General features: G+C 40.5%; 3 protein-coding genes across 3 annotated transcripts; 2 read left to right on the forward strand and 1 right to left on the reverse strand.

Moving 5' to 3' along the window:
* The first annotated feature begins 380 nt into the window (after positions 1 to 380).
* ALKBH8 (alkB homolog 8, tRNA methyltransferase) lies at positions 381 to 45,070 on the forward strand. The gene is made up of 11 exons (XM_010224519.2): positions 381 to 521; positions 2,867 to 3,107; positions 4,240 to 4,371; positions 5,260 to 5,355; positions 6,736 to 6,840; positions 8,898 to 8,968; positions 28,036 to 28,142; positions 32,271 to 32,425; positions 33,712 to 33,977; positions 43,140 to 43,289; positions 44,389 to 45,070. The coding sequence occupies exons 1-11, from the start codon at positions 387 to 389 to the stop codon at positions 44,956 to 44,958; spliced, it is 2,028 nt and encodes a 675-aa protein (XP_010222821.2). The 5' UTR covers positions 381 to 386; the 3' UTR covers positions 44,959 to 45,070.
* A 14,715-nt stretch (positions 45,071 to 59,785) lies between these two features.
* Positions 59,786 to 118,757, forward strand: CWF19L2 (CWF19 like cell cycle control factor 2). Its single transcript, XM_010224500.2, has 19 exons — positions 59,786 to 59,802; positions 60,545 to 60,596; positions 67,330 to 67,440; positions 68,160 to 68,279; positions 69,706 to 69,813; positions 70,863 to 70,982; positions 72,924 to 73,017; positions 74,134 to 74,249; positions 75,769 to 76,478; positions 80,739 to 80,835; positions 84,101 to 84,190; positions 96,606 to 96,731; positions 98,124 to 98,261; positions 109,090 to 109,302; positions 110,321 to 110,437; positions 112,263 to 112,418; positions 113,969 to 114,049; positions 117,533 to 117,634; positions 118,373 to 118,757. The coding sequence occupies exons 1-19, from the start codon at positions 59,786 to 59,788 to the stop codon at positions 118,511 to 118,513; spliced, it is 2,709 nt and encodes a 902-aa protein (XP_010222802.2). The 3' UTR covers positions 118,514 to 118,757.
* Positions 118,758 to 137,381: 18,624 nt separating this feature from the next.
* On the reverse strand, positions 137,382 to 139,143 carry LOC104577139 (vitelline membrane outer layer protein 1). Its single transcript, XM_010224588.2, has 3 exons — positions 138,973 to 139,143; positions 138,237 to 138,340; positions 137,382 to 137,676 (listed from the first exon to the last, which is right to left on the reverse strand). Exons 1-3 carry the CDS (start codon positions 139,141 to 139,143, stop codon positions 137,382 to 137,384), a joined length of 570 nt encoding a protein of 189 aa, XP_010222890.2.
* Positions 139,144 to 144,179: the final 5,036 nt, after the last annotated feature.

A 144,179-nucleotide genomic window follows, 5' to 3' on the forward strand; every position in this document is an offset into this window, starting at 1 on the left:
CAAGGAACATATGATTACAGCTTCTTTTTTATTTTATAATTTTACTAACTCTCAAAAAACCCACAATTTTTGCCAAATGTCATATTGATTTGAAAGTTGTAAGTCTGACATAGGAGGCCACTAGGAGAGCAGTTTATTTCTAACTCAAGCATTAGGTGAAGCCCTGAATAACTTAGAAGTTAAGATGATGCAACTGGCATGGCAGTTCCGCATACATTTTTTTTCCCTTGCTCTGCTCTGGAGAGACTGTGAAAGGAGTGAAGTTGTGAATAAAAGAGTGGAGCTGAGTAAAATGAGGAAAATAGTCTAGCATCTTCATGAAGTCTTGCAGAGGAAGCCTCTTAACAAAAGTGACTCCAATAATTTCTGTTTTCCAGATCATCGACATGGAAATTGGCAGCGCCAGTCAAGACCATTTGAAAGTTTGTAAAGTGAAGAAGAAGGTATTGAGGAAGCAGGTCAGAGCTCAGCACACACTGATGAGACACGAGGGCATTGAGTGCGTCTCCCATGCCACACAGGTGATTTGCAACTCTGATTTTTATGAACATGTAAAAATGCTGTTTATCTGTGTCCTAATATGCCTTATTTTTCCTGAAGTGCAGCTCTTCTCAAGAAAGCCATTCTTGAGACTGCAGATTGGCTGCACCTCTGAAGCAGGACCATATTCCAGCCTTTAATATCTGTGGAGAGACTTTACTTGTCGTTCAATAAAATTTCTTAATTTGAAACAATAGTTTGGGTTGGGAAGGATGATGAAGCATGGAAAATAAACTTTTTTCCCTATGATTTCTTCTCTGGCTTTTAGTTTTTTATTTTTTTTTATATATCCTTTTCATCAAATATAATCTGGCTCATCTACACACTCTCTTAAAAACATGTTTATCTTAAAAACCTTCCTACATTGTTTTCTTTATCTAAGTTAGTTTAGGCTGTGATTCTGTGGGAGTTGAACTGATTGACTGATCTGCAGCTCTTGATAAGGGGAGAACATTCTCTTCCCTGAAGGGAACAAGAGAGGGCAATTTTTTGTCTTCATTATGACACTCAGGGAAAATTTCTATAATCCACGTTATCCCGTAGCTTGACAGAAAACTACCCATTTTTTTGAGCTGTTAGTTTTCTGTCACTGTAGAGAGTTACAGCAGAACCAGGTACAGAGATGGTTCCTGACTGGTGCTAGCAAGAAGTAAGTGGCAATTGCAGCCAGGAGCAAAGGGAAGGAGGGAGGATATTAGAAAGTTTGATTTCTTTGTCTTAGCTGTGAGGAGATGCTAGGTTGACTTGAAACATGTTATAGTACTGTATCATTTACTCTGTTCATCTTGATCTAGCATTTTTTTCTCATTCAAATACAGAAGCATATTAAATCTTAATACTTTGTCCTAACAAAATTGGGCTTTTTCTTTAATTCTCACATGCTAATAGCATATGAGCATATGTTAAAAAGACCGAGCAGTCTTGTATATATTGTAAGTTATTGGGAGTTTTTTTGTCTCCCTCCTCCACTATTGCTTGCTTCATAACAAGACTCGCTAATACAGTTATCTTTGAAATATTTGATCAGTAATGGGTAGTCCAAAGCTGCTCTAAAAAGTGTTAACAGAACCACCACAACAGGCAATCTTGGCAGTAACTGAGGTATGCTCACTGTTTTAAAAAAATACTACTGTCTCGTTCTTTATTAAATCCATCTCTTCAATTTTAAACCTTTTTTTTTTTTGAATTTTAGAAGAGTGAAATGCAATCATTTGAAACAATTGAACACTTCACCAGCTGCTTTCAGGAAAGGTCACAGAACATTTGTAGGCTTTAAAGAGAAGATTGTGTGAATGTCTTCTGGATGGATGTTACATGGAGGCAATCTGAGTAAATTGTTGCTAGCTGTGTGGAGTCACTGAAGCTCAATCAGCACTTCAAGACTACATCCTCTTTTGTCTTTAATATGGGACTTAAACTTCTCTATGGTTAGACTGAACGTCTTGTTATGACCCATAACTATTCACATTTCAAAAGAACTTTCTAATTTTGTTTAAAATGGGACTGTGCTTTCTTCATATGATATTTCTTAGATAGTAGTCCTTTAAAAAAATTAATTTTTTTCTAGTATTTAGTGAACCAGCAATGATGGTTACAAACTGTCACTGAAAATTCTGATCATAAATCACTATAAAAGGCTAAAATAAAGCATTTGTGCCTTGTTCTGCAAGTAATCTGTGTTAACTAAGAATGAGACCCAGATCTGTCTTGTATATAAAATCAAGAGGGAGAGATTTTAGATAAGAGTGCTAAATAGAGCTAGATCTTCTCTTTATAGAGTCCGTGTCCATATTTATGAGGGACATGGATTGGGCATGGGAAAACCAATCTCTGTGTTTGGAAAGATTCCTTGAGGGGGGGAAAAAAAAAAAGAATACCTTTCTTAACAACAACAAAAATCGCAGCCTTGAGAAGTTTTTCTGTTTGCTTTGTTAGTAGTGTCAAGTTTCTGGAAAAGTTCATTTCTAGAGGTCTAAAGTGATACCTGCTAGTGTCACTTTTTATCTGCAGGACACCAGAGGGGACACATGTGCCAATTCCAAGTTTGAGTGGCCTTGGAACTACACGCAAGAATTGAGGCTCAACCTCTGCTAGAGATGGAAGCCTTTATCCAACAGTGCGTGCTGGACAAACATAGGTTGCTTATGCTGTAGCCTCAGATACCAGGCTAGTTGAAATACAAATATTTTGTGTGGACTACACAGAAGAGTGTTCATGGACTTTCTCCATCTTTCTTTGTAGAGCTGCTGTACTGCTAGAGTGTTTATTTTGGCCCAATTAACAGCAATCACTAACTCTCATTTTTCTTTTATTTCCGTTTAATTAGAATTTGGTTGTTGCCAATGCTGGTCTTGGTAATGGGATGAGCAGATGCCAACTGTTCAAAATAGTAGAAGAGTATGGATTGGTGGAAACCCTTTTAATGCCACCGAATAAACCATATTCATTTGTGAAATATGGGACCACAGAGGATGCCAAGAAAGCCTTTGATGCTCTCAATGGAAAAGAAGTTACGTTGGAGGGCTTCGGCCAAAATATTGTTCTATATATTAATTTTGTGGAAAAAGGTATTGTTCTGCTTGTTTGTAAAACATGTCTTTTTGCTTTTGCCCTGAAGAGCAGAGACAGAAAACTAAAGCTAGAAACAAAAGTACCCCCCGAAAATATTCTTTTCTTCTTGTATTTGATGGTAGGATGCCCTCATTTAGACTTTGAAGCACAAGAGGTGGTTACTTAGGTAGTTTCCAGATCATTCCGTGCTGCACATGAAGGTTTTGTGATTAGGAAGCTAAATTAGGATCCAGGACAGCTCAGGATAGTTCACTGGACTGCTTCCGTGACCTTGGCCTTCTGATCTCTTTCTCATCTCCCAAAGAAGAAAAAGAGGTACAGTGAGAGGTACAGTGAGATTTCTGTGTGTTTGTTTGTTTGTTTTGATTCCCCTTGATTCTCTCTTTTCTGACTGACTGTAAACTATTTAGGACTGGAACCTTCTTTCCATGTACCTCTTCCTCTGAGTTTTTATAGTGTCTAGTGAAAAGGCTTGGTCTTTGCATTATGTCAGTGAATAAATATTTTTAATTAAAAAAAGGAAAATTAGAACAGCTACATGAAAGCCCCTGTGTCACCAACATTTTTTTTTTTTTAGATAGATACAGCATTATGGTCTTCCATCTTTGATCATAGTTGCTTCTATGGGCATCAAATACAAGAAATAATAGAGAATAAAAAGCATTTTTTTGCTGTTAATGTTAGTTGGAACATTAAAATTTCAGTGGTACTCTCTGTTTGACAAGTTACAAGCAGAAATGAATTGCCAAAGTATGAATTTTGTGGTAAAGTATGAACTGGAATTTAAGTGCAAGTTAAAGTGAAATGCTAGTAGACTTTTTCCAGAAATTATTGGAAAAATTTTAATCATTATTTTGGCAGAAAAACAGTTTTGCATTTGGGAAGCAAGGAGTCTTATTGCTCGTATGCAGTAAAAACTTAAGTGTTTTGCTTGATGCAGAATTTGAGGTATTTTGTAATGTAAAAAGGGGATCATTCATGCACCAGATTAGAAACCAGTTAAGGCTCTGTTGCATTATTAAAGTAAATATTCTTGCAGATGTACTCTAAACATCCCTGTATCCATAGCCTGTTGCATGGTTTGTTTTTCCTGAACAGTGACAATGTTGTCTTTTTCCATTACCCTAGTTTTTTGGAAAAATGTGGTGCCGACAAGCTTGCCTCCAGGCCTGACAGTGGTTGAAAATATTATTTCTCCTGAGGAAGAAAGGAGGATGTTGGAAATTATTGACTGGATAGAAGATAAAGATACTCAAAAAAGTGAGTCAAACCATACAAATACAGAACTTTAAAAATATTTTCATGCCGGTGCTCTCTGTGTTTTCAGTTTATAAGAAGTCTACGTATTGGAAAATGCAGTGTTTGAAGAACTATGTATTTTTCATATTTTAGAATTTGGATCTTATATCGTAAGTGATCAGTTATCAGGGACAAGTGATCTAAAGCAATATCTGCAATGGTTTTACTTAAGATTCCTCCATCCACAGACAACTCAAGTTTTGTTTAGACAGTTCGTTCCAGATGCAAGACTTGGTTCTATTAAGGTCGTAGTCTGATGTCCTGCTTGGGAACTGTCTTCTGTTAAACCAAAAAGAAGTCAGTGAAATACCCTTTTTTAGATGTTTTGTGCTTTCACTGGAGCGCTTTGAGCCCTGTGGAGTTGCATCAAGTAATAAAATGAGTTGCTCTTGGAATTAACTCCAAAGTTCCTATATAAAGTTTGTTTTTTGGAACAGTTAAAAAGGTTATGTTGACCTTAGCTAACATGTAACTTAGTGAGAGTGAAGGATCCTGCTGCATTCTCAAGATAATCAAATGCTAATCCAGAGGTCAGGGCAGGAATAAAGATGCATTAAACATAGATCAGTGAAACTGGTACTTTCCTACCACAAACAGAGGCAGTTTGACTTCAAACTGTAGTGCGAGGGATGGCTTGATGCCCTTGTTACCTTTTGCACTTGCAAAAGAAGTGTGTGCCATCAAGAACAAGGGTCCCATGGTGTCTTAGTGACTGATTAAAGACTGTTGAGGGTTAACAGAGGTAAGGTGGAATAGGGGAGCAGCAAATTGCTTGAAATATTTATGTAGCCTGATCTTTTTTTCTTTTTTTTTTTTTTTTTTTTTTTTTTAACTTATGTGATTTCACAGCCCAGAAGACTTTAAAACATAGAAGAGTAAAGCATTTTGGATATGAATTTTGCTATGGTAGCAACAATGTTGATAAAAATAAACCTTTGCCTGGAGGTGAGAACTTTCCTTTTAACTAATATTTATTCTACCCTGATATTTGAACCGTTACATAAAGCTTTTAGTTTCACTGAGGCATAGACGTGAGATTCTAATTAAAGGAGAGCCTTCACTGTACCACTGTAATAAACAGTGCTCCAGAATGGGATCTGTCTATGTAGTTAGTGCAAATGCTTGAAGTTTTGTTTTTAATCACTTGCAGGGGGTTGCAGGTCTATTCAAATATGGCTTTTGAGATTGTAATTGTCATTCTTTATTTTTGTTTCATAAAGCAATTGCATGTTACAAATTGCATATTAATTTGAGGGGTGGGAGGTGTTGTGACGTATTTGACTGTATATATTTATCTTGACTAGCTTGAAGCTTGCTGGTTGCTTACCAAAAAATTTTTCTTTTGGACTGAAAGCAGTCTTTAAAAGACTTGAGTAACTCATTTGGAGTTGAAAGCTCTGAGTCAGAGGAATGCAAGTGAGTCATCTTGTAGTCTTAGATGTAAAAATAGTAAAATGGGGGATTAAGTTCCAATATAAGTGTTCAAGGTGATGCTTATGTGCAGTGGCAGATGTAGCTTCCAACAAATGGGCTCTAGTTGCACTGGAGTTATAACAGTGAAGCTAATAGAGTATAAGAGCATTATATGATCATAAGAGCATTGATATTTGAGCTGTTTTCTTGAGCTGTTTTCTAGCCTCACAGATGGAATATATTGTGTGTGAGGAGAACATAACTGGGGGAAGCACTTCACTGGGGAAAACAGAAAATCAGTAGATTTGTGAAAAAGTTGTTTCTAACATGTTTGTGGGGGATACATTTGACAGAATTTTGCAGTTAAATCATCATCAGGTATACTAGCAAGCTAAAGATTCAGTGCTGGACTGTAACTTTCATTTTTGGTTTTAAAAATAAAAAATTTAATTTCAGCAGATTTATTTAATCCAGCACCTAATTCAGTAACGTTTTTTTAGGGGGTACATTTTTTATACAGGTCTCAATGCAACTTCTGACTTCCTGCATAATAATTTTGCTTCTTGACTGCAGCTCCCATATCCCTGTGGTTGGTGGAAATTTTGCCTCTGATTTGCTAAGTGCTTGTTTATGTGCAGAGATAATGCAGGTTTGCATTTGCAACCAGTGGGTCTAGTTTGCTAGAGTGTGGAAGGCTTGATTGAATGACCTTTCTAGGTATGAAATTTTATAAACATGTCTAACTTGCAGATCAGACGCACAATTTTGATGTAGGCTTTATAGTAAATGCAGAATGATTTTATTAAAGATGGCTTCACATACAGTTTCTAGGTATTTTGTTCAAATATTTATGCTAAATAGAAAGTGCAAAAAGCTGTCTTGCTTACTGTTTTTTTTTTTCCCTAAAACTAGGTCTCCCTGAAATTTGCAACCTGTTCTTAGAGAAGTGCTTGAAGCGGGGATATATCAAACATAAACCTGATCAACTGACTGTAAATCAGTATGAACCTGGGCAAGGTAAGTGTTTTTATCCTTCAAAAAGAAATTTGAAAGGGAATAGCATCTAAATGGGTCCTGGTGCGGGAACAGGATTTAAGCACTTGCTTAATATGTTACCTTTGTGACCAGAGATGCTTTGATGAATGGAAACTAAAGGCTTCGTACTGTCTTCAGAACTTGGGAATTTGTGCAGTTTTGATACTGTTGTTATGCAAATTGAGGAAGCTCAAGAATCATGAGCCGTAACACTGAATCTAGACACACAAAATATGCAGAAATAAATAGTTGTATTTGGCTTTGCACCAAAGTGCATTTCTCTTGATACTTTTCCAAACTCTCCTGTTCTCTATGCTGTACATACTCACAGCAAGAGTTGTATCTTAGAGACTGCATGTATTATATATATGTATTACATAGTGTTAGTATTTGTTATACAAGCAGAGGTTCCTTATCTGAGAAATAAGAGATTACTCTATTCCTGCATCTTTCCCAAACTGAAGACATCTGAAGAGAAATTTGCTTCTAACTAGATCTTAAGGGAACAAATAATACACTCTACTTTTTGCTAAGGTCATTCATCAAGGCTAAATATCTGATTTCCATTCACTAGGGAATATCTAGTTTGTCCTTAGGAAGAAAGGACAAACTTTTCTTTCAGAATAAATGACTGACAGTCAGTTCAGAGTCTGGTGAACACAGGAGTCTGAAAATCTGATCCTATTTATTTATATATCCAACAGTCTGATAAACTGCTACAGTCACATATTGCTGGCTGGAACATCTGAGGAGATAAGTTAAAGCTCTAGATTTTTATCAGGAGTAGGAAGAGTGCTTTCTTTTTAAAAATAAAAAGAGAAGGAAATACCCTTTCTTAAGTACAAATTGCTAGGACATGAATGAATATAGAGTACAGTCAGATTAATATTCATAGTATCTGTGTTACGAGCTGGATTCTGTCACTGGACATTAAATTTAGGATTTTAAAAAGTGACAGACTTCTTCAGGTATCTGACTTAACATGGATATGAGGGCAGAATTTGTGCTTTGGGTTGAAACAGAATTACAAGCAAACAGATATGTGACCTTGGGTCGGTTTTCAAATCTGACCAGTTTTTAGTTGGACTAAATGTTGACCTCATGAAACTTTTGTGTCAATCTCACTGAAACTAATGGGACTCAGAATATTCTATGTCTGGAGGAGAGATCTGGCATATAATAAGGATGCTTTTTACAGCTCCTTGACACTGCTAGGGAAATTTGTTTTAACTCAGAAAATGTGATAGTATTCAAAATTAACGTGGACGTATTTTTTTTTTAATAAGGTTACATAAATGTTTTGGCTTGGGTCAAATAGGAGTTACTCTTTATCTGTCTGAGGAAGGTTCTCCTGAGCTGTCTGTAGCCACCTTGTTCCATGGCTGAGGACAGCTTCCCAGCACATCCTGTGATCTTGCAGGCTTCCAGACTGTTATTTCAGCACTTGGTGGTAAAATGTGTGGCACAGGCTCCAGGCAATGTGTATGGTTATTCATACATCAACGAGAGGTTGGTGTGTGGAGTTCTCCTGGGCCATACAAAGGAGAGGCCAGGTTTGACCCCCTGTGTTTGTAGTGAAAGGGTCCTGATTCTGCAGGTGAGACCCTTAGAGTCTTAGCAATGCAAAGACAACTTGGGATGACTCCTGCTCTGGGGAGTGATTGAGTGAAAAATACATGGTCATACATGAACTAATGCCCCAGATCATTTCACATAGCTGTTGGTTGTAAGGTGCCCGAGAAGAGAGCGTAACTGTCTCAGAGACTCCCTGCATCAGAGAGCATTGGGAATCTTCAGAGGGTGAATGAGGCCTCTCTGCTCATTATAGAGGATTCTTGGGTTAACTGCACGTATAATCTGCATATGATAAACTAGTCTGGTCCTGAATTCTTTTGGAAGGTAGCCCTCTCCTTCATGATAAACTTTGTTCATTTAAACAGATACTCTACTCTTCTTTTTTTAATGTGGAGATCTGTAGAAATAGAGATTGCAAAGAGATATTACTCCTATAATGACTTTTTTTGACATTTCTTATACAGGAATTCCTCCTCATATTGATACACATTCTGCTTTTGAGGATGAAATAATCTCTCTGAGTTTAGGAGCCGAGGTAAATGTAATGTTCATGTATTATTTTGGTGATACTTACTGTAAACTTTCATTTTTTATATTGTTTAATGTATTTTAATTTGCTTTTCCATGGTATCTGATCACACACATCTGACTTCAATATCAGGCACTTAAGGTAATATGATAAGCTAAGTAAATAAGCAACTGCAATGAAATGTGGATGTCACTGAAAGATTTGCTAGTGATAACAGTAGTGCTGGAATAATCCTGTTTTTGAAGCGCTAGCATCCAGTTCTTCATGGACTTCTTTTAATTTTGGATATAAATTAGAATATTTCTCCTGCTGGGGTTTCTAATTGCATTTTTTTGCTATGTTCCACTGCGTTTCAGCGAGCTCCTGTGTTTCACCCCTTGTTCCCTCTGGTCTGCCTCAAACCTGCCACAATATTTGCATTCAGTACGTAAGGCTCGTGTAGGTGTGTTACATAGAGAGGGTGCCGTTGAAGCCTGAAGCCTGCATGAGCTTACAGCCCATGCAGATGATTCAGTCTAAGAGTGGGAAGAAAACTGGAGTAAAAGCAAAGTGAACTAGCACGAACTCATGTAACAGGTCAAGAACAGGACTAAGAATCGCTATCATCTATCTGTTATTCCTCTAGCTAGTCTGCTCTCTCGCAGGCACTACTGTAGCAAGTCTTTGGTACTTGGCCTTCCCATCTCCGTAGTTATTTCTGAAAGTGCTCATATTCTGCGCTTACACATAGCAATGAAGGCAGCAGTGGAGCTGTGGTGTATGTTTGTGTCAGGGCTGCTGTGCTGCTGCGTGTTCGCGTGGTGCTAGAGAGCTAGAGGCTTAAGCAAGCTACCAACAGGAGTTATAACAAGGGATAATAAGTTTGACTTTTGAAATATTGAATTCTCTTACATAGAGCTTCAAACTCCGTATGAAAACAAGCTGATCTGTTATTTGTTTGTCCTGGCACTCGTGTGCAGAGGACAGAAGTGGGTGTGCATATGGGATTGTACCTTTATGCTGATAGTCAGGGCTCTCTTGTAACAGCACAGCAGCTTTGATGTTGTCTGGGGTTTGTCTTGCTGTTCTAGGTTGGGAGAGGAGCATGACTGGATGTTCTTTCTCACCACTAGACTTTTTGAATTGTCAGCTTCCTCTTTCCCTTTTGCAGATTGTTTAGTCAATGTGGGGCTGGGCATGAGTCTAAGGAGTAGCAGGTTTCCCATTCACGTGTGCAGCAGTGGCACCTCTGTGCTTTTTGTTGGTTGAAAGGTGTCAGGGTAGGTGTCAGGGCTGACGTGCAGCCCTCTGAGCCAGAGCACGTTCACTGAACCACAGTGATGCTCCACATGGAGCCTACTAGGAGTAGGAACGCGTGGGATTAGTTGTGTTTTGGAATGAGCCCATGTAGTGGTGACTTCAGGACCCTGTAGTGCTTAGTCTTGTCCCTGAAATAGGGTGGCTGCAGGAGTGTCTTTAGCAGTGTCAACACCACCGTGCTGGTGCATGTGAGAACTTCCATTTCTTTCATGTACTTTCATGGGACTCTAGGACAAAGGCTGTAATTGATCTAGGGTGCAGTTTATCCTTCAGAAGTTTCATTTTCTTATCCATACTGAGCATTCCAAGCAGCATAGGTGAGTCCAGCTTACAGCTGTTTAAGTTGACTTTGTAATTATAAAAAAATATATATATATTTTCTTTATAAAAACTGAGTTAGAGCTGCAGTAATTTCCCATGCCTTTCACCAGTCTCAGGCTGCAGGCTGCTTACTCTTCCGATTTCAATTAAAAGGCCAGTTGTGGCACAGAGCCTGTTACCTCTGCAGTGAGCGCCATAGGGAGTGCATTTCTAGCTGGTTATATTATAGCATACCTATGTCATGGACTGAAACAGATAGCCAAAGGCAGAGTGATTTTAATCACCTGAGAAATACAACCCTTTCCAAGAAGTGGACTGCCTGGAGCGTTATGATGCTGTTGAAAATTGGAACGTATACAGTCAGGAGAACAGTCAGACCTGGGCCATTTCTTGATATTTCAGATATAGGCATTGGTCACAGTCTGTTAGGTAGTTCCCAAGGTCAAGTGCCTTTTCATGTTGGAACACAATGCTCTTTCCAGACACAGACAAAGCATGCATATAGTAAAACAGGCTAGCGGCCCCTAAAATGCTCCATCATTTAATGACTTTTCTGGTATCTCTACAAATTTTAATGATGTCTTTAATATATATTTGTGCGCCTGCATTTTAAAATCAGATGAAGATCTAAATGTCTGCTGCAATGATATGTAAGTTAGCAATTTTATTCTCATCAATTTTATTCTCAGCAATTTTCTATTTACAAAATTTACAGGCTGATAATAGTTGTTGCAGTTGCATATGCAGTGACAAACTTTAATATCCGACTCTTATTCTCTCTATTCTTTACATTTTCATGTGACTTTATCTTTTTCTTCATCTGAATAAATCAGGATAAACATTATAGAAATATTATAAAAACAGTCATATGTCTTGTCTTCATTCTCCTCAACAGGTGATTGCATTTATATAGAAGTGCCATAAAGAAAGACATGGGTATCCTAACTGGTTTTGTGTCTTGTTTCTGATGTTGGCTAACAGGAAGAAAAGACTGCATAATGCTACATGTATGCTAATGCTAAGTCATGGAAAGACCTTTGTCTTTCTTTCAGATGTTGTATGCCAATATATACAGTATCATGACTAATTTTAAGTCTTGCAGTCATAAATTATTGTATAGGACTATCACTAGAGAGAGCCTAGGCATTTCTCTGGTCAGTGTGTTTGTTCTTAAAGGATCTCTGAGGTAGACAGGTACTAGTAAATAAAATAAATGACTTATGAACAGCAAGTTCGTGGCACTGGGGCTAAAGCTAAGTGCTTCACATCCTAGCCTAGTGCCTTAGTCATCAAGTTCTTAATTACAGTTTCTGTGATGTCTTGCAATCTAAAACACACTCTCGAGAATCAGTCCTTTTCTCGCTTTGTACTCTTATGTCATCAGAAATTGTGATAGTAGGAAAAGAAAAGTGGTGGGTTAAAATCAGTTAATTGTTTAATTTATTAAGATTAATGTCACCATGTCCCCGTACCCATGAATTTGAATGCAGTACTGCAAAACAGGAAGCAATCATTGGTTAAGCGTTTTCTGTCCTGATGGTGCTATTTTCAATGCCACCATTTGGTGTCTCTAGAGATACATAAGTCTGCAATATTTAATCTGAGGAGCACAAAGTTAAGAGCTGTCTCAGAAAAATCCTAGGTGAAGCCTGTGTCAAGCCTCCTTTTGCAGGTTTGCAGCAAGAGCTTGGACAATTCTGACATTTCTCCTTTTCCTAATTTGCCATTTAACGTGCTGTCACATAAGTCTTGATTCATTAAAATTTTAGCAATACAGAAATAATGTTTCTATGATGCCCTGAGTTGTGTGAAAGTATGCAACCCAGAAAACCTTTTTGCCTTTCCTGCCTGCAGATTTCTTTGCCCCAGTAGTTAATGATACACTGCAGTCCTTCCTCCTTTTGGTCCTGCCCCATGCTCGTTAAGAGTGCTGTGGGACACCCACTGCTGTCCCTGTGCCAGGGGGTGAAGCATAATAGTTGTTTTCCTCAAATGTTTGTATTGTTTTGAGTTGGCACCTTGTTCTGTTTCAGAAATTCTGTCCTGTTTTCCTAAAATCCAGGCTCCATGTGAATATTTCAGGCTTGTCATTCTCCCCTCGTTGGTTGCCACTATTCCATTTGGTGCCTTACTCTGCTCTTACCCTTGTGCCTTTTCTTGGCAGAAGGGTAATATTGATGCTGAGACCAGCTGCTGCAGTGCCTTGGTGAGGCTCTTGAGCTGACTTCCCTGAAAGGGAAGGCCAGATTCATGGCTCAAGGTTAATCAGGCTGAGAATATGGGGTAATCCCTGACCCCTGCCTCTTATCTGTTCATCCAAATGCCTGTTCAGGATTTCTTGTCCTGCAGGAAATTTCCCCCAGGGCTTTGGAAATATCTGTGACCAGTGGTAGTCCTAGAGCTGGTAGCATGAGGTATGAGATAGCAGCAATAAGGTGCTATTACCCTTCTTTCAGACTGATAATTTATTCCTGCAATTTCATTTCGTATCTGTTAATCTATTTCTAATCTGTTTGTTGTTAAGAAGTAGAAATCTGTAGCTGCTGTTTCTGTAATAGTTGCTTGAGAAAGACTTTTGTCAGAAGCCTTTAAAAAGTCTAGCTTGTATCCAGCCATTGACAGTTAGTTAGCAACTGTTTTGTGTTTTTTGAATGAGTTTTAACAAGGTAGACAGGCAGTGGGTATTGTTCTGTTAAGTGTGTGGTCTCAATCATATAGGCAGTGGGTATTGTTCTGTTAAGTGTGTGGTCTCAATCATATTTTGCTTATCTTGCTAGGTTGCTGATTCAGTTTAATTTGCTGCTTAAATTTACATATCTTTATTTTGTCTTTTAGAGAAGTCATAAAACATCTTCACTATTTAAGGAATTATTTTGGCGGTGACTTAAGACTATGAACAAGCTTTTTTTCTCTTTCTGTGCTAGCAGCATAATTTTAGTAGGTGAAGTTATAATAAAAAAAAATCATTGCTCAAAAAGAGATTGGATTGGAAGAATCAAAATGTCTCCTGACAAAAATGGCAGACCATAAATTAATCACTGCAATCCAATGCTGACTTCATACATTTGTTCAGGTGTTTCTGGTGGAATTCCATAAGATGGACAGTGTTTTTTTCCAGTCCATAAGACAGATTTCTTGAACTCTACCCATCATGCAGCCAAGGGTTCACTCTATTCCTGAAGAAGTGCAATCAGCAGTGGCTTCTGTTCACATTTCTGTTCTAAGTTCGGCAGGTTTGTTCCATTTCTCGTTTTTGGAAACTAGAGGCAAGCTGCAGCATATGGAAGGTGTTCCGAGTGCCACGGGCTAGATGCGTTCAGCTTCACAGCTCTGTTGCTGCTGCTGTGAGGGATGTGAGTGAATGGGTGAATGAGTTTGCCAAGTGCTCTGCAGGTGAGTGTCCTGGGCTCTTGCAAGGACAAGCTGAGCAACCAGCCATTTGATGAAACTAATGTCCTTATTGTGTTTACTCTATACAAATACATCCTGTGTGTGTCTTTTCGTCAGTGTCATCACCACGCTGCACTGTCATTGAGGCTGGATCAGATACAAGACTCATGAAGATCAAGTGGGAGCTTCCTGTTGATGTGAAGGAGCATAGAATTGTGCTAAGATAAGCAGTAGAGCATGAATCCCTTTGTGATGATATTTATAATAGTCTACTGTCTTTTCAGGCAAAAAATGGATATTCAGTGACATACAATTCTCAGTTTTTATCTTTCTGTGCTGGATGTTTCTTTTACATGCTCATAAAGGATTCTGCTCACAGATATAGAGATGCGTCCTGCTGATGTTTCCACCTGATCAGTAATTTAAATTTTTTCCAGGCTCTCGAAAAGCCTTTTCCTCTTTCATGTAATCTGTTTAGAGGGGCTTGTGTGCTGCAGTGCCCATCAGCAGCTTGGCTCTCCCATAACCTTGGCTATTTTTATGCTCTTTTAACTATAGGTAACAGTAGGTGCCCACCATGAGGCTAATGCAGATAAGCATTTGTTTCTCAAGTGCCTGAGGAATTTGCTGACTATTCTTGATTTGCACAAGAGATGCTACAAGAAGAGCATTCAAATGGAATTGACCCAAGAGCCACGATCCCTGTGTCGCTTCCCTAGGAATGCTGTGACAGCACTTCGCTGTAAAGCAAGACAGAAACATGCAGTTCTTGCCTTCCCCATTCCCTCTTCAGCCACGTGGGAAGAACAGAAAGCTAAGCTAAGAGAAGCTGTGTTGTAAAATTTTGTCTTTAAAAAGTGCTGTTCTTCCCCCACCCCCTTCCATGTTGGTGAGAATGACCAATTTCCAGCTGCCTCTTCTTACGAGTTGTCCCTGTTGTATTAGCGAATGGGTACAGGCAGACTTTGGGAAGTGGTCTCCTGCCTCTCCCTTCGTAGGGAGTGTAGGATGTGGGGCAGTTTTCTTTTCCCTCCATAGGAGGAGGAACTCTCTTACCTCCCTTGCCTTTCCGTAAAGAAGAATCCTTCTGCTCCGAGGATGGGCACCTGCAGTTTCACTGCTCGAGGGCCAGGCTGCAGAATATGCTGTGACTCAGTAAGATACAATTCCTCTCCTACCCCTAACTCTGCTTGAGTAGGAAGCGGCTTGCTCCAGTCGGTTATCTTTCTTCTATGCATATTACCCATTATTTTGGCTGCTAAGAGGGGAAGGCAGAGCCGGGGTTCCTCCAGGTTCCTCCACTTTGCTTACTTTGCAACTAGTTGCTTTTTTCTTTGAATGGCTGGTGCTGAGAAAGAGATGGAGAAAGAATGTCCTTGTTGGCCTTAGCTGCTATGGACAGCAACATCAGCAGTCAATGCAAGAGAAGTAGTGTGGAAAGATAGACAAAAGAAACAGAGATTAGGAGGAAATAAGTTGGAAACCCTATCCACTCAATATCTCATGGAGCAAATACCCAGAGATGTTACAAAAGTGTTATCTAGTTCCAGCTGATTTTCTGACAACCACACCAAAATCCTACTGTGAGTGAAACATTTTCTACAATGTTTGAACTCTGCAACAAGTCTTCTGGTTTTCTGACTGCAATCCCATCTGCTGAGTAAAGAAGGACAAGTTCTGCATAATTCATTTATCACCTTGATTCTTTTAAGAGTACCTGTTGTTTCCAAGCTATTTGCTGCTTCTGTAGCATTCTGTTCTAACCTTCCTTATTTTGTATGCCGAAGCAGCAGCATTTTGTTTCCAGTTCTCAGATGTCTGGCTGCTGCAGCTTTACTCTGATGCCCAGATACATAGATTGAATTCTGTAGTGGAATCAAATGTTCTTACTAAAAAGCCTCTTGCTATTCCATACCTTTTTTAGAGACTTTTAATTGGTTTTCATATAGTGAAGAGTGTGAAGGTAGATAAAATTCCTACAAAGAAATACTGGATGTTGAGGCACTATACTGTTCTTTTTGTGGTAAAACCCTTTTAAGGTAAACCCCCGCCCCTTTTTGTCTCTTCCATTTCATTCCCCCATGTACCCATCACTGGTACATGACTGACTCTTCCCTGGGGCAGGGTATGAAGTTACCATTAAATCCTATGAAATTTGTAATTGTAGCAGGAAAAAAAATACATTTTTCAATTTGTCTTTAAAATAATCTTCCTAAAGCTCTATTTATTTTCAAGTCAGGTTTTAGAATTTCATCCTTGGAGTACAGTTCTGATATATCTTACCTTTGGTTGTCTGTGTATTTGTTTGCATATAACTATATATTTTTTAAAGAAGTCTTTATTTCTGGGAGAGATTTATCAGTGGAAGTTATTTCTACTGCCTGCATTATTTTTAGAAGACCATAGGTTGGTGCAGGAAGTGGAATCCAGGGTTCTGCCACAAATTAGCAGCCAACAGGCTGAACTCAAGGTCATTAAGAAGCCGTTAGCTGTAGCTGTTGCATTTCAGCAGTACTTTAGTGCTGGAATTCAATAAAGAAACCTAATTTCATTAGCCAGTGACGTCATTATCTGTTGTTATAGGAGCATATTTTAAGACTGTGGCAAATTTCATGTAAAAAAAACCCCCACACGTATACACTGAGCTGTGGTATAATCAAAACAAGACAGTGGCAATTAGCCAGTAAGCAGAGAAATGCTCTTAACTTGTTATGCTCTGGCTGTGACCTGTTATTTGGGCTTTGAACTGGACTTCGAGAATACCAACAAATTGTAGCAAATGGAGTTTAGCATCTGCCTGCCTTTATACCGGCTGTTCAATTCTGAGCATCTTGTGTCCTGCAGTACTGTGTTTCTGCTTTTGCCGTCAGCACCGTGTAGTGTTACAGGAGTGGTGCCTCTGCAGAGCTTTTATTTCCGAACTTCTGGGAATTTTCAGGGAGGAGCTGGCAACGTAGAGCTGTGGAGGACTCGCCTCTTACCTGTGATTCTGAATAGAAAACCTGCCCGTGTACCTGTCATCTGTGTGAGCTGCTGTTTAAAGTCTGTGGGAGCCTTCAAGCCTGGGGTGCTGAGCTACTTGACAGAAGAGATTCTGAATTGAGGCAGAAGGACGTGTGCTCTGGACAGAGGATGAGCGATGAGTCAAGGCAGCCCCCTGGGCGCGGGGCAGACCCAGGTGAAGCTCAGGTCTGTTTGCTGGGATGGCAGTAGAAAGGTTGGAAGGAACAAGGTTGAGTGTGCGGCTAAAAGCAGGGAAACGGCCATGTCCTCAGGTGCCTGCAAGGTGTTCCTGTTCCTCCTCCTCCGCAGTATCCTGCTCATCCTTATGTGTCCCACTTGTCATCCTGCAGCAAGCAACAGGCTGTTCTACCACCCTCAGCCCAAACCTGGGTGTTTTGGGTGTTACTGTCTTTCCTGCCCTGGGTAATAGCTCTTCTGCTCCTCTGGTCTTTCCCTGTACAGGTGCTGAATTAAGTTCTGGGGCACACATGAATTGTGTGGGTTTTGGTGTCAGTTTCAGGTCTTATATATTGTTGCCATTACCAGTGGATACAGTTCCTGGTTTCTGTTGAAATGTGAGGAAAAGAAGACCATTATATTGGTGCACATGAGGTCTGGGTGCTAATTCTATGCCCCGATCCCATTTCTGAAGTAAAGGGCAGTCTTTGGCTGTGATACTGTGACAGCAGGCCCATGCCGTGTTGCTTTGGGGCTACTTTCACAGTCTTACTAAGATGCAGTGCCTGCAGTCAAACAGCATAGTTTTATTTGCTGGTAAATGAGTTTTCTTTGTATACATAAGCAGTTATAGTAAATTCATGGCCAAATGCTGAGGCTGTGGTAGAGCCCTTTTGCCCAACTTTCAGCTGCAGTAATGGAGCAGGTGAAGGTCATGAGATAAGAGATATGATGCTGATTGCGAGGAAAGTCAGCAGTGTTGGAATACTGCCTACCCAAACATCAAAATGTGGGTTTTTTTCCTTGTTCTGTTTGCTTTTTTGATCTACTTAAAGTGATGTGGATATTTCAGGCATCCGTGATACCTTTGGGGTGTGACATAGTAGCAATTGTGTGAACAGATGAAACAGTTTTGCTGAAGTGATTTTAAAGAAGTCTTACAGCATCATGCTGTGTTTTAAATTACACTTTATGTCCTTAGGAGGTAACATTGGCCAACAAGGTAGCTTTCATTATTATTATTATTGTTTTTAGGATTATACACATTTGTCTGCTAAGAATGATTCTTTTTTAGGTATTTAAGCTATATTTATAATTTCACGGCCAGGCCCTGGTTCCTTGTGAGATTTTTCTTTGTGCTGTGCTGATGCAGAGGTTTGAGGAACAGGTTGTGTGGGGATTCCTGTAGCAGTGGATTAGAAACTGTTTACTGGCTCTTTTGAGGTACCATGAAGAGTTAGGAACATACTTTGGATGTCTTGAATTTTAATAAGTCCTTGTTGTTATAATGGTCTCTAGGACATGAGATGTTCTAGCGACCTTTGTTTGCACTGGGCTATTTATATACTGGGAAGATGCACAGTAATACTTGGGAGCCATGAATTTGTGGTGGTGATAGTGCAGAAAGGGATTTTAATTAAGGTAGGACTGATTGACACAGATTTGGGGCACCTGCTGAATTCATACAGCTAGCTACTGTGTTTAACAATATGTCACTGTTCATGGTTTAAGTCCAGGGTTAAGACAATTAAATTTTAGCAGTAAGTGCATACGAGTGTCCTGTGTGTCCGAGCTCTACTGTAATTAGTGGAGATAATGGAGACTGAGTCGGTTCGACCTGGGGACTAATTCAGATCATTCTGAAGTGGACATCTCATGTCTCGTTGTCTGAATCATTCTGCAGGTTTCAGTGACCTACTAAGAGTTTAAATATACACCTGTAGATGCCCAAATATACATGTGTCTCAATCTTGAACTAAATCCCACCTATGACTTAGCTTGGATTCCTGTCCCGCAGCATTACAAGATGAAAGCTGAGACTTGCAGAGATGAGAGAGCAAGGTGAGTTTGATGAGCATCTCTGAGGATTGTGGAGAGTGAGAGAGGAAGGTTTCCCATTGAACAGGATGGTGAATGTGCAGCATGTCTTACCATGCCATGAAATACCCTGAACCTGGAAGGACTTGGACTGGCATATAACAGTGGATTCGTTCCACACTAGGGCATGGTGAAAGAATACCATCCTAAATCTAAATATTTCAGATTCTCTTTGCTGGAAAGGACACCCTTATTCACCATAGACATTTTCTGTTCCACATTTGGCAATGTTTTTTGACTTTGCCAATGCACAGCTTGTCCTGTGCCAATTATTATTTGTATTATGTGGAGACCCTATTCATAGTTCCTTGGACAGATTCTGCTTCTGAAAGCTTGTGATCAAGAGCTATACTGATTGACAGGATGAAAAATGTACAGGTAGGGGGGGACTTGGGAACAAGATAGTGTGAAGAGGATTCTGTACATGCATTTGCAACCTTGGCAACATGAAAGTTACCCGTTATGGTATGTTTTCACAGATATTTGTAAATATGTTCAGTGATATGAAAAAGGTAGTATGCTATTTTCAAACTCCGAAATCCTTTATCTTCTGCTTCTGAAAGCCTCTTTTGAGCATTTAATAGTTTTTAGCATGTATGAAAGATCTGTGAATATTCCACAGCAGCACACACACAGCTGTGCACACTAGAATACCATAAATATCCTCATACTTGCATAAAGCTGCACATGGCAGCTGTGTCTGTGATATAATGATTTGGTCAGTGCTTTCTCAGTGGACATCTTGTAGAGCATTAAGTATGTAAATAATGAGGATTTGCTTTCAGAACATAGAGTAATACATTCAGTGCGAGTCTGAAGAGGGGTATGTAAGGTTACAGAAGAGCTTTCTTGTGCAGTCTGAATCATACCTTGTACAGGTAGAGTCTTTTGGAGACCACTAGGGTCGTGATTTTGCCTTTTCAGTATAACAGAATCCTCATGCTCTTCCACTGAACTGTACTTTATTAGATTACAAACAGTGCAAATCCTCCAGTATCAGGAAAGGATAGATTTCATATATTTGGGACACATTCTGCCCTGGTGTGGGTGGATGCAGTTCCCTGTACGTCACTGAAGTATCTCCCACGTATGTAAAGGAAGGCGCATGCCTGAAAGGATGGAAGACACTGCAGAGAAGGCTAAATCAATAAAAGAATTGAAGACTAATAGCATTAGTTTCTTGCTTTCTGTGTCCTGAAAGAGCTTGAGCCAAGAGCAAGGGAGACCATTTATTAAAGAATGAAAATGGAATTTGTCAAAATTTAATAAACTGGTTGTTGCTGAGGACTTGACTGAATCTTTGTCTCAGTATTCACAAAAGAAAATCAAGGTCATATGCTAGGATTGGATTGTATTTTCCAGAAAAGAGAAACTTAAACCTATGCTAGAAGAGCAAGAGGCAAGCAGTGGTAATTCAACTGATCCCTTCTGCTATATGGACTGAAAGTCTCTTATACAGAATTCTAATATCAGTCTTTGAGTCTTCATGCAGGCAATGACCTGGACAGATGCAAAGGCCATAGATAATATCTTGGCAAAAGAAAATGGGAAGTTGGGAAGTTGGAAAGAGAGTTAGTAGGAGCTAATAATGCATTTAGCAGGTGGTCTTCTATGTATTAGGGTTTTCTTTTAGTGGTAGTGGCAGTGTCTGAGGACAGGCAGAAGGGGTAAAAAGTTGTTGAATGGGAAGCAAACATTGTCAAAAGGCCTGAGAAGAGGACACGCGGCAATGACAGACCTGGGTAGTCTCTGACTGCTGGTCTGTCCATCTGTGCTGGTGCTTCTCCCACGACAGGGATGTGCCAGGAGAGGGGCCGGAGCTCGTCCCCCCGCAGCGCGTGGGGAGGCCGTGCGCGTGGCGTGCTGCGTGTGCGGCCGGGGCCTCTGGAATGTGCAGTGTGGTTCACCTTTTGTAGGTGGCTGGTGCTGTGCTCGATCTGCTGTTTTGCTGATGCTGTGGTTGAATTTTATAGCTCACTGATTCTCAGTTAATTATGTGTTAATAAATCACTAAGCCCCTCTGGCCCTGATCTGAGTTAAACCATGTGAGCTGAGCAGCTTTCCCTGCAATAGTCTTACTCAAAGTGTTCTGACACCTTCATGCCGACTGTTTTGTACCATTTTGGAAATATGCTGAATTCTTCTGATAAGTTTGGAGGAGGCAGGGCCAAAGCGTTATCTTTATGCTGTACATTAAGGAGCTGATGTTCTAGAACGATCAAGAGTCTTGGAACAAACGGAACTGAATGAGGGCCTAAACACTGAGGCACCCACTCACTTAATGATTTTTCACCATGCTTTACTATTACTTTTCTCCTTGGCTCTTTCCTTGATCAAATAAGTCTTTCCAATACACAGTCTAAGTGGATTATGGGACTAATTATTGGACTAATATAACAGCCGTTCCCACAAGGCAGTGTGGATGAAACCCATGTGTGTGACCCTCTTCAGCTGGTGCCAGCAGTGTGGACTTGAGCCAATATTGGTTGTTTGACCTCAAGACTGGGAATTGTCTTGAACAATCTTTTATTTAGCAATATAGGTGTATCTGAAGTGGCACAAATTCAGCATTGCAGTTGTTCTCCTGTGGCTGCGATTGATGGTGGGGCAATGCAAGAATTAATGGCATATCCCAGCACTGCTCATCTGTTTTATGCGGGTTGAAGCACCCTTATCCCCTTGTGGTTATTGAGATGTATCCCTGAGCACACGAGATTAGTATATGTTCCATATGAGACAAGGCCATCAGAGGAATGGAGACTCCGCTGCCCAACAGGACATAACTTGGAAATGGCAGTAGTTTTCCTGTGACTGTGCGCTGCCTGAATCTTGCAAACAGAGTGCAGAGGAGAATGGAATTTGTATCATGGTGGAGGTGGCATACAGAATACCTCGGAGAGATCCTGGTATCCTGTATCCATGATACAAGATGTAAATATCCAGTGTAGGTTACATAAAATAAATTTCCTGTCATGGGGGTGATCTCACTTTCTTTCCATTTAAAACTCAGCATTTTCCTAACTTCCAAATTATGCAAGTATATTTTTTGTAGCAAAGGCACTGTGAAAGTGATTATTGATTGATTGCTTCAATCCTGTGCAGACCAGTGAACTTGCAGTTCTCTGCACAGAGCCCTGTGCTCTGCTTGAGCTCCATGTGTGTGCTTTAAATTTCCTGTGTATTTCTGAAGTAGACATTCTTTTTCATCTGTTACAGGTGGAGAACTGAAACAGTAGGGTGATAATGCATCCTAGTTGTCCGAAAAATTAGCAAATATCACAGAATCACAGAATGCTTAGGGTTGGAAGGGACCTCTAGAAATCATCTAGTCCAAGTCCCCTGCTCCAGCAGGGACACCTAGAGCACGTGGCACAGGGTGGCATCCAGGAGGGTTTGGAAGATCTCCAGAGAAGGAGACTCCACAACCTCTCCGGGCAGCCTGTTCCAGGGCTCTGTCACCCTCACAGGAAAGAAGTTCTTCCTCACATGGAGATGGAACTTCCTGTGATTCAACTTGCACCCGTTACCCCTCATCGTGACACCGGCCACCACAGAGAAGAGCCTGGCCCTATGCACCCTACATTCACCCCTCAGATACTTGAACACGTTGATCAAATCTCCTCTCAGCCTTCTTTTCTCAAGACTAAACAGGCCCAGCTTGCTTAGTCTTTCCTCATAGGATAGATGCTCCAGTCTCTTAATCATCTTCGTGGCTCTATGCTGGACCCTCTCTAGAAGCTCCATGTCCCTCTTGTCCAGGAGAGCCCAGAACTGCACCCAGTACTCCAGGTGCGGCCTCACCAGAGCTGAGCAGAGGGGCAGGATCCCCTCCCTCAACCTCCTGGCAACACTCCTCCTGATGCAGCCAGGATCCCATTGGCCTTCTTGGCCACAGGGGCACATTGCTGCCTCATGGTTAACTTGTTGTCAACCAGGACTCCCAAATCCCTCCCCACAGAGCTGCTTTCCAGCAGGTCAACCCCTAATCTGTCCTGGTGCCTGGGGTTATTCCTCCCCAGGTGCAGGACCCTGCACTTGTTGAACCTCATAAGGTTTCTCTCTGCCCAACTCTCCATCCTGTCTAGGTCTCTCTGAATGGCAGCACAGCCCTCAGGAGTGTCGGCCACTCCTCCCAGTTTGGTGTCATCTGCAAACTTGCTGAGGGTGCACTCTGTGCCCTTGTCCAAGTCATTGATGAACAAGTTGAACAGCATTGGGACCAGTACTGGCCCCTGTGGAACACCACTAGCCACAGGCCTCGAACCAGACTCGGCCCCATTTATCACCACTGGAATCTGCCATCCAGCCAGTCCTCAATCCACAGTCCACTCATCCAGTCCACATCTTCCCGAGCTTTCCTGTGAGGATGTTATAGGAGACTGTGTTGAAAGGTCTGCTGAAGTCAAGGTAGACAACATCCACGGCTCTCCCATCGTCCATCCACCTGGTCACCTCATTGTAGAAGACTACCAGGTTCATCAAACATGTCTTTCCCCTGGTGAATCCATGCTGACTACTCCTGATCACCTTCTTTTCCTTGACATGCCTAGAGATGCTCTCTAGGATGAGCTGCTCCATCACCTTTCCAGGGATGGAGGTGAGGCTGACCGGCCTGGAGTTTCCTGGCTCTTCCCTCTTGCCCTTTTTGAAGACTGGAGTGACGTTGGTTTCTTCCAGTCCTCCAGTAACTCCCCTGCTGTCCATAAGCTCTCAAAGATGAGGGAGAGCGGCTGAGCAATGACCCCTGCCAGTTCCCTCAGCACTCTTGGGTGCATCTCATCTGGGCCCATAGATTTATGGGTGTCCAGTTTGCCTAAATAATCCCTAACCCAATCCTTCTCGACCACTGGAAACTCTTCCTCTCTCCTGGTTCTCTCTCTTGTCTCCAGGCTCTGTAGTTCGTGAGGGCTTGCCTTAGCAGTAAAGACAGAAGCAAGGAAGGCATTTAGTAACTCTGCCTTCTCTGCACCCTCTGCCATCAAGGCACCCTCCCCATTCAGCAGCAGAGCAACCTTTTCCCTAGCCTTCTTCTTGCTGCTGATGTGTCTGTAGAAGCCCTTCCTGTTGTCCCTGACATCTCTTGCTAACTCTCATTCCAAACGGGACTTGGCCTTCCTTGTTGCATCCCTGCACTCTCTGACAATGTTCCTATATTTTTCCCATGTGGCCTGGCCCTTCTTCCACATTATATACATGTTCTTTCTCTCATTAAGTTTACCCAACAGCTCCTTGCCCATCCACACAGGTCTTCTGCCCATCTTGCTCAACTTCTTTCTTACAGAAATGCACCAATCCTGAGCTTGGAGAAAGTGGTGCTTGAAATAGCAGCCAACTCTCCTGGACCCCCTTTCCTTCTAGGATCCTTGTCCAGGGGATTCTCCAAGGGGCTCCCTGAAGAGGTCAAAGTTAGCTTGTGAAGTCCAGGGTTGCAATCCTACTTCTTGTCCAGCTTCCTCCTCACAGGAATGTGACTTCCATTATCCCGTGGTCACTGCAGCCAAGACTGCCCCCAGCCTTCACATTTCCCAAATGGGTTCCATATTGTATTTTCTTGCAGTCCATTTTTATTTTTATTTTGAGCTTTAGATATTTAAGTTATTCTGTTAACATCAAATACAAATTGCATCAGGTGAAACGTTTAGGAAAAACGGAATGTTGTCTTGCTGCACTATAACTACACTATGCTATAGCTATAGCAGTGAAAACCTTATCGACGTTATTTCTATTTTGTCTTTGGATCAGTACTTATTCAATAGCCCAATCGTTCAACTCCATCCTCCAGCTTTCTCATGAGGTTCAGTACTACTGCACTGAAAAGCAGTGAAGACTTTGCATTCCCTGAGGAATTGAGAAGAATGTATTTTCTTTTTTTAAGTTGGATTTTTTTCTCTTTTATATATGTTTTACTGTGTTTTATGCCAGAGGAACAATGTTCCTCATGTGAGCGTCTGCTTTGCTTTGGTGTTTCCCCATCCTTGCAAGCTGTTTACTGCTTCATGTGCTCCCTCGTCATGAGCATTTTATCTTAAATAATCTGGTATCATGACAAGGTGTTTAAATCTACAAGTATGCATTATTAGCTGTTCGTGTTTCTTCCAAATTCTTGCTGTATATGGGCACTTTTTCCATAGGTACAAAGAAAGGGTAAAGATTTTGTAAGATCAAAGCACCCACTATTTTTATTTTTGAAAGCAATTCCTGGGAGATGCACCATGGGCTAGCTGGAAATTTGATCTTTATTGACTCTGCCACCTAAGAGAATAAAGAAAATGGGTAAAAACGAAAATAGTAATTGGAAATAGCTCCTGTGGAGCAAAGCTGTCATGAGGCAGATTGATTTAGCAGTGGCAGAGTTGCTTTATTGATTGCAAGTCCTTAGTAAATTAAAAAGAGTACAAAATGCGTTAATCTTCTCTGTGTGTGTGTGTAGGTGTGTATGTGATAGTGACAACTTAAAAAGTTCTGCCAGGATAAAGACGCACATAGAAATGCGGGAATGGCATCTACTGCAGTCGGTAATAGGCTTTTCAAGGATAAAAACAGAGTTCTTCAAAACCCTTCTGATTAAATGCTCTTTACTGTACCATAGAAAAAGAATAGCAGAAGTACTGATGCTTAGTTTTTTAGGGCTTCAGGTGCATTTATTCTAGATGAATGAAGTATATGTGTAGCAGTTGTAGTAATTTTACTTGGATGTTCACATTGAGTTTGTTCGAATTGATTGCTTGTCTGAATTGCAGTTTTAAATTTGTCCTTAATAGAACAATGACAAAAAATATATTTTAGCTGAGGATTTCTGACTGCTGCATAAACAAAAGTCAATTCTGGATTTGGACTTCTAATTCTTCTCTTTACTGCTGATCACTTAGTACAATTGCTCATTTGCAAGTGAATTAATCCTTTATTTATATTTTTCCCCGAACTGTCACAGCAGCACAGTGTGAGATGGTGGCAGTGCAGCAGCTTTTCCTCCACAGAAAAGGAGGGCGTTGGGATGGAGCTGGGATGCTCGGTTGGTGAGGACTAGGCTGGCCAGGTGTTGTATGCACTAGGTAATCTGGTTTTCAGTTGCACCACCAGAAATTGGTTGGATTAAGGGATTTAGATAGTTTCTTATTTTCACATTATTCTGCCAGTCCTTCTGCAGAACCTAGGCCCTATCTTACCCCCTCACACGTTTCCCTAACAGCAGTGATCCAGAAAGGCAAGATAGAGGTGTCATCTAATCCTTTGAATCTAGCCACCGCACACTCCAGTTCTTTTCTTGTGTTTTTCCTTCCCTTCCTTGCTGTTCTTGATTAGTCACCCTCTGACGTTCGTTCGCCGCCTCGCCAGAGAGCTCCTTCTGGAGGCCTGCGCTAAACTGCGCTGTGTGGGACAGCCTCCCCGGCGGATCTGTGGAGACACTGAGGAGGTTTCTCCCTTCTCCTGTCGTGCCTCTCTGAGGAGATCCAGAGGAAAATGTCAAGTGCGAAGGAGAGGGGATATATTAGCTGTATTTTATCTACTTGCGTGGCTACTGAAAGGTTTCATAATCATTAATCAGAACCGCTAGGTGGGCTGTGTAACCACGTGAACAGATTCCTGGCCTCACCATGTATCTCTTCCCTTTTCAGCCCCATTGTTTGCTACACTCATCATTCCTTGCCTTAAATTTAGATAGTTCCGCAGGGAGGGAGCTGCGTCACTCTGTGGGTGGTACTACAGTATAAATAAACATTTTTTTCTTAAATATGTAAATGTCATTGTGGTTTGCTCCGCCGTGCATAATGTTAAACAGCTAATGTTGTAAGTGGCAGTTTGTAGTGTTTAAAATAGTCTTGCTTATGTAGTCTGTCTTGTGCTTTTTTGGCTGAATAACTGACCGTTGCACTGTTGTTTTTTCTTGTTAAACACATCTGCACACAGAAGCAGAACTGCTTGGTTTGTTTTGATCTGGCACACTGTAATAACTCTGCTTTTAAATTATATGCCTACTAGGTTATAGATCAGATGGCAGCACTGTTCATTTTGCAGCGTCACTGGAGTCACTGACTTAAATGGTTTTTGATCACTTTTCTTTCATGCTATATCTTCCAAAATTTACCTGGCATGCTTAAATGACCTGCTGCTTATTTTCCATAGCAAGACTTTCTCACATTCCTAGCCCAGACAGAAGCAAAACGTAGCACTGCCATCTGGGCTGTGAAATTGGAATAAAGCTGAGCGTGTTACGTCAGTGTTGCCACGGCTAGAAGCCAGGTGGCAAAAAATAAAACGATGGTCTGGTAGTTGGCATGTTAGCCTGGATCTTGGGAGACCGCCTGTACCTGTGCTGCAAAGCTTTGTAGGAATATGGGCAGGTTGGAGAGGATTTATCTTGCTGTCTTACTGCCTGTCTAGATGTTCTGCATCTACTCTGAATTAATTGTCTCAGCTTGATCTGCTGTGAACAGATAGGTGTTTTCAGAGGCCGTAGGGTCATCCCGCATCGCTTGGCTGTGAACTTCAGATTGGGAGAATTGCTATGTATAATATACCTACCTGATTCTGCATAGACCTCACAGAAAGAGCCTAGACGACTGCCTTGAACTTAAATCTGAATGCCTGGCTTGCAGCAAATGGTCCTTATCTTCATGTTTTATGTGGAGGGGTAATTGCCCTTTCCTACCTCGTAGGAATGTTACATGGACAAACACAAAGATTCAGCCAAAGGAAGCTATAATTGGGGAAGTACAGCATAAAACCCAATATTTATTTTAAAAATACTTGGTAAAATTATATATAATTATCATATAAGTAAAATCACAAATATGTACATGTCTGTATATATGTGATTGCCGCAGATTTTTGAACACAATGCTGTAAGTTAGAGATTTTAAGGGTACAGGATAGAGCCGTGGAGGCAATTTTCTGATTAATACATTGCACAGACAACCCCAGAACCTTAGAATGGGTGGCATATGCATGGGGAAGTTAAATTCATTTGTTTTTATGTTTTGTTGGGTGTTCTTTTTTCTCCTCAGATTGTGATGGATTTCAAGCATCCTGATGGTCATACAGTGGCAGTTATGCTGCCCCGACGCAGTTTGCTGGTAATGTCTGGAGAATCCAGATACCTGTGGACACATGGGTACGTGTAAAAGTCCCTGCATTGCTCATAGTAGGAGCATAATATATGTAGTTTGTTTGTTTTTGTTATTCTGGATTTAAAATGGCTCTGAAAGGAAAGAAATAGAGTTTTATAATTAACCATGTAAATTCTCTCATATGCTCAGATGCTGCTCAGGTTAAACTGAAAAATTGCTCGTTTGGGGAAACTAATCACCAGTCCCTGAACTGCAATTTCTTGTTAATGTCACAAATTAAGTTTCACCTGGAAGTTACTGTAATGTTTGTGTTTGGTGTGAAAGATCTCAGTGACTGTAACCTGACAAAGAGTTGAAAGCAGTGGAATTAGCTTCACCGTTTCTCTTCCCTTTCTTCAGTACACAGCTTTTCAGAGGGTACCGTGTATGCCTAAGTCTTTGGGGGAGGATTGGTTTAAGAGATTGAGCTCCTCTGCATGGAAGATACAGGTGGGCACAGAGGACAGTGGGCACAAAGCCCAGAACTTTGTTCAGTTGCCTTAAAGCAACTTTGCCTACTGATAAGGTTGCATTATACTAAACAGACCTGGGATCCAGGAAAAGAGGTTCTTGAAGTGTGTCTTGAGGCTTTGCTCATTATGGAGATGAAATACATGGTTTTTAAGTCATGCACCATGGGGAAATACTTACAATAGGAGCAGTGAAGTTGGCAAAAAGGATAAAAGCTTGGTGAGCTCCGAGAGTGACAGCAGGGCACTTCAGCAGAATATGTGAACCCTCATACTAGGCAGAAAGGCCCAGGGGGGATGTTTCTTCTTTGTTTGACCCTAACAGTCACTGCTTACAGCAGTGGAGAGAATAATTATATTCTGTGTAGATTAAACACCAAATCCTTTTATCAGCAGAAGACTTTGCGCCTTTTAATTTTACTGATTGATTTGTATTATGAAGAAGGGTGAATAAGGACTCCCCAGTGACCTTTACATTGTCTGCTTTTATAGACCATGTATACCACCTGTATATTCTCTCATTAAATAGTTATAAAAAGCAGCTGTTGCTTCTGATATGCCTCATTACAAGAATCCCAGGGCAACGAAGCCCTTTGTTTATTGGTGTACAAGATCAAGCATGGATACGTGCGTTTTAAGCTTCCTACTGTAAGCTGCTGTGCTGTGAAATACTGTCAGTTGCCTTTTGGAAGCGTTATCTGCGACTCCGATTGCCCGGATCAGTTGGCGTTTCAGTGACTTGGCTGCCCCTCAGGGTTGTCGCTGTTAGGGCACAGCCCGCCTTGGTGACTCCTGGTCCTGGGCCTCGCAGCCAGGCCCTGTCCCACCACACTGTGTGCCAGGCACACGCGTTGGGAATGAGGTCGGGTCTGGAGGGAGGAGTCAGGATCAGACACAACCCCATGATGGATGGGCAGCATTGGGGCTGGGGCTGAGCTGGGTAGTTGGCTCACGGGACAGGCCCAAGTCCACAGGCCGTGACCAGGCACACGGGCCTGGGCCTGTGGCTCGTGTGAAGCCTGGGAAGGCTCAGCTGAGAAATGGCTCCAGGGAAGGAAGGGTGGTCCTCACAGAGGCTCCTGGCTTTCTTCATGGCAGCCTCTCCATGGCCACCAGCTGCGCCCTGCCCCAGCTGGCCCCGAGCCCTGGCAGCTCCAGGGCACCTGCAGTGGTTGCCACCAGGCAGTCTGGCTGGGAGAGCTGCACGTGTGTAGTGCCCACTAGGAACTGGAATTAAATCAGTACTTAATCCCACTTATACCTTCAGAAGGTGATTATCTTTTGAGGACCAAAGATACAGACTGAATTCAAAATGAAGATCCCAAATCTGTCTATGCATGGACTGTTATTTCTTTCCCCAGTGCTTGTCTATCTTTCCTATAGATTTGTGAATGATAAATATTTTGTAAAACAGTAGTGGGGCCAGGTATTTAGTTGGGGTAAATAGATACTAGCATCTCCTTATTTCAGAAGGAGTAATATCCACTTTTTATGTCTTCCTTCTGGTTTTGTCCCAGTTATCTTTTTTTTATCTTGCTTTTTTTTTTACTTCTTTCTCTGTAATATTTGATGCTTCTGATCCTAGGTGTTTCTCAAGATCACACCTTCACCTTGTGAAGACTTTATTGCCAAGTGGACACTTTCTGCAAATAACATTTGAAAGGAAGGACAACAAAGAGAGCAGGATAACAGAATAGGCTTACAGAGCTCGCTAGTGAAGCATGGCGTTGCAATCAACAAGATTAATCACCCGGCAAGCAAGTGTAGTCAATTCATTTGCATACATAAAGTCAGGGTGTATTTAAGATCATTCGGAAGGCCTTTTATCTCCTCCTCACAAATCAAAGCGGAGAGAGCAAAGAGGGTTTTTTTGGGAATTTTTTTGGAAATGTTTTCAATTACAGGTTTGGATGTCAAGGGAATTAGAGACTTTAACTCTACAAGATCCAGAGAAAAATGATTTTTGTTCTTTTTGAAAACATGTTTTTGAAAGAGAGATATAGTTAAGAAATAAGTTGCACTATTTCATCAGGAGAATAAAAGAAATGCAGCAGGATGTGTCCTCCTCTTGTCTCACTGGTAAAAGTAGCTTCTTTTCCTGTTACATTTTCGTTTTGGTTGAATAACCCGGCAAACCACTATTTCTGACCCTGCAACAGTAAATCAACTATGTGACAAGTAAGATGATGTGCAATATTTTATTTTTAAACACTAGGCTTGCTTTTATCTAGAGGCTTTTTCATAGCACCAGCCAAAGGAAATAATACAGGTTGAAATTCTAGAACCTTGAAAAAGAAATCTTTCTGAAGATATTAGTTCTTGCATGCATAGTGTGTAGCTGCAGGAACAAAACGAGAATTTGATGTAAACATAAAATCCAACGGAAAATGTGCAAAATCTCAGTACTTGGAAATTCTGGTGTGGAGGAAATCTCACCTTATTTTATAATAGCTCCATTGACTGCCATGTCCTATGGCAGTCTTTTATTAAAATCCATCCTTCCTGTGGCTGCCTTTGGGAGATTTCCATGTTCAGAAAGGCTCCATGTCTCTGATAGGAAAAATTTAAGATATGAACCTGTTGCTTCCTGATTTCCAGGCAGGTGCACTCTTTGTCCCTGTGCCAGGATTAAAGATCAGCTTCACTGTGGCCGTAGGGAAGATGGCAGACACAGCAGCCTTCTCAGCAAGCAGCTTGTGCCTTCTGGTTGAGTACAGGGAGTGATCAGCAGTTTCACAAGACCCTCCAGAAAGTTCCAGTAGAAATTTGAAGTGAAAATGAATGCTGTGCTTTGCTAAAAGATATAAGGCATCTTTCTTGCCCTATTGGGTCGACCTGCTGGGGTTAAACTCGGCTAACCAGTAGGAAAGTCAGTTTTAGACTGTGAGTTTGCCCTGCTTCGAAGCGAGTGCTTGAAGACAGATTCCGAAGGGGCTTCGCTGAGGCCAGTTCTTTAGAGATGAACTCTTTGTCTTGAGGCAACTTCTGAATTGAACTCCTTCATGAGTAGGTTAGGAAATATCTTAGTGACAGTAATAGCATGGAAGTGCTAAGCTAAAGAGTTTCAGTTTTCTTCCAAGAGTATCTGCTTTATTCCACGTGCAAATGATGCCAAACTGCATATGAGTGCAGCTGTATTTCTTCTGTTTTGCATAGTTTCCCATTCTACTTTCTCATTTTCCTTTTGTCATTTTTGAGAGAGATATATCTTCAGCAGAGCTATCAAAATTCAAATTTTTAGTACCTTTTCACAATACAAATCTCTTCACAAAATTATTTGAAACTTCTGTTACCCCAGAAAAGTTCTAAGTCACTTTAATTTTTTGAATGTTATCCCTGCAGAAGTATATTTGTTGTCCATTAAAATCTGGGTCAAATCCAGAAGTAATTTCAGAGGCTTTTCTCTGTTTGCTTGATTGATAGATTACGATCAATAAAGATGATCTACAGTATAGTTACTCCCTTCAGACATTTTGGCATATCACCAATGGGCTGCATCTTCAGCAGTGAAAAAGTGAAAAGGCAATGCTGCTACAAATTAGAATTCATTGGAGAGATTCTTTTTTAACCAAAACAAAATAACAAAAAAGTCAATCTGCTACAAATCAACTTTTTTTTTCTGATGCAAATAAAATTATTCTGTTTTATGTTACTGTGCATTAGGATAACACCCCGAAAATATGATGTCATTCAAGCATCTGAACTTGGCCAGAAGGTTGGAACAATCACTGCTGATGTTGGAGATTTAACATTACATCGAAGGGAAACAAGGACATCATTTACATTCAGGAAAGTGAGGAGAAGCCATTGCAATTGCAGTGAGTGTCGTGACGTGATCTTGGAGTCAAAAGGGTTATTTATTACCACCAATATGTAAGCATTGTTTTGAACTCAGTGTAAAAATATTTATATAGTATAAAATATTTATATAAAATAATGTATTTTTAAAACAACTGCTTACCCCCAAAACCGAAACCTTCAATACAGCCAAAGACTAAAACTTTCTTGGTATTGTTTGTTTTTAAATGAAATTGCAATATGTGAGAGGTGATGAGTGCTTGAAAAGAGCATAGTTGTTTTCAAGCACAACTTTGTGTGACAAGACTGTGATTAAGTTTTAGGGCTGAATGGTTTTGGGAAATCATCTGTAGGACTTGAAAAATAGGAAGTGGGCTTGAGAACTGCCAAGCAGAATGCCATGTGAAAATAACCATGTGAAAGTATTGCAGAATGCTGTGTTATTATTTCCTCCCATAGAGAGAGGGTATCTAAGCCTAATACAAAGGCTGATAATCTAGGTCTTGGCTACCTTTCTTTGATGTTTCTTTCTTTTGTGAAACCTTGTACAAATCAGTGTATCCCTTTGGGCAGTCCAAAAGGCCTTTCCTGAATGGGCTCAGTTTCACCATACCCTGTGGCTTGAATTGGTTGCATCCATGAGGTTGGGTTTCTCTGCCCAGGAAGGCATTTGGCTTGCTAGAGATGTAAACAAGTTATCTGAAATCTTGAGTTATATGGGTGCTTCAAGTACCAGAATAACGTAGCAAACAGAAGTATTCACTGTTCCTCAGGTTACCAACAGTTCTGAATATAGTTTATTTGAAGGCGACTGTAACTTTGTGAAAATCAGAACTTTCGAAAATGAGAATTACTCTGATCTGCAGCAAGAGAGGCATCCAAGTACCTTAGGGTAGTACAGATGATAACAGATAGGTGGCTGAAAAATTTGGTGGAAATGAAATCCATTTAGTTGCACAGAACCCAATTTCATTGGAATTTTCTGAGGCCATGTTGCAGTGATGTCATGATCTTTCATGTTAGTGCCAGTGCCACGGTTTTGAAAGCACAAGCCTTGTTAATGTTGGACAGCAGGTTGAAAGGTCACTTTGCAAATGGTTTCTAATAAGCATTACTTGCTTATTAGCTTGCATTAAAGTCATCAGGCACCTCTGCAGTTTGACTTACATTTCTATTTTTGAAAGGTAAAGACAAAATGAAGTGTCTGTGGTATTTTAAGATTATACTTTTTTTTTCTTAATAAGCTTAATCGACAAGGACCGACTGTTAATTCTTTTCTTGTTTGCATATCTGTTGCTACTTGTAGTTTACCCATCTGTCTGTGACAGCCAGAAAGGACAGCAAAGACAGGGACAACCTTCAATTCCCCTCAGTGAGATGGAGGCCTTAAAGCTGGAGCAAGAACATGTACACAAGGTGTACGAAGAGATTGCAACGCACTTCAGCAGTACCAGGCATAGCCCATGGCCCCAAATTGTGGAGTTTCTCAGGTCATTACCAAAGGGGGCAATAGTGGCTGATATTGGTTGTGGTAATGGGAAATATCTAGGGATCAACAAGGATTTATACATGGTAAGTAGCTCTGTCATTTGTTTTCTCTTTTTATTATTGTTAATTTTTATTCTGTCATGCAGTTGTATTTTTGAGCTTTAGTTGAGGGAGGAGTGCAAGAAAAAGAAAACTCTTCCCTTACCCAAGATCGATTACCAATTGCATTAGGTTCACATCCATTCACTATGTTTGTTACCCTTTTCTTTTTCAAAGCCACTTTTGCTTTGCAAGTCAAAATAATGTTAATAAAAAATTGCAATGGATTTAGTAGATGGAAAGATGTGGTGAATGTTTTGGGTATTTTTTGTGAAGAAGCTCACTGAAAGGGAAAGTGGTTGGGCAGTTTGGTGAGTCCTTGCAGCAGATATTTAATGTAGTGGGGGGTGGGGGATACAGCGCACCCGTCCCTGAAATCTCCAGAGTCAGTAGCTCTTTCACATACCTCTCTGGCTCATCTGAATGATGTCACTTTTGGCTGTCCCATCTCTAACTGTCTCTGCACAGGCCCAATAAATAAGTCTGTGTAAGATTCAAAGAAGAGTGTTAGCTTCAGCACAGATATCTGGCCTTACCATTCCTCTTTCCTCTTCCTTATTCTTCTTCACAGTCCTGACGTAAATCTTGCTAACATTTTCATCTTCATCCCTGTCTTGCTGTCTGTACTCAGCCCAGTTTTACTCTTCTCCATTCCCACTTCGGAGCCATGAGACACATACAGATAAAAATCATGAGATTATATTTTTATTGCCAATATTTCAAAGGCTTTTTAGTGAGGGGCAAACTTTCTGTTGTTCTTCTAAAGAAAAAAAAATCTTGAGGTATGCATTATGTTACCTGCTATTCCCTGTTCAGAATTGTCTGATTCTTTTACGTGTTTGGACTATGAAACACTTGGAAATCTATCAAGCTTGAAAACTTCCATGTAAGACAAAACATTCATTATTAATCACAAAAGGTAGACTTGTTTGTCTGTCTCAGAAGTTTCTGTCCTGCTATTTATATTCAGCTATAAAACATAAGTTATCTACCACCCTGTCTGTATTTGTAAGGCATTCATTTTCATTACTGCTCTTACATGCTAGATAAAAAAAAAAGAAAAACTAATTTATAAGTTGGCATCCTTATGCCTTACTGCTGTAGCCTGAAAATAGTTGTTAATACTAAATACATTTCAGTCTTTCACCCTCAACTGATCAGTTTGCTGTAAGAAAAATCAGTAAACTTAACCAGAGGAGCATTTTTTTTCCAGGGAATCATGTAAGTCAACAGGTCCTAGAAGGGATTTGGCAATCTATGCTTATACAGTTAGGTGGTAGGCTCCTAAGCAGAATGTCTGCAAGATGCTGTATTCGGAACCGCCCAGAACCGTTTTCTGTTTTCTGGAGCCCCCATTTAACCAGATATGAGAAAGAGAGATCCTGTATCTACTGGCGGTCAAATGAAAACCTCTGTGCTTACTGTCTTGGGCGTCCCTACCAGGGGACCTGACAGTCTGGGAGCAGGTTAAACGGCGCAGCAATCTGCTTCCTACGAAGGAAACAAAATGCATGTGACTCATTTCGTTCCATTTACCCCATGAAACTAAGCTGACGGTCACATAATACTGGTGAAGCCAGTCATTGAGCAGCAGTCATAAGGATAAAACTCTTCTAAGAGACACAAGCACTTTGTTCATAAGTAAACCAAGTCCCTATTCTTTGAGCAGAAGGAAAGTGTCAGCTCACAGCACTTGGCAAGACATTTTTCAGTTAGTCAGCTTACTAGAGAATATGTCCTGGTGTTTTTTGTGCATTTTTCTCTGAAGCAACTGGTAATGACTATTACTTAAAGCAAGATACCTTTTTAAACAATTTGCAGTTTCTGTAAGTGTGAAAGTGACTGATGCTCTTTGTTCTTTTGTGGATATGGATTTGTGGATAATCAGTATGTAGTCATTCCTTAATGGAATTTTACCTTTGTCTCTTTGCCTTAGTTCTCTGTAAAAAGCACTGCAGAACATCTACTAGTGATGTATCATCACTAGTAGCCAGCTTCTTTGTTTTGGGGTGCTGTGGTGTGTTGCATGAGCCAACAAGCTCAACACTTCTCTGCATCGGGCAGAAAGCAGCAGTCTTTTTGTCTTTTCCTGTTACTCTGGGACTCTTATTTGAGCTCAGTGGTAGGGTCTGATGGCAGTCATGTTTCTCATATTGTATTAATTCCATTCACTGCGGGTCGGACGTGAATTTGAAGGGAGGTCAAAGAATATGCTCCATGCGTAAGATGCATTGTTGAGACCATCGGTTTTGTCCCTGATTTACTTCTCTTGAAAAACTCCAGGCTGAATCTTTGTCTGTTGCTGCCATCTTTGCTTCCAAACAACTGTTGTGACTCTCTTCATGACTGTGCACAAAGTGCACTGCAGCTCAGGGCCTGGGTCCTGTTGGGGAGGACACAATACAGTGGTGCTGGGAAGGCAGGGCTTACTTAGGGCTTGGGTAGAGCAGTGTCAGTATTACTGTGAAGCTTGGAGTAGCTTTCATCAAAGATGTTGGAGATGAGGCAAAATGACCTGAGGCAAGCAGTTTCTGAAGGCAAGTATGTACTCCTATGGGTTACTGTACATTGTTAGATAGGATGCTTTAAGTAGAAGCTCTTGTGATAGATGAAAGCTAAGAAAGCTCTTGTGAAGTTTTAATCTATCTGAAAATGTCCCTGCAGTGGCCTATGCTGTTGTATTGGCTTTAGCTTCTTTTACTGATTACACAGAGCTTTATCTGCTTGGCTGTCGCTGTGTGACAGTGAAAAGAGCATGAGTTCAGGAACACTCAACAGCAGTGTCAGTGCTGCAATGGCTGCGTTGTTCTCACAAAATAAAGAACAGCAATTTCAGAAATTCTGGTTAAGCATGATTTGAGCAAGAGGTGGCGTCCAAGTCTGATGTAGTTCGGTCAAGGTCTGGAGAAAGATGGAATCTAATAATGCCTGAGATCACTTTTTTCCTCCCTCTCCAAGCTTTTAACATATTTTTTTTAAATGAATGAATGCCAAAGAGCCAGAGAAATTATTTTAGTTGTTTGCACAATTCTTTCCCCCCATCCCTCAACCTTAATTTAGGAGAATTATTTTGACAGTTTTTATTTATGTGTTTTCAAACCTAGTGCTCATATATATTACCTGTGCTTTTATTTTTACAAAAATGGGACATTTCAACCTGACCTGGCCCCCTCTCCCCCTGCCTCCAGCAGCACAGGGCTTCATTCCAGAACCTGTCACCATCACTGCATTATGTCTTATGAATTTTATGAGCTTTAGTTCTGCCTCCCAGTTTTCCGTGTTCAAATAGGTGTGGTGAGATCTGTGAATCTCCATTGGAAGGTACAGTACAGAAATGTATTTTATATTTGGCTTGTCATCTGAAGAGGTCAATGCATTTTATGAACCTCAGCTAATGAGTGATGTTGCTCGTATTGGACATTACCTTGTAAGGTGTTCTGCTGCAAAGATGTACATAACTTCCTCAGGTCTGCATTGCTGTCTTAAATTGGGATAGGGAGAGCTGTGTAAATGTTTATTTTTCTCAGGAGATAGGGAAGAGTGGGGAAGTTGAAGATTTGCCACTGGTTGCATCGTGGTGGGTGCGTTTTTGTTGCTCCAGGCCCATGTTGCCTGAGAACAGATGCATTTTCAAGGGGCTTAGCAGTGATTAACAGCAGGTTGGACAGGCAAAGGTGTATCTGGAGCCATTTCACTGCACATTTAGTGTTTGAAAGGGAGACAAGGGGACCTTTTTTGCCCCTTTTCTCTCATTGAACAGAAGTTGTTGAAATGGGGTGAGATTTTGGGCTGAAGAGAAAGTGGGAGGAGCTGGGCACCAAGAACACAAAAGCAGCAAAAGCACTGAATTATTCGACTAGATTCGAGTGCTTTGTCATTGGGAAATGGACTTCCCATTTTAGACACAGCACTTGTTTCCACAGGCGCCCTGACCATACGCAATGGAAAAACAAAACAGTACGTGAGAGAAATGTGAAAAGCCTGGCTCCCACCCCCAGGAGCAGGGATGTTTTTCTTGCTTGCTGTGACTGCTCTGGTCTCTTTTTCTACATGCGGGTCTTTACTGGAATGTAATTTGGTTCCTTGAGCCTCTCATGCTGTTAGTTATAGCTGAGGTATTTCTCTGGGGAAACAAATAATTTCATTTGGTGGTTGCATTTCGGAATTAGATGTAGTTTTCTTCATCAGTTTCTAATGAGATAAATCAATAAGGTTTCTAGAGACTTAAATGAACTAATTCTACCAGGTAGAGTTAGTTATAATGAGATAGCGTACAAAATATATAATGGTGGGCAACATCGACCTGTCTTTATCTTTATTTAAGGTTGCAGGAGGTTTTATCTTTTGCAGAGCTGCAGTAACATTAAAAAGCTGTTTATTTAGTGTGTTTTGACCCCGAATGATCTGTTCTACACCACTGCACTAGACAAATTTTATAAAAGTTCTTTTGGCCACTGCTGAAGAGCAGCCACTCCTGGCTGAAGCAGTGGAGGGGTCGAGGTTACAGGGAAGCCAGAGGATCAGGATGGGATTCTGCCTGTGTTATCCTATTCCCAGGGATCCAGTACGGAGCTGATGGAAACTCAGGCAAGTCACAGATTTAATGTTTCTCTGTCCCCTCCCTTTTCCCCATCTTAATCTTTGTTGTTGTTGTTATTATTCTCATCTGTCTACAGGTTTGTGTTTCCTAATGAGTCCAAAATAGAAAATTTTATAGATCTGAGTGATCACATACCTTTGTGTGTGCAGAGTTTCAGGCCTCCAGACAAACGTGGCTTACACCAAGACAGGTTTTCTGGTCAAAAACAAGAGCTGGATGCAGTCAGTTTGTATCTGGGCACAACTAACTGATGCCAAAAATCCTTATAAAAAGTTTAGGGGATTCTGAGTCCAATAGGTGTCAGGGTCCGCTCTGGAGGATCTCTGGAACCTGTTCCCATAAAGAAAAAAAAAAAAAAAAGGCAATGAGAAAAGGTATGAAGGTACCTGCCAAAAAAGCATGGGAGTGGCTACCTGCAGTAAACTCAGTGTAAATCCAGAGGAATTATTAAAAGGTGTAGGGACACTTGATGAAGCATGGTCTGGCTAGGAGTGGCTCCTGCTATTTGAGATATGAGACGGCTCAAGCAAGGTGCTGGATTTGGAGAACTGTGAGAATAGGTGTAAGAAATGATTGACAGAGATAATAGGATATAGGAAACATTAAAAATACCAAGGAATATACTGGATTCTCTTGTTTTTGAACAAGCTAATGGGAATTCCTTTAACTTTCCTCAATGTTCTAAGTAGGATGTCAGCGAGGACAATATCCTGCGCTGAGCATCAAACCTACAAAAAATGAACTGGCAAAAATTAAAGCATTCCAATTATGTTTCAAGATCATTTTTAATGTTTTGATTACTTAAAAAATTGAGAGAAAAATAAAACTATTCTAAACTAAAATAGGTATTCAAACTGTCTTCTGAAGATGAAACTTCATCATACCAAAGCTTCATCATAGAATCATAGAATGCTTAAGGTTGGAAGAGACCTCTAGAGGTCATCTAGTCCAACCGCCCTGCACACGCAGGGTCACCTAGAGCACGTGGCACAGGACTGCGTCCAAGCGGGTTTGGAAGATCTCCAGAGAAGGAGACTCCACAACCTCTCTGGGCAGCCTGTTCCACGGCTCTGTCACCCTCGCAGGAAAGAAAATTTTCCCTAAGTTCCTTTGGCACTTCTGATGCTTCAGTTTCTGGCCATTTCCTCTAGTCCTCTCGGTGACCAGCACCATCCTCCTCACTGCCTCCCTTGAGGTACTTATAGACACTGATCAGGTCCCCTCTCAGCCTTCTCTTCTCCAGGCTGAACAGGCCCAGCTCCCTCAGCCTCTCCTCATAGGGCAGATGTTCCAGGCCCCTGATCATCCTTGTGGCCCTGCGCTGGACTCTCTCCAGCAGCTCCACATCCCTCTTGTACTGTGGAGCCCAGAACTGGACACAATACTCCAGATGTGGCCTCACCAGGGCTGAGTAGAGGGGCAGGATCACCTCCCTCGACCTGCTGGAGACGCTCTTCTTAATGTACCCGAGGATCCCATTGGCCTTCTTGACCATGAAGGCACACCGCTGCCTCATGGTCAACTTGTTGTCCACCATGACACAACATGAAACAACATGATGGAATGAGGAAAAGTCAAATTTGAGTCTCTCTCTTGGTGTTAATGTTTTTTAATAAAACATCTCTCTCCTTTTGAGAAGTCCCACAAATATTCATAAAAATGATAGGCTTTCTTGCTGTAAGCGGGCATTGCACTGCTGAAGTTAGCTGCTCTATGCTTACAGTGTCCTAAAAGAATGAACCCAAAATGTATTGATCGTGAATTAATATTTTTGGTAAACTAAAAAATTCAGATGTAAGGTGGTTATAACTCTTTAAAAATTGGAGGCAATTCTAGTAAGGATGCTAAATCTGCTTAGCTACAGTACTGAGCAGATTTGTGGTGATGCTCCATGTTTAGCATTTACATGTAAACATGCAGCAGCTCTTCTAATTGTGCGGAAAATCTCGCTGTCAAGAACTGAATGTCCAAAAGGAGACAGAGAAGTCCTAAAACTTTATTCGAATAAAGGGAGAGTCCACCGGGCATATCCCTGTGGGGTCTCTCAAATTGCTGGGGGACGCAGCCCCCCTTTTATCCTAATTTCCCGACCGAGGGACGCCCTCTCCTTTTCCCCATTGGCCAAGGTACTCAGAAGTTACAGCCTTCCCGGCCTGCAACCCCGAACTCCTGCCTCCCGCCATCTGTTCTCACCTGAGCTCACCAACTCCTTTGTCCCCCTTGATGAAGAATGTGGGGGAATTCCCCTATTTCCCTCCTTTGTAAAGGCCCCATCTCCTTGCAGGTGGCTCTTTTTGTCCTTCTCGGCTCATGGCTCCACTCAGTCTCCCCTCCCTTTGTCCTGTTCTTCAGCCAAACTGTGGAGAAACCCCCTTATTGATGAATACAGAAACTTGAGCATTCCGCTCATAATATTTGCATTAAAAAGAGTTAGGCCTAGCATACCTCAGAGCAGCCGGCATTCAAATCACCCCATTTGAAGGTCTCTGTTTTCATTGCAAGATGGAATCTTTTCGCTTTGGATGTAGCTTTGCTTTAATAGCTGTGACATTACAAGGAAGCCTGACTTCATAATTATTTGGTGTAATTTAGATGCAGATGAGGCCCGCACATGCTGGCAGTCGTGCCTTGTTCACGCTCCCAGCCTGCTGAATTTCCTCAGCACACAGTGTAGCCCTTCTCAAGGGCATTTGAGTAGGGGAGGATGGAGCTCCTTTATCCAGCCTGTTTGTGCTATAGACATGTAGGGGCCAAAGGAATTCTTTCTGAGCAAGCCTCTATTGTGGAAGATGGGAGTATTCTTCTTCCTTCTCTTTCTGCGGTAGTGAATTTGGTCCTCTGATTTTTATTAAATTACTGAATGCTAATGTCTTAATTGCAAAAGTAGCTGAAGGCACAGGAAAATGAGCTGTGGAATCTCTAACTTGCAGGTTGTTAATTAAATCCAATGCATGATGAGACTAATTTAAAGACACTTGAGTTGCCTTCTGAGAAGTGGCAGAGATCTGTGTTTACTTATAAGTAAACATGAGTTCTCTTCTATTCGTAATGAATATTCACCAGTGCTTCAGTAAACTCAGAGGAGTGTGAAGAAATGGAAAGAAAGCAATACCACAGTGGATCTTTTCAAGTCTGCCTTGAGATATTTGGGCAGGACAGTATGTACACTTCTGTAGTGCTGTTTTTAGGGACTCAAAGTCAGGGACCCACTAGACTTTGGACCCAAAGACAGGGGCTTCACTAGAATGAAGCTCTCTTGGAAACTCCCAGGAATTGTAGTGGGAGCAGAATCATGGTTTTCTTCAAAGCCGTGTTTGTAGATTTGAAAGCTAAAAGAATTTGAACTGATAAAGTAAAAAATTATGATGCAATATGTATACATATATATGTGCGTATATATATAAAATCAGTTACTGCAAAAGAGGCTTTTAATTTTAGCAGTACTGTCATCTTTTCTGCGTTGTTTGTAGCTAGAGCAAGTTGTTTGCTGTTCTTCTTCCATCAGGGATGTTTTAGTATTCTTTCTGTGTCAGATAAAAGAATCACTGTCGACATTAATTACTGAGGAATCTGAATCTGTTCTTGCTATCTATTTTTTGCTAATTATAGAAAACAAAAGTAATTATTATATTCTCAGCCAAGTCCAATTTGAAATATAACTTGGCAGCAGGGCTTTGGTTTGAGAGTTTTGTTTAGCATTGATGACAGATATAGAAACATGGATGAGACCTTCCTTGTTCCACTTGTTCTTACCCAAGGATATTGATCAGTTTGGATTTACTGTTTTTATGCAAGCCTGTAAAAAATTTCTTCTTGATGCCTTTTTCTTACTGTCTTTGACTTGGATGCTCGGGAAGGTTCAAAAGGGTAAAAATAAGTATTTTATGAGAAATGATTCCTGTAGCTCATATCATTTAGACTTGGAAAATATAGTTGTGCTGGCTATGAAAGTTTAGCCTGTGTATTGTGGTTTTGAGCGTGAGGAGCTGTGGCTGAATTTGTCCTCATTTATGCTGAAGTGGGGTGGTTAGCGACAGATACCTCGGTGGTGCCACCAAAGTCACCAGACACATTGGCACTTGTAGATTCAGCTTTTGTGAGTTTTGTGTTTGGAAGCTTAACGTGGTGTCAGGTTATAAATAGCAATTGAAAGGAAGATAAAATACTGAAGTTAGGGAAGGTCATCTCCCGTTCTGCTCTTGTTCAAGTCTTAAGATCCCTAAAGAGCCCATTTCTTTGGGCAAAGTTAGTCTCAAAGCCCTTCGGCTTTATAATGTTTCAAATCCAAGTGTTACAGTGAGCTGTCTAATAGCCAATCTTCCATCTTTCAGTTTTAAATAATCTTTTTTTTTTCTCTCTTTTAATCCATATTCAGGAAACACACATTCCTCTTATTTAAGGCTATTGTCTCTCATTTTTATTTTAAATGGTGTTGCTTAAGTAGGAGATGGAGAAGACTCTGTTACTGTAAGGACCGAATGAAAATCCTTTTCCAGTCCTGTAATTAGCCACTTGTGAAAAGTTTAATGAAACACTTTCTGTAACAGATTGGCTGTGATCGCAGCAAAAACCTTGTGGATATTTGTGGAGAAAAAGGATTCCAGGCTTTTGTCTGTGATGCCCTGGCAGTGCCGATCCGGAGCGGCTCCTGTGACGCCTGCATCTCTGTTGCAGTCATCCATCACTTCTCGACAGCAGTAAGTGCCCCCTCTCTGTGCACCTCTGTACCCTACATTGCTGTGCAGCACCATATTGCTGACAGGTACAAATAGGATATGTATCAAAAAAACCTGCTGGTTTGTTTGGAAGTAGGAGAGAAGAAAAAAAAAAAAACGAGAGGAAAGAGGAGTTTGCAGTTGGTGGAGCCAATAGGGCAGAGTTAAGCTGCTGTGCTGCTGGTTAGACATTCTCTTCACATTCCCCCTTTGCTTATAAGGTGCCCTTGCTCCTCCTGGCACTTCGTGATTCACTTTGTCCTGCTGGCAGTTAATGACACTGGAGAAGGGGGCCTGGCTTTGGGATTCAGGAGCTGTTACTTTCTGGCTCAGACAGGGAACACATCATGATTTTTGGGGTCTCAATGCCTTCCTCCTTCATCTACAAAGAACAGCAGGGACACTGCCCATTTGCCTGCCCTGTCCCTAGGCTGTAGAAGCTTCTCCTCCCAGAAAATTGCAGTTGTAACAAGTGCTGCAACAGTGGAGCCACAGTCTGCAGGGCAGCCACATAGTGTTTCCGTTACCTGAAATAACAGCAAATGTTCCACACACTGTATGCAAAAGTAGGAAGCAGTCTGTACGGGAGGAAGCTGCCGTGTCTTTGTTGAGGGTGGTCAGAGGGCCTCTATTTAAGCCATGCATTTGACTCCTCTGGCTGTGGACTTAGAGTATATTTGTATCATTGGGTGTTGCAGGTTTGATGAGATTGCAGATGTTGATCAGCTTTTTTGAAGACTGTGTGACATTCCCAACTGGGCTGGCATGTCTTGAAATTCTGATCAACACCATTTTTGATTGGAAGGAGAACAGTGTCCAGGAAAATAGCTTGGCTCATGGGTTTAGAGATGGACTGCATTATAAATTATTTAATTATTTAATGGCCTCTTGTCCATTAACGGAACATGGCACTACATACTTATACAAGTCAGATAGAGAAGGGCACTCTCCAAAATGAATAATAGAAAAAATTCCTCTTATCCTTATTGCACATTGGGGGGATAGTAGGAAGGAATCACTGCTGTTTGCATTCACGTGTCTGTTTTTATGCTAGCTTCACACTTTTGCTTTTCCTTTGTAGGAGAGGAGACTAGCTACTATCCGTGAATTAGCCCGTCTTCTGAGACCTGGTGGAACAGCACTCATATATGTCTGGGCAATGGAACAAGAATACAGAAAACAGAAGTCTAAATACCTTAAGGAAAAGAATGACAGTAAAGGCAAGGAGGAGGAGACTAACCCTGGCGCCATGCGGGGACTGCCAAGCGATCGTGTGCCTGGTGGCAGCAGCCAGGGCTCGGCGAGCTCCGACCGGCTCCCTCGTGACGCGAAGGCCGAGGGCTGCGATGCAAAACCCGTGGCTGCCTCCGCGCTGCCCGTTCACACCAACCGAACCTCCTTCCACTCGCAAGACTTGCTGGTTCCCTGGCACCTGAAAAGTGACCCTAAAAAGAAGAGGGGAGATGCTGCTAAACTATCGTCTCCAGCAGGCTCTGAGGAATCCCAAGAACTCGGCCCTGTTTTCCACCGTTATTATCACGTGTTCTGTGAAGGAGAGCTGGAAGCAGCTTGCAGAGCCTTGGATTGTGTGAGAGTTCAAAAAAGTTACTATGATCAGGGAAACTGGTGTGTGGTTCTGGAAAAGCTGTAGGCTTGTACTTCCTCCATTGCCTGGTCTTTACAGGATGTAAAGGTATTCTTAATGCAGGCTGTAACTGCCACCTCTTTTATAATAGAGCAATAAACAGTGTTTATTGAATTTATTAACTGAGTTATTAGCAGTATCTGTCACTGTGTGTGTGTGCATGTGTGTGTGTGTGTTAATGAAAAAATGGCCAAAACCAGATAATAACTGAGGGTGTTTATTTTACTGTGGTGAGAAACAGGAAAAAGGAGTAAGTGTGTAAAAGGCTGGCCATGGAAATCAGCAAGATCAACAATCTGTCACTGGCCACCACTGAGAACAGTTTGGCCCCATAATTCTTTAGTTAATTCCTTTTAGCTAATTCTTGGTCACATTTCTCATCTATTCCCCCCTGTTCCCAGAGGAACAAGTGCTGCTCTTTCCTGGCCAGCCCAGCAGTGATGAGTCTCAGTGGCTCCCAATTCTGGAAGCTGATTGTGGCATGAAGAATGGCAGCTTATGTAGCACTGACTCGAGAGGTAAATGTACAGTCTTTAATTCATTATTAAAGCGTGTTTTCCCGATATTCCAAATGTTACGCTGTACAGAAGCAATCTGGTCTGTCAGCAAGACCCAGCCCCAGGAGCAGGTCCAGATCCGCAGAGACTTCAGAGCTGGGAAACTCTTGAGCACCTCCAAGGCTTGGAAATGTTATGAAATATTAATCTGATTAAAGTCAGAGAGTCTCCTTAGATGCTCAGAGTACGTAAGCAGTGAAGGAGAAAATAAGGAAGGACAACAGGTGAATGTTAATGAAATGTATTGCAGAGGTTTACTTGAATCCATTGCACAACAGATTTATGTGCCGCAACAACAGCAAATGCCCTTTGTTTAATATGATAAAATAAAATCTTGGTAGTTATGCATGTCATTTCTTGATCAAAGTATCAAAACCTACTTGGGAACCTAATTTTGGTGAAGTTTCCAAATGATCATTCTAAGAGAATTTTTAGGTCTTTACTGAGCAATGGGAGCATCGTGTTGTTACTTTCAAAAGACATTTCAACATGTGTAAATTCTCAGTGCTTGAAGCAGGCTTTTTTTTTTTCCTCTGAACTATTTCCATATTTTTACTAAATTTTGGCAAGATCTTTATTTTTCCATGTGAAAATATCCCAGCATGGATTTAAGTAAATCTGTGGTGAAAAATTTATGAATATGGTTAGTGAAAAGCTCAACTTGTGGGGGAAAAAAATGCCATTTCTCCATACAGGAGATTCAATACAAAAATTGTACACTTTGATTTTAAATAATTTCCTGTTTTTATTAATGTATTTCTTATTAAAAGTAAGGAGTTGATAGAGTAAAATCCCAACTACATTCTCCCATAGCAAGCCACACTTAGGTCATTGGAGTGGCTTCTTAGTCTGACTTTTCTTATTTGTTGTGGCCTGTATCAGAGTCTGGGAGGTATGTTAATGTTTAGCTTTAAATTTTCTTTTTTACTGGTATTTCTGAAAATGGGACTTAGTTTCCTTTTCTGCCTTTCCCTTTTCTTCTTTCAGTGTGGTTGATAATTATGTACTGTTTGTATTTCTGTCTTTAACAGCGATGCCTAGAAAATTCTGAACAGCGTCGATGGCTTTTCCCTCTCGCACAGCCTCGTCTGTGTCCGTATTTTCCTCGTCTCAGATGTGCTCTGGGGCCTGCGCTTTCTGCTTTGAGTTTGTGATCTGCAAGTGTAGCTGGCTCCTGGCTGCAGCTGAATTTTGGAGGGTTTGGTTCCACATACGGGGAACCTTCACCAGCCAGGGTAGATTGTGTCCTCTGTTTTACTATATATATCTCGTCCCTCAGCTGTGCTGAAAACACTGAGGGCTGCACAGATTTGAATGTATAGAAGGAAAGAGACTTGAGGCAGCCCCGAGGGAGATGCCCCCAGCTCAGGGCTCTTCCGTGCGCCCCTGAGGGTCTGTCCTGAGGGTCCAGGGGGCCAGTAACTCGTATCCTACCCTCTCCCAAGCTTGTCCTTTTTCTAAGGTCTTCTTATTTTTGCACAAGTATATTGACATGTTATAGTAAGTCTTTTGCAAAAATGACAGCTGAATTGCAAGCCAACATGGTGTGAAACTCAGCCATTGCTGTGTTAGGAAGCAACTTTCTGATTTATTTCCTCTGGAAAAGCTATTGCATGATAGGAAATGATGAAATGCTGGGAGGATTTAGGAAGATGTGCAGATCAGAAGAATCTGTCAACTATTTTACCCTCTAATCCTGTAGACCATTAGTCAGCTCTTTGCAGGCCAATCAATTAATTTGTACAAGAGATAGAGATTTTTATGTCAAGACCTTTTCTCCCAATTAATGTACTCAGAGTGGTTCAAGAAGCACAGGAACAAAACATTGTCTGGAACAGAGGATAATTCATATACTCAGACACATTAAAGACTTGTCCAGGTGAGCAATATTTTAGTTAGGGTCGGTCAAACATCTGATGCAGAGAGGAAGCCAGTTGCAGTTTATGTTGAAAATAAGGATCTCTTGACCAAAATGGCACTCTTTGTGTTGCCCATGCATGATGGACCCAAAGCAAGTCCTGGTTTTGCTGATGTGGGATGCTTTTCTGTAGCAGGACCAAGTCTCACATCTCTTTATGCCCTGATTATGCACTGACTTGACTGAGAATGCCTTGTGGCATCTAGGAGCTACAAGGAGGTTGGGGACACTTCTTTTGGTGTCTGGTTATTTATTATTTTTCAAATCCTCTTAAAACACTTATGAGCTTAACTTGTAGGTAACTGAGCCCCGGAGTTGACTCCACGATTGTGAATAATACCCTGTTCCCTATGACCCAGGGGTGTGGTTTCAATGTAATTTCAATGAAAGGGGCAATAAATTCCTACCCAGCCTTACTCATGATTCTGTAGCTAGAGTGTCCTGGAGGGAGAGTTGGAGATGAAGAGCAGGGAGCTTGGTCTCCTGTCTTGTGGCACGTACTTAGAAACAAAATGGACCAGACTTCATTAGAGGGACTTAGTGCTGTGGAGCTATGGTAAGGATACCCTCTGAAAGGGCCACCTGAGGTGGCACTGCTTTGCTTGCTTGCAGCTGAAATACAGATATGAGGTAGGCAATGAGCTGCTTACTTATGCACAAGGCAGAGTTTCAAGTACCTAGTGTGACCTTCCTTTCACTAGGGAAATGTCGTGGTGGACGACAAGTTGACCATGAGGCAGCAGTGTGCCCTCGTGGCCAAGAAGGCCAATGGGATCCTGGGGTGCATTAAGAAGAGCGTCTCCAGCAGGTCGAGGGAGGTGATCCTGCCCCTCTACTCAGCCCTGGTGAGGCCACATCTGGAGCATAGTGTCCAGTTCTGGACCCCACAGTACAAGAGGGATGTGGAGCTTCTGGAGAGAGTCCAGTGCAGGGCTACAAGAATGATCAGGGGCCTGGAACATCTGCCCTATGAGGAGAGGCTGAGGGAGCTGGGACTGTTCAGCCTGGAGAAGAGAAGGCTGAGAGGGGATCTGATCAGTGCCTATAAGTACCTTGAGGGAGGCAGTGAGGAGGATGGTGCTGGCCTCTTTTCACTGGTGGCCACCGACAGAACTAGAGGAAATGGCCAGAAACTGAAGCATCAGAAGTGCCAAAGGAACTTAGGGAAAAATTTCTTTCCTGCGAGGGTGACAGAGCACTGGAACAGGCTGCCCAGAGAGGTTGTGGAGTCTCCTTCTCTGGAGATCTTCAAAACCCGCTTGGATGCAGTCCTGTGCCACGTGCTCTAGGTGACCCTGCGTGTGCAGGGGGTTGGACTAGATGACCTCTGGAGGTCCCTTCCAACCTTGAGCATTCTGTGATTCTATGAAATTGGCTAACTAGGGGAAGGAAAGTAGAAAAGGCAGGAGTGAACATGAACATGAAGCACGTTATAGAAAGGGACTGAGAGCCATGAGAGACGAGCTGTGAAACAGAAGGACTTCTCTGCAGGACTGCGTCTTTGTCTTTCCTGTGTAACTTAGACCTTATGTCTTCAGCTCTCAGTCTAGGTGAGGTGATCAGGGAGCTGGTGTGATGCCATCATTGGGAAACCCTTCTATATTTTGGAAAGGGAGAGGACTTCATTGGGGAGGGAGGGGGAGAAATTGCTATTAATAGGACAGGGGAATTTGGAAGCCACTCTTCGTTCCTGCTAAGAAGCCTGGCCTTGGCGTATGAGGTGCTCCTTTTCCTCGTGCTAGGGGATCACGGGTAGATGACTCCAACAGGAACTCGTCAAGTTTAGCAGACAAATGCGGGTACTATCCTGGGCTAAATCCTTGTGCTAGGTCAGGCAGGCAGGTTTGACTGAGAAGAGTTTCCAATCATCTTCTGCCAAAACTGCCAGCAGCAGTGGCTGCGACATAACTTCTGTTACAGGGGCTTGATTTAGTACCAGGAAGGGGGAAATAGCAGATAATTCCACAGAGAGAGAAATATCTTGTAGGTGTTAAGTTGGATGGCCATGTGTCTCTGGAAAGCAGGGTCAAGACACCCCCTGAGCTTAGGCTGCTGGTGTCTCTGGAGGAAGTGTGAGCCACTTCTCTGGGGACTTCCCTAGAGCTTCAGCTATGTGGGGACCTGGTGTTTCCAGTTCATCTTTCTTCGAGGTCATGTGATAGTTGAGATAACAGAGCTACAGACTTTGCAAGTTTCTGACCCCCATGTTGTATAAAAATAGATGGAAAAATACAATCCTTGTACTTTTTTTTTTCTCAGCTACAGATTCTTTCACCACTAACAGTGCATTTTTGGAATGTAAGGCAGAGTCTTCTGAAATGTCACGATTCTGCTCCTGTAGGAAAAATAAGAGAGTTTTTCTGCTCTATAAAAACACTTACTGTGAGGTCCCAAGCAGTCTGCTGTACTAAATACATTTATTTTTTTCCTCACTCCTGTTCTGAGACTGATTTGTCCTTATTCCCACATTGAGACCTGATTCATTGTTTTACTGCTGAGGACCATCAGAAAACGCCTCAGTTTCCTCCTGTTTGTTTGGATCTGGTCTGTGTGCCTGCTGAGCCATTGCTGGCTGCCTCCTTCCAAGACAGACAGACGGGTGCTGCTTCGCATAAAGAGTAAAGCCACCAAGACATTGAAAATACCAGAACATACAACCAGTTTATAAGAACAGAGTGAAATTCATACTGTGCAGTGTTCCCCAAATCCTCTGTGCTGCTACCAGAAAAAATAAGAAGATGGCAAAGAGCTCAGCATTTACCTAGTCTAACAAATGTTTGCAGACTAAGATAAAAACAAACATTTAGTGTGTGTTTGCCTGTGTATCTTTTACTTAAGTGGTTACAGAAAATACTCCTGGCAATTCTTACTGGATGTGTTTACATAATACTGTGTCAAAAGTTACTATCACATCTAAGTGCTGTCAGCTGAGCTAGATTTAATGCTTTTCATTGCAGCTACTTGCTTCAACAGTGCAATGGGCTAGGTGAATCAGTGTAGCACTTGGTCCACAGGGTCTCGGTACAGTTTCAGGGAGATTTGAAAAAGAAATGAAGTAGCTCAAATACAGGCTTGGAGTTGGACTAAGGGACCTTGTGGTAGACTGGCTTTTAGAAATTCTTCAGGTTACTGCCTCACACTGTCTTATACCAGATTCTACCACGTGGATTTCTTTTGAATATGACTTCAAGCAGATACTGAGAAAATAAGGAATGGGCTAAAATTCTGTTGTGCTGACTTAATTTTAGTGCCTGAAATGCAGTAAGGGATGTGTTACTGCAGCTCAAGAGTAGGATAGAGAAAAGGGAATTTTATGGCATTTTATTGTCCTGCCAAATATCCACCCTCTTCCTGGTTCTTAAAGGACTGTTTTTATTCCTTTCAGTCAATCACAAGGTTGCTACAAAGCCATGGTCTTCAAATGTCTACTTACCAAACATCTGAAGATTTTCCTGTTCTGCTGAAACCCTGTGCTATCCATGCAGGTAGGTTTGGGGTTCTCTGTCATTATTGAACAGTTTCCAATGGCTTCAGCAGGAATCAGGAATCTGTACACTTTGCACAGAACAGGGTACCTCTTCCTGCTTGTTAGATGATGGGAGGTGACAAGCAGCACGTACTGAAGCTGTCCACAGATTGGACTAAGAGCGTTTTCCTCCCCAGGCACCCCTGCCAGTGACAGCTGGGTGTAGGGAAATCACAGTATTTGTTCTGGTTGAGGAAGAAGGGATTTCCTTTCAGCAGCCTGATCATGACAGAAGATGATGCTGTGTTCCCTGCAGCTGACCTTCCTCAGATCCCTGACATGTTTTAATCAGTTGTGGGGCACATCAGGTTCAGGTTGTTTCTTTTATAATGCAATAAACCTAGAAAAGTTGGGTGTAGCTTGATTTGCTGTCTATGGGGAATCCTAGGGAAAGGGAAGAAAGGTGAGCAAGGGGGCACTGACTGATCAGCCCTACAGAATAAATTGTTTTGGAACAGGGACCAACAAAGAAATTGTTTCACATGGTGTTAGTAGGGATATTCCAAGTGCCTGGAGAATATAAAAGAGAAAAATAGACCAGGGTAGTAGGAATGGTAATGAGAAGGAGGGAAAGCTGTGTGATTAACAGTAGTTAAGGGGGCTTTAAATAAGATATCTGCAGAGGTTCTATCAAAGATCCAGTATTGAACATGAGAAAACAGAAAGGCGGAAAGATCTAAAACATTGTCCAATGGGTACCTTGTCTTCGTGCTTGAGAAGCAGCGAGCTAGAGACCGGAAGTGAAGTTGTTGGTCAGAGCGTGATGAGCGAGACTGCACGTGCTACTGAGACTCTTTTTGCCCAACTTGTGTAGGAAAGAGGAGTTAAAGGAGACAAAGGAGATGGGGATGAAAACTGAGTTAGAGACAGGAATAGTCAAGAGACCAGTTTGTGTAGAGGAAAGGAAGAAAGTAGAAACACTTAAATAATGGTGATCCGTGATGGAGGGTGCTACAGAATGCCCTAGGGTAAGGTATGGAATCCTAGAAAGAAATCAGATTGGAAAGGACCCCTGGAGTGATGTAATCCGATTTACTGCTCCAACCAGGGTTATTTTCAAAGTCAGAGCATCTTACTCGGGGCTTTGTCCAAGTGAATTGTTAAAATTTACTGGGAATGTTATTCTTCAATTTCTGAGAGTGTTTCTCTACTCATCTACTCATCAGCAGACTGGGGGCTTTCCTGATAGTGCTGAATCCCAGTAAGAAATGTCTTCCACCTAGGCCTTTGGACTCCTAGTTTCTAATGTAATCCACACAGCTCAAAGAAAGTGTATCCTGTTACAATATATCCTAAAGGATGGCTGATGTTTTAGTACTCTTGTTTGAAGTCCAGAATGGAGGGTAATAAATGGATGTTGGCTGTCTTCACTGAAGTCATTCTCAACTCAAACAATGTTAAAGGAGAAATAAATGTGTTTTTTACTAAATTTAACAATTAAGGCATTACTGCCAGAAAGAAAAAAAAACAACAAAACAAAAAACATTTGAGGCACTTTCCCAGATTCAGATCTGAAAGATTTCTATGTTCCTTTGTGGGAGGTGTTCACCTTGCTCGTGTGGACCACTTGAGCTCTTCTGAATTTTCCTTTAAAGGAAAGAATTGCGAAGTGTAGTGCTAGTTTTTATTCTCTAAATTTCACGTGGTACTCTAAGTTGGGACTTTACCTGGGAAGTTTAATAGTAATAGAGCATGACAGTGGAGAATAGAGACTGTGAAGACTGGTAGTAATCACTTACTCATGACTTGATCCTGATGGGAACAATTTAAGTAAAAGTCTGTCAGAGATATTAAATACAGGCTAGAACATAGCAATCAGTGTGAGTGATAGCAAGCTGCTGGTGTGCATATAGGATGGAGGGAAGTTCTAGAAAAGAAACAGAAAGCCAGTTTCCTGGGTAGCCTTCCCTCAGCAGAACTCAGGTGTGCTCCATATAGAGCAAGCGGCAGTTTAATGTGCTTGGGGGAATGTGTGCCAGAAATGAATGTCACTACAGATGTCATTGCATACAGCAAATGTTATGAATTATTTGAAGTATTTCTCTGACAAAATATGGGAAATATTGGGTGGATGGGGAATAATCCAAAGCAAGTACTTGGGATATAAGATAATGAGAGGTTTAGAGTGACACATTCTTGCATATATTAGGAGATTTTCAGATTTGCTATAACCTGGGTGAATTTTAGTTTCAGAATTTCAGGTCAGATCAATTAGCCCAGTAAATACCACAGGAACAGTTCCAATTTGCAAAGGGGAAACAGTAAAGATTTGTATAGAAATCCTGAAGAGGATTAATAGTTTCTGTCTCTAATGTGGTTGGTCTTGTTTACACTCCTCGCTTGCAATTAAGGATTTCTTATCATCACTTTTCCAATTTTTATGGGCATCACTATGGTTTTCTGTAATTTACTGAGGAGAAAAGAGGGAAAGACATTTCATTTGTCATTGCAAATGTCTTATGTGCGCTAATGCACTTTATGTGAAGTGATTACACTGACAACAGCAGCATTTGGACCCTAATTTATTATGTAAATAACCTGTCCTGCATTAACTAATGTGTGTCCTCCTGGGACAGAGTCAGAACCACATGGCTCTGTCCAAACTGCTCTGAAAGGCCATTTGTGACATCTCGGGTGGCCCCAAATGCATTATTTTCCTTCTCTTGCTCACCTCCTAGCCAGATATTTGCTGCAGAGGTGTTTGTTGAATGCACACAGCTTGTTCCACTGTGCTGGATGGCATTCTCATCTACCAGAAGGATACAGGTATTCTAGGCTGTGAGTCATCTCACCTAACTTTAAATGACTGGTATCAATACTGGTATCTACATTCTGCTGCCTCATCTTCTCTGACATTCAGTTTGCCTTTGAGAATACCAGACATTTTATTCTTTTTGAAATTTTGTCTTCCTCTTCTTGCTTCTGTGATGTTCTCCTTTCCTGAGTCTCTTTCCGTGTCTCTAATTGCTCTGTGTGTGTCCTTGAGGGAGTTTTCCTCATCCTTTCTTTGGATAGGCTGCCCTTGTTTTCCAGTTCTTCTTATCTTGATGTAATATCATTTACAAATGCAATGCAATTTAATTATCATTGGTCTGTAGACAAATGATGAGTCAAACTCTCCGTCTCAGACTTGTTTTCTTATGTCCACTTAAAATCATGGCACAATTCACAATTCACTTCAGCTAAAACAAAGCTAGTCAGTCTCTCCACATGTAGATTTCATGGCTTGCTTGCTGCAACACTTATTTTCCTTTGGATTTAGTAATGTAACTTACCATATTTATATCTGTTTAGACACCTATAATACCCAGTGTTATTGCACTGGTCATATTTCTAGCTTTGCATTTTAACTGCTTCGCATTCTATGTTTACATTCCTGCACTTTTAGGATTGTGGGAGATTGTGTAGAAAGTCTTCTTGAAATCAAGGTAGACAACATGCACTGCTCTCCCCTCATCTACTCATGTAGACATTCCATCATAGAAGCTGATCAGGCTTGTTAAGCATGATTTCCATTTTGTGAATCCATGCTGACTACCCTTTGAGCCCTTTGAGCTTTGGGGAAGGTGTCTTGGTCAGCATGTCAGGCCTGATGTGGCCTGGGAGAAGAGTGGAGATGCCTACAGGCCTGCAGGTATTGAAATGTCCCTGTGAGCAGTCATATGAAAACACATCTGGGGACTTGAGGTATCAGGGATGCAGCAAAGACTGTCTGATGAGAAACGTGGCTCCCCCCTTGACCCGGCTCTGTGTACGCTTTGCCAGTACAAACCTGCAACCCCAACAGCAACAGTAGCTTTTCTTTCGAAAGAAAAGTAAAAAGTAAAGTAAAAAAAGAGAGATTTTCAAATCACAAGAGAAGTTGGACAGATGCATCATTACAATATTACTAAGTAAGTATCTCCAGTGCAGAAAAAATCTGTATTATCACTTTAGCGTTGTGATAAGCCGACCTTCGTTGTAAAACTAACAATACCCTTTATCTAAAAAACAAAAAGAACATCAGTCTTCTGTCATAGAAAACAGTGATATCAAATGGCATATTTATTTGTAACTGTGATTTTGTCTTATATTCCCATTAAAGTTTACAGGAAAATTGTACTGAAATGAAGCATAAGAGAGTAAAATAAATTAGTGTGAAACAGTTTTATAGATTGTGTTTTGCACATTCATGTGCTGTCTTGTTTGGAATTTAAATCAAAATTGAAACAGTGACTCAAAGACCAAGGTTTAAAAGTTGTTAACATTGAAAAATAGCTTATAGTCTGTTGCTGAGCCATCCTGTTTCCTCAGCTGGTTCATGTCAGGTGCCTTCCGCAATGCACAAGGAGGAGAAGCACGTTTCTCATCACACTCTACCTGCTCATCCGCCCATCAGTCCTTAATGTTAGTCACCTCATACCCTTGGACAAGTTCAAAATCAGAAACGCCAGTCCGGGCAGTGCTGAGACATTCATCTCGGGGAGGCAGGCAAAGTCCTTCGTGGTGCTCGCCAGCTCCCTTCAGCGATCAGTCAAGTCGCAATCTGACAATATCTAAAGCTCCGTGTATCATGATTCCTATGCTCCTGTTACTCAAGGGTAAATCCTGTTTTGGAGGTTCCATTTTTAAAGCTTCCCAGCTTTTCACATTATCTTGCTCTCTTAGTTAAAGATGAAGAGGATGAGGAATAGAGGTTGTTAATTCTTTTTTTTTTCTTTCTTTATTTTCCCTCACTGGTTCGTGCTTACTTGCTGAAAATGGTTTTCACAATATTCAGTTGTTCTGCTACATTCCTTGGTGCTGTCTAAATCCAGCACCAAAAATCTGCCTTTTTTCCCCTCTTTTTTTCCTTTCTCTCTCTCTCTCTCTCTCTTTTCTTTTTAATCCATTTTCTGTGGACAACATCACTGTCTGAGGATCAGTTTATGTGCTATCCATCGTTTCAGCTTGATTACTGTAAATGTTTCCACTCTCTGGCCTTACGGTCAGTGACAATCCCCCACATCAGACTCCCTCACATGTAACCTCTAAAATAATCCCTTGACTCACCAGGTGAGAACCTGCCTGAGTTGCTTGAAAATCCTAATACTCAATATTTCCCATTCAAATACTCTTCTCAGATTGTAAGTCCTCACTACAAGACTTTATGCAATATTTTCCATATTGGCTTTTTTTTTTCTCTAATCATTTTGTTTTACAGTTCTTTCTTAATAGGCTGTGACATTTAAAAAGATATGGGCCATCCTGGGGAAGACTCTGTGAGAAGAAATGGAGCCTGTTTAGCCTGGAGAAGATTGAGAGGAGATCTGAACAATATGTATAAGTACCTGAGGGGAGAATGTAGGGAGGAGGGCGCCAAACTATTCTCGGTGATGGCCAGTGACAGGACAAGGGGTAACGGGTACAAGTTGAAACACAGGAAGTTCCATATCCATGTGAGGAAGAACTTCTTTCCTGTGAGGGTGACAGAGCCCTGGAACAGGCTGCCCAGAGAGGTTGTGGAGTCTCCTTCTCTGGAGATCTTCCAAACCCTCCTGGATGCCACCCTGTGCCACGTGCTCTAGGTGTTCCTGCTGGAGCAGGGGGGTTGGACTAGATGATCTCTAGAGGTCCCTTCCAACCTCAACCCTGCTGTGATTCTGTGAATTCGCCTGGACAATTATGGAAGACCAGAGGACTTATATTGCAGCACTTTCCCCTCAGCTTCCTCATCAAGTAACATTGCCTCCTCATCTGGGTTAATATAAGCCTGAGACAAGGAAACAGTTTCTAAGTGAGTCAGAGAGGGACATTGTCTCTATTCAGTGAAAATTAAGTGAAAAAAGACTGAGCTGCTTACTGAGATTGCTCTAGCCCTTTCCATCTCATGTTGCATTGCAAACATGTTCAGTGGAAGTAGCAATTTACCATACCATTCATTAAAGCAGAGCCTTTCCTTGCATTAATGGTTCTTTGTTGGGACACAGGAGACATATTTTTGAAGATGACCTTGAAATTAGTTTCCTGTTTTTACTCTAAAAGGCCTCTCTTCTCTCTATTGTTATTAAGAAGATAATACCGTGTATGTTTTTCTGTCATGCACTTTTCTTGGATCTCAGACCGCATGGGCAAGAAGGAAACTTAGAAGGTGATATACTCAAAATACATGAAGCAAGGTCAATCATGAAGATTCAGCTTATCCGTATGCTTTGAGTTAGAGATATAACCATGATTAGTTCTGCTTTTTTTCCTTTCTTTCTTTTTCATTTTCTTTTTTTTTTCCTGTTAATATCTCACAAACTTAGCCACACAAACACTACGTGCGTGTATTCATAACACTATTCTGGCCCTCCTCCATTGTGTTTTATGAAACCTGAAAGAAATGGATGAGCAAGAAAGGCCAGGATGGCCAGAGCTCTTCCCCCTCCTCTGCACTTCCCAAATAATCTCAGCTTGGTCAGACCCACATGCCAGGAAGATTCCTGGGGGATCAGGCAGGAGAAAATACAGGGGCAGAACTTGCTTCTTCACCCGTCTGCCCTGTTTAATCTCTGCTTGGATTTATAAGGCATAAAGTCTTTACTGTTATGTTATTGATCCTTTTCCGAATCCACCAACGGGGCAGAATCCCCTGCTGATAGGTGAATATTTCTGCCTATTGCCCATGTTAGCAACTCTGTAAGAGCCTTCTGTCTTTCCGTGCAAAAGCTTGAAACCACATAACAGAGGAAAAGTTGGTGAATCTTGACTAAGGAAAGGACCATGTTTGTTTTCTGCCATTCTAAATCTCCAAGGCCAAAGCACACACTAGAAGAAATCCAAGGTCGTCACGCTCTGTGGTTTCTTTTCTGCCTTGGTGTTTCCTCTGTGTTTCCAAAAGCAGGGCCCTGGCGGGTGATTTGAGCTTGAAAATGAGATGAGCGGCAAGTGCAATAAACACTAAACAGTGTTACTCTCTGCAGAGGATTTGCTGTCAAGCACTGTGACAAAGTCCGTGGCTTGGGATGTCAGGCACATTACTCAGTCTGCAGTTACAGCCATTTCTGGGTCAAAGGCTGAGACAGGGATTGGGTATGAAATTGCTCTTCCCTCTCAACACAGTGCTGTAAAGAAATATGAAAAGACATTCCAGGAATTGTGAGGTGAAAATCAGAGAGGAGCAAATTGCTTGAGCTGCTGCCAAGAGAGACGGTTATGGGCATCCTCTGTGGCCATCACAGACTCCTTGCAATGAGCATTACAGAGCTGTCGTGCCTGCGAGCCCTTCCCGGGGAGCAAGACTTCCTGGTCCCAGTATGCTTTTTCAGGGAGCCTTCTCCATTTCATTAGGGGCAGCATTTCCAGCCTTACTCCCATCCCCACAGGTTTTCTGAATCTCAATTTCAGTGAAGGAGAGGCTCTCCTACAAAAGCTCCACACCATGGGCTGAGCTGGGGGTACAGCAGTGACTTTCTTCAGTGTTTCCTGCTTCCTGCCCATGAGAGGTGTACAGAGGAAAATACCACAGGAGAAAAGGGCATCCCTCTGGGAGATGGTGGTGATGGGGAGAGCAGCAGCCACAGTCTGTGGACTCTCAGGTTCCGAAGGGTAGGCTACAACCTCCTTTATGGACTTGGCTTGAAAAAACAAAGTTAGACTTTTTAATCTCAGTTTAAAAACAAACATGGCACCGAATCTGAGTTATTGCTTTGGTCTGATGCATAGAGATTGACAAACTAAAGCCCTAGGTTTTCATTCCTGCCATCACTACGTGGGTTGTGTCAGTACTTGTGTCTCCTTGTGGAAATAGTTGATTCCAAGCGCCTGTCCTGTGCACCTCTGGACCTCCCCAAGATGACAGGCAGTAGAAAAAAAAAAAGCCCTTTTCTTTCCAAGAGAAGACTTTTAAAAAAGAGTGTTTCCAAACTCAGTAAAGCAAAGGACAGGGCAGGCAAACAGGTAGCTACAAAAAGTTGTCTTTTCTGAATAAAACAAATACTACTGTTGTGTGCTGCTCCCACAGTAAAAACTTTATTTTCAGCACATGTAAAGAAGAGAAAAAAAAAATGTACAAAAGTCCCAGAAGAGATGTAGCGAACAAAGGATTACTTCACGTGCAGGTTCCTCCCAAAACACTATTTAGTCCTTAGCTGTGGCTAGAGAACTTCCCGCATGAGCAGTTCTCACCACTGCAGTCATGAACCTGAGGTGGGGAGGAAGAAGACGGATGTGTTTCTAAACCTCATCCCCTTGGTCCTTCTAACTGTATTTGAAAGGTTTTTTTGAAAGTAGATGAGCAGATTATTAAAATACCAATTGCTTAGGGGGAGAGAAGACCTGCTTTGCTCCTGAATATGGAATCCCGGATAGGTGGATTCATGCTTCGACCCCACAGCCTTCCCATTCACCGTCACCGTAAGCTGAGCTCTCATTCCCAGGTGAGGTTCTCAGACTGTCAGTGTTGCGGCAGCTCCTTGGTTGCTGCTAGCACCACTTTTTATGATGGACAGTAGAAATCTGTCTGTGTTTTTGCAATTCTGGCCCACGCTGCATGATTCAAGCTTGAGAAAATAACAACCTGGACATTGCTACTGCAATCCATTTTATCATTTTTTTTTTCATTCTTTGTTCTTTGCTGTAATTACTCAAGTGACTGCATTTTTTATCTCTTAACTGAGCTATTGAAAAGTTTCATCCCTGTCTAAGTGATCCCTCAGAATCTAACCTAAATGACAGCAGCAGAAATGACAACTGAAACCCAGGTGGTTTGAAATATGAACAGAGTGAGAACTGACTGTGGTAAGTTCATCTTGACTTGCCTGAGCTTTCCCTTCATCCTCTCCCCAGCTCCCTGATGGATCTTGTGCTTATTTAGCTTGATCACTTCAGAACATGGTGCTAAAATCCAGGTAAGAACGTCCCTTGGCAGCAAGCTGAATTTACCTACTACCTTGCAGCTTCCCCACTGCAGCAAAAAAAAAAAAATATCATGCTCCCAAAGAACTTCTTTGCCTAGGAAATGCTGTCTTTTGCTTAAAGAAAAGTGTACAGAATCACATTGAGTGAAGAGGATTTTTTTCCCCCAGACTTTTTCATATAAAAATAAAACATCAGATCAGCAGCACGAAGGTTTGTAACACAGGTCAGGAGGAGAATCTCCAGATTGACCAGGCAGCTTCTTCCAGGGAAAGTCTAAAATATGTCGTTACATGGAAATGGTAATTGATTCTGCAAGGTCAATGCCCCCTGGTAGGAGCTGAGCAAAGACCAGTAGCTAGAACATTACTGTTTTATTAATATGTTTAATTTCAGCAGTAGGAATGACAGAGCAGAGGTCTCGCTGACCCTTAGATACGGAGATATTGATGAACCTAGAGTTGTTCTCCAGGTTCACTCAATTTCTGAGCGCGTGAATGGCTCTCAGAAATTCTAATATGTTAAAATAAATGGGACTACAGTTTCATTTTACTCTGATTCCTCTGATAAAACTCTTTCTTGGATGAGGAGAGGAAATGAGATAAAATTATGTCATAAGTTTCCTATCTGTTGACCTGATATATTAAAGCCATCTCTCAAAAATTACCAGCTGGCAGAAAACTATTTAAAAATAACCTCTAAATTTTAACAGCTTTTCAATTTTTGACCTTCTAGAGGGTCTTCGTACCACAGTTTCTCCTCTAAAATCACAAATATTGGAACTGTGGTAAAATCTGGGAGGAAAAAGACCTTATTTGCCAGTAAAACAGCACACCTCATGCTGGAAAGGGGCTTCCTTTCCGGCTTCCTGTGCTTTCCCTGCTTCTGCTCTGTCAACTGCAGAGCCCTTTGCTGTATCCAGCTTGGGAATGAGCACAGCATTGCCAGACCAGCTGGAATAGCTTGCGCATCCATCCATTCACTTCGCTAATGGCCCAGAGGGCCGGAGAGCCACCACCCGCCGGGAGCAGAGCCCAAACCTGCCACTAGGGACACGGCGCTCCCACTTTTTTTCCCTAGAAACCCTTTTCCCCTCTTTTTCCTTTGGACCCTTTCTCTAGACCGTCCCCTCGGCCCATTCCCGAGGGCAGCGCCCCGCGACAGAGCCCCGCCCCCGGGCATCTCCCCGCCCACCTCCCCGCCCCCGGGCATCGCCCCGCCCACCTCCCCGCCCCACCCCCGGGCATCGCCCCGCCCACCTCCCCGCCCCCCCCCCCCTCCCATGACTCCGTCCCGCCCCCGTGGCCTTGTCCCGCCCCCTGGCCCGTGCCGCTCCCCGCCGCTGTTTACGACAGCGCCGCGCGCGCGGCGCGGCTGGGGCGGCTGCTTTACGGCGCGGCGCGGCCATGGCGGCGGTGCGCGGGGAGCGGCGGCCGGAGCGGGAGCGGGCGGCGCTGCTGGCGCTGCCGGCGCAGGTGGGACCCCCCGCCGGTGCCCCGGGAAGCAGAGGCGGCTCGAGGAGAGCCCCCTGCCCCCTAGGGACAGCCCCTGCCCGGAAGGGGCCTGGGTGTCGCGGGCCGTGGCGAGCAGCCGCCCTGGCCTGGCCTGGCCGTGGCCTTCTCGTGCGTCCCGGTGTCGCTGCGCTCCGCGCGGCGTTTGCGCGTATCCATGTGTGCCGGAGGACCGGGGCAGGGGGTGGCAGCACCCGGACCACGGCGCTTTTGTTTGTTCTCTGAAACCAATAAGTTTGTGAATGTAAGAATAAAGTAACAGCAGAAAACAGTCTCCCTGACAGAACTATTTTCAGATAAAGAGAAATTGGAAAGTGGCCTGAGTACCCTGGGGGGGGGGATCCCCATGATAGCATTTTTTTTCTGCAGGGTATAGTTAGAAACGTCTAGAAGTTATGGGTTGTGTGGGGATCTCCCTGGACACTTGCAGTTCTAGGAACTTTTAGAAGGCGCTGGAGTAGTGTAGGCAACAGGATTTCCTTTAAGTGAATTATTGATAAAGATGGATTGTAATTAGGTGGATTGTATACAGTAGGCGTACTATAGCCTTGAGTCTTATTTATCTCTTTTGACAAGAAATTAAAGGGAATTCTTAAGGATAAATTGCTTGGGTATGGCAGGGCAGCAGGCAGTGGGCACGCACTGAGACACGGGAAGTTCTGCACGGGAGGAGGAAACGGTTATTTACTTAGCAGTGATTTGACATTGCAGCACATTGTCCAGAGAGTCTCCATCCATGGAGATGTTCAAAGGCCAGGGAGATGCTCAAAGGCCATCTAGGCAGGATCCTTGGAAGCTCTTGGTGATGCCTTGGGCAGGGGGATTGGTTCAAATGTTCTCCAGGGGTCCCTTCCAACCTCTAACTTGGAAGTTTGTGCTTTTTGCTTTGGGAAAGGCAGTTGGGAAACTGTAGATGTACTGAACAGTATCACTGTCTGTATCACTTCAGTTGTGATGCCCTCAGGTGCTCTACGGTTTCTGGAAATGACTCTTTTTTGGGAATTCTGTTCCTTTAAAGATGTGATATTACACTGGATTTCCCCCCAAGGAGCTCTTAGTTGTAATAATACTGAAATTATTTAGTCTGTGTAGGTTGCACTAATGTGAAAGGAAGCCCTTTAATTCTAGTTGCAGGTACCTCTGATTTATTGATGAAGGAATTAGGACCTCCAGTAATCTGAGGGAACCTTTCCAGTATCATCAGAAATAATTCTCCCCAAATCTCCAAGGTCGCTAGAAAAGCAGGAATTAGCCTTCCCCCACTCCCGCCTGTGAAATTGAATATACACAAAAATCAAGAGATTATTTAGTAGATTTTGAAACAGATGTATAAATAGAACTGATTCCTTCATTAGCCTTTATCTTTAAAAGAAAGAAACTGAGGAGGTGGATTCTGGTTGCTTTTTAACTACTTTTGCATGATTTTTGCTGGTTATGGTTTTTTTTGTGCACTTCAGTTGAAGAACCAAGAAAAAAACACCTCGAGTGCCTTGATAGAGATTTCTCTTTTAAATTTCGGGAACATCTTTTTTGTAGCTTTTTTCTGCAACTGCATTAGTAAAGCGCAGCAGCTGGTAATGTTTGTCATAATGATCAGTAATCAAATAATTAAGTGTTGACGTTCAAATTATTAAGCTTCTGAAACAGCAACTTGTTTTGATGTGTGGAGTAGTTCGTAACACCACAGTTTCAGTTTGCAAGTTTGCGAAAGTAGTCGGAGGGGTTTGGTAAGTGCAGGGATGTCTGCTTTCTTGGATGAGAACATAAATTCCCCAGAAAAGGTGGAAAGACAGAATTCACTTCCAACCGAGCAGTTCTATGTGTGTTTTTTGCCGGCTATGTTTTGATTTAAAAGACAGTTACTTTAGAAGCCTTGTAATGTGTCAGTTTACATATTTGACAGTTTTCCTGGAGCTCTCTCTGCCCCGTTGTAGAGAGGTTGGGGCCAGCGTGGCTCCTGCAGCTGGCGGGCAGGTTGCCCCCACTACCGTCTGCTTCCTGAGGTGCACGTCGTGGTGTTCGGGGATGATTTGGGGTCACAAGTGGTTTGGCAATTGTCCGTCCTGTGCACCTTTCGCAAGGAGCTCAGAATTAGAGAGGGCATGGCCAGGTCCCCCGAAGAGACAGCACTCACATAACCAGCCTTCTGCAGCCCTCAGCTCTGTAATAGTGTAGGCTGGGAGAGCAATGCAGGCCCCAGCAGCTCTCTGGTAGTATCACATGGAAACTGATAAAGCAATAGAATGCATTTTGTGTTAGTGTGGAGATAGTCCTGAAATTAGAAATGAGACCTCGCAGTTTAGATTTTCGGCGTCTTATGTTGATATCCTAAGGACTGGGCTAGTTTGTGTAGCAGAATTTGCTTAACAGGAAGTGGTTGTGCAAAGGTGTGTTTTTGTGCTGTTTTTTGTCCTTCTGTGCCTTTCCTCCCAAGGCTGCACTTTTTTGTTTTTCTTTCCTTTATCCCCCACTTCCTGGTACTGGAGTTGGTAGCTCGCGTGGCCTTGTAACAGGGCTCCCTTGGAAGCCAAATCTTCAGGAAGCTGCCCCTATTCGTGGTAGAATTAATGCTCTGTCAGGATAGTTCTCTGAAGTGGCCAAGTCAACTGAAAAATTGAACTATCCCTGAGTGCCATTTGCCTCCTGAGGTGGGACTGGGAAATCTTTGGCTTATTTGCAGTAAAGTCTCCAAAGAGACTTTCCACCTTGGACCTTCTGTCCACCTCGGCTAACGCTGCTGCCATATTGCTGCAGAGTACTCCTTTTATAGCAGGTTACTGCCAGCTCTTTTATAGGGCCTTGCTAGCTTTATGCTTCACCTTGTGCCTGTTACACAGAGGACTATGAGCACGTTTGTGGGGATACCTCAGATTATGCAGCAGGCTGTTTGTCCTTGATATTAAATGCTTTTAGTGATAATGTGTTTTTTGTGCCTGCACCCTCACTTGCAAAATTAATGCATTGCTCTGAAATAAAAGTTATTTCAGAAATGTAGCAGTGTATATTGGTGAAGAAATATAAAAATGTTGTTGCGATGGTGACTTAAAATGGACCTGCTATACTTGTCTGTAAGGTGAAGGGATAAGTTGTTGGATATTTTTGTATTAATGAACCTTCATTCGAAAGGGGTACTTGAATTGCTGTGGGTTGGGAGATGTGGAACTACCAGAGTTGGCCTCTATACTATAGCAGAATACGTCTGACAGAGAACTGAATTTCAAAGTGTAGAAAGTGAATAAAAAATAGCTGAATAGTAGTTAGCTATTCATGCTTATAAAAGACAAGTAGAATAAGTGGTTAATGTCTGAAGATAATAAAGAAAGTAGCTTAGATTCTCCCTGTTCTCTCCGAAGAGATGCTTGAAATAAGAGGGAGGAAATCTTCCTTGATTATCAAAATGAATATTATAATTTGATGGTAAAAGGAGCTAAGTAGAAATATAGATCCAAAGGTTATAGCTGCTAGCATTCTATCCTGGTGTTAGAATCCGGGCCAAAATATAACTTCTTTAATCTTTTATAAAACCCTAGGCAGCCTTTTATTTTTTATTTTATTTTATATATGGATGTCGTTAACGATCATTGGTATTTTGTATCTTGGTCTAAGAAAAAACAAACTTTTTTTTTTTCTGCTGCTTTTCGTGCAGTCTGGTGGCAGTGCCACTACAGGTTCATCTTGTCCAGTTTTTTCATCCAGTCTTCAGCCACAGCCTGCAGTCCTTTTGTACCTTATTTATAGTATGAGCTTCATTTTGCTCAATGGATGTTTGTACGTTTTGTGAATTTGTCATTTTTGAAGGAAATAATTTTTTTTTATATAAAATATCTTTTTTATTTAAAGAGAAGGGAAGGAGTCTGAATCACAGAAAAGACTAGCAGATGAATCGAAAGAAAGTAGTGGAGAATAAGTGAAGGAAGGTCCCTTGAAGAGACTCTCCTCCTTCCCTCCCTCCCTGCATTAGATCATTCAGTTATCAGCGCTCAATTGGAATATATTTTTGATTTACCTTTTCATTTAATAGGGCTGTTCTTGTTGTTTAAATGGACACGCTTGCTAAGGGACGGTTGAAGTGCTACTGTGCAGTCCCTGGAGCAGTTCTGGTTAGGAGTGCACAGTTACAAACGCGTCACTGTCCCAACTGCCGTGCAAGTTGAACAGAATTGTGTTAAATGCTGCTTAGAATTGCCTGGGCTGTGTTATTAAAGATTTGCTTCGTCTTGGTTATCCTTAATGAGAGCTTGTTAAATGGCATGTGGGCAAAAGCAGTGATAATGTTATCTGTAGAGCAAATTTGAAGTGATATCAGATAAATATCCCTTTCGCTGATAAACTAGCAGGTAATCAACTTGTTCTAATGCTTATCCCACCTCTACTTGCCTTCGTGATCTGTTGCAGGTAATGGAGAGTTGGCTTACTTATCTCTAACAGATGATAGGAGTTATTTTTAAGATTTTGAATATCTGTTTTCAGATTCATTATTTATTTGATATCTTTAAGACTATTGGGTTTTCAGCAGTCATAAGAGAAAAAAAAATCTGAAATACTTTGGAAGAGAATATACAAATTTGACTTGATTTGAAGCAACAATGTATTTTCTGCTTTATACGGTATAATCATCATATTGATATGTATTCATACATTCTCAACTAAGCATTCTAGCAACTAATAGCAACTAATACATTCTCAAGAAAGCATTATAAATTCTGTGTACTGATAAACTGATGCTGTTGTTAAAGTCTGCCAATGTCTTGAAATAACTGTTCGGTAATTCATACATTTCAGTGGTGAAAATACCAGGAAAGCAGTTGTGTTGTACAACTAGAATTAGAACAGTGCCTTTATATTTAAAGTACTTTTCACCTGAGAAATGCGCAGAAGTTGGGGCACCCGTTCTCACTCATCGTGCATGAAATCTGCTTTGCAGGGCGCAGAGTCCCTAGGGAGCTGGGTTTGCTGTGCGTAGTGGGGATGCAGCCTTGCTGGACGCCCGTTTTCAGAGACTTTTAGGGTAGCAGCTGGAATTTACTGCCTAGTTGGACAGTAACAGGTTTGTAATATCTGCCCCTTGGTTGCTGGCAAAAGTAAAACCTTAATTAAGCTTTTCATGGTACTCTGAGGAAGAGAAGAATGTCATTACTGTAGGCCCAACCCTTACACCCAAAGAGAGACAGTCGTGCATCTTCCAGTATTAACTTTCTGGTCAGAAAACGGCTGTGTTAAGAGATGCTGACAAGCTGAACTTGATCTTCATTTGAGGGGCTCATAGGTTAATGTGCCTAAGAATTGATAAAGGGTGACTGAGAACTGGAAACTTGAGCCCTGGGCCTTTATCTACCAAAAGTTAAACAGTGTATGTGGAAGTTTGTCCTTTTCCAGTCTAAATCTGAAAAGATAGCATGTCGTGGAGCAAGCAAGCTTGAAGTCTCTCATTATATGTATATTTTTTGCCATCTTGGATGCTCTTCAAGGTCTCTGTTAGCCATCTTTTGTTAGGTTTATCTCTAACATCCATCTCTACCTAGCTAGGAGCTTGAGTTTTGTGTGTGTTGTCTGTAGACATCTTTGCAGAGCTGAGGCCATTGCCCTTCACTTATTCATAAATGTTGGCATGATTAGTGACTTTATTTTGGTGAGATGAATTTATTTTTAAAACTGCAGGATCTTCATGGTCTGTATGAACTGAACCAGAGATTAGCAATCATTAATTTGTGCACTGACTTTCAGGAGGCTTGTTCAAGCTTCATACATGTTGTGTAGTGGCCAAAAAAGAGCTTGTTTGGGTCTACAGCAGCAAAGCTGTAGACTGAGGGAGGAAGGTACACAATAAGGTTTAACTGAATTTCCTATTTAACATATAATCAGAACAAATTTGTAATGCTGTCCTTCCAAAAGGGAAGTTATCAGGAATAGTTCTTAGAATCTTGCGCTGTTGTGCTGCAATGTGACTTAGAAAGGTGTGTGCAATAATGCCACTGAAATTTGTCTTTTTTTCAATTCTGTTCATCTTAGGCAAAAATTGCTTATGAGAAGGAGCAGAAGGAAAAGCTGCCTAAGTGTCTGCGGGGTGAAGATACGTGGGTGCTGCCTGATGTGAATGAGCGTGCGGAACAACTGGAAAAGGTGATGTGACTGTAAATCAATGAATTGTGTTTCTAGCTTTTTGGTATCTTCCTATGAACAGAAAAACTTTGGTAACTTTAGGATAATCTAAAAACCTCTCAGCTTCTAAGTGCCCTTTGCTTTAAAGTTAACATTCTTAAGTGGGATACATCTTCTAGCCAGAAAGAGGAAAAACTTTTGCGGTTGAATTCCAACTTTAATTTCTACCAGATGTCCAAGAATAGATGGTTCTAGACAAGAGTAGCACCAAGAGAAGAATTACAGAGGGTCCAGGGCTTTTTAGCAAGTCCTTGTGTGAAGGATCTCAAGAAAAGTCCTAAGGGAACCTCAGAATATTCTGTTCTATGGTATTAGTTTAAAATCTGAATTGATATTGCAAAAAGGAAAGTTCTACCTTGGCACAGTGATTTCTAAGGAAAAAGCTTTGACCAAAATAAACAGTGTGGAGAAGATGTCTGTATAATTATAGTTCAACCATAGTTCCAGTGAAAAATATATTGAGGGGAAAGGAAGGTGGAAGATGCCGGTTGCAGATGTGAGATATACTAACTAGGAGAAATACAAGAGAGAGGATAATAGAAACTAAAAAAAACAAGTAGCTATGCGCAGCTGTGTGCAAGTTTTGGCTTTTCCAGTGTATGTTGATTAGTAGACTGTGATTGTTTCTTTGTGTTGGAGATCTGGTTTAGTTGATTTCATTTAGAGACTTTTACTTGCAGGAACATTCTGTGCAGAAGAAAAAGAAAAAGGATAAACATTCAAAAAAAGCTAAGAAAGAAAAGAAGAAAAGCAAAAAACAAAAATCTGAAAAGAAGGATGACCTCCTTGATAGTTCTTCAGTAAGTAAGAAATTTTAAAATTCCTTCCTAAGGCATTTTCAAAACCTGGATTCTTTTAGTATCTGTGCATAGATGTGTTTAGTAGTCCTATTTCTTAGTCTGTTACCATTTTCTGTTGGGAAAAACTGTGGCAACGTGTGTCTTTTTAATACACCAAATATTTAATCAGTTTAAAAGATACTATTATTTGAATATCTCCAAATGTTGGAATATTCATTTCACTCATTAGGAACTGAGAGATTTACAGATTTTCAGCAGAAAGAAATTGGAAAAAAACAAACACACCTTTGTTTTGGGAACTTTTTGGAGAGGGCGAGATGTTCTTTGTTGTTGTGGTTGTCAATTGTGTGTTTGATGAAACATTGTCTAATATGTCCATATGCCTGACATTGCAAATATATGATTTTGATTTTAAGCTGAATTACTGCTGCCTCTTTTTCTATGCATGTTCAGCTTGTCCATGAGTCCAAGGGAGGATTCAGATGCATGGATTTGAATCTGTATGCCTTTGATGTTGAAGGGCACTGCAGCAAAGCAGTACAAGAGACTTGATTGCAAATCAGGGCGCTGCTTTCTGGCTGCCGTGTGTAAAATGCTAAGAGGATGTGTTGGTGCAAGTGACTGTGATTTTCTTCTTGGAGATGCTCTTTTATTGAGAGATTCATGTATGCAGTCTGATATTTCTTTCCGTGGGACAGATAACAGAAGTGAACTGTTTTTTCTCTTGGTGGGGAGGTAGTCTAAGCCACAGATAGGTCCCACATTTCCAGTGGGAAGCATCAAAAAGCTTTAGATCTCTTCAGGGAATCTCAGGATACAGCACAGTCCTGACTGATACATTTAATCCAAAGTCTGTTTTTCTCATGACAGCTTCCTATAAATAACGGAGAAAATCTGTTCAATAGAGGGCTGTTTGCTCCAAGCGTAAAATCACAGTGCACTCTTTGCAATTGTCAGTGCAGGAAAATGGGATATGGAAATAGAAGGAGAGAGAATGTGAAGTGCTTTATAACACATCATGTTATTGGTGTTGCATTAATTGTTTTTATGTAAAGTATAATTGGCCATGTATTTAGAAAATTTGTGTTTGTAATGTCATAAAAACATTTGTCTTGTTTCCATTGAAACAGTTTTGTCTCTAGCAGCTTTATTATTTTTTATTACTATGAAACTGCTGGCGTGAGCTAGAGTTCTTGCATGCTGTGTTGATGTGCTCCTGAAGCCTGGTGTGAGGTTGTAATTGTGCAGTAACAATTTTCTTGTGAAAATATCAATATTATTTTACTGTCATTATTACTAAGCTAAAACAGAGTACTAAATTAATAATACCTAGCCATATGCATCAAGTTTGGATAGCGATACACTTTATTTGTGTTTTGTTTTATATCACTGTAATTATTCTTTACATCAAGCTCAATCTTTTTAGGATTCCTCAGTTGAATGGGTTGAGTCAAATGCGTCACAGTCAGACAATACAGAAAAGGCTTGGAAAGTCAGTGAACAGTCAGATACTAGAGAAGAGCCTTCCCTACAGGTGAGTGATCCGATAACTACTCCAGAAATAAATTCAGCATGACCAAATGTGAAATGTGGTTAGGTTTGCTCGAGAGCTCTTTTAAAAGGTTTGGAACAACAACTGTTTTACAGGCATATTGCTGTACTTATCATGGTACATGTCTTTCCCTGGAAGACTTCTCTACCTGATAGCTATTTAACAGGGCACTACACTTAATGCCTCATGCCTGTTCCTGTTACTATATTTTGAGCTTGGTCTCCTCAATGGAGATGAATTAAGTATCTTGACTAGACATGTTGTGTTCCTGGGATTTTTTTTTTCCACCTCTTTCTGGTGATTTTTCTACAAGTGAGTGGATTTTTGCGTCTGTGATGCCTGAACAGATATAAGGAAGTAAGGGAGGTGCAAAACTTTTCAGCAGCAATATGGGTATAATCAAGGCATTTTTGGCCTCAAAATAGGTGCAATCTTATCTTTTTAGTTGCTCGATTGTTCATAGAAGTATTCCCCAAAACTACCTAGCTTGTTTTTTTTAAAGAATTTTTAAATACATGTATGTCCCTCTTTTCTTTCAAGGTTTCATAAATATTTTAGGCATATAAAAAGCTTATTTTTTTTGTGTATGCTAAAACAGACATAAAAGTTGTAAAGTCCAAAGCAGCAAAATAAAGTTGTAGAACAGGATGGAAAAGTAATCGATCTGTATGTCCAGTGTTCTGTTAGAAAAGTGTACGTTACCTATATGACTCTGCATATTTATTAGTTCCATAAATACTTTGGGAAGAAGCGGAAAGAGGTGGTTTGAATTACAGAAAGCTTTCTGAAATTTGTATGTATAAGAACGCTAAAGCTATGGGATGATTGGACTTCTTAAATTTGTATTTAGTTTTCATATAAAGTATTTATTAAGAAATCAGCTTTAGCGAGACCTACTCTATTCTGTGTAAGTATCCTTTGTCAGTAGTTGGCAGTTGTTTGGCTTGCACTTGAAATGTGTTTTGGTTGGAAGTAAAAACACTGATTCTGTGTGTTTTACTCTTGAATGAAACTTTTTTTCCTTTTTTAAGAGAGAAGAATGGATGACTTTAGACTTCATGTCTTTGAAAACCACATCAGCAGCATCTGTCAAAACTGAAAAACAAAAGGAAAAAATATTGGAAAGACAGAAGGCTCAAGAAATTGAGCAGGTAAGAGGAATCAACTCTTTTTTTTTTTTTCCTTCATCTTATTTAGATCTGTGTAATGATTTCATTCAAATACCCAGGTCTTTGGATGTCACTAATTGTTTAAATTAACAGCTGGTGTTGTTTACTGTGAGCAGCAGTTCTTTACTGTGTGATAATGACTTTAAAATTGTTCTGTTGGTGATGGGAAGAGTTTATGCAGGAGACCCGTCTTGTCTTATACTGTCTTCTAGTTAAGAAGTCAGCCTCTCCATGTTGCATTTTATTAAAAGAATGAACATCTTTTTTTAAAATAATTTCAAAACTGCAAGTGGTGGTGAAGATTGAGGTATCCTGATGTGGATTTTTTATTACTCCTCTTTGGTAGAGATGCAATAAAGAAATCCTTGCCCTGAACCTCTCATGGCTTTATGACTTAATGAGTTCTAACACAATTAACTTTTCCTGCTTTAACCTGGTGCTCTGTCTTCTGTTAAATTTTTAGACTTCCTCATCATACCAAATATAAATGATTGGTGTTTGGAAAATCTTTTTACACGTGAGCCTTTCCTACCTAGATAATGAGCTTACCACTTCTTTTGTATTGGTCTAATTTTCCAAACTGGAAACAACTTTGATTTCCTCTCTCTCTCTTGCCTTTCTCTACATGTTTTGCTACATACTGCATCTACAGAATGCAGTGAAGCAGGCAAGGCGTAAGGTTGTCTTCATAGTAGAGTAGAGCAGAGTACACTAGTTAATCTCAAAATCTGATAGTATTTGTATTATTTTGTAGTAGTATGACGCTTAATTTAACGTTGGTGGTTTCCCTACAAAGTTTCTGTACCATGTTGACCTTTGCAAAGTAATGGCACTGTAGTCACGAGCTGTTCCCTTATAAGTGGGAGGCATGAACACACTAGTAAGTCCAAGCAGATTGCAGATCTCTACTTGTTGGTAGACATATGCTGTACTTGTATTTTTTGCATTTTAATTGTCATAGAGAATGGATACTGTTTATTCTGAAGTATAATGCGGATAGATTAGAACAGTTTTGGGTTTTAATGTAAATTAGTCCTGTATTGCTTAGCCTTTCTATTTTCAGTCTTTTTGCTAAAAGTACCATTGCAGCTAACTGTCTTGATCTTAAAGTTGGTTTTCAAGCCTTCTTGAATTCTCTTAGTAGAATGGGAGAAGAGAAAGGGAGAAGAACTGGTCAGAGCTACAGTTTTCAGTGTTTTGTTAAGCTGTCTTATAAATTAGAAGTGCTTCAAAAGGATTTTGCTCTTAATGTTTTTTTTTGAAGACTACTTCATCTTCTGTAGGGCTGCCTTGTTACTGCTATTTTTTTATTTTAAACTGATTGAAACTGCTGGTCCTTGATTTTGTTTTCATCTCTGGTTATCAACAGCTAGGGTTAATTCAGAAATTCTTTGTCCGTCTTTGGAAGCTTAGAATGGAACCATTAATAGTGTTGGTATTTCTGTATCTGTTATTTCAATAGGTGCGAGTGGAAATGATTGTAAAAAGTTGTGGCATCCTCACATATTATCTCTTTCTTTTTCTTCTTTGTTTTTCTTTCCTTTCTTTTTTCTTCTTTTTGTTTTTGCTTTTAGTTAGTGCAGAGAAGTGATTTAATTGGATATTATAAAACTGGTATATAGAAAAGGTATTTTAATCCTAAATGGAAGCACATTTTATACATGGTGTTCTTTGGAAGAGACTGTTTCCTTCAGAGTTTGTTACTGTTTTCCACAAAGAATGTTAGCTGATTCTTTACAAGAATCTATAGTAAATCTAAGTGAAAACATTGATTCCAAATCTACAGGGCCCCACTAAATGCATGTATGTTGATAATACAGTATTTTCTTTTTTTAGATGGGTAACTAAAATGTTCAATAGTTCTTGTTAAGGTGACTTTTTAATGCATCATGTTTATATAGGTTGAAATTATTTCTATTTTAGGCTAGACTTTCTGAGAGAGAACTGAATCCCTACTGGAAAGATGGTGGTACAGGTTTGCCACCAGAGGAAAGTGAAGCAGCTCCAGTTAAGAAAGGTAAAATATAACTTATAGTAACAATTTCAGTCTTTTTGTTCCATTCTTCAGTCTCTGTTACTAGCAAATTGTTACTAACATTGATACAGAATTACAAATAACTTGCAATATAGTAAAATTGTCAAGAAAACTCAGCAGTAGATGCTAGTAAATAGTGTTTTGCACAATTTCTCTTGACTGTTTTTTAATCTTGAGTGGTTTGACCTTCAGTATTTTCATAGAAATTCTCCACTTCCAATTAATTAAAAGAAAATGATTTAACCAAGACAGGATAAGTTGTTGTCATCTCATTTGCTTCCTTTCATTCCATTACACAAATTATAGCTTTAAAATATTCAACCACAGAGGCTGAGTCACATTTAAATGAAGTACATTACAGATGCTGTTTGTGAAAGATAATATTTCTGTAACCTTTTCACAGCTTTTCTTACCCTAGGGTTATCCTGTCCATTTCTAGAAAGAGCAGCTAGAAAAAATGTTTTTCATAATGTCATGGAACATTCATTACATGTTAAGATGGGTGCTTGTATTCTGGTGACAGTACTGGTAGGGTCCCTGACTTTCCTGGCTGGGAGCTTTTCCCTGTGGACAGTCTGTCCTGCAAACCATTAGCCTGTCCCCACATGGCAGCTTTTAAGAGTGTCAGGCATCAGAGAGTGGGTATCCTGGGCATTAAGGACTTCTGCTAACTTTTCACATGAAAAGCAATGGATTACTCAGTAGTTTTCACTGTGCCAGCCTGTGCATAGGGACATTTCAAATAATGGACAGGGAAAAGAGAGAAACTATAAGAAAATTCTTCAATTCCGTTAAAAACCCCTGCAACTTCCTATATATCACTTCTGCCTTGGAAATACTTATTGTGTTTTAGGAGGAAAGACAGCAGCTTAAATGATATGAGTGGTGTTAGCAAGGTACACCTAGCATTAACTTATAATTGTTGTAGTATAATTACATTAACTTATAATTGTTGTTGGGATTGTAGTATTGCAATCCCTATTCTTTTGCCTTCCTTCAAATTTTTATGTTAGATTAAGGTTTTATATCACAGACACCGTATGTGTTAAATAATCATAACTACTACAATTGAAAAATATGCTTGGTGTTTACCTTTAGTTACAGTGGTGGAAGATGCTGGATTAAGTTGGTTACGAAAATCGTACAGAAGGATGAAGGAACAGGCTGAGAGAGAGAAACGGAATTTTGAGGAAATTGTAGCTGAGAGATACGGGGTAAGCATCCTGAATCAAACATTTTTTTTTCTTTTGTTTATAACTCAGATGCTTGGAAAATATTGCTTTAACATAAAGGCACAAATACTTAATGTGTAATGTGAGACATAAAGACCGACCCTCTGAAGTGTCTCAATATGTGAAATGCAAATTTTTGCATGAAAAATGATATCCAACCATTTCATATCTGTTTGGCTAAATATTTTTAATGTATGAGATACTGTAATGAATTGAAAGTCTTTCAACATTGGGAGCTTCATATAGTCCCTGCTAAAAAGTACATAAATGCTTTCAAAGGTATGAGCCATATTAGCAGAAATATTTCTTTCTCTTACACAAGCAGTTTGCGTATAACAATGCCAGCATAATTTGGAGAGCTCTGTCTAATTTTACCAAATAAGAATGCTCTGGCTACTTGTGGTCTTCTCAGTTGAGATGTATTGGAGAATGCCACTTGTGAGTTGTTTAAAATAATCTTCAAAAGTTATTTTTTTAATAAGTAAACTGTCATAAAAATACCAATTCTGTAAAACCTGTGCCTGAACGTATTGTGATACTATCTTTAAAAACACTGATCAAAGGTCTAGGGTATTTACTATTTAACATTTGAGGGTTATTTTACTGTGTTTTGGTCAGGACTATTAGTGGAAATCTGGGATAAGGCAGTATAGCTGCATATTACTGTATTTGAATGGCATTGTCATCATTCTTGAGGGATGAGACTAAGACGACCAATACCAGTAGAAATCAGTCAGTGCTGGTGATTCTAAACACTAGTTTTACGAGTCTTTATCAGAAAACTAATATTCAAATAATACAAGTGCAGCAGCTTCCCAAGTGCTGGGCAGTGGTTGAGAGAAATCCTTGCCTGACTTGCTTCAGTGTCTGATATTTTGGGCAAAAGAAATACGGCTGATGGCATTTAATTCCGCTCAAAACAGAGGAGAGGAATAGTGTTTTGTGTAATTGGCTAATGGCTGGGTATTTTTCCAGAAAGCTAGAGACAGGGATTCAAAGTCTATTTCAAGATAAAGGTTTTTAACCCACTCTCTCATGCTTAAATCCATATTTCCATACTTGGGATTATATCCATATCCCATAATTGGATTGTAAAATGATTTTCTGGAACTGTTCTGCTGAAGCAGGAAGCTCATGAGTCAGAAAAAGGAAGCTCCCTTGCTCAGGGAGGAAGCAGTTCTAAGGCCCTGGTCCATGCTCTTAGGAGTCCTTCAGCACTTCAGAGTCAGTGGATGAAAGACTGAAATAGTCCAACAGAAAGGACCATAATGCCTTCACTGCTGAGCACCTTAGGCAGTAGGCTATAACATTGTACTCCCATTTATTTTATATACATATATACATATGGGTCTTCCTTTGCATTCTGTGGCTCATGCCTTCCACCTGTACCTGCTTTTCTTGTAATACTTTATAGGGAACTTCACAATACCCCATGACCATAAAAGCAGTACTGTTTATTTATTTACTTTTCTTCTTGTTTATTTATTTACTTTTCTTCTAGTCAATGGAGATATTTCAGTCACGATTAGAAGAAGCTGAAAAAGTTGCATCCAAAAAAGAAAATTATGGACAAGGAAGATGGAGGAAATCTGACTACTCAGAAAGTGGTCTAGAGAGGAAAGAGCAGCGTATGAAGGAGACTCAAGATGAAGATGATAGAAATAAGAATGCGTTCAGAGGATACGCTGTGGAGAAGCATGGCAAGGGATGGGCACGAGAAAACAGAGGCTGCAAACGAGATAGGTCAAGAGAAGACCAAGACTTTGGGCTCAGTAGCCCAGACTCAGAGTTGAGAAGCTACAGCTCCAAAGCAGAAAAACTGTCTGAGTTAAAACGAAGTCAGGAAAAGAGTTCCTCCCTCAGCAACATGAAACACAAATTTTTAAAACCCTCTGAAGATGATTTATCATCGTATAGTTTACATAAGGACTGTGAGTCACAGCAGTCCTCTTCAAAACTGTCGGTTCATAGCTCTCTAAGCAGCCGTTTTCAAAAACCTGGTGAGGATCCTCCACTGTGGAGCAAAACACACGGAAAAGACAGCAGTGAGAGAGTCAGATCCGATGGAAAGTCAGCAGGTGCTCTGGAACCACTCAGTAAGAGCTGGGATAGATCTGCAAGCGATGGAAAAGAAGAATCAGAGCAGCAGGACCCAGGAAATACCCCGGGAAAGAAAGACGTGTTATCAAGCAATAAAACATCATGTTCTAGGTATTTCCTAACTCTGCTTGTTGACATTTGTTTGCTTTATTGTTCATGGTAAAGTGTATATAGTGTAAAGTGTCTATACCTGAAACTGCATCTTTCTGTGTTTGTGGTAAGGTTACACCTGGTCACATTAGATCTCTTTGAGTTGTTTTAGCTTGGCTGATTTTTGAATAGCAAAAGCATAAGTACAGAAAATGATTTAAGAAGCTAATGCTTCTGAATTAATATAGCAGCGATAGATTTAACTGTGAGATTAACTTGTATGCTAAAGTAATAGCATATGAAATATAGAAGGTATTTATTTGAAATACTGCAAGTAGTAGTAGTATTACTGTGAATAATTTCCTTCAGATCTTCCTGATAAGTTAAACCAAAAAGTATTTTAAGTGTCAGCGTGTCAGGTAGTGTTATGCAAGTACGTGGAATTTAATTGTTTCAGAAAGATGGACAAGCAAATATTCCTGTGTGGTATATAGAAGGCGGCAGCTATGATTCAGTTAAAAACAGGATTTCGAGTTTAATCAAGTTTCAAATCAAGTTTAATTCTCTTTTTCTCATGTGTTCATGTCAGTTATTTGCATAATGAACATCTTATGGCAAGGGGATGAATTTGATTTTAATGCTTAATTTTTGTAATGTAGCAGAAAAGAAATAGTTTAGAATAGTTATTTACAGCAGTTGCTGTGTGTGGTGCTTGCAGATGCCTCAGTGTGTATTTGCAAAGAAAACTTGTGCACTAAATCAGTACTGCCTGGCTAGCCAGAAACAACTGGATGAGTCTCCAATGTTTTTGTATTGTGCAAGTTGGATTTTGCTTATTATATGAAATTCCCTGTTTTCTGCTTTCGTAGTGTGTATGAAATTCACCTTTTCTTTTATTCTAAGACAAGAAATTGTTTGCATGATGTTAAATCTGATTAAAAAAAAAATTGCATGAACAGAGGTGCACGAGTACTCCTGTTGCTGGTGGATAATTTGGGTGCGTTACGTGGCCTCGTTAGCGTCTCCCATGTTCTTGTTCTGCTGTTTGCCTGGGTGTCGTTTCACAGGGAAATGAGAAGTTCAGCTTTGGAGTGTGTTTAGTCAGGCTGAGAGTAAGATCTCACACAATTACACCTGCAGTGCATTAGGTATTTCTACACCTTAGACTTTGTGACTCTCTTTTTCCAGATGTTGCCCAAATGGTTGTTGTCCTGCAGGGTTTGCCAGTTCAATGCAGTGGAGAAGCTCCTGGCTAGAGTGCCTCCCGGGAGAGCTCAAGTGGAGCCTATTGAAGTGAAGCTGGAGACCTGCTCAGCTCGCAGCCCTTCCTGTTTTTTTCCTGGCCTCATTCTGGGTTGAGGTCTACATGACCCACAGTTGTCTCCTGCCTACCTAGGGTTGTGCTCTGGTTTCCACAGAGCTGCCTCTGGAACGAGGGGGCTGTGGTGAGCTGGAAGAACCTGGCCTGCCTCTGCCTTGCAGGTCAGGCACAGGCTGTGGAAATGGAAACAAACATTCACAACCAGGCACCACTGCAGAAGCTTAAGAAGTGATGCCTAGCTTATTTTTTGCATAGATAGAAAACGGTATTATATGTAGTTAGATTCTTACCCTTCTTCTGAAACACTGCACTTTTTTTAAGCAAATACCAGTGCTTTGCTACCTAGAAGCAAATAATGTGTGTGGTTATTTTCTTTAATTGTCTTTCTCAGACTGAAGGATGTTTCCTTTAAATGCTATGCTGTCCTTTAGGAAGCCTGCCTTCCTTCTCACTTCTGTTTCTTCATGGAGCTGAACTATTAAAAGTAGAAAACCTGTGGATTTTTTAGTTTAAATTGCCACAAATGCAGTAAATGCAATGCTAATTCTAACTGGACATAGCAGAAGTTTTAGGCAAGCTGGGCTGTATGTGGAAATGGTTTGCTTATACAGGCGCAATGAATTCAATTACTAGAATAGAAAAGAGTAATGAACTCAATTCTTTCCCTGGCAGGAGAGAATTAAGCATAGAAACTATTTAGCTAATCTTTTCTTTTGTGTATCTTTTCTGTGTTAAACCTTACTATGCATCTTCTTGATATTTTAATTCTGTTTCTTAGCTAATACAGTTACTGAGCTAATTTATCAATAATGTGAACCTTACTTAGGTCTGGAAAAGCTTATAGCTTTTGCTTACATTGAATTGTTTTTACAAATTCTTTTGTGCTAAGTCTTCTCCTTAGCAGTGTTTAATATTGTTTTGTTTGAGGTAGTATATGATCTGCCTTACAATTAATTGCAGTTAGGAATTTTGTTCTTTTCAGAATTTTGGAAATTCTTTTGAAAATTGTCAGGGTTGCATGTTTGGTGTAGGTTTTTTTATTCTGAATAACTTACCGTCTGCTTCTATGTTTCATCCAGAAGCTTTAGATCTTGCAAAACGTTGTACTCTTCTTACAGTCTTGTTCAGTCAGTTGCAAGTCAATCTTCATGGACATGTAGACTTGGATTAATAGGTGTTGCTAGTTCAGTTCCTTATCTTTCGCACTGATTTTGTACTTTTTGGGTATTATCTCTTCTAAAACACACAGAGTTTCTTCAGCCTATAAATCAAAGTGTTTTTGATGGTTGTGGCAGAGATTAATTAAAAGTGCTGATTGGATATCCAAGAGATCTCCCCAGAGGGAAGTGTCCATCCCGCTAGTGTTTGCTGAAAATCACGCTTCCTATTGTGACTGCTTCAGAGTTTAATTAGAGATGAGATTAAAGTAAGTGTCACTTGTCTCAAAAAGTTCTGACTTTTTGTCTCCAAAAGTTCAAACAGTAACACCTCTAAAAAATGAAGTAATATCTTACTGTCTTGAATGAAATATTCCCACTGCGTGTCCTAATCACAGAATGGTAGAGTTTGGAAGGGTCTTTGGAGATCATCTAACCCAGTCCCCTGCTCAGGCAGGCACCTTGAGCACGGTGTCCCCAACCTTCCCCAGGTGGCTTTTAAGCATTTCTGGGAATGGAGACTCCACAGCCTACCTGAGCAACCTGTTCCATGGCTCTGTCACCATCACAGGAAAAGAATATTTCCTTGTGGAAAAGTGGAGCTTCCTGTGTTTCAGTTTGTGGCTGTTGCCTCCTGTCACTGGATACCACTGAAGAGAGAGTCTGGCTCTATCCTCTTTACACCCTCCTTCAACTCTCAGCCATGACACACACATATGAGAGACACTCTAGGCTCTTAGTCATCTTAGTCGCCCTTCTCTGGACTTGCTCCAACAGCTCCGTGTCTCCTTTCCCCTGGGGAGTCTGTATCTGGACTCAGCACTTCAGAGGTGGTGTCACTAGGACGTTGGGGCAGGATCACCTCCCTTAACCTGCTGGCATTGCCCTTCCTAATGTAGCCTGGAATAAAAAAATGACAGCAGCTCTAAAAATCTCCTTTTTTTTTTTTCAAATCCTACACAATTTAATCATCTCTAGTACTTGGCGGATGTTTCCTTTTCCTTTTGATAAGAGACCAGTAATGTAAGTATGGTTATGTCACTTGTGTCAACTGTTTTACTTGAGTTGCTTGATTTTTAGTTTTTTTTCTAGCTTTAGAGAAAAAAAAGTGTTTGTCTCTTCAAAATGATTTTTAGAGAGGCCACTATTATTATAAGAACCTCATACTCTTATATAAGTTTTAATCTTAAAACAATGATATAAAACTATTTATTACTAGTTGTAGCTTCTTAATTTTCTTCGGAAATTCTAGCATATCAGCCACATTATATTTATAAACAGTGAACTGTGAAAAGCTAAATACAGGAATACAGGTTAGGCTTCAAGAGATAAATGACTCTTTGGCTCACAAGAGGAAAACTGGGGAATGAGTGATTTTTATTGGAGCTGGGAGGTAAGCAACAACCACTAAAGTTGTAAAGGAGAGTTAAAGAGTGGGTGAAGATAAAGAAAAGTTAGAGTGGGTCCTTCTGTTCTCCTTGGTTGTAGGTTGCTTATGCCTGATACTGTTTTTTTTTACACTCAAAAATGTTCAGTGGATAGTGCTTTCATTTTAATGATATCAGATGTAAAAGAAAACATACCTAATGAAAATTTATTTCTTGCTTTGAGTCCTTTTAGTACCTTTTGTAAAAGAGATTTGTAACAAAACAGCAGATTCTGACTGCAAATGTTCCTGTGATATTGTAATAAATTATTTTGACAGTGACTGCATATACACTGGTTCAGTGGATATCTAATATAATAATTATTCAGGTGAATATAGTGTTTTTCTGTGGATTTAGTGCTGCTGGTGTTTTACAGGCCTACGTCAAAGGATGAGACATCTCAGGTTCTTAGTGAAGAGGAGATGAACAAACTGGGAGCCAGGATTGTGAAAGCAGAAATCATGGGAGACATGGTAATATTTTTGAAAGATTGTCATGATTGATTGCAGTTTTTCTTTAAAGCTCAAAGCGTTTTAGTCTAAAACAGGAGATTGAGTCAAGCGGGTATTAAATTCTGTGAAATGTGCTCAGACAAAATTTGAAGATACTGTTTTTCCTGTAACTTCTGCTTTAAATGTCATTGTTCATAAACTAGAATAGACCATTTGGGTCCCAGTTCTGTAGGTTTGGAAGCATGTCCCAAACCAGTTGTTCTCTGCCTCTTTTTAGGATTTAATGCCTTTCCATTAGGTGAAAACAACAAAAGTTCCCAGTCTGTTGCAGGGTAGGCAATATCTCAGAGTTCTAGTTATTGTCACCTTTGTCTCAAGAAGATGCTTATGATCCATACTTCTGCTGTATGCATATAGATCACTGGATTAGAATGTGGAGATTGAAAGGATGTCCGTGGCTCCACCCAGCTCTGCAAAATGAGATCACCTATAGAGTGCTTTGTAGAAGGCTACCCAGATTGTGCGTCTTTCCTGTTCTGAATAAATGTGGGTCCGTGAAACTGAGTTAATGGCTGCAGATAGAAACATACAATCTTAGAATCATTAAGGTTGGATGGGACCTCTAGAGATCATCTAGTCTAACCCCCGACAAATGCAGGGTCATCTAGAGCACGGGGCACAGGGCTGCATCCAAGTGCAAACTAAAACACATCCAAGTGGGTTTTAAAGATCTCCAGAAAAGGAGACTCCACAACATCTCTTGACAACCTGTTCCAGGGCTCTGTCATCCTCACTGTTAAAAAATTTTTCCTTAAGTTCCTGTGGAACTTTTGATGGTTCAGTTTGTGGCCATTTCCTCCTGTCCTGTCACTGGCCACCACTGCAAAGAGGCCGGCCCCATCCTCTTCACTCCCTCCCTTGAGGTATTTATAGACACTGATCAGGTCCCCTCTCAACCTTTTCTTCTCCAGGCTGAACAGGCCCAGCTCCCTCAGTCTTTCCTCATAGGGCAGATGTTCCAGGCCCCTGATCATCCTTGTGGCCCTGCGCTGGACTCTCTCCAGCAGCTCCACATCCCTCTTATACTGTGGAGCCCAGAACTGGACACAATACTCCAGATGTGGCCTCACCAGGGCTGAGTAGAGGGGCAGGATCACCTCCCTCAACCTGCTGGAGACACTCTTCTTAATGCACCCCAGGATCCCATTGGCCTTCTTGGCCACGAGGGCACACTGCTGCCTCATAGTCAATTTGTCGTCCACCATGACACCCAGGTCTTTCTCTGCAGAGCTGCTCTCCAGAAGGTCAGTCTCCAGCCCATATTGGTGTCTGGGGTTATTCCTCCCCAGGTGCAGGACCTTGCACTTGGCCTTGTTGAATTTCATGAGGTTTTTCACCGCCCAGTTGTCCAGTCTGTCCATGTCCCTCTGGATGGCAGCGCAGCCCTCTGGGGTATCAGCTACTCCTCCCAGTTTGGTATCATCAGCAAACTTGCTGAGGGAGCACTCTGTGCCTTCATCCAGGTCATTGATGAATAAATTGAACAGGACTGGACCAAGGACTGATCCCTGGGGGACACCGCTAGCTACAGGCCTCCAAGTGGACTCGTCACCGCTGGTCACCACCCTCTGAGCTCTGCCATCCAGCCAGTTCCTAATCCACCTCACTGTCCACTCATCTATCCCACACTTCGGAGCTTTCCCCGGGGGGATGTTGTGAGCGATGGTGTCAGAAGCCTTGGTGAAGTCCAGGTAGACGACATCCACCGCTCTCCCCTCACATATCCAGCTGGTCATTCCATCATAGAAGGCTATCAGGTTAGTCAAGCAAGATTTCCTCTTAGTGAATCCATGCTGGCTACTCCTGATCAGTGAATGGTAGCAAGTTCAGTGAAAGGCCACTGAAATGGCTGGAGGCTGGAGCCCTTGCCCTGTGAGGAGTTGTCTCCATCTTTGCTTAGTCAGCTACACTTAGGCATATTTCAAAGCAAAATGCAGTGGTTTCCAGCACAGGCTCTTTCCTTAACCCCAGCAGGACAGAGAGAGATAGAAAGCAAGTGCGAACTTTCTCAGAGCAAAGCTCACTAAGACCCATCCACCTCCATTTCACCTTGGCCCTGTTAGAGATTTCCTTTCTGGCCAGCCCTGCACTCCTCCTTCCACATCCTGGACACTGAAGCAAGGATGTAACACTACGGTAGGAGGTTTATTTCAGACAGCAACCCGAAAGATCAAAAACCTCAGTTTTGAAACAGACTGAATTCTGGAAGCGTTTTTTTAATTTTTTTTTTTAATTTTAATTTTTATTGCTTTAGTATGGATGTGCTGGGTTATTTACATTTAGCTTTTTTTTTTCTTTGGGGTTTAAAAACAATAGTTGAAGGAATAATCTTAGTCTTGCTTGCATTGTTTTTACCATTCATGCTCTCTTGTCTACTTCTTCATTACATAAATCTAGAACCTTGGGTTTGGTGAGCCAAATTCAGTATCGGTGTGCTAAGAATTTAAAGTCAGGTGACAATCTATTAACATATGAGAAAATCTGCAGTCATTTATGCTCTGACCACTGTCCCAGTCTCACTGGTTGGTCTCCAGTCATTATACTTGTTCCTCACTTGAAATAAGTCGTTTGATCAGTGTCAAGCAACAAACTGATGTTCAGAATTCATTTGTGCTCCATGAGCATCTGTGAGCTCCAGACACTCATGCAGTTTACATAATCATCTGCTCTAATATGTGGAGATGACTTGGTTTAAACAAGTTACATTTTCAATCGGAGCAGAGAAAAAGTATGAAAAGATATTTAGTGAGGAAAAAGGTGTGGGTTTGCTGTTGCTGGTTTTTTATTTGTAATTTAAAACTGTGTAATTTCAGAATCTGTGTTTGTATGTTTGTATACACACACACACACATATATATATAGAGAGTATAATCTGGGAAAGGTTATATGCCTCATGTAGTCTGGCTTCCTTATTTAGCTTTGTATAAAACAGCACCTATTCTTAGCTACGTAAAGCATTTATTAGCATAACTGCCTAATGTGCAACATGTTTTTGTTATATTTTTAATGATGATATGTTTTATATTCCTCTGTGTTGAAAACTTCTTTTGAGTTTTATCTCCACTAAGGAATTGTGTTAATGGTATTGGCATGTTTTCTTTAGTCTTCTCTGTTCTAAGAGTTAAAGTTATATAAAACATTGAAAATTGAAGTTGTTACTTGTGATATAAAGGAATCTAAAAGCTTAAGTAGTTAAACTAATTTGATACTACCAATTTCTTTGAAGGAACTGGCTTCAAAACTTCAAGCAGAGCTTGAGAATGCACGCAAATTAAGGGAGAATCAAAACCAGATTCCAGCAAAGACTGGCAGAGCGGTAAGGAAATATATTCTTCTCTTTGTGCTAGCAAAATGGTGTAATTAAGTATATAAAATATACTTAAAAAAATGTAAAATGTGACATCAGATGAGCTGTTATTTAACTACAATTGTTCTTCTTGGTAGCAAAGCTTTCTCTAGTAACTTCATCTGTCTTAGTAACTTTAACAGTTATTTATTTTTCTTGTAGCATTTTCTCAGAAATGATACTTGTGCCTTTCATTAAAAGTAAAACTGAAAAGTGTGATGCAGTGACAGGTTGCCCAGGGAACCTGGATGCTGGTATCAGGACCTAGTATTTGCCTTTCAGCTCTGCAGTAGGTAACATAGGCACTGAGGCAGGTGGTCTGCATCTTGCAAACCTCGCCAGGATTTGGTGCTGGCTATTGTGTAATTCACATATGTCTAAAGAACCTGTCACCTTACATATCCTTTTTAAGGGGTGATATTCAAGGAATGCATAGTAGCATCCGTACTAGTTTTGATATACCTATAAAGGAAACATCATAAATGCCTTCCTTTGTGGACTGTGTGCTCGTGACTGGAGAGGAGATTTAGGCAGAACTGTTTTTTTTTATTTTTTCATCCCATGTGTCACTCAACCAGTTCTAGACTTAAAATTTAGCTGCAGGTTATCACCCCAGTTTGAAGAGCCACTATCTCCCATCTTCTGATGTCTCTTTTGATCTCTCCTTTCCTGATCTCTTCTCTCTACTGTCACCTTAAAAAATGAATAGGCCAGGAGGAATGTTACTGAAGAAGAAATGCCTGTTACAACCTTGCTGGCTTGAAATACCAGCCTGCTGCCCTAAAACCTCAAAGGGGTTGACTTGCTCATTTCTATTCTTGAATGTACCATATGGTATTTATGATTTTTGTTTCATTTGTGTGCTTGTGCGTCTTCAGCTTTAGGCTCCAAGCTGAGTCTGGGAGGCTGACAGGTCATGTCTACTCCAAGTCCTACTTTCCTCCTAAAGTCAACTGGAGAATAAAAATTCCGTGAATTCTCCCTAGCTTTTCTCCCCAAGCCCTTTTACATTTTCTCCTGTGAGAGTTTAAACCCTCATTGACCACTTAGTGTGGTGACTGATGTAAGCTGTTTTGAAGGATTGAAGGGTTTAAAAACAGGGCTTCTACCTCTGAAGCCAACCTATGGGTCCTGAGTATTTCTACAGCTTTGCATTTCATGTTGACCTTCTGTGTATTCCAGGGTGAACATTTTAGATAATTACATTATTTCAAGTTTTTAGCAAAATTCTCCCCAAACCACTGAAACCTCTGGGTTTACTTGAAATCACCTTGGATTTGCCAGGGTCTCCCTTTCTAGAGGTTGTATGGCTTCCTGTAGATTTTGGAGAGCTGCTATGTTGTCCTTATGGAATCGTGTGGCTCATGGGCTCTTTCATGGCTACTTCCAGTCTGAGTATGAGCAGTCCAGCCTGTGAAGCTGAGGATTGCTCTGAGAGGCTAGTTTGTGAAGATGGTGGATTTGATACTGTTAGCAGCAATCTTTCTATAGTCTTTCCTGCCCCAGTGATAGTGTCAATCAGTTCAGGCAACTTTGTCCCCCAAAAAGTACCTGAAACAGTTTCCGCAGAAGTGTTTTTCCCAAAGTGTCCTCCTGGTATCTTTGCCTCAGCTACCGTGAAAAACACTAAGGATTTTGTTTCAGGGCTTGTCTCTCTTGGGTTCCTCGGGGTAGCAGGGTCCTGAAAGGTCCTGAAATGTGGCTGTGCCTTGTTCTCATTCCTGGTGTGACAGGCAGAGATACAACTCAGGAAGTAGTGAAGGTAATTCAGGTCTCCCTGGGCTTTTCTGTTTTAACTTTTCTGTTTTTACTTTTCTTTTCTTCCTCCTCTGTTCCCCTCCTCCCTCCTCCTCGTTTGATTTATTGACCACAAATCAATTCCCTGATTCAGTTTGCTGTTGCTGAATGAAGACTTGTGTAAACGGGGTCCATGGGTGGCCAAGGTTTGTAAAGAGGGCAGGATCAATTTTTTTGGCAGCAGTGTTGGTTTATTCTGCTTTCAAATGATAAAAAAACTACAGACTGCAAGTAATATGAAGTGGTGGTTTAAATTGTGCTTTTTCATTTTCTTGTTAGTATCAAGTCTAGCTTGTTTAATTTGGTTTGGGCAAGAATTCGGCCGAAAACCACCCCAGAATTGTTTAAAAAAGTGATTTTCAAATGCTGGTGATTGGTGTTAAATACTGTATCTCTGTCTGCCTTATATATATTTTACCAGGCTTTTACAAGGCCCAGTAAGACAGTTTTGTGAGTGGTGCTACTTAATTGTACAGGTTATTGCAGCAGAACTAGTCTGGAGTTGTATGTTGTCTTAGCCCAGATCTGTAATTTCATAGCTAAGACTTAACCAGGGGAAGAGCTCTTCCCCCCCGACTTTTTCCTTTTTAGTGTCACATTGCTGTTAAAATGAAAAACCTTTTGGTAGGTTTTCTGTGCATGAAAGTATCCTATATTCAGTTATCTTGATATCGAAAGAAAAAATAATAGTAACGTTATTTGAAACTATTTTTAGTAGTGTTGAGTGTTCATTCACTCCTAGCCCTAATTTTGCCTGTCCAGTGTTTCCTAGGCTTTTGAGTAGCCTGAATTTAGGTATATATATTTTCAATTTAAATTTGCGTAAAGAGGTTAGTTTTTACAGATATTCCTCTTGAAGACATAAATAGCTGTCGTCTTTTTTGCTACTTACAGAAGGATAATAGTGAGTGTTGTTTGGGCATAGTGACCTACAAAAACCATTGTCATCTACATAATTGTTTGATCTTAGTTAATTTCTGTTTTATACATTCTTCTACTGAATTCCCGTGGCTATTGTTTGATAAAATACCAAAGTGTATTTACATGAATCTAAAATGAGGATAACTTACTTTCAGTAAATTCTAAACGGATGTGCTGTCCTAAGTATTGTCATACTTAACTGTACTAGCAAATCTGAGAAACATCCCTATTACCACATGTTGTGCCTGAACATATGGTTAAGAAGCTACAAGTTTTCAACTCTATAGTAAGAAAAGATTGTGAGAGAACCCAGCTGCATGTTGGGCTGCCATAAATTAAGAAGACTTACCAGGTTTGTGAATTAGAACAGGCTAGGGAAGAAGATAATGAAGTGAAAGGTACCTCTGTAATTTTTTCTTCTCTTCACACCTCTACACTATGTCAATAGCTGGTGTCCTTAAGAGCCTCACAGATTACTTGCTGTATTGGTAACAATAAATAAATGTTCTGATCCTAATTTTGAACATGAAGTTAGAACAGTCTAAGTTTAACTTCTCTGGAGACCAAACAAGCCTGACTTTTGGCACATTGCATTGAGTATTTCTCATTGAACAGATCCTGTGGATATATCTATTGTAAGTGAAAAGTATCAAGACTATGACTGAAAGCAGCAGGTGCCAAAGGTGCTAAGTGTCCCAGCAGCTCTTTTTGGTCACCCTGCAAGACATTTACTTGTGTGAAGGGAGCACCTGCAGGCCTGGAGGCTGGAGCTGCTCCGTGTGTGGTGCCGTTGGGCACCGCGTGCTCCCCTCAGCTCGGGCAGGTTCCGGCTCGAGGAGTCACTGCATTGCTCAGCAGGATCTTGCCACGGAGCGTTTTGCATCCTCTAACTCCTTCATTCGTGATTGTAGGGGGCTTGAAGAAGCAGTAACCTTAAGCTTGTAGGTCTTAACATTTTATTAGGATTAGTGGTATACTTAAAGCCGAAGTATAGCGTAAAATTTGGGACCTTAATTGTTGTCATATTTAAATTCATGGGTCAAATGGTTACAATTGCAGTGAATACATATACAAAGACCATTTCAAAAATAATGACATGAAAGCATAGTTTGTGCTTGTTTTGCTTTTATGTTGGAGCAGAAAGCAACCTTTAGAGTCAGTGGAAATCAAAAAAACTGTCCAAATATGCAAATATACTCTTTATATTCAAATATGCTCTTTATAAAGCTGTGAACCCTGAGTTAAATATTTTACCTTCAATTGAGGTTATGAATATAAGCATCATTTAACTTATACTTTGATGTCCAAATTTACATGGGCATTTTGAGTAAAAACAAGATTGCACGTTGAGCCCTATCAGAGAAGGTTGCTGTACATAGAGTTTCACATTTAGGATAGGTGAAGACAGTGAAATTGAGTATTGAATGTTAGGCGACAGCAGAAAAGTGGGGGGCCTTCACATTTAAAAAGTAGATCTACATATTCATGATTCATGCACCTTTTAAATGTGGTTTGTGTTTCTAATATCTGAAAGTGCTACACATAACTGTCTGTTTATGTTTATGAGGATGTGATATCAGCTGTTGTCATAACTGAATTGTCACTCATGCTTTTATTCAATACTTAGCAAAACACACCTGAAACCCTAGCACCCTTTTGGATACAGTTCTTTTGCAGTGTTTTTTTGGTGGAACAAGGATTAGGAGATGAGAATTTAAAATACATAAGACAGACTTAAATCAATAAAAGGCGGTTCTTCACAGAATTATTGCTGCAGGTTAGGGTGGGTAAGTTTTAAGTAGATTCAAGGAGAAATTGGATGAGTTCATGGAAAATAAACCCCTTGAGGACTGTGCAGAAATGATGTCTGATGCTGTTAAGTCTCTGAGTTGCAAATGCTTGCAAACTAAGAGTAGTAAGGAAAAATGCTGTATACTTCCTTAAAAAAAAAAATTAACAATGCATTCACTTTTGACCACTGGAGGAGAGGGGAGCTTTGGTCTGAGCCAGTTTGTTGCTTTCATGATCTTCATGATGGCTACAGGGTTTTTTTTTTTTTTTTTTTTTTCCCAATCATTGTAAATAACTTACTGTGTGCATTATTTGTGTGCTTTGCCTTTGTTGGTTCTTTTTTTTTTCCCTGTATTTTCTCACAGTACCTTTCTTGTGGTCCCTGTGTAAGGATAGTATCAAATCTGCGAAGCCAAAAGTCATTTGCTTTTGTGTTGCTAAAAACTGACTTAACAGCTTTTTATCTTTTTTTTTAATCAGGAGTTATTTAGACATGATTTAAAAAAAAATAAAAAAGGTGTGTTCTAGACTCCATTCATGATTGGAGGATGAATAAAGTATAAATTCATGCTTCAATTTGGTGTTAATTTTAGCTCAAGGGAAAAGTAAACTTCTCGACCTTCTCCACCGCAGCTTGCTGGGCTCCATAGCGCTTAATCAGAATGCAGGAAGCAGAAAGTGGTCTCTGCTGAGTGATTGCTGGAGACAGCTCTTAATACTGATGGATTGTATTTAAAATGCAAAATTAATACAAAACTGAATGAAAAATACAAGTTGATTCTTCAAGCGAAATAACATGGTAGAGAATGCTATAGAATATATTTTTAAAAAAGATAGTGGAGTTCTAAAAGTAGAGAAACAAATACAAGCTAGTCTCTCCTGTCATGCATTTGAGGTCAAAATTAGGAAAAGGTGAGTGACTTCAGCATCACTGGTGATAAGACAAGAGGAAATGGCCTCAAGTTGATCCAGGGGAGGTTCAGGTTAGATACTGGGAAAAAATTCTACACGGAGAGAGTGGGAAAGCCTTGGAACAGGCTGCCCAGGGAAGCGATGGAGTTGCTGTCCCTGGCATTGTTCAAGCAGGGTGTGTAGATGAGGTGCTTAGGGACATGGTTTAGCAGCCTTGGTGGGGACGGGTTTGTGGTTGGACTTGATGATCTTGAGGGTCTTTTCCAGCCATTATGATTCTGTGATCATAGCAAATGTTCATTTGAATAAGTGAATTTGCTATGAAAATGCAGCAACTTTCAGTCTAGTATGATTTGTGTAATAAAATATATAAACACATAGCACATGAATAAGGTAGTGTTCGATTTTAACACAAGGTAGGGCAAAAGACCTCAGAACTAAGTCTGCTAAACTTTTCTGATGAGGCTGTGTGCTGCTTCTGTAAAGCCTTTTGGCTACCAAGAGGGCAGGGAAGATTCCTGGAGAGTTCTGCCCTTATCTTTTATCATGTGAGGTGCTTTGCTTTACGATAGGCACCTGATCAATATGTTCCTGCTTCACAGGAGAACACTTTTGCTAGGCTACGTGTTGCCTTTGTGAGAGTAACACCCTCCAGTCCGTTCCTTGTGAATCTCATCTCAGAGTGTTATAGTGCAAATAAGTGTTATTTCATTTTTAGCCAACTTTAGCACATAAGCAGGGCTCATCTTTTAATGCAGATTTCCTTAATGTCAGGAACTTAGCACACCTCACATGCCTCTGCTGTTGTTATTGGCTTTATTTGTTTTAACTACTATTAACAAAAAATTAAGAAGGGTCTTTTAATCCTTCCTCCCACAAATGATAGGTGAATACAAGTTTTAGTGTGTTCAGTTTTTAATCCTTGGAGTCATTAGAAATGAACATGAGGAGGGAATTGAATTGGAATCTATCTTGGCATACCTTGTTTTTGTTTGTTTAAAATGAGCATGATACATTTTTCAGAAAGGAAATCGCATATAACTACTTGATATAAACCTCAAATCTGTACATTTCTGTACATTGCATACTGTTATGCATGGTCCTGAATTAACACGGACAGGAAGGAATATACTGTATTATGCAAGTGGGATTTGGCCAGTTTAAAACATTCTTGGATAGGCATCCTGATGCAGTGGATACTTCTGCAAGGAAAAAGACAGGTAGAACCTCTTGGATGCTTCTGAACTTCTGTTGGTTCTGGCACAGCTCAATAAATATGTGTTTTGAGCCATGAAACATGTACTAATAGCTTCTGTCCAAAACTGTTTTTAAAAATGGACACTGTAAACTAACAATGTATTTTGTAGGTTCAGGCAATAATGCACAATTAGTGTGTTAAAATTAGGTCTCGAATCAACCTCGTCTCGAATTGGATCAACCAGTGTTAGTTGGGACCACTTGGTCTTTAGTGTAATAACAGATTATGTGTCTTTAGGCATTGCTACCAACATAAACCAAAAACATTTTAGTGAAACAGATTATTTAAGAAGGATAATTAAGCTATATACCTGTATTTATAAAATGAGTTAAGACATTTGGCTTTTGGCCATCACATCTGGATAACGAGATGATTTCAGCTCACGGCAGTTTGCTGTGTGTATCTGTGCATGGAATTTTTGCTGAGTTCCTTTGCTGATACTGAGGTAGCAGCCTTGGAGATTGGCGTGCTCTGCTTGTGTCTACGATGGATACGTTAATGTAGATGTGACTGGTTTGGCTTCCTCTTTCTGTTTTGACAATGAGCACAGGGAATTGCTTCTACATAAGAAGGTGTTCTACACTTCTGGCTTTTCCAAGCCTTTGCTTTTCTGCTAGAATCATCAAAAATAACAGCCGTGATGATGATTTGAGGATTTGGACACTAGACTGGACTTCTCTTTCCAAAGTTCTCTTTTGTGCTTTCTGGACTTTCATGACTTCTGCACTTTTCTTTCATGAAGAATGCCAAGTTGCACTAGAGTAGAAACACCAACTTCGAATTGCTCTGCAGGATCTAATGGCCCACGCTCTCCTTGTGCTTTAGGAAAGCAAAATCAAAAATGTTTTCTACACATACTCCTTCGATAAAATAATTTGTTTTGAAATTGTACACGTCCTTCCAGTAAAAATGCATTATTAAACTCCCTCTGATGCCCGAAGGAATATTTTCTGCTTAGGGTAATCTGCTGCTCTACAGTCATAATTTATCCTAGAATATCTCTTTTTTGATGCTGCAGTCTTTGAAAATGTCATACAGTTGCTTAGTAAATCTCTCTTCAGTGTAATGAATGCTGGACCTGAACATCTTTGAAATTTCTTACAGTGTTTTTATTCTCTCAGATATTACTTTCATTTACATATGCAGATTTTTTCTCAGTATTTTCAGTGTCTTATACTGCATTTCTGGTTTTGATAAGATGAAAGAGGAATTTGTGAACATTTGTGATGTCATTCCTTTGATGGTGTAAATATACATGCTTTGTTTCCAATGTTTGTGCCATGGAAACATGCCATCTAATCACTGCATTTTTGTGTGTTCTTTCTTTCAACCTGTGCTTTCAATGGCTCTGTTAGGTGATCCTAAATGACTTGTTATTTCAAAGTGTAGCCAACAGCGTAAAATAACAAACTATCTTTAAACCCCTTTTTTCCAGAGGATACTTACAAGGTTATTACAGGGCTTGCTTGCACTCAATTTTATTGTTTTGTCAGACTCAACAGTCTCTTTAGTTGTTCTCACTGCTGGTGGTGGTGCTGTGTCTGATCTTGCCTCCAGAGCAAGACTGGACTCTTGCTGAATTGTGACTCTTGCTGAATTTTTGTTGTTCTGTTCTTACAGTTTGAGGTGTGTATCCTTGTATGTTCTGCTCTCAAGATATTATTCTGATTACCCTCAAATCTCAAAAGTTACAGTAAGAAAATAAGCACTGAAAATGAATAGAAGTGTTTTTTTTTGAATGCAGCAATCTTCAGAAGCATTCAGTTTGAGATGAATGAGAAAGTCAAAATAGTTGTTCTGAAAAATGATCAGTTTAGCTAAAATAACCTTTTCCTTAATATAAGAACAAAGAACTGTTGATTTTAAAGGGCAACCAATTTTGCATAAATAAATGAAAATTACATTTTTACATAGCATGTTATTAACCACTGTCACTTGCCAATTTGAAGAAAAAGATAGAGGCTAAACAATTAATATTTATGTATGTATCGAATCATTTTATAATAATGAATGTTTTCATTTATAGATAGGAGCTATGATGATTTTGAGTCTCATGCTTTATCATAAAGCCAGCAGTAAGTGATGAAGTTACTCCTCTGTAGGCTAGTTAATTGCTGTGTTACAGCCCACGTTAGATTTTATACTGTGTTTCCTCACCGTTAAATCACTGTTAAATGCCAGGTGTTGATCAAGGCAGCTTGCCTGACCAGCTGCCTCATCCGCTGAAACTGCTTTTCTATCCTCTACTTACTGTATTAACCTAATGCCTTATGAAGTTAATAGTGTTGCTTAATATTATTTATTTACTGGCCCATTCTTGAAATAATAAAATTTTAAGCTAGATTGAAGTTTGCTTTTGTTTCCTCATGCTGATATTTCCTTTTTCTTTTAGTTTTTTCCTGCTATGGGAAACCAAAGTGAAAGATGCAAGTGTAGTACCATCCTCTTATGTTACAGACACGTCACCATTTTAATTTCATCTTGGTCTTGTTATGGAGAAAGCTGTGGCTATTGATTTTGTAGACATTGCCTTAGAGGTTGACAGTCCCATTATTTATTACAAATAACAGATCTTCAAGGGTGACTTAGAGGCAGTGAAACTTATGTCATAAGGGGGGTTAAGGTAGGGAGATTCTGGTGAGATCTGCTTTTAGAAGCAGCCATTGTTCTAAAAAGGGTTGACTCAACCCCCTGATAACTAAGAGTCATATGTAGAAACAGCCTGAGAACTGAACAGAGAGAAATAGAGAAGAGAAAATTGAAGAGAGGAGGAAGCAGCAAGTGAAGGAAACAGCACCTGGTATGCCCAGTTCAATGGGAAGTGCCGGATGCCTTCTCGATACTTGATACGATAAACACAGGACTGATTTATTTTCCAACAGAGAAATAAGTAGCAGTGAATTCATAGTATTTCCATTGGCCATGGACAGTGAGAGAAAGGAAGCAGGCAGTGTGCTTGGATCAGCTTCTGAATTGTTCCAGGTCGTGGCTAGTGTCTGATCATATTGCTCTGCTGAGGGCTCTTGTTGAGCTTTTATTTCTTGGTTACATTGTACTTGGGTTACGTTAGTGTAGCTCTTGGTGGAGATTTGCAGCCAACTCTTAGCTTGTGCAGTATGCAGCTTTTGGTTGACTCGCTAACTAAAATAATTAAGAAATGTTCATGCAGATTTTTTTGTGGTTATTATTATTATTATTTTTTCTAGCTCTGGTATTTGCCTATCCTGCACAATATCAAATCTTAAAATTTTTTCTTTATATTATTATCTATTAGCACTGAAAAACAATTCCAATTTAGCAGGACCTGTCCCATATGCCTGTCTTGCTTCCTCTGTTCGCTCAGCTTCTCATGAGTCAGTCTGCTCCTCACATTGAACTGCACACCTGGCAGCAGAGCTTTTTCATTTTCTCCTGTTAAATTATGGAACAGATCTCTTCTCTGGAGACTTGCAGTCTTTTTCAAACTTCATTTTATTTATTTATGTGTTTAATTTAGAGCATTTGTCACTGGAAAACAGACTTCTCTGTGTAGTTATTTTCAATTGTGTTAATTGTGCATAACATTCTGTAGATTTGTTGAGAATTAACCGAGTACTGTGCCTGGCTAATCACTTTAAAGAAGGAACATGGATTTCTAATAGAAAAATAGGTAGATCACTATTCATTTGAAGGAAGTTGTACATACAGAGCACTAACTTTTAAATCTCAGCCCAGTGGTTGGTGGTTATTTTATGTTATTGCACTACAAATATCAATAATTGCAATGTTATCCTCATTGCTTATTGCTCTGAATTGCTTACTGCTAGCAGATATAGACAACTTGGAAGGAACTCACAGGGCAGCATTTACCCAGAAGTTGGGCAAGTGATTTATGAGGCAAAACTATTTTATTTTTCTTTGACTTTCTTTTTTCCCCGATTGCTTCAGTTGTTAGAGTTGTTTTTCCTGCTTATTGCAGTAGCAAACTGTGGTTAGTTGTAGGTTGAGCATTACAATATTCACTATTATTCAGGTATTTTTTTGAGATGTAGAAATGACCACTGCTCTGGCAGCTTCACTAGCTACCTCTTCATTATGCTAGCTATAGTTCTTCATTTGCATTTGTGTTTATGTTAATTCCTGATCCGCTAACTCCTTTTTGTAACTTTTGAACTTGTGCATCACCTTTAATAGGAATTTTGGAGACAAAGGCCAATACACAGTCATCTTTGTCCCTGCTCAGAGGTCATGTAAGGATCTCCGTGCTCTGTCAGACAACAATTAGGAAGTAGCTGCTAGGATTATGCCCCTATCTCTGTTTGCCTCATTAAAGAGGGTAGTGTAGAACTTGCTGACAACAAGCTTGTTGCTGCTCTTGAGTTAAAGGTTTCTTGCTGATACCTGATGCTCACAAGGAAAAAGCAAAGGCAGTGTAGAGATTGAAAAGCTGTACAGGGGATTTTCAATCCATTTTAAATTAGCAGTTGTGCTATGCTCTATATAAACAAGAAATTTGCTTAAAGCTTCATATCTGCAACTATTAAATATTGAAAAAATTATAGAGTAGAAAATTGCTCTAAAGCCGTTAATACAATGGATGTTCATCTGAACATGCATTTACAAGAAAATCATCTTTGTGTAGTGATATGGGTGAAGAAAAATTTCATTTATTTTTAAGTATTTGACAGTGCTTAAAATTTCGCTCAACCATACTGTTCCAAGACCATATGATGCTGATTCATTTTCAGTCTGCCTTCAGTGTGATGGTTCAGCTTGCATTCACCCCTACTCATAGCTTTTCTGGCATGCTGATGTTCGTGATAACAAGAGGAAGCTTGATTTAATTGGCAGAAAAAGACTTTAAGCAGTAACTTCATGAAATACCTGAATATCCGAGGGGGAAGAAAAAAGAAAACAACGACAAAACACCTTAAATTGAGGTCAACACTATGTATGGGCACATATGAGAAGTTGGTTCTCTTTGTCCACTAAAATCTACATGGTTGTATCAGTAAGAAATACTTGTTTCAGTTTGTTTTCCTACTGCTTTCTGTCCAGAGCTTTGGGAGAAAGAATTCCTTACTCTTTTTCATTTTCCTGTTTCCCTGCATATTCTCACGAGTTCATGCCATAATCTGAAATAGATTTTTTGCAATTCTTCTGTGGGTAATAAATTGGGGTAATAAATTGCATGTGCAAGATTAAGGGTCATGTTTTGGCCTGTAGAATTTTTCTTCACTTCGTATAATATGCAAAACGGAAAATACAGTCCTGTATATGTATCTTTTGGTTTGGTGAGGTAAGTAGGCTTGGAGGAAAAACGTAGCTTTACTCTTAAGCTAAGCAAACTTCTTCATATTGCTGTATATAAAATTCAATATTATCTACGGAAGTATTCAGATGCATAATATTACTTGTGAGGATGAGTCATTATAAGAAAGAATCAAGAATACTTTCAAGAATACTTTTTTTTTTAATGTATCTTTACTGTGGATTTTGCCAACTGGATGCATTTTCTGTTTTCCTTACTTTCTGAATGTGAGGAGGAGACCTCCAAAAGTACAGTAAACTATTACTACCTGCTATTAATTAAAATGAACATGCAGCATGTAAAGAATCTGTGATTTAAGTAATTAGGATTTCACGTGTTTATTTGGTGTGGAATTAGTATTTGTTTGGTTTTTGTCTGTATTGTGTTTTTAAAGTTCTATCTTAAACTTGACATAGGTCTCAAGCCTTCAGGAAGATGAACAAGTGATCCTTGTCAAAACAGATCGGACTGGAAGGGCATGGCCTGTGACAGCAGCAGCTGAACCACTGGAGCCAAAAGGAGGGAGAAGAAAACGCCAAATGGTAAGTTTTACAAATGTGAATGAGTATAACTCCTACGTGGTTTTGTAGATTTACTTTTATGATGCCATAATTAATGTGTCTTAGACTAATGTCAGTAGGTCCCTTCAGATGATGGTTGTAATCATCATCCATTCAGATGATGATTGTACTCTAATGTTAGAGTACATATTTATTAGGCACATATTAAGTTTATTTTCAGACTTATGTTTCCCTAGAGACCAATTTAGGGCTTATTTATATGTACATTCAAAGAATGTGAGTCTTTTTAAATGATCATAGTGTCTTAGCTGGATAGTTTATATTCAATAGAGCCTTTAAATAAAGAAAATTGAGCAGAGCTGAATATTTGCAAAATAAGATTTTTTTTTATTGAGATAGATCTCATAAATTAATTCTTTTATTTTTCCTGATCAAAAATAATAATGATAGTCCTAAAAATTATTGCTTAATATCTGCAGCAAACTGCTAAAGTGTTTTTCATATGTTTTAGGAACAGGCCTGTGGTTACTACGTGAGATGTTGGTTGGGTGTGTTTGTGTGTGTCTTGCTGTCTTTAGCTTGGACTTGTCATAAATAAGATTTGTATCTAATGCAATCCTGTTTTGGGGGGACAAGGACAAAGGACGCTGGATGAGCATTTCATTTTTAGCATATTTGCTTGCCACAGAAAGTACATAAACTAAGATTCTGAACTTCTTGAATCTCATATTTCTAGCAAGTATATTCTTGATTAGTAGGACAGATCACTTTGTAATACTGTCATAGAGGAATAAAAGGGACAAGCAGTAAAAATGTTTGTTGTTCTCCTATTGTTTCTATTGTGGAAAAATATTGTCCCTGTTATATTAATGACTACTTTCCATATGCTCGTTCAGCATTTAGTATCAGTGTTGTCCTGAAGGGATAAACGCTGTTCTCTAAGATGGCAGAGCATCAACTTTGTACAAGTTTTCGTTATGTGCTTCACAAGTGTCTGTTGTTACTTTCTTTTTTTTTTCCTGGCTTAACTGTCATATGTGCCTTGGAAATTCAAAAGTTTTGTAAGTAAGGGATCTTTTTGGAATGATCCATCCCTATGAAGTGATTCACTGTTTCAGTGAATTGCTGTATTTCTTTCCTGTGTAGTAATATTACAGTTATAGCCTGATGGTATAAGGGATGTGGTAATTCTGGGAAAAGCTAATATCTTTGTTTAACATAGTAATATAATTGGAGAAAGGGGAAGCATGCTCCTTTCCTTAGGTCAGATGAAGCAGCAAATCTGGCTGCCCGAGACTTGTGCTTATCTTGGTGGTTCTTCATTCTCAGACATGTTGAAACTGTCAAGGTCTGAATTTCACCCTTGATCTTTCTCAAGTGGTTACTGTTTACTCTCAATCTGTTCATTTCCAGGTCCCTACGCATGTAGATAAAGAAAGAGTCAGGTATTTTCAGGACGATGATCGTATGAGCCTGAAGGATTTAGTCAAAAATGAGAAGATGAGAACAGCAGAGGATCAAAACGCACTATTTATGCGTATGACATCGAAGGTAAGGTGTGGTGTGTAGGGCTTTTTCTTAAGCATTCTAACTAGAAATACCAGGGAGGGACATGGAATCTCAGAACACCAGGTACTTTCGTTTTTCGATGAGAGTTCTGATCAAGTGTTGAATAAAATTAAGATGTTTCAGAGATTATTTTATTAGATGTTCTCAAAGTGATGGAAACCTGCATGTTGGGGCCAGACTCTTCAGAGGTGGCCAGTGATAGGAAAAGAAGCAATGGCCACAAACTGAAGCACAGGAAGTTCTGTTTGAATTTGAGGAAAAACTTATTTCCCGTGAGGGTAACGGAGCCCTGGAATAGGTTGCCCAGGCAGGTTGTAGAGTCTCCATCCTTGGAGATATTTAAAGGCCTTCTAGGTAGACACTGCTCTAGGGGACCGTGCTTGAGCGGGAGACTGGACCAGATGCTCTCCAGAGGTCCCTTCCACCCTCAACTGTTCTGTGATATTTATGTTTGCAGGAAGTATGGTGCATTCAATTCCTTTGTAGAGTCTATTGTGCTAGTCCTAGTCCTCTGCCAGATCTTGAATTTTTTGACATGAATGCTTATGGTGTGTGCTGCACATTGGTGTGCTTCACTAGTAGGTTGCTAGTGCCCGGAGTAGCTTGCTTTTCCCAAATTGTCATTAGTGAGAGCAGCATTTTCTTAATGTTTAGAATTTTTCTTTTTCTGTAGTTACTTAGTTACTTATAGTTACTAGAACTGAGTAAACTACCTGAAATTCCATCAAGGCATGCTGAGTAATGGCACAACTTATGCTCACGCCCTGCCACAGATTTGTACATCATGGTTTGATGACTGATTTCACCTGAAAGAGGGTCAGCCCATAGATATTGCAGTGCAAAGTGAACAATTAATTTCTTTTATTAAAACTAAGTGATGAATGATGCTTCCTGTGCTTGATATGCAAGTCGGTGATAAAGAGGGCTTTCAGTAGCCAGGACATACAGTGTCTCCAGCATGCCTCAAGGTCTGCTAAGTTACTGCTGCACTATTCTGTGCACCACTGACAGGGTTTTGAAGATGTTTTTAAGTATGAAATTAGCTTCATCACGTGCATTTTTCTTGCACTTATCTAGAAGACAGACAGCATCCTGTAGAGTATCATAGAGGTGGTAGTGGGTTTTTTTTGTTGGTTTTTTTTGTTTGTTTTTTTTTGAGTTCTCCTTCAAGCAGTACCTGAAAAAAACAGGAAAGTTGTGAGAGTGTCCAGTAGAAAGCAGTTAATGTGAGACTGTGGATCATCTGACAGGATGCTCTTGCTCTGGAGACATTATTAGAACATCAGAGAGCAGTGTGGTTTATGCATCTTCTCACTGAGGTTCTTTGGACAGAAGTTTTAATTTTTCTCTCACCGGCGTACTCAAAAAGTAGAGTCCTTGGGATCTAGTTAAACAAACAAACATATTGCTGCCAGAGTAACATTGTACTTGATGTCCTTCTCTATGTTCGCCCTACCAAAAAGGAAAATAAAAAGTCCGAAACAAGGATCCCAATATAGAACTTTGATTCCAAACCCATCTAGCAGTGCAAACTCTTAACTATAGTTACCTCTGTCTATAGCATGCAAAGTGAATGAAATGAAAGTTTACAAGTGAATGAAAATGTAAGGACACAGTACAACTTGTTGCTATCCTTATCATATGGTAATAATTATTAATATCTGATCAAGGTATAAATAGAGTATTTAAGGAAGATAAGTGCATATCAAGTAAGAATGAATTATTTGCATTAATATTCAATATAATGAGTTCAGGGGTATTGTTATGCATGGGTTGTTATTTACAGAGAATAGCTGATGAGCTGTTTCAAATTAACAGTGTCAGTAGAATGAGTTTTAGAAAAAAAATCTATTAAATCAGTCTTTTTTAAAACAATCTTCAATTAAGGATGAATCATTAAAACCAAATTATCCTCACGTAGAGGTCTGAAAGCCAGGTGACAGCTGGTGTCATTCAGCTATGAACTGCTGAGTGTAATTTATTTATCCTTGACCCTAAGGAATAGAAGATGACAAACGCTGGAAAACTTTTAGAAGAAACTGAGGAATGAATGGTCAGCTTTTATTATAAGAGGAGTTTACAAGTGAGTTCCTCAGGAATCAGTTCTGTTCAGTATATTCATGAACCAACCTGGAAGAAGGGATATTTTGTGAGCTGACATTTTGCTATGGTTGCATAGCTATTTGTTTTGAACCTGGCATACATGTTCTTTAAGGATAAAATTGCTTTAATAAGCTTTGGGTCACATGTTGTCTGCTGTTTCTTTTTTGCTACTAGACAGAAATTAGAACAGGTTTCATGGGAAAAATAGCTCATTCTTCATCATTATGGTCTTCATGAAGATTGTGATTTGTTTTTTCCTCATGCCTTTCTTAAATTAAGGAACCCACCTTCTGGCTTCCTGAGTTTTCTGTAGAAAGGAGCAGAATTAGGTAGAATGTGTTCACAATATTACAGGGTTAGTGTTAGTGCTAGTGCTAATATGTTGGCAGTGGTCCGAGAGGATACAAGTGCATTCAGCACAGTGTTTTTATGTCTAGTAGAAATTTTAGCAGCCATGTATCACTTTTGCTAGTTTTAGTTTGGTAACATGGTACAAGGATTTGACATTCACTAATTACTTTCTCTTTGTGCCTTCATTTGAGAAATTAAAAATTCTCAAAAATATTCACAAAAATGACTCTGTCATCTTTCAGAAGAGTAGTAGGAGGAAACTGCTGAAAGCTATAAATGATATCCTATAAATGATACCTAGGATGAGAAAAGGGCCTCTCAAAATCTCTTGAGTGGTTTCATTTGTCTTGTTAATCTGAGCCACTTTTGTTGAGTGGGTGTCATTCCTTAGGTGTGGCTATTGGTATAGAAGAAGGTATTCTTTGCAAACAAGACAAATGACACGAAAGAAAAAGACAAAAAGTGAAATATAGGATGTTTTTATATGATAACCTTCCTATAATGATGTCTACTGTGTGATTGCATCTTCACTGCAATGTTTTTTGGTCTGATACCAACATAATTTTCAGATAAATGGCTGGTTGGTAGGTGGCTCCATCCTTAGTTGGATGTCTCTTTCTGCCTGCATGGAAAAGCAACAAAGATTAGTCTGAATTAACAGAAAGCAATTTGGTAATTTATGTTTTTTATCTTTATTAGTCGGCTAAACTTAATAACTTAAAATTGCTGGTTGTTCAGTCAAGAAAGAGAAGTTAGACTACAAACTATAGCTTCTGCTACCATAATATAGACAAGTGTGTTTTTTTTTTTTAGGGCTTTTAGTTAATAATCAAATTATATTTTTCCATGTCATCTCCATCTTGCTTAGTCTACTGCATGTTCAGTGTTCGGCAGCCAGATGGCTGTACAGCCCTTAAAGCTGTTTGGCTGCCCAGTGGTGGTGACCAAACTGCCTGCCTTACTCCAGGTGGCTTCTACTGATGTGAGCTAAGGGGTCTGAGCTCTCCCCGTTCCCATCACTGTTGTTTTGGGGAACCCATCTGCTCTGTGGTAGTCGTGCCAGCAGTGTGGCACGACTCAGTTGTGGCCAGGGCTGTCCTTGGTTACTGCCAAGTATTTAGACCAGAATACAGAGCTGTTCTTCACCCCATGGATTTTCCTGGTGTTTCCATCACTTTAGCCACCTGGGTTGCACATGAATTTCAAGCATGTAGCTGATGTGGTGGAAGAAGGAATGTTGCCCCCATAGTGTCCCTGGTGGGACCTGAACGAGGGAGGGAGGCACCCGCCTTGTTCTGCTCTGCCACAGCCAAGTGCTCCCCTTGAGATACGCGCTGCCCTCGCAGTGCTTAGTGACTCAATGGTATTTTGAATGACGTGCTGGCTAATTATTGTGCATTTTTGAAGATAATGATATAATTGTAGCCTTGTAAATGGAGATGGAGATGTAGAAATACAATAGGGATGTTGAAATAGAAGAGTGTAATTCGTGAAAGGACTTGCCTTCTAAATGGGACTTGGAAGGAATGTGAGTACCTGGACCCCAACGCACTATCCATGCAACCTCCATCTAATTCCATGGGCAGCCGAAGGTCCATATGTCCTTACCTCACGCCCCTCCTCCTGGTCAGATGCTCAGACTAATCATTTTTGGAGCCATGTTCCTGACAGAATGTCTGAGATGAGATGCTGAGGTCGTGTTTGTTCTCCTAAATCTTGTCCCCATCACTAAAGTTTCCCGTTTTTAGGAACTCTGTGAGATCTGAGGGAGGAAGTGACATCTCCTACTTATTTGTCAGTTGAAGGTGTGTTTTAAAATTAGGTCAAAGTGATATCAAATTTATCAGTTTCCCTTTGCCCTTTCCTCTTTCCTAGATGTATTTCTGGTACAATCCTGCTGTGTTTGGGGGATTTCTGTCCTGTTGCTTTTTGACTTTTTGTTCACAACAGGTTGATGCAGACTCCAGTTATTTTAAATAGATCAAAATAAAGCCTCTGCAGCAGCTGTCCTGTGAATGCTGCCCATTATGTCAAATTTCCAAACATCCTGAAAAGTCCTTCATTTTGAGTGGTGAGGGGAAAAAAGCTTATTTGAAAACAAAAATGGACACCAATCTTCTGCTAGATGGAAAGAACAGGCCTTTAAATAACTGACTCTTTCATGTATTTTTTTCTTTTTCTTTTCTGTTTGAAATAACACTTCTAGTTTTAACTTTCTTCTGCTTGGAAAGCTGATGGATTTTCACTGCTAGAGAAGCCTCACTTTGCAGGATACAAAAAAGAAAAAAATCCACAGAATATTTGAAAGCTGTTTTTTTTTTTGGCTAGACTTGTAGTGTAAAGTATACGTGAGGGATTACATTTCCACTGCCATTTCAAATAAGTTGTGTTTAGACAAGTTGCCTCTTACTTTTAGGAGAGTCCGACTTCCCCAAATTCACGCAGGTAGAATTTATGTAATTCTTCATTTAAATCAATAGATGCTGGTGGTGTATTTAAGAAACTGATTACCTCTGCAGAAATTAACTTATTTGTATGCATGAATTCTGGTCTGAAAATTTCCTTAGGAAAAGGACAAGGCTTTAGTATTAATGTTGACCTTCATTTATGGATTTAGTAAAGAGATATGCTGGTATTATAGATTTTTTTCCCAAAAAACAGTGTTTGTCTGTTCCCTTAGTTCAGAAGTCTGTAAATTGGAAAAATGCTTTCAGCCTTACCATTTTTTACTTGCTGTGCAAACTTGCCTATTGCACATCCTTGTATTTCCATCACCATAAAACAAATCATAGTCTACAAGCACTTTAAAAGCTAGACTACAAAACCAGAGAACCTACTGCTGCTACTCTTATTACATAAACCTATTTCTTTGCTCACATGCTGAAGCCCTAGTGGTGCAATATTTAACAGACATGATAAAACTCTTAGAAAGCTCTTGCATGCTCTTGCTTTTTACATGTTTTCCAAGTAAGTTAGTTCTGAGTATGTTAGGAAAAAAAAATTAAACACGTCAGTGCAATAAACTGTTTCCTAGATATACTGGATGGAAACAAATATGATTTTATGTGTGGAAACAAATCAACAGCAGTAGTACGTATGTTAGAGAAGAAAATGTAGAAAAGGGGGAGCTGCGAGGATGCAGCCTGCGTTGTACCTGGCTGCCTGCATGAGCCTCTGACGTTGCTTATGAATTACGTTCAAATTGCAACATACATCGTAAACGAAGACTTGGGGAGAACTGCCTTTATTATGCATTAAAGTCATGGCCAGAGATAACTGTAAAGTTAAATGCTAATTGTTTCCTCTTCTAAAAGCAGAATTTTATGATTAAAAGATATTTTGTGGTTGGTTTATATTCCATTTCATTGACTTGCATATAAAATTTTATCTGTCCTAGTAACTAATGATAGCAGAACATAGAGTTTTTGTTTAAAATAACTAAAACAACAAGGAGTTGTAATGCCTGTATTGAACAAGACTGTTCTGGGTTATTTCTTGCTTGACCTGCGCTGCGCTTAGGTAGTCCTGCATGACCTTCCTCCCAGACATTATTTCTAATGTTTTCCTGTCGGTGACATTGACAGTCTTTAATAGCACTCCGCTACTGCTGTTAAAATCCTTAGTACTGTAGTGGTATGCTTAGTGTGTTATTGATTTCACTGGGAGATATGTTTGGAAAATGCTATCTGTGTGTTGAATTCAGCATTCAACTGTACGAGTCTCTGGTTTTACAGAGATTGGACTTGTAATAACAACATTAGCATAAAATTTTGTCAGCAGTTTGACTTCGGAGAACAGTCTTTCTGTTCTCAAATAGCATTTGCCTAAGTGATTTTTGTCTTGAATAATAGGTGCTAAATGCTGGCTAAATTTAACTGTGACGAGATGTACTCATATGTCACTCAGGTTTATATTCTAAAATAATGGTTTATTTGTCCTTTATGAAACTTCCCAAAATATGAGTACGGCATTTCACAAATATTAACTCTGTCAGTAAAAATTGAAGACGTCAGTGTTGCCATGGCAATTCAAAGTCAAGCTGATATGTCTTATACAATCTATAGACTTTTCTCACAAATTTGCCAAGCACATGCACTTTTATTAAGCTGTATGGAAGTAACTTTAAATGCCATCATGTTAGGAAAACAGGAGAAGCAAGAATTCAATAATAATAATATAAAATAGACAAAGAAAATAAATTTGTAAAATGTATACAAAAAACCCCACAATATAAAAATGCAAGTAGGTTTTGTTCCCATGGCATTTTTCTTAAGTTGTACTTAATGGGATTTTCTGTTTTATCTCTAAATGTTCAGAGAGAATTTAAAGAAAAATGTCCCTTCAGGATGTAAGGCTAATCTGCCGTGGATGGAGCGTGTTGTCCCTTGAGGTTTAGTGCCGGTGCAGGAGTGACACGGAATTCCCGAGCCGGGCTTGCCTTCCGCGGTGCTGCCTGGGAGCCTGTTCCTGTCAGCGGAGGGACAGAGGAGAGCCGCAGCGCGGAGCGCTTCGGGCTGAGCGTGCCGGCTGCCGGCAGCGTGGGGGCTTTAGGGGTTCTCCTGCAGCTATAAACGTGCATGGTCAGTGTGAGATTAAAGTGTGATACAGACTGTGGTGACGTGAGCAGCCGGGTGAGGATGCGGCTGGCAAAGAGCTGGAGGGGGAGTCCCAGGCCAGCGGCTGGGAAAGGTGCGGGATGAAGCAGGGCCGCAGCCCTGCACACGCAGCGGGACGGACACTGTTCTGGAGGCCCCAGCTCAGGAAAGAAGCTCTGCTTCCATTTTGTATGAAATCATTCATGAATGGTATGGTATGTGATTACTTATGTAATGTGTTAATATTATTCCTGTTCATTACCATGTCAAGGATGTTATCAGCAAATGGGACATGGTAGTTTTTTCCTCTCTCATATTCCCTTCTGTGTATGGCCTGGTGCTGATCTTTGAATCTTCCCACTGGATGTGTAGAGATCTCTCTTCCTTTCTTGAGGTTTTTGCCACATTTCTACTGTATCAGCTGTCCTAATGAGAGTCCAGAGAACCATTTCTGTTCCTGAGGGCGCTTTGGATGCCTCCCTGACCATGTTTAAGTGACTGTGAGTGTCCCCTTTGGCAAGGGGAAACCAAACTGTGCTGCTGCGTCCGTCGGTTAAGTCAAATCGGTGTGGGTTATGGAAAATGGATCCCCCGTTAGATGTGTGGGAGAAAGTTCCTGGTTGCACAGTGATGCCACAGGGTGTAGGAGGCTACATCATGTTGCCTGGTGCTCAGAGCACTGGGGCTGCCTCTGCATTTGCTGGTAAATCCATGACTGCAAAAAGAGAAGGACAAGTTGGAAAACAGGTGGTGTAGGTGAAGAATGAACACGGCAGATAAACTGGGACCAAAAAAATGAAGTGGCAAGGAGAAGGCAGACTGTGAGGATGATCCATCTTCAAGGGAGTCAGTTTAGGTCAGCTCTTGTTTTTGGTCAGTGTCTGGGACTTTACGTGCCTGATTTTTACAGGTGCTTGAATTTCTTATATTAACTTGTTAACAAAGACAATGCAGGGAACCTCGTTACCTAAATTCAGGTAACTTCTTGCGTACATCCTAATATAGAATTGATAAGTGAAAGTGCCTTATTTCCCTGTGCAGCACCTGAAATGCAGGTGCAGAATGAAGCAGCAGCGAGAGCAAAATTCGCACCTTCAGGAATGCCTTGGCTCTCCTGTTCAGCGGCTGTGATGCTTGAGCTGATGCTGCATAGCAGTGTCACAGCAACTCTTAATATATGGAGCATTTTTTTTTTCTTTTAGACCTGTACTAGTTCTAACTATTTTCTGTGTGAAATAAATCTTTTTTTTTGAAATGATTGATTGCTTTCCCTTTTGGCAAACACTTTACTGTTGTTCTTCCAGTTAGCGTGTAACTTGTTCCAAGAAATCTCATTACAGCCAAATAATGCAGTTGACATAACACACTGAGCTCCTTATTGTGTAAAAGCGAGAATATAAATATTGGGAAAGGGAATTCCCATTTTCTTCAAGAAAGAGTTATCAAAAGGCTAATATTTAGAACATTAGTAAATGAAAAGTACTACTTAAACTGCTAGCAGCCGTGGCTTAATGCATTTCTGTGCTAACACATTGCTTTGTGGCATTTGTAATGTTTAAGGGAAAACCATATTGAAGAATATATGCTCTTAATAAGGATGCTTTATTTTCACTGCTACTGGCAAATAATGTGTTAATGATATTCATTGCTAGTATTCTAATATTGCAGGCTCTGTCATTGCTTTTTTTTTTATAAAAGGCTGCAAAAATGATGATGAATGAATTAGGCAGTTTTTACACTTTTTAGTAGAGTAGACATTTTTTACTGGATGACTTTTTTATCTATTTCTTAAGTTGTGGACTTACTAAACTATTTTGAGGCCTGCAGAAGGGGCATCAGGGTCAGGGGGAGTTGCAAAGAAATTCTTGATCTTTCTGTTGACAATTGCTTTTAGAAGTGAAGATAAATCCCGTTTCTATACTCCTTTGAAGTCATCTAGAGAAATACTGAGCATTTTCTTAACAATCTATTGGTCCTTGTTAGAGTATTGCAGTATTTGGGGAATATAAGAACTGTTATTTGTGGGAGAGAGTTGCTTATCTACCCTGCAGAAAGAAATCTTATTTTTTTTTTTATCATACTATCTAAAAAATCTATCCTGTTCCTGGGATACTGAGAAGATTTTCTTCTATTTGAAGACTTAGTTTCAATAACAAAAGATAACATTTGAATTTAATCCTACTGTTATCTTAATGGCTAGTTCTGAACAGGAAGCACATATAGACTTTGAATTTACAGGAAAGTGAATGAAACAGCCCTGTGCTGTGGAACAAGTCATGTAATATGCCCCTAAGGAGAATAGCTGAGAATTTTCATCTTGGAAAAGAAGCCTCTTTGATCAGATTTCATCAAGTAACAATTCTGCCTTGACACCCTTGACATTAAAGCTCTGACTATTTTCTATGTTTTTCTGTTTGTTTGTTTGTTTTTAGATTAAGGAGCCCTGTGTATTCAGAGAGGAAAGGGACATTTAGCAAATTGACTGGAAAATGAATTTGTTTTTATACTCGAGTGCGAATATTTTATTTCCTAGTGTTAAATATAAAGAATGTAAGTTGTAAAAAGTGTTCATTCTGGAAGGAAATAGAGCTTTGTTGTGTTTGTGAGCAGAATGCCAGCTTGAGCTGAAGTATCTGGTGGTGATATTTCATGAACGATATCATGAAATGCTATCGCTTGCTAAGTGCTGAGATAGGCAGGATTTAGGCAAGATGACTTTTAGGCTCCATTACCATCAGGAAAGATTAAGAGGCTAATGCTATACTAAACAAACAAACAAACACTGAGTGGCTAAGCTTAGTGAAGTTTCTTATTTGTTTGTTTTTTTCCCCATCCCATCACCCATGTATTCTCCTCTCCTTTCTTTCCGATCACCTTTTCTCTCTGCAGCTGCCATCATTTCACTTTCTTATCACCTCTCTTATGACCTCCTATCACCTTTAGTATCTCCAGTTCTTACCTGTGGAGTCTGACCCACTTAAATACTGTCTATGTGAGAAATATCCAGTTTATGTTGGTTCCTGTAACCAACTTTCCACACTAACTTTCAGACATGCATTCGTAAGAAATTCAGTAAAAGACCTCTAAAAAATTCTGCCTTGCTGCTGACTATGTGCACACAAATGTGTGTGTTGTGTATATATCTTAGTAGTTGGGTCGGTTATCTAGTGAATAGTTGCATTCAAGGAAGAATAAATATTGAAAATGGCTATACTTTTGCCCCAGATGAACTTGCTGCTACTCGTTTGGAAGGAACAGTTGCAGGCATGTGTTCGCAGAATATGAACATGAGGTGCAGAGTCACGGTCTAGTTATTCCACAGCAGATGATTTTTATGGACACTGATAGTCATAGCAGGAAAGGAGGAGGGGGAAAAACACTAAAATAAAATGTATGATGAACTATTAATGAGAATGTTTTCTTAATCAGCATTAAAAAAAATGCATCTATTTAAAGCTGAATCTAGTGTTGAAATACACAGTCCTGAAGGGAACCTTACTTCAGGTGGAATGTAGTAATGTACCCTGCTCACTACTGTCACACATCTATGCTTTTAATACTTGTGCTAAGATTTTAGATAACTGCTGTCATGATTTGTACCTCATAACTATACATTTTGCAGATGGCTTGTGGCAAGAAGGAACGGTACTGCAACACTCTCTACACTTCCATCAGGGGAGGATATCAGAATGAGCTTAGGAGTCCTTCATGCCTATATTTTTATATAAATATATGTGCAATTTTACTCTGTATCTTTTCAGCTTATGGAAAAAACTGACAGAGAGTATTACACCCTGGATGACATGTTTGTTTCCAAAGCAGCAAAAGGAGAGCGTAGTGGGGAAGAGGAAGAAAGGCAAAGAAGAAAAGCAATTCACGAGCACCAGCGGCTTGCTGCAGCCATGGAAAAGTGCCCGTATTGTTTTGATAGCAATGAGCTTTCTAAACATCTTATTATTGCGCTTGGCACCAAGGTAAGAAAATGGCAGTTCAGCACAGAAGTAAAAATAAAAAGGAATCAAGGAAGGCAACGTTAAAACTGAAATACCCAAGATTATGGATAGAATCATTTATTTGAAATGATTTATGGCGAGTCTAAGGCAAATAGGATGCAGTCAATTAATTTCAGCAGCTCCTTAAGGGCAAGAGAGAAAAAGGTATGAGTCTGTTATGAACAATAAAGTTTAACTTTGATACTAGAACTTTAGTTTTGTGGAAGGTAGAGAAGCAGTGATGAAACATCTGAGTGCAGGGATTAGTGTGTAGGTGGATTTGTGGAAAATCAAATCACATGGCACAGGAGGAAGTTTAACGTGGTTAAGAAATGTGCCTCAGTGATACCAAAGAAAATTCAGTAGAGAATTCCATTTTTAAGCCTGAAGGTCTTTGGAAGGGAAGTGTTTTGTACAGGAAACCTGCTTGTCTCTGTTGGTAGTTGTACACATTTTTCACTTGATTTAAAAACATTTTATAAGCTAAGGAATTAAATACATAACTGTAAGTTTATTTAAATGCAAGCTTGTTGTAATAGACTAAACAGTGATTGTTTTGTAATGATTAGGTTACTGACTGGTCTAAAAGCCTTGCTGCTGCCTTGTCAGTGGATCTGCTATGTGGATACTGCTACAACATTGGAGCTACTGTTGGATAATGCCAAATGTCCACGCAGAGTGCTTAGGATTTTCCATGCTCAGTGCTACCATTGGAGCTAAGATTGCTTGGGATTTTTGCTGAATATGTTTTAGTAGTTGCTCTGTTTAGGGTCTTACATTTCTAATGGAGTTCTTTAGCAATTAGAGTGTCTAGGCAAAGAACAAAAATAAAATTAAATAGGTTAAAAATCTTATTTTTAAATGGTAAGATTACTATTACCTTGTTGTAATTAGAGGATGAAGGCTTTAGTTTGCATGTTACCAAAATAATATATTTCTTTCCATTGCTAAGGCTGAACTCGAGAAAAAAGAGCAGTCAATTTATGTCTCCTCTTTGCAGGTTTACTTGTCTCTACCAAGTGGTCAATCCCTCACTGAAGGTCACTGCCTGATAGCCCCTTTACAGCACCATACTGCAGCCACTCTTCTGGATGAAGACATCTGGGAAGAAATCCAGGTCAGAGACAAACATATATACATCACAGAATCACAGAATACTTAGAGTTGGCAGGAACCTCTAGAGATCATCGAGTCCAACTGCTCCAGCAGGGACACCTAGAGCACGTGGCACAGGGTGGCATCCAGGCGGGTTTGGAAGATCTCCAGAGAAGGAGACTCCACAGCCTCTCTGGGCAGCCTGTTCCAGGGCTCTGTCACCCTCAAAGTAAAGAAGTTCTTCCTCACATGGAGACGGAACTTCCTGAGTTTTAATTTGCATCCATTACCCCTTTTCCTGTCACTGGCCACCACAAAGAGCCTGGCCCTCTTCTCCCTACAATCACCCCTCAGATACTTGAAAATGTGAATCAAATCTCCTCTCAGCCTTCTTTTCTCCAGACTAAACAGGCCCAGCTCACTTAATGTTTCCTCATATGGTAGATGCTCCAGTCCCTTAATCATCTTCATGGCTCCCTGCTGGACCCTCTCTAGAAGCTCAATGTCCTCCTTGTACTAGGGAGCCCAGAACTGCACCAGGTCGGCCTCACCAGAGCTGAGTAGAGGGGCAGGATTCCCTCCCTTGACCTGCTGGCAGCTCTAGGACCTGCTGGCAATGCCAGGGGTGTGTGTGTGTGTGTGTGTGTATATAGATATATATGTATATACGCACACACACACACGCACACACGTATATATATACACATAAACACAATGTGTTTATATATACTACACACTACAACAACGCTCGGGGTGTGTATGTATATATATAATGACACAAATTGTGTGTTGTTATATATATATTTGTATATATATAGAGATATATACATATAAAACACACACAAAGTGTGTGTTATATATACAGGCTTTGATACTATATTTCATAAATAATTTTCAGCTCTTTTGTGATTCCACCATGGGACAAGAATATTTCTCACTTACCTGGTAAAAAAAAATTGAGGTGGAGGGAAAAAAGAAAAAGGAGGTGGGGGGAAGATACAGGGTAAACATTGAAAAATTTACCATTATAAGGACTACATAAAGTTGTCTAGGAACACTGCAGAACCCCCTCTGTAGCACTGCAGGCTTTTTTTTTTTTTTTTGGTAATCTAATTTTGGGTCCAATGTCATGAGAAAGGAGAGGACTATTAGGACTATTTCATTCTCTCCGAGATACATAGGGCACAATTTCCCACCTTTAAGAAGAATTGAACTGAAATATATGAACTGAAATATACTTTTAAGTGCAATGCCACTATCCCATAGAGGGGGATTTTTAACCGTATGCTGAGGCCAGATGCTTGGCAGTATTGCATTTCGTTAGCTCCTGCATAGAGATGTTACTTACACCTATGACTTTCTTTAAGACAACATTAATACCTGCTTTAAAGGTCAAGCATGTGGGATGGAAATGTCATTTTTGATAAATTGTGTAATTGGAAGGAACAGAGGAAGAATAGTGGTATTTGGAGTCAGTACAAGCCCAGACATTAACTTCTCAGAAAGCGTGAGCTTGTGGCGTACTGCTAAAGCCCTGTAGTTTTCTGGAGCATCCCAGTTACGAAGTTCAACACAGATTTCATTTCAGCTGTAAAAATGATTTGGTATTTATGTAAACTGAGTTTGTGCAGTAAACTGTGCTGTGTATTTCACAGTAGTTCTCTAGACTTCCTATGTTTATACTGGGGGGAAAATGTTATTCACATTGAACTTTTGTAATATAGAATTTTTTTAGCGTGAATTTTGTTATTTTATAATGATTTTTATAAAGAATATAGTATAAAACAAGTCTGAAAACTTTCAAAAGTGAATTCAAATTTTATATATATATATATTTCTTTGAGCAGTTGTTCAGAAAGGCTTTGGTGAAGATGTTTGAAGCTATGGAACTGGACTGTGTATTCCTAGAAACAAACATGAGTATGAAGAAACGGTATCACATGGTATATGAATGCATTCCTCTTCCCAGAGAAGTAGGAGATATGGCTCCAATCTATTTTAAGGTATATGAAAATGTTTTATCTTAATATTTGCCTTTGTCATGATCCATCTTTTTCTGGAATGATTTTAATATTCAGGTAATAATTTTGGTTAAAAAAAATCCTTTCTTTCTCCATGAAGAAATATTTCATTGATCTTGAAACAAGTTCTGTGATGAGGTATTCTGTTTCTTGAAGTAGTCAGTGGAAGAGCTGTATGTCACTGTGCAGCTGTCTTGAGTCTGCCTGCATTGGTAAGAAGCATGATTCTCACTTGCTCACTTCTCCCTTAGGTCATTCAGCATAAACTTAAAACCCTGTACGTGGGCTTTAGCAAACATGCAATTAGGAAATAGTGTCAGCTGTTCTAACAAAAACCACCTGTATGTTAGGCTGAAAAAATGCTGTTTGCCTCAGTATAGTCAAACCAACACACAACTCCTGTAGCGCGGGACATTCAGGCTGGGCAGGAGATATCCCAATATTGCTGCTTTATGTCTTGCCCCGGTGTTGCAGCTGAGCTGCACTGCTGCATTGCCGCATGCCTCAGTGTGCCCAAACTCTGCGTGGCTACTGGGTCTCTGACTAATGCTAAACAGAATGGTAGATCTCAATAACTTCTCTATTCTCTTTCCACTGACCCTATAAGGAAAGACTCATTGATTCTTCTGTACATAACTGAGAAACTGCAGAAAGTACCTACAACCATTAAATTTTTCAGAGATTGGTTCATGATTGGATCATAATTTGCTTTTTAATGATGTTAGGATTGCAAGGGAGAGCTAATTAGTATGTATACTGATTTTGTACGTATACTAATATTTATAATTAACTTATTTTATTTGTACCTTAAACTTGTTTTTTTTCTGGAAATGAATCATTTTGATTTGTTTCTGATTAAGTGGAACAGTCAGTCTGCCAAACAGCAATGCAGTAACTTTTACCGCATTTTAAATCATCCCAATCGATTGATTTAATTCAGTGTTGACTGTGCTTCAAGTGCTAGTAAATCTTATGTTTTCTGTAAAAGAAGGATGAAGTTCAAAATTTAATGTAATGCAATTTGCATAAACTTTCCTTCAGAAACTTCCATTGTTTAAGTACACAGCAAATGAAATATGAAGGGTTCTTGCACTATATCTCACTACTTACTTTGATATTATGGAGGATATAGAGATAGCTTGAGAACCCTTTGAGCATGATCAGCTTTATTAGATGGATTTTCATCTTAGCTCCCTTTTTTTAAGCTACTACAGTGTAATGGATTAATAAGGTGTTTTGTGTGACCTTATTAAAAAGAAAATATGACTTTTGGTCTCTAATAATTTGAAAGTTCCTTGTTAGGGATAATTTGTGTCAGGCTAAAGTTAAATTCCAAAAAAGAAAAACAAAATTAAGTTTTTAATATGATGCCTCTATAATGTAGGTAAATTCTGGAAATAAAATTACTTTAAAAATTAATTGGTATTTGCAGTGCAAAGTATTTCTTATAACTCATTACATCAAAAGGTTAGTTCACTCTTTATTTGCTGTGGGAAGCCCTGTTTTCACATTTAAATAAAATTGTTTTACAGAAAGCTATAATGGAATCTGATGAAGAGTGGTCCATGAACAAGAAGCTAATTGATCTTTCTTCAAAAGATGTTCGGAAATCTGTAAGTAGTTAAATGTATATTGAACACTGAATTTCTCTGCAAATTACTCTCATCTTTCTCAGTTATTAACTGTTTCAAAGAGAAGAAAGGGAACACAATTAGATTAACAGAGCAGGAGATGGCATAGACATGATAAGAATTAAGAGTCTGAGTGAGCTCCTAATAGACATCAGTGAAAAGATTCCCATTTATTTCAACAACAGATGGACTGAGCTGCAAGCATTCATTGAGAACAAAGCTGGCATTTTGAAGACATGTACCAGCATAATTTTCTTGATTAATTTTAAGAATTGAGATAGATCAAAGGTTTGTAAATTACTTTGCTGAAAAAGTATCATGTAACTTCTGCACTGACCTAGAGTAGTCTTCTGTGTGGCTGAGTTTATGAAGAGAAGATATGAATAATAAGGTAATCTACTTTTCTGAAACAAGAGAGCAGTGCTCTGTCTCCTGGATACTAAACTGAAACATCTTTGTATACAGAGCTCTTAAAAGAACAGTGCTGGGATTGTTAGGCTTAAAGATTGTTCCATCGTTTTAATGTTCAAGTAGAATACATGATGTATAGATTTTAAGTCATGTAGTTTACTACTAGGTAGTACTTAATTTATGAAAATGTCTTTTAATAAAAATATTTGCATTAAAAATACTGGTTTAAGAGAGGGAGGAGGAGATGTGTTTTGATAGTAAGTGAAGAAGGATATTGCAGAGAGGGAGAAATTAAATGTAAAGAAATAAAGGAGTTGATAAAGAAAAGGGATTGGATAGTAGGAAAGGTTCGGTATATTGTATATTGTGATGACTCAAATTAAATTAGCAATGGTGCTGTAATTAAAAAAAAAAAAAAAAAAAAAAGGCAAGCTATTCTGCCATATAAGCAGGAATGTCATATAAATGGAATGGGAGTCAGTTATAGGCCACCCTGCCCATATTAGTGACTCCTCAGCTGGAATGTTTCAGGTCCATTTTTGTGGACACTACATAGATGCCAAAGAAGAAACACAGATTAGAAATGGGGTTAGGGTTTGTGCAGCCTAGAAGGGAAAATACTGAAAAGGGATGTGATGATAATTTTCATACTTAAAAGATTGCTTTAAAGAAGATTCTTTGCTAGGTGCAGACAAGAAAGGTTTCAGTTAATTTGCAGCAAGGTCTTAGGGCGAAGAGGTGTGTGTAAGCAGAAAATAGCCTGAGTATATTTTGGATTTCTGCTCATCGGTGTTTCAGAACAGAGAAAAACAACAATGGTCACAGATGAGTGAAGTATAATTGGTCTCGTCTCATGGCAGGGCATCAGAATATTCAGTTTCTTTAAGATTTTCCTGAGTTGTACATTTCTGTGATTGTATTGTACACCTATTTGAAGGCACGCCAATTTTGAGACTAAGTGAAGGTACCACTTTACACTTAAATACACTTCAATAATTTAAACCGTTTACACAGTTGTGTTATTTTAATATTATTTCCATTTCTATCCTCACTTCTTAGGGTGTTGCATGTGTATCTGTTCCTGTTTCATAGGGTACTTCATGTTTTTTTGTTAGCTTCACTGTTCTTAACTGAATGAATGCGTCCAAGAGTATATTTCATCGAATCATCGAATCATAGAATGCTTAAGGTTGGAAGGGACCTGTAGAGGTCATCTAGTCCAACCCCCCTGAACATGCAGGGTCACCTAGAGCATGTGGCACAGGACTTTCCTCTAGTCAGAAGTTATTGTTGGTTCTGCATTTGTTTTGTCCCACGATCTGTGGGAACGTGATGAAGGAACTGATCCTGGATACCATTTGCAGACATGTGAAGGACAGGAGGATGATCATGCATGGTCAGCGTGGTTTTCTGAGGGGAAGTCATGCCTAACCAACCTGAAAATGTTCTGTGAATACATTCTGTGATGAAACTGCTGGTTTAGTGGGTGAGGGGAGAGGGGGGGATGTTGTCTTGATGTCAGTAAGTCTCTTGACACTGTTGAGACAAACCAATGAAGGCTAGAGAAGTGGTCAGAGAAATAGACTGAAGACTGTCTAAATGACCAGACTCAGAGCGTTGTAATCAGTGGTGTGAAGTGTGGATGGAGGCCACTTGTGATGACTTCCCGGGCTTGGTATGGGGGTCAGTGCTGTTTAATGTCTTCATTAATGACCTGGATGATGGACTTGTCTACATTTTTAGCGAAATGTTTTTACAAAGTTGCCTATCTCATGTTGCTGGGGTAGCATGAGAAGTCCCTTGAACATACACTTCAAACAGACCGTTTAAGATTGTGCATTGTAGAAGGCAAGTTCCTTCTACATAGTTTGTGATGGAGGCTTCTGACCTTCCTGACACATCTTCTTGCAAGAAGATCTCTTGCAGTTGATGGGTTTAGTTTTTGGTGGGTGTTTGTTTTCAACTCTCGGGCTGTTCTTGATCTTGATCATTGACATTGTGTGTTATTTTGGAGATATGGTGCTTTAGAAAACGGTTTTGGACTGCGCACAGTATAGGAAAGATTCTACAATGGTATTTTGACTTCATCCAGCCTGTGTTTGTGCAGATGGTCTGCTGGGCAGTGTATTTTTCTCACCTGATTTAGTCAACCTGAGTCTATTTCTGCATACCATGTGCATCTGGTCACAGGGCAAAGCAAGCTCTGCACTTCAGTGAAGTCCTGGCACTACTAGAGCCAGTGGCTAAATTCCTATTGGGATTTAGTGGACCTGGGATTGTCCAGACTGTTTTGCAGAACGCAAGGCAAAATCCATAAATCAGCAGAGCAGGGGAAACATTTTGATGCTTTATTATTGACAACTCAAGTGAAACTTGCTAAAAAGCCATGTGTTTATTTTAGCCAAAAATAAGCTGCAAGACTACAGAGAAACATGAGATGTGTATGCTCTTGAGCAGGCTATAAAAGATGATTTAGGGAAAACAGGGGCAATGTGCAAGACGTACATTCCTTGTCTTAAGGTGTGGAATGATAAAACGAATTTCTACCCTGCACTATGTAATTTGAATTTTGTTTGTTTTTGTCTTAATGTAAGAGACACGCAGATAAAAGTTACGTGCAGTGTAGATTTCTTGTCAGATCTCTTACAAATCTGAACAAATTGTCTTTAAATACAGTTTTGACAGAGAACCTTTCTTTTTTTTTTTTCTGAGTGTCGTGAATTAAGGATGGTGAAAATCTTAATCATTAAAAATGTATTTTTGTCCAAAATACACCGTAAAGAGGCAATGCAATATCCCTTTGGGGTTTAGTTTTGGCTTAATCTGTTTTGTCCATGCTTTCTCTAAAGCAGAGCACTAAGTGTCCCTCAGCATTTCTGTCTTACTGCACCTGTAGTATTGCTATACAACACACAGTTGGTGTGAGAGATGCCTTGAAAGAAAATGCCATGCTATCGCCCATAAAAACACTTTCAAATTCAGTGAATTGTGGGAAAGTTGCTCGAGTATTTACAAATACCTAAAACCACTTTTTTTGTGTGTGTGTGCGTATAGATTCCTAAAGGATTACCGTACTTCTCAGTGGACTTTGGCCTTCAAGGAGGATTTGCTCATATCATTGAAGATCAACACAAGTTCCCTCATTATTTTGGAAAGGTATTGCAATGTAAAAGATCGATTTACCAGTTACTCTCCCAATTGTAAAGTTTAAGCAGTTAACCCAGGTGCTGCCAGAATGGAGTCATGTTGTGCCTTATCACAGTGTGTTTGATGCTTTTCTTAAGGAGTCCATATAACTAAACTTGTGGTTAAGGGAACAGTTGCTTGTTCTTTGTTGCTTTTTTTTTCTTCTTTTTTTTTTTTCTTGCCTGAGGTGATACTCAGAATATGTTCCTAGGGTGTTTAACATACACCTAATTTAACATATACCTAATACAGTCTGATAGATGAGAAGCACTGTAGGCATTCTTACTGCTGATCGTATGTATTAGGATGAACACAGATGCGGACTCCCAAACAAAGCCTAGTGCAATGTATGCTTGGTTAAACCCCTGTATTGTGTACAGGATGTCTGTATAAAGGATGAGCTGCAATAAAATCCCAATTTCTTTATTATGTCACAACAATAATTTATTGAAAGAGTCAGTATTGAAAAAATGATGAGAAGGATTGGGTACTTAAAGTTTTGTGGAATCAACTATCTAACAAGATGTTTTCTTTCTGTAGTTCTCATTTTTCCTATATTTTTCAAAGCTTCCAATATTAATGGCTATCATTTAAAACAGTAAGAAAACAATCCCAATTTGAAAGTATATATTCCTGTATTTTTATGGAAAAATAAATAATGTAGTGATTTGGTATTTATCATCATTTATTTTTGTTCTACCTGCAAAGGAAGTCATTGGTGGCATGCTGGACTTGGAACCACAGCTCTGGAGAAGAGGAATCAGGCAGAACTTTGAGGATCAGAGGAAGAAAGTGTTGCAGTTTGCACAGTGGTGGAAACCGTATGACTTTACCAAAAGTAAAGAATGAATACATCCAGTATGGGACTGGGTGAGGACCAGCTATCAAGGACTCCATAAGCCATATGTTATTTTAACGGATATTTCCTATGTTAAGTATAACACCACTGTGTTATGTATTGCTAATAAGTATTTTAAAAACCAGGAATATTCTTCATTTTCTCATTATCTGCTTTTGGGTTCTGCAAATCAAATGTCTATGGCTTTTATATTTTATTTTTACCTGAGCCAAAAGACCAGTGTCCATTTGGCTAGTGGAAAGCACAATAGTGGCTACTATTGTGCTGTTGCATTTTTTTATAATACTTGAAACAAATGAGTTTTTTCTTTTGTTTAGCATAGAGTGAGAGCTTATTACTGCAATGACATTTTGTAGAAACTGGTGTAAATTTTAAGAACATTTTAATGTATTGTTGCATAAGGAAGCTTTTATAGAAAATCACTTTCTGCTTTTGAGTCCTTGTGTGTGTGTGTTTTTTTGTTGTTGTTGAAGTCATTGCAGTAATATAAAACTTCAAATATGACATGGTTGATAAATCTTCTGCTGCTTCCCTGCACAAGATTTGATGTTGTTTTCTATACTTTTTAATACAAAATTGTTATTTTCAAACAGAGTTGTTGTACAAAGGATGATGAGACACTCATGTGTACAAAATTATTTTCATTAAGTCTGTAGCTGAAGGCAAGCATCAGCTTCAACAGTGAGCATTACTTTTGGTGAAATTAATAATAATTAAAAAATAAGGAGTAAAGGGCAAGGTGGGGGGCAGGGCAGGGAAACTTAAAGGAAAAACAGCCATTCAGGAAGGGAATCATCACAGGGGGCTCCCTAGATGAGTGTCCTCCCTTGAGTGGAGGAGGTGGTGCCCCATAATACTGTTTCCGTAGTAAATATATAGTTTTGGTTGGAACCTCGTGGTTGCTCCTGCCTATGGTACCGACAGTGCTGACTGGAACACGCTTTGAGCAGATGTTTGAGGCCTAGTTGGTAAGCTTGGTGCAGGGGTGTCCCTGGGACTTGCTTGTCACCTGCTTGAGTCACTGTTACCTACCATGTTTTTCACTAGATCTTGTTCTTCCTCTTGTGAAGAAGCTACAAAAGAGGCAGTAGGAGAAGGTGAGGACAAGGGGCTCTCGTGCCAGAGGCAGCCGCTTCCCTTGGGAACTGTGACCCAGCAGCATCTCGTGCTCTGCGGGTGCAAGACTGGGAGAACAGGACCAGACCACAGACAAGGGCCCAACCGTGTCCACGGTGTCTTCCTGGTGCTTTGGGAAGGGCTCCAAGCTTTGAGGCAAAAGAGTGTTACAAGGAGAGGCTTCAGAAGGGCGCCTGGGAGGCCCTTAGATTTTACAAGGGTTAATGCACTGTGTGACAGTGTCACAGTGAGCTTCAGTTCTCTTACTGCTGAACTCTGACTGTACAGTTCTGCCAATTGTGAACTCAGATTAAAAAATGAATCAATAAATATACAATTGAAAAAAAAGGATTTGTCTCTGCAACTTTCTTGAAGAGCTAGACCATTTTTGTCATACCTGAAGCTTTTTTATTTTGTTTTTTTCCTACTCCCTTCTGCCCAACAAGTCTACTGCAGGTAGAAATCTAGTATGTTGTGGTTTATTCTCTTTTGGGTCCTTGTGAATCTGTATCACTGCTAGGGAAATAAATTAAGCTGTCGTGATCATTTTAGTGACTTTAACACCTGATATCTGTGGAAGCCACAGATAAAAGGGCCAGTTCCACTGTTATCCAGTTGATTTCGATCTTCCTTAAGCTACTGAGATTACAGAACAAATAGGAAATGAAATAGTAGTTGCATTGCTTAGACTGTAATAAAGCCCAGGCAAAGTTTCAGTCATGTACACGCTTTGTTGCTATAAAGCATGAGTAAAGTTTGCATTTTCTCTGAAAGCCCGGGTTGCCGGTGGTCTCAAGATCTCCCGTGAAGGATGGCAGAGGTGGTTGTCTTTAAGCCGTGGAAAATCTTTCCCCTGTGCTGGAAGTACCTTTTTCCTAAGTAATGTCACTTCTGCGCTAAGTCTGCCCTCCTCAAAGGAAGGTATGTGCTTCACAAAGCATAGCTAACCTGTACATAGAGCGTGTTCCTTCTTGACTCATGGACTTTGCATATTTTATTAGTCCAGTTTCAACAAAACTGCTAATCTTCTTTGGGCAAGAAAAGACTCTTAAATATCTACTTGAAGTGTCTTAAGCTAATAGTTTTCAGAATAGGCAGCAGTGTTCTGACCATATGCACTGGGAATAGTATCCTCTTCTAATCGGTCACATTCGTATCTTCACGTTAAGCTGTTCCTCTTCATAAATAGCTCTAAATATTCATGAGGCCATGAGGGTGAGCAAAGCTTCTTAGGGCACTTAGGCAGGCATGGGACAACGAGGGTTCAGTTCTTGCTCCTGTAAATATTAAAATATTTTAAATAGACCTTTTTCATCAGGAAGGATACCCAATAGCTGGACAGTCTGGGTTGTAAGAGATGGAATATACAAATTCTGATCTCTTTAGGGAGAACAGGGATCTGAACCTGGCTTTCTTACATTTGCTGTAAATGTGTTCTTATTTATTCTTAGGTGCAACTGGGTAAAAGGCCAAGTGCCAGGTCCTGCGCTTCGGTCCCAACAACCCCACGCAGCACTACAGGCCTGGGGCAGAGTGCCTGGGGAGCTGTGTGGCAGAGGAGGATCTGGGGATGTTGGTCGATAACACATGAGCCAGCAGTGCCCAGGTGGCCAAGAAGGCCAACGGCCTCCTGGCTTGTGTCAGGAAGGGGGTAGCCAGCAGGACGAGGGAAGTGAGGGTCCCCCTGCACTCGGCACTGCTGAGGCCGCACCTTGAATACCGTGTTCAGTCCTGGGTCCCTCAGTACAAGAAGGACGTTGAGGTACGGAGGCGGGTCCAAAGAGGGCAATGAAGCCGGTGAGGGGGCTGGGGCACAGCCCTTACAAGGAGCAGCTGAGGGAGCTGGGGTTATTCAGGCTGGAGGAGACTCAGGTGAGACCTTATGGCTCTCTACAGCTACCTGAAAGAAGGTTCTAGCGTGGTGGGAGTCAATCTCTTCTGCAGAATAACTACAGATAGAACAAGAGGAAATGGCCTCAAGTTGCACCAGGGGAGGTTCAGGTTAGATATTAGGAAAAATTTCTACATGGAGAGAGTGGCAAAGCATTGGACCAGGCAGCCCAGGGAAGTGGTGGAGTCACTGTCCCTCGCAGTGTTCAAGAAATGTGTAGATGAGGTGCTTAGGGACATGGTTTAGCAGCCATGGTGGTGACGGGTTTGTGGTTGGGCTTGATGATCTGGAAGGTCTTTTCCAGCCATGATGATTCTATTAAAAAAATGGAACCTGCCCCTTCTAGTAAATCTGCATGTGTATTGAACCGATGTTAGAATATATTCGTGTCCTGCCTTGTAAGACGGGACCTGCTTTTTTCTGCTCCTTTTCTGCTCAGTGCCTGATGTGAAATACAGTGTGTACTTGCTGTTGTGTCCTTTTTTCCAAGTAAAATTATTCCCCGTGTTCATGATTTCTTGTTATGCAGAAGAGTTTGCATTCTCTCACCTGCACTGCGTATTTCTTTTCAGCAGCTTGGAGGAGGAGAGTGCTGCACCAGCACCACGGCCACCGCGTGATCGAGCCGGGGTGAGGCCTTAGCTAGGGTTCAAGCACCAGCACTTTGTGCTCAGTTTGTTACCAAGTCCTCTACAGAAGATAGGGTGATACTCGAGCAGATCATCTGGCTCCCAGTTTTTGTCTGCAGAATGAGGCAGTTGCCTTCAGACTAAGGCCTCACCTTTTGAGCTTACTCAGTTTGCTCAGGCTGAAGGAAGAAACCTCGACTTTTTACTGCAAACAGCAAAATTTGCAGCAAACCATTAGCTGAGAACATGGAGCTCAAAAGCTGCCTTGGTATCACTGCCCGTCTGCATAACCGTAATGGTTGGTGGATGACAAGATGATTACCTGAAATCATCCAGTGATAGAAACTGTGGGTAAACTCAATGAAAAAAGAAAGCAATGTATTTTTTTTTAGTCACCAGTGTTCTTCCAAATAGGTGGTTCTTGAATATGTTCATATTTCACTTTTCTTTTCCTTCTTTGCTTTTTCCGTTGAACCAAGGCAATAAACAGCATTTAATGCACTTCTGGTGTAACAGTGGCAGTTGTTTTGTACTTATTAAAATACCTGAAGGGGTACAAAGAGGAGTTTTATTGCTTTGTAAGGAAATGAATATAGCAGCATTCAATATTAAGTCTGTTTGGACCAATTTTTTTTTCTTTGCATTTATGAATCCAAAGAATGAGTTACGCCAAGAGTAATACTAAAAAGCAATTTAGTAATACATTGAGTTCAACCTACTTGTTCTAAGTTTAATACAAATCTTTACTGGAAAATGGCATGTTAAAATTAATGGTACCTCTCAGGGAAAGAGATAAAAATCACATACATTTTTCTCTGTAGACACTGTTTTTTAATGATTTATAAATGCACGAGTCTTATTTTTAGCTTCTGTGCAAACATTCCAAATGAAACTTTTGGGGCTGCAACCTGTGTAAGAACAAACAGACATGATTAGCAGAGATCCATATAGGCTATAATAATTGCAACATCAGAGAAAATGAGCACAGGTAAATAAGTGTATTCAATGCTTTTTTTGGAACCAGCGCTGTATGGGAACAGTGTGTGACTTGTGGTACTGGGGCAAGAAATCTTGCAAGGGTTAGCAACGAGAAAGTAGGCACCTGTATGGCTTTTTGTCACTCACTTGTAGACACAGAACCTCCCACCTCTCCCTGTAGCTGTGCTCTGTTTCACAAGGAAGTGAAGAAATAATCCAGGAATCAGTTTTACATCATGGAAGATGCAACATTTCTCCCTGACAGCTGGACAGGGGAAAGTCTGAATTGGAGGATTACATTCAGTGCAGTAGAGATATGGTATAGCTATCATGAACTGCAGCTGGCAAAGCCCAATTTAGTGGTGATTACTTTGGGGGAAAAAAAATGCCAAGAACCTATTTCCTGGCAAATCCAGTGATTAATTTTAACTGAACAAGCTAGTCTAAGGTCCTCACATTCAGGACCGTTCTATTAACAGAGTATTTTGTGAACATCAATACAGTAGTTAAAAGAAATTTTAGTTTTTTGCGGCTCATGTAGTTTTATTTACTTTTATATTCCCATGTTTCTTCAGGGAAGAACCATGTTCTGTTTCTACCTGTTCTGTAGTGTTTTGTGCATCAAGTTGCATTAAGGCAATAAAATTCTGCTATATATATACTATATCTATATATTATTTAAATAAATATATATTTAAATTAGCCTATATGTATTACTTGACTATTTGCCCGGTCATCTTTGTCCAACTTCTGGTAAATGCGTTTTTGACCCGTTGGTGTTTCTAGGTGGGCCGTTTTCCCCGTGCCTTTTCCTGGAGGGAGCGCTGACCGTGGCGTGGCTGTTGGAGGCCGTGAATTCCCCTCGGCTCTGGCTGGTCCGGGCTGGCTCGTGGAGACCGGTGCTTTTTCCCTTCCCGAGTGGCAGTTCAGCTGGGGACTGTGTGTGTTTAATGGACACTGTGTGCGACAATTTATTGTTACGCTGGTTTTAAAGGATGAGCATCATGCAAGAGCATGGATCTTGGGAAGTAACCAAGATGTGAGTGCTCTCACCTTCTCCGGGAGTGTGTTCCTCCTCTGGATCAGTTTATTAAAGATATTTGCTAACAAGGACAAAGCCGTTTCATGACAAAGCAACCAATTATTTTTTGCAGTGAGCTCCTGCTTGGTTTATTGCGGACAGCAGGACCTTTTAAAACTGCAGGTCTGACAACCTTGTGTTATGTCTGTGATTATAGCAAGTCTAAACCCCAACCCAAATCCTCCAATATATTACAGGCCAATTACTTAGCTTGCTGAGTCACTCTATCAGTTTGACAGCAGGCCTGGCAGAAAACTTTGATTGCTTTCAGCTTTGATTAAAAAAAAAATCAGTTTTATTTCATTAGAGATGGCAAGATCTGACTCTCCCTTGGACTCCCAGGGGTTCTGTGCGCAGTCCCCACAGACAGTGCCTGGTGATTCGTTCTCTCCCCAGTCTCTGGGGAGCTGGAGAGGTCTCCTGTGATAAAGGCAGCAGCCCTCTCTTCTGGGCAAAGTCCTCCCTTCTGCCATGGTTGGGCTCAGACCTCTGCTCTCCTTGGGGTGGCAGATTTACTTGGAGCTTATTGCTTGTGTTGGCCAGAAGTTGACTGCATTTCTTTCTCTCAACCATGAACGGTCAATGCTGCAAGTAGGAGAGGAGGTTCATTCCTAGAGTGGAGGTCTTCCTAAAGGATCCTATTTAAGCAAGGAAATCCAGAGGTATATGGAGACAACACTTGGAGACAGGAAGGAATCCTTTAGAACTGAATAAGCTCTTCTTGAAATCAGCAGGTGTTTAATACTGATTGGACTTCTGAATTCCTGGTTGCTTATATTAATTGGGTATCTGCAGCCTCTGGAGAAGATTGAGAACTGTGAAAAGAAAATACTGCCATAGGTGTCTTGTCTATTTTATACTTTTCTGATCATTGTGGTGGGAAAGGAGTGATACTAGCATTGGTATTTTGAAACTGTTTCTGAAACACAAAAATACATTATTCCCTGATGTAGAGTTCACAGATATTACATTGTTATTGGCACCTTGCAAAGAAACTTGTGCTACCTGCTACTTAATCACCTAGCTAGACCTCCCATGTCATAGAGAGTTCAAGATCCATCCCAAAGGCTCAAAGACCAGGGGAAAAGTCTTACTTTTCACTCCCCTTTTGCTAATGGGGAAGGACACACAAAGATTAAGTTTGTGTGTGTTGCTACTTAACATCATGCAGTCCCTCCCACACAGATATGGTTAGCACAGTACAGCATCTAATGGGAAGGACTTTAATCCACTCCCAATTTATAGGAAGAAAAATGATTAGATGTCTATGTACTGCAAAAGCAGGAACATGCAGGGGTAGCCTGCCAAGTGGGTCATAGCTAGTAAGAGTCAGAAAAGATCATTAGGAAGGTTGCTACATAAACACTGAAAGGAAGACCAAAGAAAGCCTGAGGTCATTACTGAGAGGAGGAGGACAGGAAATAACTGCTGGTGCGAAAGAACCTTGAAGTAAATTTTTCTTCTAATTATGCAAATAATAATAATAATAATAAAAGTTTTGTGCAGGTACTTTATATAATTATCAAAGAGAGAGTAGCAGATCGGGAAAAGGGAAAAAAGAGGAAAAAAAGATGTTAGATAACTTGCATGCAGCCAAGCAGTCTGGGCTAATTCCAAAAACATCAGTAAGAAAATACCGGCACGGTATGGAGTAGATGGGGAGTAAATACAGAGACATGTTCAAGTACATCGTAGTGTTACAGTACGGGTAGAGTTGTCTGGGCCTACAACCCATGAGTTAGTTCTGCTTGTTGAAGACCTTTATTAATACGTGATCCATTTTTTTTCCTCAAAAAAATTGTCTGATTGCCTTTTTTTTTTTTTTTTTTTTTTAAATATCTCTTCATGGAATCTTCGGGTTTCCTTTAAAAGCTGCCTTTCCCTTGGAGCAAAGCTTGCAACATTTCTACTGCGAGTTTTCTTTTATTCTGCACTCCAGATAAAATTAATCTGTGAGAAATCTCTTTCAGATAGAGTATTACTTTCAAAGAAAGAGAACATAATTATCACTGTCCTCTGCTGATTTGTGCAGCACAAAGGTTGCTCTGTGTGCTGGGTTATTTTGCACCCTCTTGTGGCCACGATGCTCTCTCTTCAGTCCCAAATTCCCTGAAGTGAATTAACTCGTCACAGAAAGAAACAAAATGTTCAGATCCTGAAAGTCACCTGTGCGACCTCCTCCTTAGAATCAAATAACCCACATAATGTCAAAAAGGATACATTCAAAAACCTCTGCATTCTTAGGAAATCTTTTCCCCTTTCTTCATGGTCCTCAACCACTGCAGAAAAGATTAATGAATACATAAATAAATAAATAAAAAGAAGAAAATAAAAGCTCAGCTCGTGTGACAGTTAGTTTATGCTTAAGAGCTACTGTAGGCAGCCAGGAATCCTACAGTACTTTTTCATCACTTTTGACAAGCTTTTGAGCATTGCCGGAAAAAATGCCCCTTGAGAATGAGAAAAACCAAGCGGATATTCTGACTGCATCTTCAAACAATTTTGTTGTTGGGATAAGGCCTCTCAGAGGACAAATTATTTTGATATCGAAACAATTTACATATTCTTTCCAGCTCAGGCATTAATGAGATGTGGTGAATATTTGAATACCTTGGTACTTGTCTGTGTTTCTTGCAAACCAAATCACAGAGCTGCTTGAAATTTTATGTCTACTGTACAAACATGGAGAGAAGCTTCTTTTCAAATGTCCATCAGCATCTGCTGTCAGCGATTTTTTTTTTTGTGCAAATATGGATTGCAGAATCATTCCAGCCAATCCCCATTATACCCATTTTGCCTCTCAAATCCAGTTTTTGCATTGTGCCACTTACCTTTCCTCTTTTTAGGGACACTAGAGATGGTGTTACCCTTGTTGGCAAGTAACACAAACAGGTTTTGTTTCCTCTGTAGCCTTCAGAATTCACTTAGAAATGAATTCTGCACTTTCATGGAGAAATGTAGCAAAATGTGTAAGACTTTCACTGCAAAGGGATTAAATGTAAGGAGAAGAAAATATCTTAAATTTAGAAGTGTTATTCAGATTTATCACGTAGAAGGTATCTAAACTCCTGGTGGAATTGTCTCCTGCAGAGATAGTCAATCCAGTAAGTGGGGTCAAGGGGATGATTCAGCTGACCAAGGATGTTTGTTATCTCTGGGATAAGCCAGTGAACTCCAAGCAAAGTCCTGACCGTCTTTCCATGGACTGCAATGGGAATTTGGATTCCTGGCTCCAGGTAGAGACCTGTAGAAACTCAAACTCCGACCTATCTTCATATGCAGAAAATGGTCTTTGTGAACTTTTTTTCTTCTATGCAGGACTTATCCTATAGCATATAACTGTTCTAGTTTGAAGTGCAGCAGCACTTTACACTAGAAAACTTTCTTGCTCTAAGATATTAGCTGAATTGTATCTTATTAAGGATAGGAAATTTTCAGCATGTTTTACATTAAATATTTAACATTTGTTAATATTTTAGTATACTTCTGGTTTCTAATAAGTGCTGAGGACTGTGGGGAGAACCAAGGGCGCTTCTTCCCAATAGCAGAACTAAACGGAGGCCTGCCCCAGAAAATTGAGGATGAATGTTCATATAAACTAGTGTTTATATTTCAGAAGTCATGGGAGTTAGGCAACATCCCAGAGGACTTGTAGAAGAAAAACATTTTTTCAAAAGCAGATTTGGGGACTTACACTCTACTAACCCTTAGTTTGGAACTGGAAAGTGTAAACATCTAAAGGATGATACACAGATAAGGAAATTAAAATGGATTTAGAAAGTTTAACAAATTTATTTTTCTTTTTTGAGGGGCCTACAGTGAAAGCAGTAGATGTGATATGTAAGTGGAGTTTTAGTGATTCTGTAACTCTTTCATGACGTTTCCATAAGCAACCTATGAATGGGGATACCAACACGCTGGAAATTTTGGTACATCCCACCATTCAATCCATCTCTCACTGGCCTCGTTTGGCCTAGGACCTAGTTGATTCCTATGACTCCTTTAAATGTCATGTGGATATTAGGTTTAGGATATGTGATTTGTGAAGCCTTATCACAACCTTGAAATCGTGAAGAACCACAAGGAGGTAATTTTGGTTGATTAAAGAACACAATAGGATTGTAAACACAGAAAATGAAAGAAGAAAAGGTACAAGGACCCTTTATTGAATTTCATACTACAGCTTAGCTCCAAAAAAGGGAGGGAAGAATGTGAGAAAAAAAAAGTTCATGACAAAATTAGTGCAACAGTAGCAAGGTATGTAATCTAGTGTTGGGCATATTCTCTATGTAATGTCAACTCATAGACTGCTGTTCAACTGCAGGCAGCTCTTTTACTGTATAGTCTATGCAAGATTATCTTGCAAGATTCTGACTAAAGTGCAAGGAACTTCTAAAGAGAACACATAGGCAAAGGTGGGGCATGAGAAACTTCAGGGGCTCTCAACAGAAAGCTCTCAGCTTGCATCAAAAGGTCGACTGTCCAAGAAGCAATGGCTTGTCCTGCAGAGCCTGTGTTCCCTGGGAATGGAGTGAGGGGATATGTTGCCCGAATAAGTGCTGGGATTTTCCTTTCTGGGGGTATATACTCTCCTTCCAGCTCAAAGGCAAGTTTAGGGGTTTTAAGTACTGGATTTGGCACTTCTGGTAGCATCCTAAACAGAGGGATTTAGTCCATCCTGAGAGCTACCAGGATTAGCTGGAGAAATTGCTCTGAGGAAACATCACCTCTCTTCTTTGACTACAGGGTCCCCTACAGACAAGACAGCTAAACTTAGGTCAGATGAATCATACGAGACTTTTGACTCAGAGAAGAGCAGAGACTAAATCTCCTGTCCCATAACTGCTTCCCCTGGAATTTTCTCCGGATTGTTCAAGCCAATGAGCCAAGCAGGTCAGTCCTTTTGCTGGCGGAATCTTATTAAGTGAAAGATCATAATAAGATATGCTAAATATGTTTAATAAAGCTGAGCTAATCTGGGAATTTTATGTATATCTGAGATATTTGGAGACTACTTCATAGTTGATTGGTGTTCTTGAAAGCTCTAAGTATGTTATCAAACACATGGACCTAATTAAATGACCCTCTTAAAACGTTGTCCATGTGGTATCCTGCTTTCCTTAACCGCAACAACATCTGCTAATAATAAATGAAATCTAGTCATGTCAAAGGCCAAACTTTATTCCCATGAGTTACAGAAAATATCTTTTCCTAAAATTCCCACAGCACTGAGTGTAATGACTCATTGCCTCTACTTATCCCTTAATTATAAACCTCCTATGTGACTGTCTTAAATTTTGATAACTGATCTTGCTGGCATCACTTTCACAGTGACTCTGCTCCATGGCATGTTTAGGTCCAGGCATGAGATTAGGCTGTGGGTGAAATGTCCCTTGGGGTTTCCAGTGGTGGAAATCTTACATCTCCAGCAGCTGCTGATTCATAGCAAAGGAGAAGATGGGTGGAAAAATCAGAGAAAACTGCTAGACGTGCCAAGCAAGAGAAGAAGTTACATTACAAAACTTCAAGTTTTAAGGTAGAGTAGGTAATATGTGTTATTGTACAGATAGAGCTACATAACACAAAAGTTCACTTTCAGGTATATATTCTACCATTGTGAGCTTCTCACAGTGCTTCTGAAAATTCAGTTTCTTGAAAATTATGTTATTTTACTCTGAATAAGTTGCAAGCAATTGTTAACAGCATCTATTCTAGTGATGCCCAGGCTTCAGATGAAAATTGCCAATGCGATAATTTTTCTGATTACAGTCTGATATGTGCTCTTACCTGTGGCAAAACCATTATTAAAGTTTTTGGTCATGATGCTGATTCTGTGATCCTGCCAACAAGAAAAGAAGCTAATCGTAGTGGTGCCCTAAAGAGAGCCATGGCACAAGAGATCTTGCACTGCTCTAGCAGCAGTGCTGGTAAAGCTGCTGAGAGGGGGTGATGGAGCAGCTCTGACAGCCCAGAAACTACACTGGATGACCTGCCGAGGCTGGTCAGATAAAGAGCAAAAGCTGTCTGAGGATGAGAAGAAGAGGGGCAAGATGGAAGAGCAGTTGAGAAAAGAAGCTGAGAGGTTGAGTTACCTCGCTGTATGTGGAGGTGAGTTATGTTTCTGCAGTCTTCCCTCTCACATTCATTCAGAGTATCTGTCTGGGTCGTAGAGATTATTCTGCCTAATGAAGGTGGCTTTTGGCTTCACAGAGAGAATTACAACGACGTTAGTCTACTTGCTGCCTTGGTACAGCCAGCAGGAAATGTTGTGTTTGAGGTAGCTGATGAGACTTTGAACGACTGCTTTCGATGATCTTAATTCAAAGGTGACACATCTTACCACTGTCTAATTAAAGTTTTGTCCTAATTAATTTGGACCTATAGATCACAGTGACTCTGAAATACTTTTACTTGGTTAATTAGTGTTTTAAACAGTCTGGTTAGGTACAACAGGGTCTGCCTTTCTCTGGCACGGGATTTTATTGTTGTTGAAATGGAACTGAACAAGAACCAATCTTGAACAATAAAGTAGAGATTGCAGATCAAAGAAGTGACTCCTGTGTGTTCCACCCTAGTGACTGGAGACCTCTTTCTTTCTACCAGTCTTTTTATCAAGGCATAAGTTGCCTGACTCAGAGGCTGTGTTCTAGAACTAAGGATTTCCTAGCAAGTCAATAGACATCTCATGTCTATTGCTTTTCATCTATTTGCATCTCATGTCAGATTGCCTTTTCTGTGCTGTTCAGGGCAGTAACCTTACAAGGACTTCTGGTAATCTATCAATTACACTTTTACGTTAAGAAGCTTTAGCACATTTTTATTCCTAACATAATTTATCCTTCCTGTGCAAAGGAAGGGCTCAAAGTTCTTTTCACTTCTTAGAAAACATTATTGCTCACTTTTAGTGAAAAAGATTGCTGGAAGCTTATAATTCCATAACAACTACTCTGTTTTTACCCATTTTGTGATCCCATTCTCAGTTTAAATTTTATATTTTCTAGGTATTTCTATTTCACTGAAAATTACATCAACCTAACGGTCAACATTCAGGATGTTGCTTAGAAAAAATACCCAGGAATTAGAAAAAAAAAGACCTCAATTTTACATAGTTTATAGCATTAGTCAAAGATGAGCTTCTTTGAGACATCTTGTCAAAGCATTTGGAGTTTACTTGAAGATGCCTTCCCCAACAGCTGTGTTTTCTGGAAAAGCTGTGCAGAGGAAGGCAAGTGCAGAAACCCCACAGTTGGATGTATTTTTAGACTCTTGTTAAGACCTCCCCTCCTACATTAGGCCCACTATACATGTAATAACATTATGCCTTACATAAACTGCTTACAATTGAAGAAAAGTGACCCCAGATACATCATATTCGTGCACATAAGACCAAGGCAGTGCTGGAGGAAGGGCACCCAGGGAGACATGGAGTGGCTGAGAGAAGGCCCTGACTAGCTGGTTACTCCCTACTAGACCTGCACAAAACACCTTTCCTGCCTTGCTCAGGGCACTGCATTGCATTAATAGCACAGATATTGGCAATTTGTCCTGCCTTTCTTTCTTTCAGACCATTATTAATTTTTTTATATTATTATTGCTTAACTTTGGAATGCAAGCTTGAATGAGTGTGTAATGAGAACAGAGCTGCTTCATTGTGTAGTTTCCTGACAATCTACCCTGGAAACCAGACCCTACCAAACTGCAGCATGTGGAATATCTATAGGTTGCTTAATTAAAACAGGAAATATGCAGACAGATTAAACTGAAATAGTAAACCTGAAATCTGTATGAAATATTTTTCCAGCCCAAGAAAATAACACCAATATCAGGACTGTTTTATTTCTCCCCCTTGCAATTCCTTGGAGCAAATATCTGAGAGTTCTACAAACAACAAAAAGAAAGAGGTATAATAAAGACATCAATTTAGGTTTAAAGCATCTTCTACACCTAAGTGGAAGACACAAGATGACACTAGGTAATTTTCAGGCCTATTACGTTATTGCAAATGACAGAGGTACATTTAGTCAGTTCTATAGAAGCAGACAAGCAATATTAAGAGAAGAGGAATCAAGTGCTTAGAGAGTAGTTGTTTCTTGACAGGCCTTTGAGGTGAATCACAAAAAATAGCTGCATAACGAACCTCTGGAATACGTCCCACAACTGCAGTCAAGACATAGATTTTTCCCATAGCATTCAAACTGTGGCACCTTCTTGGAATCCTTTTCTTTTGAAACAAGATGACAGTCCTACAAATCTGAGGCTTGGAAGCATTGTGAGGAACGGGATAGTTTACACAGTGCATAGCGGTTTTCTTGCTGCATTTCCCCACACCAACACATCAAAATCTTATCAGACAGAAGAATAACATGAGATTTAGGTTTTTTTTCCTAAGTCTCTTCTGCAGCAGTATCACCAACATAGCTGTAAAGGGCTAAAAAACAAAAAAAAAAGAAAAAAAAAAAGAAAAAAAAATCCAACCAAAAGTAATGAGGGATGAGACTGATTTGCATCAACAGACAGTACAGGTTCCCCCCCCCTTTTTTTTTAAACTAATGGATTTTCCTGAGGTAAGAAATTACTGCAATTCATCTTAAATGACACTTGACAAGGTTCAAAGTATCTATTATAATCTCATTTAATAAACTGTTCAGCCCACTTAAATATGCCTTCTGTCTGCTTTGCCCACTGCAGACATGCATTTTAGCAATTTGTTAACCTCCTTTCTAATTGTGTGGACATAGGCAGCACTCTGCTATGACCCTGCAGAACCACAACATAAGAAATTTTGTTCTGCTCCTCAAAACGTGGGCTCATTTCTGGAAAGGGTCATGGAAAGGTCAAAGGGATGTAGCTGTTTGTGCTCTCCTTTAGATTTACCGGAAAAATTACTTGGTTGGTCTGAATTAGCCATTACTTCAGTATGAATTTTATTACAGGTCAAAGGCACACTTGTGAAAGTAAAGCCAAATCTTCTACTAAAATAAAAAATATCAGATAAGATCAGATGAAGAATTTCTTCTTCAGAGAAAACATAAATAAGTAAGTGCCTCATTAAACATGTTCTCAGAGGAAACAAGCTGGATTGGAAGAGCTCTAAACTTTGGCGGTATTTGTTCAGTGGAGGGCTCAATACAGACTTTGCAGATCTACAGATTCATTTTTCCTAAAGGGAATGGGATTTGATCGAAAGATGAGAATGCTGGTAACTGTAAGAGTGCTTCTAGATGGCAATGTCACCCAAACTGGTACCAATGTATGTGGTTTATTTTCCTGTTCAGGTTAGAGTTCAACACTTGCTGGTTTTAAGTAAGAAAGAAGAAACCTTCTATTGCAATCACAAAGCTACTTTGCTAGATGTGCTTAGAGGCAAGTTTATGTGGGCCATGAATACTTTGAAAAACTTTAATTGGAGCTGTTCTCCAGTCTTAATATTTGTAATTTCAGCTTACATTATTGTACTTACCTCTGTGATCTGTAGGCAGGTCTAAATCCATTTTTTTTTTTTAGGAGTTTGTGCCCTATATGGCTGTGACTGGTTGTATCCAGTGGCACTAAGTCCCAGAATCTATTTATGCCCCAAGTGACCAAAGTTCAAATGGTTGTCTTCCTTCTGTACTCCCCAGGAAAACACTAGAAAACTTTCCCAAGTTCTTTCCACTCTACTCTGTTTTTATTACTCGACTTATACTCTGAGAAGACTATTCTAGGTACTGCATCAGGAGCCAAACAGGCCCAGGACTTCTCCAAAATGCACTGATTTCTTAGATGGAATAAGGAGGGTTCACATGGAAACGTGTGTGCTCAAATTACAACAAAAGTCAGAGCGTGGGGCACTAGCTTCATCACGGCAATCAGCAGGTTTTCCTCTGTTCGGAGGAGCTGCATGCCTGTGAATTACAGATGTTCTTTGTGTCACTGTATGAACAGACAGGAAGTGAAGAGCTGACAAAAGTCCGTCACTTTGTGATGGACCATAGCAAGCCCTAGGAGTCACTGTTACAGAGTAGCGACATACATAAAATCTTTCATTAATCAAATAATAAATCTGAAGCAGAAATGGATAAGGTTTTTCTTTCACCATTTCACTGTTGGATCTTCTCACCTAGATATGTGTTATTCTGGAGGACCTTCTGTTGTATTGGTATTCACATCAGCCAAGGTTTTTCCTAATTAGCGGGAAAGGCCAAGAATTGAGCAGGAAGATCAAAGAAAGTCTCCAATAACTAGTACTTTTGCAGAAGACTGTGTAGACACAGTGTCTTTTATGTTTAATGTCATATAAAGGAATGTGCTGTGTACAGTAACTCTCTTAATTGAATGAGTAACATTAAAATGAAATAATCATACAAAAATAATATAAAAACCTCCTGAGATATTCGTGACGAGCATATCATCATTTTTATCTCAGTATATTTCAGACTGCTTTGGGGGAGCATTCTTCCAAGTGAGATGATGAGTTGTGAATTTTCCTAGACTATCTAATTGTACATTCACAATCTCATAAAACAGAACTACTGGAAGAAGGCCTGTATCTCTTAAGATTGGGCATCTTACCTATCAGGATATGTGACATGGTTGCCAGTTCATGCACACAGTGATATGTACTGCAATTGCGCTCTGCTGAGTTAGCACAGCAATGGCTCTCTGGGGCTTAAAAATATAGTTATGGAACAAGGTAAGTGACTGAATGCATTGTAAAAATATTATCTCTTGGATCTGCAAAACCTTGTCCTTTGAGGCCAAGTGGAAAGGGTTAAATATACTTGCAAATACACTTAGTGTGAGGCTTCTCTTAGCTCCATACAAAGTGGCAGATGGTCCATTTGGATGTATAAAGGCAAATGTTGGCACTATTAAGGCTTTGGAACCCACTGGAAAGTCTGCATTCCCAACAGGGCTTAAACAAACATAACACTGAGCGAGCCATGATTGTATGCTCAGATATTCATTATGTGCATAGAAAATAGTGCTCTTAAGGACTACTAAGGACTATTCAGAATCCCACTATGGAGGAATTTCTTTCAAAGAGAATACTAAAGCAAGCAAATTTCAAATATGTGAGTGCATAAAGTAGCAATGAACTTTACAAAGCTAATGAACCTCTCCCTCACTTCTACATCTTCCTGAGTTTTCTGCCTTTTCTCTATACTCTTGATACTGAGGAAAGAGTTTATGTTGAAATATTTGCAATTCACTTAGGGATTTGCCTCATCTTTCCAGTTTCTTCCTTTCTATATTGAGTTCTCCTTCTGCTTGTGGACTTCTCTGGCATGCACAGACTGTCAAAACTATTATAAAGTAGAAAATGTTCCAGCATCGTACCCACTGAGACATGGATTTGAGCTTATTTCTCATCCCATACTTGTTATCCTGGTCAGAGTCCTACTATATGTAGTCCTGCCTAATGAACAGGAAAGCAGCACAAGATAAGAACTCCAGAGAAGACCTGAACAAAGGTTCTTGGTGCTGAAGGAGATGATGCTGAGTTCAGGAGAGGTACCTATAAGATAGTAGATTTTGACTTCTCTGCAAATTAAATCGTGGAACTCAGGAAACAAAAATTTTCAAGAATTTAGGTGATTTATTTGGACAAGGCAAGGAGGTGATGTTGAGATGCTGGGCTGAGCAGACTGGAGGTGAGGCACATAGTGGGGGCCAGAGGCTGGGTGGTGGTTATGGACCTGCTTGTGGTTGTATCCTGGCCAGCCTTCCACATCCTAAACATAACAATAGAGAGAGGGTGAAGAGATATCCTTCTCCTTGCTTGAAAACAAGAGGTTTACCCCTAATAAAATCCATGTTTTCTGCCAGGGTAGGTAAGACATCTTCTCTTCCTCCTTCTCTGCCCAGCCCTTACACTATTGCTTCCTGCCTTAGCTAGAGTTATGCGCATCATCTGTGTTCATTACCAAGACTCTGTTAGGTTACAAATTTGTTATAAAGTCTAACCAAAATGAACACAAAGACCCAGCAGAGGACAATGCCCCTGTAATTTTATGTGTGCCAGTGGAGCCCTCAGCCACAAGAGGTGAGTGATCAGCCCACAGCACTAGGTGAAACCAACCGGGGAGCCAACAGGTCAACCTCTTCCTCAGAGCAGGGGGCTGAAGGCTCACAGGGGTGCAGGACTCACCATGGGCTTCAGGAGGAAGAGCTCATGGCAGAATATTTTAAGAGGATGGTGGGAATGATCCCACAATCATGGAAATGTGGGATCATTCTCACAAGGACTGAACATAGGATGTTTAGTGTATAGAGCAAAGGCAGAGAAAGGAAGGGATCAAGGTGGACTGAGGAGGAACAAGTGTCAGAAAACAAAGGGAAAAGGGGACAAAGGGGGCTGGTTGTGAGTAAACAGCTGACTGGTCTTGCAGGTCAGACAGGTCTTGTCTGTTCAGCCCCTGCACTTGACCACCTCAGCCTGTGCTATTATGCTTAGTAAATATTCTCGGTTAATAACCATAACTGTTTACTACTATTAATAATAGTAACAACATTCTCTCTAGCTATCTTCTGAGTGGGTGCAATGTGGTTGGAGCCTGTGTGTGGGAGCATTAGCAGATTTCATGCCAGACTTGTCAGTGAGCAGAAGAAGAGAAACAAGTGCCAGTGACTGCAGTAAATGAACCTCAGGTGCCAGAGATGACCATGACTCTCCGCTGCTCAAGGATCCAGAAGCCAGCACATGCGGACACTGGGGTCTGAGGCCAGCTACTGAATAGGTTGGGTGGCTGAGGCCAGCTACTGGGAGGCCAATTCTGTAAAAGTGAGGATATATTTCACTAGCGCACATCAATCCTGATCATCTGGAGAGGAACAGGATCAGGCCATCCGTGCTGCTCATGTGTGTGGGTACAGCTACATAGGTGCTGCTAAAGGCACTGCTATCTGTGTTTGTCTATGGCTGACTGCAGGGATTTTGTTTGTGTGTGTGCACATGCTTATGCACCACTGGAATGTGGTGAGCCTCAGTATTGAAAGAACTGGGACCAAGAATCACAATCATCAGGCTGGGGTAGGAGGAAACCCATTGGGTCCAGGAGCCGCCCTACACAGCTACCCCCAGCAGAATTTGATTGAAAAAATGCACACCGCCCCTTGCATAAGGACAAACTCAAGCTTTAATGGTGGATCACCTTGTGAATACTGAGGTAGAGGGTTTGGACTTAGCTACAGCAGTATAATTTCACACTGTTGAGAGCTGTGTCATCCCCCTTTCCCTTGGGTTTAGCTACCTTTGTCTGGAGCCCACAGACGGCTGCAGATTTGCAGCTTTCGCTCCATGGGCCATATTGACCCCCTGAAAGTCCATGGCCTTCCAGCTGTGTTCCATCAGAGCAGAGGAATATCACATTGTTGGCCGCCGTGTCATCAAGCAGATACTGCTGTGATTCCACACGCAGTGAGAAGGAAATTATCTTGTTACTGGTGCAGAACTGGGCCTTTGTCCAGGTTCCCCACCTGCCAGAGAGAAGAAACAACTTCCCAATCTGTATTCAGCCTCTGCTCACCTGAAAACAACCCTGCACCTTCGTGAAACCTTGATGGTCCTCAGGCAGGATGTTTACAGAACAGTTAATTTCGCGGAGGATTTCTTTCACTCTACTTCCCTTGAGTGTTTTTGTCTTTCCCCCTCGGTACCCAGCTATCAACAGGCCTGGGCTGCCCTATTGCTACAGGACTCCTTGGGGAGTTTAGCTGCTTCTTTTGTCATCCCTATTATTATAAGACATCAATGTCTTTCTCCAAAGCATTTGAGGAAAAGGAAAAAGAAAATACTCAGGATTAGATATCTGCAGTTCCCTTTCCTGACTTCAGGATCTTTTCAAAATCTATTCCCTTCTCTGGGAAAAGATATTACGCTAAGATATTCACACTTTGTGGCTAAAGGGTACACGTGGGGCAGGAGAACCACCTTCACAAGAGTTTGGGGATAGTTACAGAAAAACAATGGACTGCTTTTCATTTTTTACCCAAAGCTGCTGTTGTGAAGGAAGAATGACAAAGGAAAGGCTACTCACCGCCCCACTGAGGACTCAATGGTTGTGCCGTCTGTGCAGAGCAGGCGGATGCCATTCAGAGCTGTGTCATCACCAAAGAGCCAGAATCCCTGCTTGGACTCCACCTTAGAAGAGTGGGCAAACATGGGAGCGTCACTGTCATCAGTGAATGACCAACTTGCTGTGCCATTAGAAAGGATAGAAAAAATGAGCCTTGGTAGAGGTGTTAGGAGACTCTGAGAGAGGCAACCAGACACATCTTAGTGCTGCTAAGCAAAGAGTTTCTAAGGCAGCTCCACAGCCTTTTCTAGTGAGCCATTTTTGCTGCTGCCTACCTCTGTTCTTATCCGAATGGCAGAGCAGAGCTTCTGGACACAGAGGAACATTTGGTGTCTGCTGCCCTTCTGACATGCCCACAGTCTGGTTGTGTGCACTGAACCCGAGCGCTAGAATCTTGAGAGGTGGAAATTGATCCAGGCCTTTGGGAATGAATGAGCTGTAAAGAACAGATCCCTGGCCTGTGCATATCCCATGGACTCCCCTGGTGAGAAATCACTCATTGGAAGGGAGTTTGAAGAGCTAATGTGCAGTAGAGATTTCTTGCTGATAAGCCTGTATGAACAGTAAAGTTACAATGCAAACACTGCTGCAGTGGGACTAAGTGTTGCTGACAGCCCTACTGAGACCTGAATGAGAGAAACTAATTTCATAATGAGGTTTTTTCTTTCCCGCCCTTGTAAAAGGAGTGAAACCTTACCTTCAGTTCAAATCCCTTAGCGTAACCTTTGGGGCAAAAATGTGGCTTCCCCCAAGTGCCCCAGAGTCCTCCATTGGGCACAGTGAGGATGGACTCAAATTGTCGAGCCTCTGTGCCTCGAAGGCAGCAGGAGCCCAGCAGGAAGAGGAAGGCATTGATGAGAGGATGCATAGTGTGGATCTGCTCTGTGTCTTGCTGGACAGAGGTGATGCATAGAGCAGCTGGGACGGAGGCAATATATGAGGCAGGGAGGTGGGTGGGAGTCCTTGGGAGAAGCGTCAACAAACCCTGAGGGCACCGCTGGTTGTTGCTATGTGCTGCTCCGGTTAACTGCCTGTCACTCAGGACTGGGGCCACCCTTGCCAAACAGAAGGGGTATCACCGGTGACCGGATGAAGCTTGCAGGGGCAATGGAAAAAAAATAGTTCTTGTGAGGGAAGTGAGGCAGAGCTGAGATACAGACCCTGAGCGGGTGCTGTGGCTTTGAGGACAGTCCTGAAAATGTGGTGAGGAGGGTGTGAGGGGTGCGGGACTGGCCAGGAAGGAAATCTCTAATAGGGCCAAGGTGAAATGGAGGTGGATGGGTCTTAGTGAGCTTTGCTCTGAGAAAGTTCCCACTTGCTTTCTATCTCTCTCTGTCCTGCTGGGGTTAAGCAAAGAGCCTCTGCTGGAAACCACTGCATTTTGCTTTGAGAGATGCATAAATGTAGGTGACTAAGCAAAGATGGAAACATATTCTCACAGGGCAAGTGCCCAGCCTCCAGCCGTTTCAGTGGCCTTTCACTGAACTTGCTACCATTCACTGATGTCACCTTGTATCGAGGAGCCCAAAACCATACGCAATAGTCCATACATAGTCTAACAAGTGAAAAGTAAAAGGGAACACTCACTTCCTTTGATCTCTGATTCTCCTCCTTCTCATACAGCTGCTGGCCTTTGCTGTCAGGACATGCTGCTGGCTCATGTCCAGCACGCTGCACATCAGGATGACCCAAGGCCTTTTCCTCAGAGCTGCTCCCCAGGCAGTGCTGTTGCAGGGCTGCTTCTTCCCCAAGGACAAGGCTTGTTTTATCTCCTTTTTGGATTCCACAAGGCTCCTGCTGACTGATTCATTGAGCGGGTCCAGGTGCCTCTGGATGGCTCCCCTGTCCTTGTGTGTATCAAAAGGTATCCCCAGTTTGACATAATTCTGAGAACCGAGAGCGCACTCCACTGCCTCCTCCATATCACTGATAAAGATACAGGAGATTGCTCAGAACAGACCCTGAGGAACTCTGTGTATCTGCTCTCCAGATAAAGGACTCATCAGGACTCTGAGCCCCCACAATTCTAAGAGTATATTTGGATGCTCAAGGCCACCTGATAAGGGCTATTGTGAAGAAAAAGCTCAAAAATGTCTAAGCTATGGCCTGACCCTCCTTCCTTTGGGAGCCTTTTCTAAGCTAAGACTTTCACTTCTTTACTTTCTTCCTCTCTTGTACTCCTGCCTCCTATTTCTCTTTCAGTTTGGCATTTCCATAAAGGGCTTTTTAAAGAAGAAACACACAGTTCTCCTTATGCAGATACAGCTTCCAGCTGCTCTGGTTTATATTTCGGAGCTGCCAACATATAGATCAGGTGAGAGTTTTCAGGATTGGTTTTCTGAGAGGAGGACCTCGGTGAGGGAGGAATTGAAATGGCCAAAGCTGAAATGAGAGAAATGCTCTACAGTTTTCATCGTAACCCTAGAACTGAATCTTGCGCCTTTCAAGTCCATCTTATTGACAGAGACAGTTTTCTTTGTCTTCATCTCTATCAACTTCCCTTCTGTCAGTGCCTGTGCCAGCCCTGCCACCTCAGGTAGGAACCATGTGGTCATGTTGAAGAGAAGACCCTGGTCAGTAGCTTTGCTGATTTATTATTACTCCCTTTCATCTGCCTCCTTCCCAGGTATAAGGTAGTGACTCTGGGTCAGTGATTCTGTGATATTCCAACAGGAAGAAGTGAACAATTGATACTAATCACACTAGTAACTAACCTTGGCTATTGAAGGAAGCTTTTTTTTTTTAACTTCAGGGAGCTAGAAAACAAACAATGCACTAACCCCAGTTTTATGCTTCCCTTCGTTGCTTCTCATTAATTTTTAACCCTTGCAGAGTGGTGACCCTCCTCCTTAAGTCAAATCTGCTTTATACTGGAAACTCTCTCTGTCATGGGCTGGAGTGGAGGCTGACAGAGGGAAATGTTGATAAGAAGTGGGGTCACTGAAAGCATTTTGTGATCTCTGTGACCTGAGACCCTGAGGAAGACAGGAGGTCACTGTAGCTCCTCTTTGGCAACAGGAGAGAAAGCCCCAGTTATACCCTCCTAGGGGCATCAGTAGACGATAAGAACTGTTTAGTAATGGGACTTTGTGAGAGCAAAGCTACCCTCCTGCTCATGGTATATTATTGCTATGGATATTCCCTGGGGAAAGGAGACAGCGGGTTCAGGTGACGGGACAAGATGGCCCCTCAATGGAGTGGAAATCTCAGGGCTATTTCAGACACAATATCTGCAGATTTGCCTCCTCCTTCCCTGATGTCTTCAATGTCCTTCTCAATTTATTGCCTGCTCCAAGGAGAGCTGGTACTCCACTGTTGGACTGGGTTTCAGAAGCAGGAGTCCTGCCTTGCCTTCCTAACCTGCATGCAGCTGGTTTTATCACGGAGTCACTTTGCTGAGGGATTCACTTTTGGAAACTGCTTGTTTGGCAAACTTCATCTAGGGAAGTATCAGAGGCTGAGGCATGTGCCCTTTACATGGAAGTGAAGGCAGGGGAGAAGCCGCTCATTTCAAATCCAGACTAGGTGCGGGAGGACAGTTTCATGTAGTTGTTTGGATAATTCTGCTCATATAGGGATCTTTCCCGGGTATCCAGGGATGCCCTCCCTGCTTATGAATATTTTCTCAGCATGGCAGACTCTTTCTCTTCACCACCTGCTTCCTTTCCTTTTCTTTTCTGACAATCCTCATTGCCCTAGTGAGGTAGGAAAAATACTAAGTTACAAACCAATGATAAGGGGATTATTCATTATTTTAACTTGGAAAGCTAGTCTGAAGTTTCCAATGAGGAGTCTGGCAGCCTCCTACTCTCTCCCTCGTACATTCCTTCATAATGTCAATGTTGTTCAAATGTCTTTGAAGCACATAGCTCTCCTGGTGCCACCATGCTCAAAAACCATTAGAAGAGGATCAAAACCTACTTCCTAAGTTAATAATTGTATTCTTTGAGGGTTGGGAAAAAGGCATTGGCTAGCATTACTGGTACATCTAGATTAGATTCACAGGCTCATTCCCAGCTGCATGAGAGATGCTCCCTTCCTGCCTGAAACATAACAGTGATGAGGTGCAATTTCTACAGCTGTCTCCGTGAGAAAGGTGGTGTTTCCCTGTGAGATCACTCCCAAATAAAAAAAGGTCATTAAACTGAGACAGAGACTATGGCCTCTCGCTGCTTTCATTGTGGAGCAGCTAATATTGAGAATTAGTGTTCTCTGAGATAAAAGCAGCTTTCTTCTTAACGGTCTTTCTTTCTCATTTCTGCAACATCTTGCAGAAAGTTGCAAAGAGCAAGGGGAAGGACAGACCAGCACCTTTCACAGTCCACCTTTGGTGGGCTCGTTTTCATCTGATCAAAGGCTAGAACTGCTGGCTGCAGCTGGGAGGGGAGTGAGGGGCCGATGCTGCTCCCAGGCCCTGTGGAGAAACCTTGGCTGGATTTCCCAGGGACAGCACTTCAAGGAGAGGGGCAAGAGCCAGGGGGCATCAAAATGGACCGAGAACTAAGGACTTCTGCTTGTGCGTGAAACCTCCTGCTTAGAAATCCCCCACATGTAGTGGCACTAACTAGCGGAGTTTTGCTAGTATTTCATACTAAGCAAAGTCTTTTCTATCCTGTGATAATGTTCATTTTGAAGAATGAGGGGAGAATGTAAAGAGGATGGGGCCAAACTCTTCTTAGTGGTGGCCAGTGACAGGACAAGGGGCAATGGGTACAAGTTGAAACGCAGGAAGTTCCATCTCCATGTGAGGAAGAACTTCTTTCCTGTGAGGGTGACAGAGCCCTGGAACAGGCTGCCCAGAGAGGTTGTGGAGTCTCCTTCTCTGGAGATCTTCCAAACCTGCCTGGATGCCACCCTGTGCCCTGTGCTCTGAGTGTCCCTGCTGGAGCAGGGGGGTTGGATCTCTAGAGGTCCCTTCCAACCTCAACCATTCTGTGATTCTATGAAGAATGAAAATAAATGAATTTAGCACAAGAGCTTTTCCTGAGAAAAAAGCAGGCAAACAGAAAAAAAAAACCTTGGAAGTACTAAAAACTTGCCCCGAGCTACTTGGTCTTGATCTTACTTTGCAGCTGGTCCTGCTTTGAGCAGTGGGTTGGACCAAATGACATGTAGAGTCCCCTCTAAGATGAATTGTTCTCTAATCCTGTAAAACAGTTGCAGCTGCTGAAATGTTGTCTGGAAGTGAATTGGTATAAAACTAGATATCTCACAGTGTCATGAAGGCAAAACTCTTGAAAGTTTTAAAGTTTTTCTGATTTAATTAAATCAGTTTTTCTGACTTAATCTCTTTCATACATACTGAGTCTCTTTTTTGCTTTTCATCAATTTACAGGCTTTCACAGATGCTATCTCATTCCCTCCCTGAACTATCACTTTCCTGAGAAAAAAGATTTATCCTTTTGAGCACCTCCTTTGCATCGTCTTCTGATATAGTCTGTGTTTCCTTGGACCTTTGGACGTTTGAAAAGCTAACTCTGTAAATAGTGACTGCAAAGACTCTACTGTATATAAAAACACTCATTCAGTCTCAAATCCAAGTTTCAGGTGTTCTTTAAGCTAATTAACACCATTGGCGTGTTTACTGATTGCTACCCAAGGGGAAGAAAGAAAGAAAACAATGAAAAAAAAACTCCAAATACTAGACCACAAAGAAATTTTCCTTGTGAGGCCTGGCAGTCAAAGTACAAGTGTAGAAAGATCACGGAAAAGAAAAGTTTTTTACAGTGAAAAGTCCTTGCTATATCCTCAGGAAGAAAATGTGTGATCCCTTTGCTACCCTGAGAGCCTCCACAGAGCAGAGCAGGACAGAGCTGAGCTCTGCTGCGTGAACACTCTGGGAGAGGAGCAGGCAATAGAGTTACGTGAGGAGCCTATATCCTGAGCCCGTGCAAAGAGAAGTTG

Source organism: Tinamus guttatus, unplaced genomic scaffold, assembly GCF_059628265.1.
Source record: "Tinamus guttatus ecotype Peru unplaced genomic scaffold, ASM5962826v1 Tinamus_guttatus_pri_ptg000150l, whole genome shotgun sequence".
Lineage (NCBI taxonomy): Eukaryota > Metazoa > Chordata > Aves > Tinamiformes > Tinamidae > Tinamus > Tinamus guttatus.

What these genes read in the sequence shown, in the direction of transcription:
- CWF19L2 (XM_010224500.2), top strand. An exon ending in GTGCGGAACAACTGGAAAAG is followed by an intron (nt 67,441 to 68,159) that starts GTGATGTGACTG and finishes TTTTACTTGCAG; the next exon opens with GAACATTCTGTGCAGAAGAA. An exon ending in TTATTGCGCTTGGCACCAAG is followed by an intron (nt 109,303 to 110,320) that starts GTAAGAAAATGG and finishes TCCTCTTTGCAG; the next exon opens with GTTTACTTGTCTCTACCAAG.
- ALKBH8 (XM_010224519.2), top strand. Translation starts at nt 387, where the DNA reads ATGGAAATTGGCAGCGCCAGTCAAGACCATTTGAAAGTTTGTAAAGTG. An exon ending in GAGAAGCCATTGCAATTGCA is followed by an intron (nt 32,426 to 33,711) that starts GTGAGTGTCGTG and finishes TGCTACTTGTAG; the next exon opens with TTTACCCATCTGTCTGTGAC. An exon ending in TCCATCACTTCTCGACAGCA is followed by an intron (nt 43,290 to 44,388) that starts GTAAGTGCCCCC and finishes TTTCCTTTGTAG; the next exon opens with GAGAGGAGACTAGCTACTAT.
- LOC104577139 (XM_010224588.2), bottom strand. Translation starts at nt 139,143, where the DNA reads ATGCATCCTCTCATCAATGCCTTCCTCTTCCTGCTGGGCTCCTGCTGC. An exon ending in CTAAGGGATTTGAACTGAAG is followed by an intron (nt 138,341 to 138,972) that starts GTAAGGTTTCAC and finishes CACTCTTCTAAG; the next exon opens with GTGGAGTCCAAGCAGGGATT. An exon ending in ATTGAGTCCTCAGTGGGGCG is followed by an intron (nt 137,677 to 138,236) that starts GTGAGTAGCCTT and finishes TCTCTCTGGCAG; the next exon opens with GTGGGGAACCTGGACAAAGG.